This window comes from Drosophila willistoni, assembly GCF_018902025.1.
Source record: "Drosophila willistoni isolate 14030-0811.24 chromosome 2L unlocalized genomic scaffold, UCI_dwil_1.1 Seg72.1, whole genome shotgun sequence".
In the NCBI taxonomy this organism is placed as follows: Eukaryota; Metazoa; Arthropoda; class Insecta; order Diptera; family Drosophilidae; genus Drosophila; species Drosophila willistoni.
This window is the reverse complement of record NW_025814049.1, coordinates 3,883,423-4,003,339: the sequence shown is the minus strand read 5'-3', so window position 1 is coordinate 4,003,339 and position 119,917 is coordinate 3,883,423. Positions and strand designations below refer to the sequence as shown.

The 119,917-nt window shown below is 34.9% G+C and overlaps 4 protein-coding genes across 5 annotated transcripts; 1 reads left to right on the top strand and 3 right to left on the bottom strand.

The window, feature by feature from the left end:
• Positions 1-18,163: 18,163 nt before the first annotated feature.
• Positions 18,164-60,739, bottom strand: LOC6646254 (bromodomain-containing protein DDB_G0270170). Of its 2 annotated transcripts, none has more exons than XM_023177839.2 (5): positions 60,331-60,739; positions 45,264-45,384; positions 24,583-24,701; positions 19,521-20,934; positions 18,164-19,039 (listed from the first exon to the last, which is right to left on the bottom strand). In XM_023177839.2, the coding sequence occupies exons 1-5, from the start codon at positions 60,577-60,579 to the stop codon at positions 18,321-18,323; spliced, it is 2,622 nt and encodes an 873-aa protein (XP_023033607.1). In that variant the 5' UTR covers positions 60,580-60,739; the 3' UTR covers positions 18,164-18,320. The 2 variants fall into 2 exon arrangements, with proteins under 2 accessions (XP_023033607.1, XP_046866371.1); XM_047010415.1 differs by lacking the exon at positions 60,331-60,739 and adding an exon at positions 46,981-47,498.
• On the top strand, positions 49,788-51,482 carry LOC6646255. The gene has a single exon (XM_002068671.2). It carries the CDS (start codon positions 49,788-49,790, stop codon positions 51,480-51,482), a length of 1,695 nt encoding a protein of 564 aa, XP_002068707.2.
• A 15,102-nt stretch (positions 60,740-75,841) lies between the features above and the next one.
• LOC6646256 lies at positions 75,842-76,507 on the bottom strand. The gene is made up of 3 exons (XM_002068672.2): positions 76,438-76,507; positions 76,061-76,374; positions 75,842-76,006 (listed from the first exon to the last, which is right to left on the bottom strand). Exons 1-3 carry the CDS (start codon positions 76,505-76,507, stop codon positions 75,842-75,844), a joined length of 549 nt encoding a protein of 182 aa, XP_002068708.2.
• A 2,541-nt stretch (positions 76,508-79,048) lies between these two features.
• On the bottom strand, positions 79,049-79,828 carry LOC6646269. Its single transcript, XM_002068673.3, has one exon. The coding sequence runs from the start codon at positions 79,730-79,732 to the stop codon at positions 79,103-79,105; it is 630 nt and encodes a 209-aa protein (XP_002068709.1). The 5' UTR covers positions 79,733-79,828; the 3' UTR covers positions 79,049-79,102.
• Between the last annotated feature and the right edge of the window lie 40,089 nt (positions 79,829-119,917).

The following is a 119,917-nucleotide window of genomic DNA, read 5'->3' as shown; positions in this document are numbered from 1 at the left end:
ACTAACCAGAAAACGCACAAATAAAAACTAAACATGCTATAAGCTCGTTAATCAATGCTAAGTTGACAGTTTTAAGTGGTTTTCCTCTTTTTTGCTTCTTTTTTTTTTGGTTTGGTTTGGTTTGGTGTGTGTCAGGTAAAACCGAATCAAATAAAAACAAACTTTTTGGGTTACCTTCCTGATCATCTGGTCTGCAATTCAACTCCTGTTGCGCATTAAATGATTTACCAAGAATAGAATTATTATAAAACTGATGATCGAAACTGATATAGCAGATGCTTATCAGATGCCCAATAAAAATACCAACACCTAGTGAAGAAGCCTTCCATCTGATTCATGGATCTAGGGAGAAGAATGGCATATAAAAAGACTCAACACAATAAGAAGTAGCAGAAGCAAAAAAAAAAATGAAGAGCTCCATTAAGGTAGGACATAAATAATTCCGCCATGAAGTTGCCTCTGTCCTCAGTTGGGTTCGTTTCGTTCTGGTTACTCGGTACTGATCATTTAATTTCAGACTAATAATGACAACCATATAAGGTTATTGGGCCTGAGGACTGAAAGGACTGAGGGACACAAAACGACATTGTTTGTCGCGTGATAACTTCATCTGTGACTGTGGCTTACTTGGAATTGTCTTGGGTGGAATCATAACGCAGCGGGTTATCCTGTCCTGAAAGTGTCGGCGGCCTACACCAGAGGGCAACTCTGTCAGCATATATCACCCTAAATCCTGATTAACTATCCCGAATGCGAATAATATGTGTGCCAAAAATGAAATACATAAGTATATTTCATATATATACTCGCCACAATATAACTATGCCATTTCTTTAGAAACCTGTAGCTCTGACTGGAGTAGGAGTAAAAGTTAGGAGTTTGAGGAGTCTCTCTCAGGCTTTGGAAGATGTTTCTTATGCGATAGCTGCAAAATTTATGACTTCATTAAGGTAACAAGCTAATATGTTTTCTCAACTCAACTTCGAACTGGGTTGGGTTTGCATTTGGTTATTGAGAAACGTTTAAGGAGTTTTTATGTGCCAGTCGGTCTTGTTGTTATTATTGTTGTTGTAGTTGTTGTAGTCGTTGACCCATTTCAAATGGATTACCCAAACAACATGCATAAATAGTTTAAACGCCTCACTTGGACTTCATCTCCATCTTCAGTTGCCGTCGTCGTCGTCGTCGTCGTCTTAGTCGTCGCGGTTCTGTGGCAAAAAGATTTATGGACTTGTCGCTCTTCCTTCTTCTCAGCCTTCACCTCCACTTGTCCAAGCTTACATTCCCCTTTCCCAATCCCATTCCCATTCCAGCCTCCTATTTAGTTCAATAAAAAATAAAAACAACCCGAAACCAAATGAACTGGCATTTTAGTCTCTTTTTTTATGATTTTTTTCTTTTTGCCGTTAAATGAACTTTTTTTGTTGTTAAAACATATGAGAGACATGGAACAAGGGATTGATCTGTTGGCCAAGTTAACTTGTTTTCATGTTGAATAAACCAAACTGCACAGCAGTCAAATTAAAACATTAACACCCAACCCTCTGAACAATTTAAGGTATCATTTTCTTCCAGCCTAGATGAAATGTAAATTAAACACTAAAAAAAATATTAAATTTAAGTAAATTAAAGCTTATTTTAAATAGGAAAAACACGTTAAACTTAGAAATTTCGAGTCGAGGAAGAATATTGCAAACTTGAAAACTTTTATTGAAAATAATTTAATTTCTATAAAGTCAAAAGTTTCTGATACTTCTCTTGAGATTTTTCTCAGTGTTTTGGGTACCTGAAGAAGATATTAACTTTAATAATTGATAATTGAAAGTATGTGTTTTGCCTTTCTCTATCTCCCTCCTTACCTCTCTCGCTCTCTCCCTTGGCAGCACTGGAGGCCCAGAGCCAATAGGCTGCCCACAAGCAACACTATCCTTGCCACTTGTCCACTCCTGTTTTTTGTTTTTGAAGACAAAATGATTGCATAGCCTGCGGCTAGGAGAAACTTTATGTTTATGCCCTGGACCCTGGCAGTTTGCTGCTGGATGCACATGAAAATGAGCTGCATTTTGAGACATTAAAGGGCATTTAGCATAATGATTTACAACTTTAATTCACGCAATTAAATTGAAGAATTTTTAGCATTCTGCTTAAACGAAAACAGTGGATCGAAGCACTTACAAAGGCATTCAACTACATTAACTACTGAATACAAATATCTATAAGTTAATTTTTAACCACTGTGCCTTTAAAGTGGCATATCAATGGCCCAGAGGCATTCGTCTGGACAATGTTATTGACACCCCAAAAGCAGCAAAAGAGTGGCGAGTGGCGCACAAGAGGACAGAACGACAGAAGGCGTTTGCTGGTTTCGATTTTCAACTGACCCAAGGATCACACACACACAGACAGAGTAGACGCATCCTTTTTGCGTAAGTCCCTGTCGATTGATTGGCACTTTTGTTGAGTGCCTTTGATTGAAGCAGGCAAAGAGTGTGAGAGGTGGGTAAAGTCCGAGATAGATGCACATTGGATGCAATCAAGTGGAATGTGTTGACGTGTGGGTGAAGTCATGTGAAGGGCTTGTCATAACTCTTGCCCCTCGAACCCCCTCACCTCTTCTGATAAATTCATTTCAACTCTGTTGTGGGCTAAAGCGCCATTTCATTACGAAAACTCCATAAAATGCATAAATCAGTTTAAGATCAAGTGGCCATCACATTAACCAATGAATAACAAAAACCAAAATAAAAAATGCTGCGGGTATGACAGAGACAGAGGTCTGTCTGTCTTACCAACTCGAAAATCGATTCGAATCAGATCAGTTTGGTTTTGGTTCAGTTCGGACTGCCTGTTCAGCGGAAATTGATCAATTACATTGAGCAGCGCGACCAGTTTTTCCCGTCTGCAAATGAAATTTGCATAAAACTAAAAACAAAGTTTTTTTTTTCATTTCGTTTTTGGTTGAGGCCTCCAAGTTTCTGTATAATTTTTGTTTTGTCTTTTTAGTATTTTTGGTTTGGTTTCGTTTGGTTTGGTTACAATCTTGGATTCCTTTTAATCTTGTCGCCCGGCATGAAAAATGGGCGAAACGCCTTTAGTGTCAATTTTATGTTATCGTTTGATTTATAATAATGCTGATAGACGTCGATGTTTTAATTGATTGGGTCTGGGTTTATCTTGAGGGGAATAAAATGCTAGAAAGGCATCAAGTGAGAGGGAGAGAGGAAGTGAGGGAGTGAGAGAGATGGCTAGTTGCAACGATTTAGAGTCATTTTGTTTTGCATAACTTTCTATCCAATAAATTTGTCTTTTTTTTCCATTTTGGGCAGCGAAAATTGAATCAAATCAATTGACGCCCCGAAAATGATAGGTAATCAGCATATAGAGGCGAGACCCCACACGCACACACACACATGAGTGTGTCTGTGTAATTACCAAGAGGATGTGAAAGAGTTTGTCCGGCTTCTGGGCATCTGATAAACACCTTAAAAACATCAGCCTGTTAATTACTGTAATTTGTTCCATTAAATGCCGGCGACAATTGGCCCTCTCAGTTACAGACACACACACACACACACAGACTAACACACACACACACACACACACCCATACCCAAGAGGATTAGTTGACCCACTTTATTTTGGGTTGTGGTTGATGTTCTTGTTGTTGTTGTTGTTGTTAGGTTGTTTGGAACCGGGCAAGGAGCATTAATTATTCAGCGACAAGTTGAGGATTTCGTTTCGTTTATTTTTTTTTGGTTTACCTTTACCAAAGTGCGCAATGGAAACTTAGCTATTAAATATTAAAATGTAGTGAAAGTTTTTCTCAACTTTATTTTAGTTTTTTTTTGTCGCAACTACTTGTTCTTAATTTGGATCGAAAACTTAGTTATTTCTAACTTTCTATATTTATTTAAAGCCTAAGGAAATTTAAAAATAGTTATGGACTTATTTATTTTGTTGTTTCTATGAAATAAATTATTGCGGAAGATTTCATTTAACCCATTTTCTATTGCGCAAACAAAAATTTAAGATAATATAAAGTTACTTTTCTAAATTAATTCAGACTAAAGGTAATAAAACTTAACAATGTATATTTATATTGTATATTTAAAGAAACTAAACTAATTTTTGCATATTCACTTTTCTGTAAAAAACAAGGGTTAAAAGCTAATTATATTCCTAAACTTGTTCAAAAATGTCTAAATTTGCTGTTCGAAAAATCGAGCTGAGGCGAAAAATGGGCTAAGAAGGACATATTTATAGGGGAGAGTTGTAGGCGCAGTTGTGTCATTCTCAATTAATTTTTAATGACAGTTTGAGCCCTGTAAATCATGTTCGTTAGACGTTCTGCAGTTTTTGGAGAGACACCAACGTTAATAATCGCATTGTATATACGCGTACAAAACATCGTGTTGAAAAACTGCGAAAGTGACATGGACGACGAGGAATAAAAATCGTTGTCATTTTTGGCCATTGGAGGCCAGTTTCTTTTGTGTTTTTCATTGTTTTTGCCATTGAAGGCCTTCATAATAAATAAACCATTAAATCACAACAATTAGGGTGACATTCCTTTCATATTTTGCGGCCTAAAAAAAGATATCCAGATTAAATCTGTTCTAAAATTTTTTGAGTAATTCAAATAAACATACTTTCTTTGGAAAAAAGTTGCGTTAGGTTAATATTTAAATGTTAAACTTCTTAATTTTTCATTTCCCGGAACTGAGGAAAAAATTTTGAGGTTTTTCAAAACCTGGCTCATAACTGGGCCCTCTTCCCTATACATGAAATCCAAAAAATTAATTCATTTTAATTAATTCTTGTTAAAACCTCGATATAAACTTGTAAAGTCGATTGAAGACTAGAAGTTTGTTTTTTTATTCTCATCAGATTCGTTATATTAAAGTTTTACTGTTGAAAGAAAAATAAATTCTTTGACTGAAAACTAGAAACTGGAGTTCTTTATACAACATATTATGTAACAAATAAAATAAACTAAACAAGTTTTTTGGTATAACATAGGAATTTAATAGATTTTAAGTTGCTTTTATTTAACTTATAAAAAGGAAATTCACATTTTTTGTCATAGTATTATAATATTAAAGATTTCAAACAAGTAGTAGAAAGATTTCAAACAATTAAATTTCATATAAAAAACTGGAAATGAAAATATGAATGAAACATTTATTTCTTTCATTCATATTCTTTTTGAATTTTTGTCTAGATTTCGACCTTATTGAGGTTAATCAAAACTGGGTTTTAGCCGGGTCAATAAATCTTCATAATTTATAAGATTTAAAATCACAAAAGGTGAGCAGGTTGTCTGTATTGTTATTTCAATAGCCACCAAGTTCTATCATCAGCAGTCTTCGCTTAAGAATCGACATTTGTAATGGGCATATCATATCATCTTTTAGAATATATTTATTATAGAACTTAATATAAATAGTACAACTTCTCAAACTTCTTCACTAATAGTTCCCCGAAAAATCTAATTAACATCTAACTGTGAAGTTGTTGATTTAACTCAATTAATCGCTCTTAGAAGCAAAACTCTAACATTTTTTACTTGTATATTAATATTTTTTACTCTTACCAAAAATTTTATGTTGTCAAGATTCTAAGATTATTCTTCAATAGAAAATAAGTTCGATATCCCTTAAGAAATTAATATAATTTACAACAATTGGAAGCAATAAAACTTAAGCCCCTAAGATTAGTTAACTTTTACTTGTTAAACAAATTAATTTTGTTTTAATCTTTTCATGTTGAAATTCATTTAATTGAGCCTAGCCAACAGATGTCTTAATATATTGATATTTCACCTAGATTTCAGTACAAAAATTCGATTTGTCTAGCTGTCTGTCTAAACAAAACGACGACCCTGACATTATCAACGGGCTGTCATTGAGCTGCCTGATGAGATGATTCTTGTTTGCTTAGCCAAAGGGCATAAAAGTTGTGCTGATAAATTGTGGTTGTGGTGTGTGTGTGTGGAGATGAGTGTGTGGGCGTCTCTAGATGATTGTTTGTGGCTTATGTGTGGAAACATTAAAGTGCGTATAATTCATTTTGGCCGACTCCAAGCATCGACTTTGACTTGGACTTGGACTCTTTTGGAGACTGACACAAACCCAAAGTGGCTTGCCCTGGCTCAGTGGTCGCCCGCTGACGCTGATTGACAATACTCGGAGTTGAAGTTGGAGTTGGTGCCTGGTGCCTGCTGGTTGTCAGTCTCGGCTCCAGTTAAAGCAGGGCCGCCAAGTAGCTGAGTGCAATTCTCTATGGCATTTTGATAAATGGCGTTAAAATATTTCACATGACAGTGCCCTGCCAGTCTTTGTCAGTCAATTTACAGAAGGCGAGTGAAAACTTGGACACATTTAACCCAAACGTTGACCAGTTGGCATTTTGCATTTTGTCTTATCGATGGAGTATAATACAAAACTAAACATGCATTACGCATACGCCATGTAAACTCAAGTTTTTTGCTGGAAAATTTATTATAAAATATATTAATATTGCTCGATTGCTCATTAAATGCCAAAAAAGAAAAAGAAGGAAAACGAAGAAAAAATCAAAGAAAATTATTACCACCAAACCGGTAGAGAAACAGGAGCAAAGGCATTTGGAGTATGTAGAGGAAAAATAAAAAAGGAAAACTAAACCCAAACCGGCAACTATTTTTCAGATAAAAGCACTTACGATTTCATTAGCCAACTTGTGTGTGCGTGTGAGTGTGTGTGTGTGTGCAGGCAAAACAAAATCACTAGCAAAGAGAGATAAATCGGTAAATTAATATTTACTTGCCATAAATTGACAGAGAGACTGGCCAGGCCAGTCAGTCCATTAAGAACTCGTAAATAGCTAAAGATTTTCAAGTTCCTCTAAACACAATTGAAAGTAAAGTAAAGCATGGATAAGTAGGACATTGGCTTAGGAACTTCATTCAATTTCAGCAACTTCAAAGCGGGAAAGTGAAGAAGTTTTAAGGTAAATAATAAACACATAATTACACTTCTAACCTCTGGCATATAAATTTATTAAATAAATAAATTATAAATACATAATTAATTCATTATTTTGGATTAGTCATAGTTAATTAGTTTTTTCCCTTTTTATGTATTTGTTTTTTGCTTCTTCATTTTCAATTAACTCGGCCCGACATCAAATGAACGCCCCCCTTTTGGCCATATTTGCTGCAGCTGCCAACCGACTGCATTGATTTGTTAAATTGACAGCAATAAATCTATCATAACCAGTTACAACTGACAGTTAATCATGAACGAAACGCTGACAGGTGGACGGATCACCAGTCCAGCCAGCAAATCCAAACCCATGGCAATTGCATAGAGTAGTTTTTTTTCGTAATGTATTCACAGAAACTGCCAATCAGTCAATTGTCTTGATAAATGCGCACATTGACCAAGTTGTCTTTATGTGATTTTAGAGCCTGCGGTGTTGGGTTTTGGGTTTGGCATCAGCTTCGGTTTCAGTTTCAGTTTCATTTTCATAGCAGTGCAAAAAGTTGCACCAAATTAATTAAAAGCCACCCACCCGACGGCGACAACAAGGTGGAACATGGTAACGAGACAAGGGGCGGGGGGACTTGGCTTAAGCCTAACCTTGTTCACAACTGACACTTTGCTAAATGCCCCAAAGATATCGCTCCATATACATAGAGAGTGAGAGAGTGAGAGCTAAGTAGACATATCTCGGCACTTGCCCAAAATTTATTTAAATGCATTTATTTTTATTTATGTCAAAATGTTTAAAGTTGATTTTGCAATTTGCTTGGCGCCCAATACAAAAACAGAAAACGCTTAAATTCAAACCATAAGAAAAAATGTTCAACCATCTAATGATAGTTATTTTTCACTGGTTATACTTATCATAATTTATGGCCAGGTAAAGGGAAAGGACAAGTGCAGCAAATGATTATAATCTCAATTTGTGATTTTGTTTTTTGATTTTCAATATTGATTATAAGGTTGAAGAAAACTAGTCGTTGGCTTCTAGCCAAAAACAATTTCAATATGTAACTAGTTTAAAATTTAATCAAAGGTTCTTTATGGGGCTATTGCCCATGTTACAATTGGCTTTGGCCAATAAGCAATTAGAAGCAACCATAAAGAATTGAACATTATGGTCTTTGTTTAATTGGTTTAATAGATTTTAATATACGATAGCTTTGACGAAATTGATAGCAAAATGGAATAGAGGAAAAATTAATACTATTGAAGTATGACTTATGTTATGAAAGCTCGAAAAGTTTAGGTTTCCGAAGATCATTTGTCGAGTACTCTGTAGTTTTTGGTTGCATTGATCCTTTAAACTATCTTTTTTAAAACTATGACTATGTGGGGATGGTATGGTAACGCTGTAAGGCCAGACCTACTCCCGAAGTAGCTGATCGACGAAGTGGCAAGGAAAGCAGACAAGACGAAGTGGCAAGGTAGAGTTGAAAGCGAGGAGTCTTGGGAAAACGATGAATGACATGTGTGTAAACGACGAAACGAAGCTAGAACATTCCATTTAAATAACTACATACATAATTTTGTCACAAAACCCATTGTGCAAATATTCTTCTTTAATAATTAACTAATTGAATAAATAATATACTTAATATAACAACAATTCTAATTCTTGTGGGCACAAATCCCACATATATGTATGTAATATACTTAACTGCATACCAAAAATTAAGCAAAGTAATACATTTGAACATTCACAGGTTATAGAAGCGGATATATGTACATAAGTATGTACAATGTACATATATAGGCGTCCCATCTAAAAACAAAATCAGGCCTGTTCTCGTTCTCGATTCCGAGCCAAATTGTTTAGTTTCAAATCGTTTGCCTTTGAGTTAGTAAAAGTAATTTCAAATTTTCCTATAAATTCAAGAGAATCACGTCTTTTTATTATTCTTCAATGTGTTGCAAATAATCTTAGCAATAAGTGAATATTCTATTGTTTCTTTAATTTACAAGAATTTTTCTTAAAATGAAGTGGGAAACCATCGGACAGTACTCAAACTGGGATTGTCTATCTTATATTGAAATTTTTATAGAATTCGTTTATTTCGAACACTAAAAAAATATATCATTCGATGATTTTCATTCCAAAACCATTTAATAAAAAGGCAAATAATTTGATCTATTTATTTAATAATTGTTTTTGTTTTTATCAATTTAATAATACAATTTTTATTTTTTTTTTTGTTGTTTTTATTTTAAGTTTTTGGCTTTTACAATCTGCTCGTAGTCTGACAATCATCATCATAAAGTTAACAATTGGAAAGATATGATTTATAGAAATAATATGAGCTATTCATCTTGATCAGACAAAAAGAGCAAGATGTCAAAGTGTGGTTAGATTAGGAGAAAGTTGATAGATAGTACAGGGTCCATGTATTAGTTCGTCCATGTATTGGTTTTCTAGCACGTCTGACTAGTATTGTTAACAACTTTTTTAATTGACATGTTTATTGAACTTTCAGTATGGAACTATCAAAAGTTTGCTAGAAATTATTTTAAACGTTTACCTAAAGATATAAACTATTAAACAGAAACAATGGACTAAAAAAAAACACTATAATTATCAAATTGCATAATCGAACCATAAAATATATATACTTGAGTTTTTTGTTTTGAATAGATTAAAGAGCAAACTCTTAAAATTGCTGCTTCATTTGAAAAAGTTTTGCCACATAATTTACCATAAGTTTGTATAAAGTACGAGCAAATGTGTGATTTGAATTAAAATTAATAATCTTAAGCACTTGAGACCTTGTAGAGACTTGATGGCTTATAACACTTGCAAATGTATTCATGTTTTCTGTTGACTTCTTTTGAGTATTTCTTATTAAGTCATATTCAGTTAATTAGACACAAATATTCTCATGTTGCCATTGACAGGTACAGGTAAAGGTGATTTCAATATGTATACAAATGGGTAAACCGGCTTAAATACTTTAAGACAAATGCAGTTGCTGATTCGCTTAAACTTAAACTCGAACTGTGCGTAATTAGCCGAGGCAATTCAGCGATTTATCATCGCTGAAAAGACATAAACAAATACAGTAATCAAACTCTTGACTCTTCCATGGCTGGCGCCATTCGTTTGCATATAAGTATTCCGATTTTCAAATTATTTGGTTTTTTCTTTATATATTTTTTTTTATATATATTTGATGTAAATATATATATATAACTCTATGTTGCAGGTTTGTTGTCTCTCGTAAAGTCAACTGGCAAATTTTACGAGTAGCGGCGGCACCTTCAGCGCAGCAGGTGAAGATGTTTACCCAGATTCAAATTGGAATTGGCATTGCTGTTGGCTTTAGCTGTCTGCCTATTTGGCAAATGTTGCGCAAACGCCCCGCCAGAAATCAATAAAATATTTCTCTTGTGCAAGCCACTGAATAAGCCATTTGCCATGGATGTAACAAAAGGGGGGACGTTTAAGAAATAACTACAGAAAGTTGACAACAAATTTCGTATAATGGAAAAACAGAGTTCAAATTTTATCAATAAAATTCAAATGTATTTTGTCCACTTAGTATTATTTCATCTGAATATATCTCTTCGAACTAAAGTTAGTTTGGATTTTGATTTTCTTAACAGGAATATAGACATTTGCAAAGTGATGCACAGCTATTTGCATTTCAGGACCAGAGCATTAACAATAATAGTTTCTTCTAAAAGTTCTTTTTAACCTATAAAACATAGTTATTTTTAAAATATGGTGTAATATTTTTCAATTACAGAAAATTGAATGCTTTGTCGTTCTTCTCTAATTGTTTTTCTTTTAATTTTGTTGTAATTCTCATTAAGTTTTAGCATTACACTTTTCCAAGGCATCCTATGATGGATTTTGGTGCTATTGACATTAAAAACTATTTGGCTCTCAGGTTTTTTATTTTTAATTTCTCAAAATTGAACAATTTTTTCGCTTGATAATCTTTCTTTTCAGTCTGATCAACCTCATATAAACATATCCGTTAATCTTTATAAATATATTTTGAAGCATTATTGTCCATGATTAATTGCCCAAAGAAGTTACGACTCCTTTCTAATATAAACTTCAATTCATATGTATAACGGGTCAAAGATTGGCTTAGCGATGGTAGGGAAATAGTGTGATTTATCGATACAGTGCACCGACGGAAAATGCACTGTTCCCATTGACTCGAGTCGTAAATTTCCGCCATTTTCCAAAATGCAGCTCGAGCTGGCAAACAAAATCCTTGATACAATCAAAAAGGTAGCCAAATAATAAACAATTTTTGAAATATACAGAATTCCAAAGAGCCATTTGAATCTTTTTTTTCATTAATTTCCAAAAAAGATTTTATAAAAAATATAATAATAATTCTTTTATTATCCAAAAGGAGAGACACAGTTCTAAATTGTATTCAAATCTTAAGAATTTTTGAGTTAAAGTTTTTCTAATAAATTACATTTTAATAGATCAATTTAAGATTTACGACTGTAAATTGTGTCAAACTCCTTTATATGAAAAGAACTAAAAGTATCATCTAGTCTAACAATAAGTAGATAATAAATATGTAATAATCGAACAACAGTTATGAATGTTAAGAATGAATAATTTTAAATTTGTGTCGAATAAGAATCGAATGTGTGTGTGTGTGTGTGTGTGTGTGTGTGTGGGTGGAGTTATGATGGTTAATTTAACTACGTCTCTGGTGCTACCCTTTGACGATGTTGCTCCGTGCTCGTTGCCCACCACTTCGTCTCCCCACCGCCTGCGATTGTCATGCGATATGACAACTGCAACTGCATAATGATTTTTATTAAATTGCGCATTAAAATCGAACTGGGAAATGTGTCACTGAAGAACATTTTGTTCAATTTTATTTATTTCCTCTACAATTTGGTGAATCATAAAAATTGCAGTTATATTTCGGTAATAAATAAATGAGAAAATTTGTTGTAGACATTAATGGCAAATCAAATATCGGATGAAATAAAGTTATCAATATAAACTTTATTTGTTGTTTGGTTTTTGTCTTAATCACATTTGTTTGTGTGTATGTATGTTACGTCTTGGCCAATTTTATTTTAGCTGGTTCATTTCCATTTCGTCCAAACAAATGCCACGCCTCTCGCCCACTTGCGACGTGCGCATAAATCTTGCACGCATATTTAAGTTGATGATGTTAAATGGCTGTACTAAAAATACGAAATATGCATGCCATATGCAAGCAGGCAGGCAGGTAAAGATGCAGGGCTCTCTGACCAAAGGGAGGAGTGTGGAGGGACGGGGGCAGAGGAGCTGCAGAGGCAACAGTTTCATCCTATCCTGTGGCATGTGGAATGCAACACCCAGCCAACAAGAGCAACAAGAACATGGCGACATTCATAAACTAAAAACTGAACAAACGAACCTATATACTGACCATCAAGGCGCAAAGAGGAAGGAGACGAGGTCTGTGTGTGTGTGTGCCATCGATGGGTTTGGGTCGCTCGAATGGTCAACAAAACGTTCTGCCGAAAAGGAAACCAAGCATACAATTCACTTAGAAATAAGTGGAAGTCTTAATACTCTTCCTGACATTACTTTTGATTAACTAAAATTCATGTCTGTTCTATTAATAATCTTTACAATTAAAAGGACCCCAAAAGTAGGCTTTGAAATTTTTCCAAAATTTTTCTTTCATAGTTCACAAGATTTAAAATATCTATATTAATTAGTTTATCGTTAGTTTTAAGCATGAGAAATTATCTCGATGGCAGGCTAAATTATAAGCCAAGTTTTTTATGTAAAATAAAAGTATTAAGTCTATTTATAATTATTAATGTTTGATGTTGAAATTTTGGTTAAAGGATTTTCAAGATCTATTTAAATGAATTCCTAAAGAATTTGGAAAAACTTAATATTTGTCCTTTAAGAAGAGGAAAGAGCTAAGATAAATATATATGGCTTCTTATCTAAAACCTTTATTGGTTTAACATTGTTCTATAAAATGACATATGGATTTCTAGACTACGTTCATGGAGATTGCCTGATTGACATTGAAAGTATATATTTATATAGCTCAAACTAGCATGGCCTAAATCCAGTTAAATGATACCAAAATTAGGTAAAAAGTATACCACACTCTGGTTAACCAGGTCAAAAGACTCTCAGTTTAGGTGAGAGTATAAACAATGATTGGTTTTTCTTTCATTTTTTTTGTTGCTAAATCTTCTCGTTTTTTTTTTTAGTTTTATTATTATTTCTTGGTATGTTTTCTTTTTTGCTTAACGGCGGCAGAATTGAAAAGAATTTTGCTTGCAAATGAAATTGTTTCCTGTTAAAAGCTGCAGCAAAAAAAAAAACACAAGAAGTAGAAAAAGAAGAGCGGAGGAGAAGGAAAAAAAGGGAAAAATTAATAAGAATAAGTGATGGTAGGGCACATGGGGACAGGTGATAGGGAGTACGGGGGAATGAGGATAGGGGAAATGGCACCTGCTGTCTGCTGTCGCACCGATTGATGAAATTAAAAGGTATAAATAAAAATCTTTTTAATGGCCTGGGATTTGGAACTTAATTTTTTAATTAAACAAGCCAAACAAGGTGGCAGAGCGAAAAAGGCAAGAGTTGTTGCTGTTGTTGTTGTTGTTGTGTGGTAAGGAGGATGAGTATATACGAGGACGACGAGACATTTATGCAAAGCAGAAGCCACTTGGCCACTTGTGTGGTCTGTCCCTGTCCACGGTCTGTTGGCATTGGAAGTGGAAGTTGTTGCTGCTGCCTTGGGGTCTTGGCTCTTGGATCTCAGTCGGGTCTCAGTCTCCATAACTGTGTTTGCCTTTTGCCGGGCACACACACACACACACACAGCAACCACATAACACCACAAAACACTTTTACTGCCACAGAATATGATGATGATGATGCTGGTGATGGTCTTTAGGACCTAGACCAAGTCATAGCCCACAATAACATGTTAATCCTCTGGCTACAAGCAAGCGACTCTTTTCCTCTGGCAACGATGTCAAATGTCAGCACATGTGATTTGTCAACGCGGTGGTAGAAGGGGCTAAGGAATAGGTAAAAGGAGACGAAGGAGTTAATGGCAAAGCAAAACAGCATCGGTGGTCGGCCTCCTTCACAATGTCGCCTGGCCAAACATTTGTCACTTGCCCTGCACGAAGGACCACCTAACTGGTTTATGGCTTTGGCCACAAAGTTGGAGGCATGTAAGTTGAAGTTGAACAGAATATGCCATGAAAATTGTTAGAGATAATTATGGTGTAAGTATTGCCAAGTTGTCAGAATTATAGTTAATGTTTTTATTAACTTTTATCTTAGAAATAGATGCCTAAGGGTAGACAGGTTTTCTTTAATTTTTTTTACTTGCAGTTGATTAGCCAAAGAACTGCATTTTACTAAGAGTTAGAAGGGTTTGAAGACATAAACCAGATATAAAGAATCTTTATTGATGAGCTGGACATGTCAAACTCTTTGGAAACCAAAGTTGCAGTTTCGTTTCATCATTTTATATCCAATTTGTCTAGAAATTTATGTAATCTGGAGCTGATTTTTCAGTATGAGGGAAGGGATAAGAGAGAGGAAATCCTGAAAAAGTCATCAACGAAATACGTTGTAAAAACCGAATAAGTTGCCATATCGAGAAAACTAATCATTATATAAATATTCATCTAAGAAACTGTGAAGAGACTCCATAGAGACTCTAATAGCTGAAATTTCAAAATAGACATGTCAATAAACCTGTCAAAATTTGAAAAATTTGGAAAAAATATTAAACACTTGTTTGTTATTTGGTTTTTAAATTTATATATAATTTTTATTTATACGTTTTTCTCTGCACAACGAATTTTAGAGCTTGGGAAAACAAATGAAAACACAAAAAAGTAAACATAAAAAATAAATAATAACTAAAAATTTAAAGTGAAATGAAAGTAATTTTCAGTAATTTGTTTTGTTTTGTTTTATTCAAGTTGTTATTTTAATTAGTTTTTGTTACTCATTTTACATACAAAGAAATGCAATTAAATAGTCGTATATAGATATAGCATAAGATAAGGTGATAAAGAGAGAGGGAGAAAGTTATAAAGAGCGAGAGAGAAAGTGAGAAGGACAAGATTTCGCTTAGAGAGTGTGTGTGTGTGTTAAACATTAGCTTTTTGTTGTTGTTGTTTGTTTGTTTGTTTATACATAAATAATTACAATTAAACATATTACAATTTACAATGCAAAAATGATTAAATTAAATGTTACAACTTAAAATTAAACATAATTATTAATTAAAAGAAAGAGAAAGTAAATTAAATGCAAAATGAATTTACAAATGACAAAAAATGGACAAGCTCAAAAAGCTCGATTTTCCTTTACGGCAAGTTTTCCTTTGCTTTAAAGGGAATTCTTCACTTAGTTCTTTCTTTTGTTTTTGTTTTTTGTTTTAAATAAATAGTTTTTGTTTTTTTCTTTCTTGTTTTGCTGTTTAATGTTGCTCTGCATTTAGTCGTAGATTGCGTTTTTTCCTCTTTTAGTTAATGCATTCCATTTTTGTTTTTGTTTTTGTTTTCGTTTTGTTAACATAAAAATTTCGTTTATAATTTACAGCAACGCGCATAAATATAAGTACAATAGGTTCAATTTAAGTTTTGTATTTATTTATTAATTTTATTTCTCAACTTTTTTTCTTCTTATCTGTGTGTGTGTGTGTGTGTGTGTGTGTGTGTGTGTGTGTGTGTGTGTGTGTGTAGGTGTGTGTGTGTGTGTGGCTCAGTATGTAGTTGTTGCTTTTGTTTTTTTTTTGAATGCCTAGTTAGTTAATCATAATTGTTCAATTGCTTAATTGGTTTTTATTATTTTTCTTAAATACACACTAATTAAATTTTCACCTAAGCATTTTGCTTTAACTTTTTAATTTTATTTTGTTTCATTTAAGTTTTTAATTTACATTCATACATATTGCTACCATACATACATATGTATAAACTTGATGCATCAGTTTTTTTGTAATTTTTCTCAAAGTGTTTAGTTTTTTTGTTTTCATTTTAATTTTGCATATTTGGTTTGCTAATTTGTTTGATCTATTTTTATTTTTCTTTAATTTTAAGTGTACATATTTATATATATATAATACATATATGTGAAACAATTATTTTGATATTTCATATACATATATGTTATGTAAATATATATAAATATATACTTCTATGTAGAAAAGCAGCAGTTTTTTTGTTTTGTTTTGATTTACTTGACTTGCATTTTGTAATTTTTGTTGTTAGTTTTCTCATATTTTATTAATAAATATAACGTTTATTTATTCAGTGTGAATTTTGTTTGGTGTTTCCTTGCAGTACATGTACAATAAATATATTTGTATATATATATATATATATATTTATAAATATATACGAGGATCATTCCAGAGAAGTTAGATGATCTATCTTTTAGTTTGAGAGGAATGGGATTAATAACGAAGGAAACTACCGCTTTAATAGACCAATTAACATCCTCGAATCTGTCTAAAAGTAAAACTAATTTTCCTTCTCCTAGATGACTCCTTTTATTCCCATCTATCTGCAATTCACAGTGAAATTTATAGCTACAAATCGGGGAATACCTCTGTAATCCAATTAAAAACTCATTAGTTCATTTGATTAACAAATCAAAAAAAAAAAAAAATTATATAACACCCTGCTGGCAAAGATTAATGCTACAGTCCTTCTTCCTATTGATTAATTCTATATGATTCCTTTATTCTCGTCTTTAATCCCCTGGAGATTTCCCCCCTCTATATTTGCTCTGAAAAATAAAAGTAAAATCGTCAATTGTAAAATGCCTGAAAATAACTAAACTTTGTTTTTTGTACGTAGATCGAAAATAATTCAAATAAAATCTTTGTTAAAAAGTCCTTTCTTCAATCGTCGAATAACTTGCCTATCCAAGAAACAATTTAAAGTCAAAAGTTTGTAAAGATTCTGGCCGAATGTGATCATTGAGAAACTTATGGAATGATCCTCGTATATATGTATATACATACATATATAATTATAGATATGTACACATACATTTTTTTCCTATATTCTATTACAAATTTCAAAAGTTTCGAATTCCAAATTTCGACACAAATTTCTGGTTGCCCCTTCTAAGTTTTCTGCCCTCATACAAAAATTCGGTTTAATTTGTTTAATTTTTCAATCCACTTCACTCCACACTTGTGCCTATTAAAATTGCTTAATTCTTTTCTTGTTGTTTATTATAATTAAAGTTGGTATTTGGTTTTTTTTTTATTGGAAGTGTCTTTGCTGTGCGAATTTGTTGTTCATTCATTTTGTTTTTTTTTTCATTGTTTTGGTTTTTGTTGCATATGAATTTAAAAAACATTTTTCATTATCATTTTTTTTTTTTTCGTTTCAATTTGTTTACTAATTTGCCCCTTTCTTGGTTTTTGTTCGTTATAAAATTTTGAAAATATATATGCATATATATATATATATATATATATTGTTTTTTTGTTTTATTTATATATTCTCATTGCTAATAAATTGTAATTGGTTTTCGTTAAATTTCGTAAATCAAAAATTGTTTGGTTTTCTTTTTGTTGCTACTTTATTAATGCCATTTCGTTTTCGTTTTTTGATTTTTTACTTTCAGTGCCTGGAAACTTGAAAATTTCGTTAACAATTTGTTAGGTTGGGTTTTTGTTTTGTTTTTGTTTTTGGTTTTTCTTTTAGCACATACTCGTAGTTATTTAAAAAATGTTATTGTCGTTTTTTTATTCATTTATTAACTATGTAGCAGTTCTGCGAGTTCATCTTCATTATCGTCTTTGTCTTGCATGATTAAGATAATGATGATCATGATAATAATGTTGATGATAATGATTTGATGGTTTTTTTTGTTGTGTCAATTTTCGTTGCGTGCTTTTAGGCGTCGTGCCTGTTTTTCCAAAAATTGTTAGATTTATTTTTTTTATATATTTCTGTTCTTTTTCTTTTTAGTATTAAATTCTGACTCTGAGTTGAGGTACCATATATAGTAAGCAAACTCAAACTCTTTCTCAATATAGAGTGTATATGTATGTATGTAGATGTATGTATGTATGCATGTGTGTGTGTGTGTGTTTGTGTGTGTGTGTATATGTATCAGTTCATTATAAATTTTAATTTATTTTTGCATTTATAAATTCTTTCTGCTTGTTTTTTTGTTGTTGTTGTTGTTGTTGAAAAAACTTTATTGAGTATAGGTTTGTATATTAAGTATTGCTTTGGGTTGGTTAAGAGAGGGGAGGGATGATTCTGTTGAGAGGGTGTCCTGCCGGGGATTGTCTTCCATCTACTACGCAAATCGTCGACGTTTCTTCATTTTGGTTAGGAGACGTTGCTCATTCTTAAGCTTAATATGGCCAAGACGTATGGATTCAGGCAATACCATTGTAGGCGAAGTGGCCAAGTAACCGCTAACAAATGTCCATCGACTGTTGTTGCTGTGAATTGGACTGTTGCTGCTGCTACTGCTGATGGTGGCATTTTTTGCATCTAAATCGCCATCGTATATATCGGGATATACACTTATATTGTCCAGATTATCGATATCAATATCACCTGCTTTATTACGCACATAAGTCAATTGATGATACGGAGTGGCCAGCAATTTCTGTGTGGATTTCCGTAAAGATTTCTTTGTCGTTGTTGTTGCTGCTGCCGCTGTTTGGGTAGATGTTGCTGTTGCTATTTGGCCAACTGTTGGTGTTGCTGCTGCTGTTGCTGGTGCTTCGTTTAATATATTATTTAGATTTGTATTTATATTCTTATATACACTGAATAATGTATCTATTAAACTGGGATCAATATTTTGGTGTTGTGTTGTTGTAGTTGCTGGTGTTGTTGGTTTTGTTTGTGTTTCAGCCAAATGTCTGCTTGTTTTTAAATCAGTCATTGTTGTTATTGTTGTTGCTGTTGTAGCCAATTTATTTGCTGTTGTTTCAGCTAAATTATATTGCAGTGGTGTCTGCTCCATCACCAACTGAGAGGTTGCTGTTGTTGTTGTTGTAGCAGCTAAAGATAATAATGAGAGAAATATTTTAGAAAAATTAGTAAAAGTTTGTTTAAGTTTCACATTGAAATAAATATTCAGGCCTGCAATTCATTTCATTAAGAGTCCATCAAATTAAACTAATATAAATAAATTTTGTATTTATCGATAACCCATTTTGAAATATTCCAATGCAAAGTCGAAAAATAAGAAAGGTTTGAGTTTTGAGAATGAACTTATCGAAATACTTTATGTTTCTACCCAACTGCAGCAATTTTTTTAAGGACAGTAATTTGATTTATACTTATGTCTTCTAATTTAATATCTTTAGTGAAAGTTTTTGCAACTGAATTAGATAAAAATGTTAGACAAACTTAGTTTCGAGTAGTTAAAAAATTGATCAACTTTTCATTGTGTTTCCAAAAGGACTCAAAAAACTGTTTTAAAAAAAGAACTCAAAAACATAAAGAGGCCAAATCAATGTTGAAATATTTTGAAACTTACGCAAATGTATCGCATTTTCATAGTCCGGCAATACTGTGTTCTCTTTGTTAGAATTTCGGAACATGGGCGTGGATAAATAGTTTGTCGAACTTGCCAATTGAGAGGTAGTTGTTGCCGCTGTTGCCATTGGTGATGTTGCTGTTGATGGCTGTTGCGTTGCTGCTGTTTCTCTTTCTGTATCTGTTTCAGCCTGTGATGTTGCTTTGGTTTCATAATCTATAGTAGATTCGCCATCTTCAACTAGTTCTGCCTCATATTGTAGCGGCTCGGTTTCATTGTTGCTGTTGTAGTTTATATCAGTTGTTGCTGTTGTTGTTAAAGCTGCAGATGATGATGAGGCTTCGGCTTCGGCTTCTAGTTCACTTATAAATGTGGACCAGGCATCATAGTTGGCGCTGCTGCTGCTGCTGCTGCTACTGGAGGTGCTGGTCATCTCAGAAACATCTGGTGTAAAGCTATCAACTGTTGACCAGGTGGACCAAGGATCAAGGCTTGTGCTGCTGCTGCTGCTATTGACATCCTCATAGCCCGTGCTGCTGCTGCTGCTGCTGCTGATGGTGCTAAATATAGCATCATTGGGTAATGTTGTTGCCGTATTGACTAGCTGTTGTTGTTGTTGCTTCTGTTTGCGGCCCTTTCTTCGCCTACCTTTGCGTTTCGTTGGCAAAGTTGTTGTTGACAATTTTGTTGCTGTCGTTGATGTGTCTGTTGTGGTAGTGGTTTTTGTTGTTGTTGCTGTTGTTGTTGTTGTTGTTGATGGTATGTTTTTTCTTGTTGTTGCAGTCAGTTGTTTCGTTGGACTAGCTGATACTCGTTGTTGTTGTTGCTGCTGTTGTTGCTTATGCTGTTGTTGCTGCTTGCGTCGCTTTTGTTTCTTTTCATGTTGCTGCCGTCGTGCCAGCAGCGAAGGATCATTATGATGATGACGCACCTGATGTTGCTGCTGTCGATTTAATGCTAATTGCTTTTTGTTAGTGCTACTTAAACTATTACTACTATCATTTATATTATTATTAGAATTATTATTATTATTATGGCCATGATGCTCCTGTTGCAGTTGCAACTTTTGATTTTGGTTATTCGATTTGTGGCGATTGTTTTTGTTGCGCGAATTGGCTGACTTTCGACTGCCATTATTATTATTTTTATTGTTGTTGTTGTTGTTGCTGCTCGTGTGATTATTGGCCATCATAGCGGCCATTTCGCGCCATTTTGGTAACGTATGCTGATGGAAAAACTGCTCGGCATCGATTTTATTAAACATATAGCAGGCATCATTGACACTCTTCTTGGGCCCAACGGGTTTACCTCGATGCGTGAAGCCGACACGTCGCTGCAGATCGACAACGGAACGGAACACGAAATAACCGTGCACGATGGTCTCGTTGAAATAGCAGGTAGCTCGAAGTTCCCTCTGCAATGAGATCAAATAGAAATTCATTTCATGAGTTTAAAGTGAAAACTCTCTTCTTATTTTGGAAATGCAATTTATGAGTCGCATTTCCGCTACGGTACAACATCTTGACTTTGTTTTTCCCCCACTCCACCACTCCCTCCATCAAGTGATTGGGTTAAGAAATCACCAAACGACGACATCGTTGGGCACGTGTGTGTGTGTGTTTGGTAGTATGTGTTTATTTATAAAACACTTGAAATTCCCAAGCAAGAGTCAAATGAAACGCCGCTTTCTGCTTTAGAAGAAGTTAACAGATGAGGCATATTAGTTATCAAAGAGTTTAAGCCGATTTTGAAAATGGAATCTTTTATAATCAAATGTCAGCAAATTTTGTCTTTTTTACAATATTTTTAACTTTAATTATGAAAGCTTTTTATTCTAGAGTCATGCTCTATTTCAGTTGAAACTTCTGTGGGCAGTTAATAGTTCATTTTGCTTCTGTTTTCAATAGATTGTTTATTTGGTCAATAGAATGATGAGTTTTTGCTCTCAACAGTTTAAAAAGTTGTAATTGCTATCAGCTACACCATCTCAAGTAATATCAAAAATAGATCGAACACGTTTTCTATACACTTACTCATCGGGTATATGCACTTTGGTCAGTAGGAAACAAAAAAATCTTTAGGTATTTTAATGACTAAGCAAATGCAAAAAGTACACGACTAACACACTTTATTGACTTAATCGTGTAGTTTTTGTTTTTGCTTAGTTTAGTTAACTAGACTTTTAGTTGTTTAAGGATATACTTAAGAATATTAAGTTATGAAAATCTTTAAAAACTTTTTCATACATTGTATATAAACTATAATTTAAGCCAAAAATGATTAAGGGGAAAAAGTTGGCTAAGTAAACAAAACCCTTTTAATTCTTCTCTAAAATCTTTTTCTTAAGCAAGTTTTTCTGCTTCTTCTCTTTTCTGTTTTGAATTTAAAATAAATTAGTCATAATTAAAATTTATATGTTCTTTTGCTAGAAACAAAAGCTTGTTTCTAAATAAATTTGTCCCCCTTATTTTAGGTTTTAAGCGGTTAGACTTTAATTGAGATTTAATTTCTAATATCAAGTGAAGACGATTTACTATATCATTTTCTATATCATTTTTTTATGAATACTATATCTATATTTCTTCTAATATAAGCCATTAAATTACTATTTAGGCTATTTTTGATATGAAACTTGTAGTCTTACATATAGTCTGACTGAAGTTTATAGAAAGACATGATCCATCTAAAAAAAGTTTGTCTAATTAATTTCATTCACATATGTATTTAGAAACTTAATGATTAACATTATCAAAATAACAAAGAGTGTATAGAAACTATCTTATAGTCAGAATTCAAATATCAAAGTGTTGCAAATGACGCAGATGAAGTATTATTGAAATTTTGCCATATTTAGTTGAGTACTTCGACTCACTTTTTGACACGAGTTGTGGATTCGTTTGTTTGTTATATATATATATATTTTTAGCATTTTAATTGCTATTTTTAAGCAGTTTCTCTCAAACGACATTCAAGTGGACAAGTGATGGAAGTAGAAATGATGAAATGTCAGTTGATGGAGTGTGGATCTAATTATATCACCTCCTGGTGATTTTTAATTCAGAGTAAAAGTAATAACCAAACATAAGTAGGTACATAGTAAGTAAGTTTAGCCTTCGTTTAAAAATTCTAACTAAATACATACTCGATAGATTATGACCAAATGCAACCTTGGGGGAAGGAGGGTGGAAAAAAAAATCACCGCAACTATTTGCACTTTAATTCAACATGGATTTATTACAAGTGCAAGTTTGTGACCTTAGAGATTGTTTTTGTTGATTCAATTGAATTGAGGAGCGAGTTGGGGAAAAGGAAGGGGTTAGAGGGTGATTAAGCAAACTAATAACAATAACTGTATTCTTAATGCATAAAAGGACATTGAAATATTTGTGTCTCTGTCTGTGTGTGTGTGGGAAATGCCACGTCATTTCGTCATTTGATTGGTTGTTTTGATTAGACATATCGAACTGTGCAAATAACTAATGATTCTTTATGATGTCAATACCAATTGCCCATTGACTGAATGAGTGATACAAACACACACACATTGAATTCGACATTGAAATTATCTAGAAACTGTTACAATGTCTCTCAAATTGTGAGATTTTCATTTCATTTTGATGCAAACCAGGCAACCAGTTGCAATTGCCAGCTAGGAGGGGAAACACACCCAGATCAAAAAGCACACAAAAAAAAGCGGTAAGCAAATATCACGCATACGACGCGTTAATCAGGCCAACAATATTCCAATTCTTCCATAATTGCACACACACACACACACAGACACCAAAATTGTAATAAATAAATTAATGTTTTCCTTTTTTTTTTGCTGACAGAATTGGTGCAACTGTGAAACAAATATTTAACAGGTTTAAAAAAAAAACAAAAAAAAAAGTTTTACAAAAATGAGTTTTGGTTTTCTTGTTCGTAATTTATGCAATTTGGGCTAAACTTTTTGCAATTGTTATTGTCGTTTTTAAATGATCGTTTGCATAGAAAACCATTATGTGGAACATGTCATAAATTATAGTGTTTGTACAGTTAGTTTGCATAAAAAAATTGAGGAAAAACACCAACCACCAAACCACAATAACAACAACAACGCAGCGGCTTTTTCAAGTACAAATGCTAAGGCAAATGCAATCAGAAAAGACAACAAAAAAAAAAAAAACAAAAACGAAACAAAAAAATAAATAATAATAATAATAATTGTTACATACTCATACAGCGGGCCTTGGTTAAGTATAAAGCATATAATTATTGTTATTGCCATAAAGAAGTGCCATAAAAGTAACCATAAAAGTTTATCTTTTTGTTGTATCTCTGATTAATTTATGGAGAATTTTTCGCTTTCATCTTATTGTTTGAGCGCTTTTTTCTAAGAGCTAAATGTATGGAAATCCCCTTCCACTCGTTCTGTGAAGAGAACTTTTCAAAGTATTCAAAAACTTTTATGGCATCCTTTTTCTCATCTTTTCTTGGTATTTCTTGTTTGGTAAAATGCAGCCACACTTTTTTTTTAATAACCAGTTTATAAGGAAGGATTAATGGTTACCCATGCAAATGGACTTTGAATCCAAGCGATAGATCAATAGTTAAGTTCAATGTTGTTTTTATGTTATCTTTTGGTATTCTGCTATGGTAAAATTGCAGCCAGACTTTTTGCATTTTCTTCAAAAGCGAAATGTCATTATTTAGAGAAATGTCATTATTAATAGTGAAAAGTAAATGGTATGAAATTAACATAAAGAAATGAATTTATAAAGACATTTGCTTTTTTTTGCGCTTAAAACTCAATTAACACAAATTGCAAAAGCAAGAGCTTTTGGTATATTTTCTTTTGGAAAGTGCAGCCACACTAATTTTCATAATGCATTCACTGCTAAATAACCAAAGATAAACCATATGAAAGTACTTTCTAGCTATTTATTTACATTAAAATAACTTTCAACAAAGTTTGAGGACTTTGACTTTGTCATGAATCACTTTCTAAATTATGATTACCCTTTTTGTTGACCCACAAAACTAAAAATGTTAGTTTCTTCTTACATCTAACTGAACTCACCATGCCAACTAATCTCCAATTGTCGTTGAAACACAAATATCTTTGCGTTTCTTTTGCGTACAAAGCTATTTTGAATTCGTTGTTCACATAATCCGGGAGGCCGACTATCGTTATATTTTCTGTAACGAAAAGAAATTTTGCAATTACGTTGATTAGTCATTGAGACAAGTTTTTGTTCTGTTTTTATTAGGCAAATATTTGTTAGATGAAAACATATTTTCTCTGTTAATTAAATGCAAATATATAAACTATAGCCGATAGGTAATATCAATTAGAATTTATGTATATTGATCTTTAACCTAGCACACGTGGCACAACGATTGATTGATTGAATGATCGAAACCGAAAATTAAGGAAATGCATTAAAACCCCAAGTCAAGTGGGTGGGTTTAGTTTCTTTACAATCTCTTCGTATTTGGCTTTTCTTTTGGCTGCTCCGCCAACACCCTTCACCTCCAACCTCAACGCTAATTATAAACTAACAATGTAGATGCAAATGTATTTCTATCTATCTCTGGTCCCGTCAGGCTATTGAACTTCAGCATTTCACAGAGAAAGAGAGAGAGATGGATGATGGTAGAGGGAGTTGGAAGAGATGGCCACAAAAGTCACTAATAAGTAAAGCACTTGAAAAGCCAAAGAAAAGCAACATAAAGAGAAAAGCCACTCGAGTTAGATTGATAGGTGACTCGGCCTGGGTCTGGGCTGGGTTCAGCTTTGTCGCCGTCTGCTCCTCCCCTACACCCATCTGCACCCTCGCCGCCACAGTCTCTCATCTTCGTCTCAGTAATTAAATTTATGCACAGAAATTCTTGGCAAAACTTGCCTTTTGCCCCTCATCGCTCGATGTGTGGAGCTACTCATATTTCATAAGCTAGAGCTAGGGGCCAAGTCGTTCGAGTGACTTTTGTGCGCTTCACACCTTTGGCCACGAGAGGCAGCAACCAACCAGCTAGCCAATCCACTCCACTCCACTCCAGTTCCACTCTGGGCCTGGGCTAAGGGTCTAGCTCCTTTCTATGGCAGTTGTTGCTTTTATTGTTATTGTTGTTGTGATTCATGTGGTCCGTTGGCATAACTTATTGATTTCATTAGTTTAGTGACACATTGGAGAGATGGATGGTGGTGAGGAGGGGGAAGAGGAGGAGGAGAGAAGTGGGGAAGGGTGTGGTGGGGCAGCATACTGAAGTTTGCACTTGTGAGTGCACTTGGCTATCGACTCTACACTGACTCTCACTCCTTTACTCGTCTCTCGTCTGTTTGTTTTCCTTAGCATGAGGCAAAAAGTTGCCGTTGCCGTTGGCTATTATGATTGTTGTTGCTGCATGAGCAATGTATTTTGCCATGTTTGCCTTTTTCCACCACCACCCTCCTCTCTCTCTCTCTCGCCTCTCCCCCATAATGGTAGAAGGAAGTTTTGTCACTGACTCCATCCATGATGAGCAATTGTGCCACATGTATGCAACGGTAGTGGTTATTGCGGTCGAAAACGAGTAATAGAAATGCAGTCTGCGATAAGATATAGTAGATATCATTGAACTTTGATCGGAATAAGAGTATAAACTTTGTATATACTTATTTGAAGGAATATACGCATCAATCTCAGACCTTTAATTATTTGAATCTTTCTTATTGAAAAGTCATATAACGTCCCCTTCAAGTCCTGCTTAATGTTTTATAGCATAAATTATAGAACACTTTCCCATCAACACTTCTAGTCACATGCATTTCTTTGGTTGCCATTTCCAAAAGATTGTTTTTTTGGAGTAAAACCGATTAACCTACTGAATGCCCTCTAAGGTTACCCTACCCCAACTTCAACGTTTTCTCAGCAGACGGCAAAACCAAATGTTTATTTTTAATGCTCAACCAAATCTAGGCATATTTACCACAAAAAAGTCTCACATAAAACGCATTTTGGGCTGTGGAATTTTTATTAGCATCGCTCGATCGTAAGATATTTTAGAGACTTTTCTCCTCCACTTCCAATGGAGTTTGTTTTTCACTCAATAAAAACCAACAAAAAAAACTTCGATCGGGTCGCATTTTTAGATGCACAAGTTATTAAGTTTTTAAAAGTATCTTTTTGTATCTCCCTCCCTCTGTCTTTCTGTGTGTGTTTCTAATTAAGTTATTAGTCATGGTATGCGTGTGTGTGTGTATGAGTGGAATTCTTGTTTTGGGTCTAAACTTAAAAATGCATCACCATAAATATGGCAAAATAAAACATTAGTCGAGGGCAATTCAAAAGGCGTTCTAAGATCTTATCTATCTAAAAGGTAAAATCTCTCTTATGCGATTTGAAGGCTGTTCTTCAATACCCTTTCCCGAAAATGTCAATAGAAATTATTAAAGACTTGCGGTTCGTATATAAGAAGAACCTAATATTTGAAGTTTGATTATTATAAATGGACATTGGCTTAGGTAATGAACACTTCTTGAGGTGTATATCAGCATATTTATGTGTTTTTTTGTTAAGCGGTTCAAGATTTTGATATGTATAACATATGTCATATAATAATTTTTTTCTCTGTTTCGTCAAGAGCAAACAAAAAAATGAATATCTAATTTTATAAAATATTTTAAACAATATTTTGTATAATATTTTATACAAGATACCAATATATGTATATGTACATATATGTATGTTAAAGTTAGAGAGTCCAATTTCAATTTAAGTTCCTAAAAATGTGCAAATGTTTGCTCAGATATATATTTTATACTACTCTAAACACTCTAAATTTGTGGATCCGAAAAGCCATCTACTATATGTAGAGTATCTTTAGCAAATATGATATTTAAGAAATATATACCATTTATATTTGACTTACACATTCCTCAAAAAAAAAAAAGTGGAAGACCATGAAGGTCTTAAATAAAGAAATAAAATTATATATAAATTGCTAACGAAAAAGCTGATCAATCGTTTTTTAATATCTTTAGTTCATATATTTAGTATATAAACTTCTAGTTGTTAGAAGATAGTCAAGATAAAGAAAATTGGTATGTTTTTTAAGAACTATGTAAACGAAGGATTAGAAAGCCTTGTAATGTTTTAGATTTTCGTTTGTAAAATTTACTTAATCTAAGGTTAGCATTCACAAGATTTATTTCTTTAGTTTTATATAATTTAAGTTAGTATAATTTGAGATAATGTACATTCGATTTTACATTAATTATGTTGCACTTAAGTAAAACATATCTCCCTATAGAATTATAGATAAAAATCTTAAATATGTATCTAATATTTACTTTGAAGTATATACCCAAACTGTTTTATTAAGGCCATAAAAATCGTATCCGAAATATTTTTTCGATGACAGTAATTAAACAAAATCACATGTCATTATCTAAGTATTTTTCAAAAGAATTCGAATAATGATATCTATTACCTATATAGTTGTAAGTGCAAGGTTATAAAAATTTCTTTGCTATCAACTTTGATTAATTGATTAGCAAAAGAATGCACATAATTATAGATAAATTAAATTTTTCCATTGTAAAATTGCCATTCCATTGATATATTTATGAGGGGTAAATAAAAGACAATTTGCTGTTTGTCGTCATCGAATTTGCGTCATACCTAAGACCCCAATAAATTGGCAAAAGTTTTTCTTCATCGATTCCCCTGAATCGAAGACAAGTTGATTTTTTTTTTTTGCTCATTAGCTAAAACGAACAGCTGGCCGGCTTTGGCCGCAAAGATTCCAAAAAGTTGATAACTAATGTCATAACTTTTAAACAGAAATGGTAACAAATGATACAAAAACAATATATAAACGAGCCTCATCATCAACATCCAAGAAAGAACAAAACAATAACAATAACAACAAAAAACAACCAAACAAACTATAAAAATTGATGAGAAACCACAAAAAAACAGAAGAAGAAAAAAACTTAACAACGAACAATGTTAATCAAATATGCAAGCAATGAGCTTCATCAACATAAAATTAAAAAATCATAAAATGCTAAACTGCACAGCATGAACAAAATTCAAAATAAAATAACAAAACCGAAACCGAATCCAAAAAAAACAAAAACAAAAAATACAAATTCAAGATCCCAAATTCAAAGCTGGGGCGTCAAAATGCTTTTTGGTAATTGCGGCACATGTAGGAAATACCAAAAAAAAAACTACAAATATTTTACGATCAGTTCGAGCTGATAGCGGTGTTAGAGTGTGTGTGTGTGTGTGTGTGTGTGTTAGAGTGTGTGTGCTTTACAATCATGGCCAACAACGTCATCAGTTTGGTCAGTTGAGTTTAGTCCATCAGCTTTGATAAGCATCTTCATTCGCCCCCATTTGAATTATGGAATGTTACCAAATAAAGCAAAAGCCAGAGGGCTAGACTGACTTAAAACCAAGCACCGTTTCTTGAATACTCTTTAAATTAAGGTCTTGTGTTGTCAGTCAATGGGCAAGTTTCTCTTACAGCTTGAAAAAGATTCGGCTTCAATTTCTACACTTTGGGCATGCTTTATGCACGATTTGCCATTTATAGCAAATTTTAGGAACTTTAAAATTATATTTTGGTCAGTTTAGTATCTTTATGCACGATTTGTTATTTATAACATATTTTAGGGTACTTTAAAATTACATTTTGGCCAATTAAGTATCTTTATATTGATATAACGTTCCTCAATTTCAAAGGAGAAAGATTTTTCAAATTGTCTTCTAAAATTGACCTCAATTTAGCCTTGGCTTTGATTAAGTTGGCTTGTGAAGGGTCTTAATGGAAATTGATGAAAAGTTTAATTTACTGAACCTGGAAATTTAACGTAGAATCAAATTTATGCAAAGCCTTCGATTTGAAGTCACAAACAAATCGATAAAATCCATAAAAGTTCAAGACGATAATGATTTGATTTTCGTTTAGATCAAACTTCAAATTTAACTATTAAATTTTCAAATTTTTTTAGATCACTTAAAATACAATTTTTATCTGTAATAAAAATTTAATAAGTATTTTTAGAACTGACTGATTTAAATGCCATTTTGAACTTGATTCGATTAGATATTTTGTCGCATAGTTTAGTTCCAAATGACTTTACCCTTTTTTGGCAAAATACTCTACCTTTAAAAAAAAAAAACACAACGATAACTAAAACTGAAATCTAAACTTTGGTGGGCGTGCTAATATGCATGCATAAATCGCAGCTTATCGATCTCCATATTATGATAATCAAATGGGGCATCATATCTTAACTACTTTTCCAGCTTTACTTTCACTCAGCTTTGGATTGGGGGACGGGGGCAAATCCTTAGCGAGAATCACAAGTGAGGGCATTGGCTTAGTTGGAGGATTCCCGGAATGTTGTCTCGACTGCCAAAGACTTCGATGACTGCATTCCCGGAAACGGACTTGGAACTTCAACCGTCGCCCGTCACCACTGTCACCCGTTCTTCTTGTGCTCATTGGCAATTTTAGCTACATAAGTGAGACGTTTTAGATTACAAGGGCTAGGTGGTCCAAGGGATGGATGGATGGATGGGATGGATTGTTGGAGAGGGGGTGAAGTAATTGCCTTTGCATACGATTTGTCACATGGTATGTGTGTCCCCCCATGGTAACTAGTCGATGGTATCGCCATCACCATCGGCATCTGCCATCTCCATCCCCATCCCAATTCCGTCGTCTGCTATCGTCATAGTTGTTGCAACTACTCACTCACTCTCGGGCTGCACTTATTGACGTTTTGTCACGTTTCCTGGAAAAAAACCGTTTTATTTGTTCGTCTCTTTGGCCCACGGCCAGCGCGGAACCTGGGATGGGGGGGATGGCATGGTTTGTTTTGTAAGCCGAGCCAGGCCAGGCCATTGCCGTTGCCGATGCCCATCTCAATGTTGATGTTGATGTTGGCGTCGTTTGACGATGCTGCATTGGGCAAAAGGAAAACAAACTCAAAAGCCATTGCACTTGCCGTTGCTATTCGACTTTGACTTCAACTTCGGCCATTTATCAGTTTTGCCTGAGGTTTCCAACTAATGCTAATTGCATTGGCACGCCCGATGATGATGTCGATGCCGATGCCGACTCAGACAGTGACTCCTATTCCAGCAACAACAACAACTCTGACTTCAACTTCGACTCCATTGAATGCCACAAAATTAGCGCCATTTAATGTGGAGCATACTCAACTTTTACGCACGATTCTTCCAGCAGTGACGCCACACAAATTGGAGACCCAGGGCCCAGAGCCCATAGTCCATGCCCATGCCCATGCCCAGGGACAGGGCCACAGTGTCAATGAGTTAATTAGCGCACGATTTGTCGCCCCCACCAAATAAGAGAGAGAGACAGAGAGAGGGAGTCAGGGGGGATGGGCTCTCTTCTAAATGTTGTGGGTGTGTTTGACACTTTGGAGCAAAAAAGAAAAATCTGTTTTTTTATTAGACTCGTCGCCCTCTTCTACTTTGCCACATTTCTGGGTCAAATGACGTTGACTTTATAATTTATGTTGCGCTGATTGAATTTCTTTCTTCTTTTTCTTCAATATGGTTTTCGTTTATTTTCTTCATTTTTTTTTTTCACCATAAAAACGCAAAACAAATAAAACGCAATTAAAATTATAAAAAAAAGTAATAATTTATGTACTATATAAAAAAAAAATGTTTCTTAGATAAAAATTATATTTATATGTTAGTTTGTTTGAAAACCATTTAAAGAATTTGTTCATATCAATTCGTTACGTGTGTGTGTGTGTGTGTGTCTGTGAGTCTATAAAATGTGAATTGACTTAAAATGCATTTGTTGTTCTTTCAAATTTAGGTTAAGCAAATGAATTTCTCACAGAGATAAAATCAAGAACTCCAAGTATGTATGTATCTATATGAAATTTAAGGTTACCATTTCAATCAAGTGCAAATGAAATATTTATTCAATCAATATGGAGCTCAAAATGTTGCAAATATTTTGCAAACTAATCGTAGCCAAAGGGAAATTAATTAAAAACTCATTAGCCTTCTAGGCCAAATTAAGGAAAATTGGTAAAGCAATTACTTTAGTTGGCTAGATAAATAAATTATAGTAATGTCCTTCATGTATTTAGGTGATTAGTTTAATATTGAAATCTATGACTGTATCTTGATTTTCTATGCTTATTTGGTCAAACTCTTAACATTTTTGAGTCTCTAACAATATTAGTTTGGAAATATTCAACATCAAAAATTTGATTTATTTATTTACATTATTTATTATATTACATTTTCTTTTTTATCAAGTCAGACTTTAATGTAAATCATAAAAATTGATTTCATTGATTGAAAATATCTCCATATTTATGTATGACTAGTAATTTTGAAATTATCAAAAAATTATTAACTTCGATTTACACTATTTATTGGAATATTTTAATATAATTTTTAAATAATATGTTTATTAACATTTCATGAACTGTTCCTATGAAGCAAAGGCTTTAAAATAAGGATATAAATTTTTGACCTGAAGACTGTAAAGAATTTCGATGTCAAAGTAACTGAAATGTACGTAGTTAGCTACAAGAAAATACTGAAAGAGTTTTAGTATAGATATCAAATTTTTATGAATTAAAGTAAATACTATTCTAATTAGTTAAAGGAAGTTTGTTATTTTTTGAGGAATTTTCAAAAGCCCATTATTCGTAAAGAATTATTCATAAAGATTAAAGCCCTTAAAATTACTTTTGGAAATACAGTTTTGTATAGTCATTTTTTTTAATACTTTTACATCGCAGAATAAACTAGGCTATTATCTATAATATATTTAACCCTATGGACAATATAAAAAATGAAACATGATAGATTAAGTATTGGATCATATGCAATCAGTTGAATCATAGACAAAACTTAAGTGAGAATCTGTAGCATTTAGCCCAGAGACAATGAGAAATCATTCAAGTCAATATAGGAAAATATAGTTTTATGATCTATTTACTATCTGCTTGAATCATAGAGGAAGCCTAGTTATGCAATCTGTGAAAATTATTAAGTATGTGACACATTTTAAAAATGTGTCAGAAAGGCTTGGGGAGAAGTTTGTTATGCAGATCATTTTATGTACTGTGACACCTTTTTTTTACGATCATGCTAACACTTGGGTGTTGCAGTGTTGATCAACGTTATGTTGAGTCAATTTCAATTTATGTAATACCAAAAATTTGTTGATCCAATGTTGAGTTTGAACTTTGTGGGGCTTTAATAATCGCATTTGGAATAGCTTACTTTGTTGTTGAATAAAATCAACAATTGCCATAAACCACATCTCCTTTGTCTGTGTATTCATCATGTGTCTGTGTGTGTGTGTGTTGTGCATTGTAAACAAAATGAATATGTAAAACTTTGCTCTCTTCGCTTCTCAGTCATTTATCAATGCGAATGGCCATATCGATGACAGCAAAAACAACAAAAATAATGATAATAATAATAATAATAAAAACTGCCGCCCTTTATGTCCAAGTTACTCTTGGACCCAGGCCGGGGGGACCACACACATGCCGCTTATTTACAGTTAATTGCTGCTGACTGCAGCAGTCCGAATATAAAGAGAGCAACAACAAAAACTCACTCCCAGACGAATCACTTGAATGTAACGAAGTTCATTATACACTTCCAACTGTGCGATATAGAAATCTGATCTTTAGTTTCTTCTTATCAAATTCGATTAGGATTTATCAGTAAATAGAGTTTCTTAAATTTATATTTCATTTGATTAATTTAAACTATCTATGGGAGTCCTTAGATTCGCGCAAATTTTCTATTCAGAATGGTTCTATCTATCCCGGTAGATGGATAATGGAAAAGTTTATCAAATCTTCTATAGAAATCATTTACAGAATTTTCAATTTGTATATTTTTTTACCGGTTGCAGCGAAAATCTTGATAGTCAATCGTCAAGAAGACCATTGGGAAGTACTTACATCAAATATTAGGGATGGTAATCTTTGGTTACAAAAAGTAGCTCTGAATCTTCAAAGAACTCTCTAAATCGATAAAACTGAAGAAGCCTCCTAATTCAGCTTACCGAAAGGACATTCCTCGGCAATGAAACTTCTCCTTTTAGAGCAGAGAATACAGATTTGAGTCTAAACAAAAGAACTTTAACAAGTTAAGTTAAAGAACTCTTAATTACACTAATAAAATAAAGTTTGAAGTAGATGGATAATGTTTAAGGTGAATCACCTGCTATCTATATAAATAAGCCATATGGAAGTTCGATTTAAACAATTAAGAATTCAAATTGAATCGAAAAATATCGTAGTGATTATTCGTAGTAAACATAAAATGGTTAAATATTTAAAGAGAGAAAGGCGATATGACTAATTGTAAGTTAAAGTAACAATTGACTTGCCCTAACAATGCTAAACGCAAAAATATATGTCGGAGATTGAATTTGGCTTTTCTAGGAACTTTTAAGGCGAATTGATCAGTGTTGAGTAATGAATAACATGACTGATGTATAACTGTATAACACTAGAAATGTGCGATGGCAGTATATGCTCCCCTCGAGTGTAGCTCAGTGTGCGGTTGAGAGAGTTTAGCGTCTTTTATTATTGAAATTCAACCTGAACGCATGTCGAGACTGGCTACACAATTTTAGTGATAAAAATGGAAGCCAATAATGGAAACAACGATTCAGGAATCCTTGAAACCTCCAACTCCCCGATATATATATATTTGCAATAAACTTTCTCTTGTCCGTTACAAACTTTACTGTAAATTGACATTGTCCCTCGGTATAGGGTATAATTACAACAGACAAACAACTGCAGCAAAAAATTGTTGTTGAATTGTGGAAGTTGTTTTTGTTTATTTGCGGTTTCGCTTTCATTGTTGTGGTGTGGCTTTAATGAAAAATAAATTGAAACTGGCATTTAATTAAGTTAACTACCCCGCCAGGCCAAAAGGCTGCGGATGGATATATATGTGTATATATGGATGAGGGCGATTGGATCAGTCGATGGCAATTTATTTAAATAATTACATGGAAGCAATTACCCATATTTACCATAAATATTTTTCAAGTGAGTTTCAGTCTAATTGCAGGACCAAACACATTGAAATTTGAGCCGCCTTGTAAAGTTGCAACATGCAGAAGAAAAAAATAACTAAACTAGCTGCAACAAAGTCAACTTGGATTTTTATTAATTAAGTGCAAACGCAGTCACTTACAAGCCATTTAAACCGAATGTTAGCCAACTTGAAATGGGCCCGCTAATGCGCCAACTCCAAAAAAAAAAACCAGAGAGTAAAAAAGGAAAAAAAAAGTGTCACATAAAATATGCCACAATGTCTCCGAGTTGTAGTCCGAGTTGAAGTTGGAGTCCAACCTGGGGGCTTCGAGTTGAAGTCACTTGTTTACACTTTGCGCTTAAACATTTAATGGTTAAATTGCAACAGGCTCCAAAATCCAAGTAAACAAATACATTATGCATATTTGTACCTATCTATAACTATATCTATTTCTTTATCTATATCTTTCTATTTAGGTATATAGTTTATGTTTCTTTGGCTTCCTTTTCCATGTCTTTCAAATTACAGTTATAGAATGGGAATCAAGGGGTAAATATTCCCCAATTATTACAATCGAAAGCTTAAAGCATTTAATATATATATTTGCTCAGTAATTATATTCGTTTATCTTGTAAATTCACATATAAAAGATGCCAAGAAAATGTGAGCAAAAAATAAAAGAAAAAATTTGTAAAAAAAAGGGAGCATAAACTTTTTTAGATTTCCCAAAGTGTTTTCTATCTTTTCAGTTTTTTTTTCAAAATTTCTTTTTACATTTAAAGACTAAATCGACTAAGACTTAAAATCACCTGATTAAAATCGACAAGGGTATACAAAAATTCGAATTAAGCCCAAAAACTTTATTCAACAATTTTCTGCATTAATTTGTACTTTTATTTGGACAATTCAAATTGTTCGAGTATGTGATTTTTATTATTTTTTTCGATTACAACATTGTAAATTGAGATATAGTTATATCCAGTTGATTAATGCGGACAGGTGTTAACTATTCATAAACATTCACGAATGTTGCCAATAATTTTTATCAGTAGGTTTTATTTTCGATGCTTTTCGGTAAGTGTGGGCGGGAAACTCTAATTGAAAGCACTCAAAGGCAGCCACCAGATAATGAAAATATTTATGGATATATCTATGTACAAACATACATATATATCTTCATTTATCTATGTAGGTAGGGGTATATTTGTTAGGTGATTTGTTTTTTATATGCAAAACATACATAAATATTGGTCATAATGGACTTTAATGGATAAATGGAAGGCACTGCAAATGAAATAACTTAATTTATGATTTAACTAACATAAATTGACTACACACTAGATACACACACACACACACACACATTCACATTTTGCATTGCATCGACAAAATGATTGACATGCGGCTTATCTCTAATATTTTTGTACTTTTTTTTGGCATGACATTATTACGAGAGACACTTTAAGAAAGGAAAATTAATTTTTAATATAAATCTTTTTCTAATGCAATGGGAATATAGATTTTGTTCGTTTTGTGAGTCATATGATGCAATGTCTTAAATATTTTGGGTGTGGAAGGTAGTTAGGTTAAAAAATAATTTATCCATTCTTTTGCGTTTGGGAAAACTGGGCTACTTATAAAATAAAATTTTAACCTTGCGTCTAAAACAATGGGGGATTTTCGAGAATTATTTTCTTAGTAAGCTGTTTAAGGATAAATGGAATACCACACCCGCAGAGGTTGAGACTTCGCAATCATCAGAAAAAGACGATTGTGGAAACATCAGTTCAATTTGGTTGTAATAGTTAACCTAGGTAAAATTCAGATAAATTATAGAAATATCTGTCTCAAAACTGACATGAACATCTTTAACATATTTCTTATTTTTATATGAAGGCACGTTAAATACGCAAATCACTGAGAATCGTTATCTCAGGATGAAAGGACAAAGGCAAGGAAAAGGTGTTCAAAATAATAACTAAATATGAAAACCTTTCATTTTTAGTGTAATTTTTTAAAGTTTGTATATTAGAATTAACAAACGGAACCTTTATTAGTTTTAATTTATGGATAACGATCCTTAGTGTATGTAATTTTGCAAAATTATTGTGTTTTTAAGAGTCCGAGAGAAATTTTTGGTATCAGCTCAAACAGAATGTATAAACGTAGAGTTATAGTACAAAAAACCTTCAAGAGGGCAAAGAGCTCTCTTTCGGACTGATTGGGCTAATCTTAAACAAAAAGTTAAGTGTACTGCAATAAGAATGAACACCTCAAAACAACTTTGCGGATAAATAGACAGGCTGAAAAATGTAAATGTGTTGATCCCAGCATTTACCCAAAATTATAGACCGCTTAGTCGGTGAACAAGAAGTTTCCCCTTCCAAGGATTGTTAGGTCCTTGAAACTAAAACCTTTTGTAACTTCTTAGATGCTCTTGAACTAGTCAAGTCCTTGAAAATGTAATTTTAAATAGAAGTAATGAAGACCACCCAACAAATTTTGAATATTTGCTTAAACATTTATCCTCTCAAGGACATAAACTCCAAGGAGGCGTTTTCTCGACCACTTACAACATAATTATCCAACAAAAAGAAAGAAACTATTAACTGAGTGGGGGAGAAGGATAGTAGAGAATACTTTTTAATGATGCCATTAATTAAGTAAAACATTTTGCACAATTTTTGAAGACCAGTTGGATGGGTGACTCAGTTTCTTCTCAGGTTGGCCTGGCCGATCAGTAAGCGAACACCTTGTGATTTACGTTCAGAGAAGTCTAAAATCGGCTGCTTCACTGTGTGATCTATGTGGCCCCGAGCCTTCGGGGTTTCTCTCTCTTATGTATACACAACAGGGCGCCGTCTGTCTTCTTAAGGTTCTTCTTTCGGTTGGTTTTTTGTTCCTCTTTCTTTGGCCTAGAGCGCCCCCATCTCCTTGTAAAATGTGCAAAAGTCAGACACAGACCCCTAGCATAATAAAAACGTCATGTCCTTGTCTGGCTGGCTGGCTGGCTGACTAGAGTGTTGTGTGGTGTGGTGTGTGTGGCCAGCAACAGGATCAGGCTGAGGGCCCAAGGTGCTAAGTGCGGCGGCTGGCCGGCTGGTTGGTTGGTCGGTCGGCTGGTTTTTCTCTCTACCGTTTATTGTCTTGTAATTTCTGCCAGCCAACATAATTTCAGTTGTGTGTCTGTGTGTGTGTTTTTCCTTTTGTTTTATTGTTTTTTCGCGCGTCATTATTTTTATTTTACGTTTGTTTGCTTATTGCTTAGTCTGATCCTGCCTCTACTTCTGTTCCCTATACCCTAGTCCTGCCCTTCGTTGGCTATCCACTCTGACATTGAGTGACATTGCTGGGCAACTGTCAATGTTGTTGTTACCATTACTTTACCTTAGGTTTCCCTTCTTTTACTTTTGGTTTATGTTAGTTCGTGGCCTTAATTAAGGCTTCAGGTGTAAAATGTTTACACAATACAAAATTATGCTAGACTAGAAGACCTTCTAATGGGGGCTATTGATTGGTTTGAAAGTTTTTGAAGCTATATTTTTGGTTTACTTAACCCTCTGGATGGTGATTCGTTAGGCCTCCTTTATGGGCTAACTGAAATCTTAACCCTAATTTTGCTGCTGGCGCTTTAAAACCACTTTGCACAATTTGATCTCGTCACTCTTGGCCTGAGTCAATGGCCTAAACCTTTTTTAGTTCGATCCTTTTTTGTTTTTTGTTGAATTTCGTTTTATTCGTTTTTTGTGTATTCTTTTCGATTTTGTCGGCTTGGCGAAACCCTTTAATAAGCGAGATAAGAAAACAGATTTTGTTTTATGTTTCAGCGAAACGGAGGATAACTCTATTACGGATTATTTAATGAAAGGGAATGAAGGCGGATATTCTTGATGTTTTCTCTTAATTGGCACTGGTAAGAGAATGAGCGAGCGAGAGAGAGAGAAGCAAGAGAGAGATAGAGGAAGGAACCCCCAAGTTCATGGAGCAACAACAAAAACAAATGATGTGCCAATTGTATGACCATTTTACCCCTCTCCATTAGGCTTCGTCTCTCTGTCTGTCTGTCTGCTAATGTCTAAGTAGTCAATTACAAGCACTAACAAATGTTAAGTTTGCTTAGCTTTACCTGGGCGTAAGGTGTCGGCATGTATATCTAACAGATACTTGCAACTAAGACTAACTGAATGACTTGCTGCCTGCTTGCCAGTTGCGTGCCACATGGTACAAAATTGTGGCCAGAACAAGCCAAAGACACGCAATCCTTGCCGCCTCCTGCCATTAACAACTGCCCAAAAATACACACAGTTACGTTTCGCCTCTCTCTCCTTTCGTTACTTTTTTTTTTTTGTATGATTAAAAGCTTCATTTGCATACCCCGAAAAACTGCTTGAAGTTCGAGTTCAAGTCATGCAACTGACTATCATCATCATCATCGCCATCATCATCATCATCATGATCATCATAAGCTCATTAAACGGTAGTAGGGTCTTGGACTCCCTCCCTGGAAATTTGCATAACTGCACGCGACGCCAAGGAGTTGGATTTGGGAGACCCAAGTCCCAATCGAAATTTACGTAATTGGAAAGTGGCAGTGGAAACTGAATTATATTTTGAGAATGAGAACGCCCTTCATACATACAAAACGAACACACAACAAGCTGGCACTTTTTTTCTTCTTTTCTTCTTCTGAGCTAAATGAATTGATTTATTTGCCTTGGCCGAATGACAAATTAATGCATTTCCGTTACAGATACCAGAAACAGAAACTTGCCCAATTTCCTGCTCAATGGGTGACAGATTATCTCTATCCCCGCCATCCCGCCATCTCCCTCCCCGTCTAAGAGACGGATGAAAATAGAAAGTTCTTCTTCCAGCAACCGCAACTATTTCATTTGCTATCTATCTAATATATCTCATCATTCAGCTGTCCTCCTCCTGCTGATACAACTAACCCTCATCCTTTAGCCTGATAATAATGATGATGATAAATACCCGTGTCGGGAATTAAGTTCAATTTAAAGGGTATTTAGGCAAGCAGCCAAAAACCAAAAAACCAAAAAAAAAAAAAGGTAAATTCCTGGGAGTGACGAAAGATCTTGTCCATTAGGTCGTCGTCTGCCGTCGTTAGGTTTGGTTAATGGCTCAAACAAAAAAAAAAAACACAGAAATGAGAAAAAACCGAAAAGGGCCACATCCAGTGGCTATACAAGATTGATCCGATCATAACGCACTGATTATAGTTTTGTGGTTTATTTTTTTTTCTTCTTTTTGTTCATGTCGATTATAATGTGGAAAGACTCACAGTGCGGAGTTTGTTTGATGAATTTATTGCTCTGTTGATCGCTTAGATCGAAGAGCCATCAAAAAGATCAATCTATGCACAGTTTTTTTTTTGTGTTTTGTTTTTCCACTGTTGTCGGCTCTTTTGTAGTCTCATTTCTGTTGGTGAACATAAAATGCACAATTTAATGGCTTGAAGTGTGCTATAGTTATGAATATTTCAAGCCCAACTTGATGATTATCGATGATGCAAGGACAAAAAGGGATCCTTTCATTCATGATTCACAAGTTTCACATACAACTTGTACTAGAGAGAATTCCCAGAAAGTCCAAAGTCAGTTAGCTGAAGTGAATAATTGCTAGCAGCTCCCAGTTACAGGTAAAATGCTCATTACCAATCAAATGCAATGTGAGTGAGATTGAAATTGAAAGAAAGCCAGGGCCCAGTGCCCTCTTTGATGCCAAGCCGATGGCAGTTGAACTCAAAAGTCGTTCATTGTTATTGAAAGAAATTCAAATTTCTTTAGGTCTAGCTATTGGACACTTGACTTGGAGCTCACTGCATGTGTGTGTGTGTGTGTGTTGTGGTAGGAAAAACTACATCAAATTGGCGCTTAAATATTTTTCTATCTCACTCTTTTTCTTTTTTTTGACTGTGGGAAACAACAATATTGAAACAGTCGACACAAAAAGAAAAAAAATATATATAAGAAAAAGGAGGAATCCGAATCCGTAACCCAAAAGCGCATTTGCTTTTCTCTTCTGTCTCTTTCTCTCTCACTCTCTCTCTGTTGCTGTCTATCTCTGTTTTACTTACTTAAACTGTAAAACTTGAAATGGCCACTTGAGATTTTGAAGCGTTAAGTGGAAATCAATGGCGGTGCGATGCAATGCGGTCTCCCTTGCTCTCATATAGCTCTACAAACTCCTCCAACTCCTCCAATCTCTCAGTCCCGACCACGAAAGATCGAGTGAAGCAATTGACCAAAAACTGTCGAATGGACATCGACATCGACATCGAGACTTTGAGCTCGAACTGACGATCGGCAAGCGGTACACTTGTTCAGCTTTGTTGTTGACCATGTTTTTTAACCGTTTTAGTCTTCCCTTTTTTTTTGTTGTATTTTTCGCCTAGGCAGGTGGGAAACACAGACACAGAAGAGTTAGGTAGACAGAGAGAGAGAGAGAGAGAGAGAAACGGCGGCGGTAGGTAAGAATTTTGAAGTTTGGGAATTTTTGTGTTTTCTGCTGACGTTTTTCTTTCTTTTTTTTTTCTCTTTTCTTTCTGGTTGTTGTCGTCGGCGTCTCTTGGAAATTTGTTTGTGCTGGTCAACGGAAATGCATTTATTTGCTGATGTCTTGGACTGAAACTGGACGGCGTTTAATGAAGGGCCCAAAATGTCCCAATGTTGTTGTTGTTGTTGTCTCCTCCTCATCTCTCACATTCGTTCGGGGCGTTAATTGATGAATCTGCGCAGCAACAGCAGCAGGTTCAATGACTATCGAAAGACATCGTCTCAAAGTCATTTTGGTCTATGTGCTATTTCTTGGAATTTTCACGGCATGATTTCCTTTTTCGAAAGTTTTTTTTTTTTTTTTGGTATGCCATTCTCATATAACTCATTTTTCATATACCCTAACAACCAAAAGAAGAACTAAAACTCTTAACCCTATATAGAGTGTGTATTTGTAGGTCTCTTGTCTCTTGATATTTCTATGTTAACTATATCTATTTAGTTTTTAATGATGTTTGTAATGATGGTGCTAAATATTTCCCACATTATTAGCACCTTCTTCTTGGTTTAGTTGAGAACTAAAGAGTTAAGACTAGAGAGAGAGCGGGAGAAAGAGAAAACTCTTAAGATCAAAAGAACATTAATTCTATATAGATATAACTTAGAGTTAAGTAATTCTACTGATTGATAGCTGGCGCTGTGGTTCCTCAATGATGCCCAACAATGCTAAACATTTTTAATGAACTACAAGGCAAACACAGATCGGGGAGAGTCGGAAAAGCTATAAGCCAATAATCGCCAGGGACTTTTGGTATTATTTGATTAAGAAATTAACGGTTACATTTTTGTGATGAGGGGGAAGGGCGAAACTTGTTACATCAAGAGGCTGGCCCTCTACATATATGTACATATATCCCTAGGGTAGGAGTTCTTCTTCTTGTACGTTCTCTTTTGAGGTGTTGATTGGGCAACGCCCTGGACATAATGATGAGTGTGCCAGGGCTAGAAACCGGGGTATGAGAGAGAAGTGATTGCCTTTTGTAAAATTTATGACCGCACATGATGAGCTATAAAATGTTTTATGCCCTAGCTCCTAGACCTAGAAAAACAACACGGGGCCCTGAATGAATGTTTTTGCTACCCTTTTTTTGTTGGATTTGGTCGAAGCATTCCACAACCTCAACAATTTTTGCCTTTGAGCAGGGCATTTTTCATGTTAGACTCAAATTAAATCATGTGATTTATTGGCATGTTGTAGGCTTCTGGTTTTCCCCTTTCCCCGTCCCTTCTCTCTTATGCTTTTTCTGGTTTTATTTTTTGGGAAAATGCCATTTGGTTGGTGGAAGATATGGAGGAGGGGAGGGTGGTGAAAGGCACATTCTATGCTGGCTGATGGAAATGAATTGAAATGTCAAGATTCATTAGCCGCCAGAAGATTGGCTGATTGAAGGATATATAGTATATAAAGGGGTTTTATATACTTCATTAAAAAAAAAAAAGAATTCTTGATTCGGTGTAAAAACAGTTTGAAACAGGCTTAAACCGGGCCTCGCCTTTTTGGTCTTACAACATGTAAATTTAAGTCATAAAATAAACACCTGAATTTCACCTTCTCCTGCGGGGGGAAATACCCAACTATAGAATTCGTTTTTGTTTTTTTTTTGTATTCTGTCTAATTTCAGCTAAAACCTCGAAATGTGTCGAAAACAAGTGACCTTTGGGTAAAACCCATATTTTTATTCACAAAAACCTGAGGGGAATAATAAAACCTAATCTTCTAATAACTACCTGAACGATCGGCAGGACAATGCAAATGAATGAAGTTGCATTTGGGATTGGATTACGGCCGGACTTAGGCCAAAGAGGCGTACAAATTGGACAAAAGGAACTTTTCGCACATTAGCATTCGTTGCGACCCTTGACCCTTGGCCAGCATCCAGCTGGAAATTTTCACGCAAAATATACATATGTATGTATGTATATGTATACGTGTGTGTGTCTTTACACCTGTTGTTGTTGTTGCTGCTGCTGATGTTATTTATTGTTGTTTGTTCTTCATGATTTTCCTTGCTGCTTGAACAAGAATAGAAAATTGTTGGACAGGGATAGCAAGAGACAATGGCCACACAGTTGGCATTTGTCTTTGTGTTCAATTCTCGTCCTGCTGGTTCGAGTGTAGCTCGTGCTGCCGCTCCTGAGGATCGCTCGTGAGAGTCCAGAGGCAGCTGCAATTCCTCTAATTGGCCAGGGCCGACATCACAGGCCGTTATACCGTTATTGCCAACTCGAGTGAAAGTTAGCCCGAAGCGTAACAAATTTTTTATGATTTTTAAACCATTTCTTTTTTTTAGTCTTAATTTTTTTGGCAGTTTTTTTCTTTGGCAATAAATTAAAATGTTTTATGTGTAACACAAAAAAAATGTACCTTTGCTTTGTTTTTTTTTATACAGCAGGAAATGCAGACATGACTAGAGTAAAATGTTATGAGAAAAGGTTGTCGAGGAAAATTGGAAAAAGACATTCTTGAACGTTTCTGTCACATTTAACTCCAAAATAATTTCACCTCTCTGACAGTCGAGACAGACAATTGCACTTGTTGTTGTTATTGTTATGCTAAAAACTTGAAAGGAAATCAACAAGATGTACTTTTTTGTTATAACAACGAAGTTTTAATACTCTTATAATGACTTGACTTGGATGAAACCTTTAATCGATAAATGAGTCTTTAAAGATCTAATTTAGACTTTCCCACTGATAACAACATTTAATTATTCATTGTAATATAATGGCAATATTGTTAACTTAACTTAAGAGTTTTTTTTCCAAAGATTCCTTAATTTTAAATCAATCATTTATTCATAAATTTTAAAAATATTTGTTTAAAAGTATTTTAAAGAGCCTATTAATTATTTCGCTTATTAATTTTGAAAATAAAAATCGTTGATTTATTAATTTTTAAAAATATATTTTAATGACTTTTGACTAACAATTGTTCTGAAGTTTAAGAACAAATCGTGAATGTTTTTTATAAAATATATAAAATTAAAATAAAATAAAAATTTTTAGTAAAATTGAGATGTTTTTCCAACTTTTTTGCTTTTAAAATTTGTATCTGTGATTGCAGTGGAAAAAACTTTGGAAATATAGAAATTTTCAACAACATAAATATTGAAAATAAAATACAATTTTTATAAGGTCTTTGTTCCTATTTTTTATATAAACATCTTTTTCTAAAAAAAATTTTTAATTGATTCGACAAATCGTATGTTGTATTATACGGATAAGAACATTTGCAAAATCAAATCTGATAACACTTGGAATCAGTTTTCCAAAATATGTTTTTATAGAAGTAGTATTATAAAAATAGTTCTTAAAGTTAGTTTTTGAAAAATAATGCTTTAAAAAACTTGCAGGATTTTGGTTTTGCAGATATAGATAATGAACGTGAATTACTTTTTTGATTGTGCCAAATTTTACCAAACCTTTTTAGTGTAGTCCTTGAATCAGATCTCAATAGAAGGATATAAAAATAAATTGACAAGCCAAAAACTTAAAATCATTGTTAAAGAATCCCGAATATTCAGCTTGTTCCTACTAAGCATATTTAGTCTTTTAAGTTTATTTATTTAGAAAAGTCTCTATTAAGCAAATGGAATAATGAATTTTCCATAAACGACTCAACCATTTAAGTTCAAGGATCAAGTAGACAATTTCAACCAAAGTCCTTCGATTTATTGCACATTTCCAACTTCATTGCATATATGTATAAACCTCTTTGCGAGAGTATCAAACTGAAGTTGACCAAGTCAAGTGGTCTGCCCTAGACAGACATCATATTCAACATTTATTTTTCGTTATTTTTGACTGCATTGTTATGGAAATGAAAGCAGCAACAAACAACTATTGTAGATTTGTTGATACTTTTTTCGGATTTTCGGGGATATTTTCGTATGTGAAAGGCTGAATTTTACCCCATTTCCTGTAGACGTGTTGATAAACAACAAGGAAAGAAAAAAAAAAACGTAACAAGTGCACTTGAACGAGGCAAAGAGAAGGGAGAGAGATGAGATGGGGGTTGCGGATGAGTCTGGATCTGGAACTCCACTCGAGGTAGGGTTTCGATTGTGAGATTTCTTTTTCCATTGGTTAAGTAGTAAATTTATTGGGCTACTTACGTATCTGTGAAATGTCTGTCACTGAGACTGTTCCTTCTGCAGCTAGGTGTATGGCTTTGTTGTGTGCACACTGTGACATTATTACGTAATCTTCTGTACATAATGCACCTGAAATCACCACCTGGAAATGAATAGAAAGAGAGAGAGAAAAAGGGAGAGAGAGAGTTAGTGTGGGTGAGAGAAGAAGAAGAAAAAAATTGTATCTCTTATCGTCATGTTATCGGCATGTATCTTGTCTTGTATCTATAAACAAGCCATCAATATTGTATCTAACAGATACACAAAAAACCTAAATTGCATACCAATGTTTACAACTTGTCATGACAAAAGAAAAGAATTTCACATTTGGTTGTTGTTGTTGTTGTTATTGGTGGACGTGTTGCTGTTGTTGTTATTATTGTTGCACGTTAGTTTTTTAGACATTTTTATGAGGTGTTGTCATCCCCCTTACTTTGTGTATGTCGGTAGCCAATTTCCCTCTTTCCTATCCCCGCCAAACTTTAGTTTTACTCCCTCCCTCATCATCCCTTTGTACCCCCTTACCTTCCCTTTTGAGGTAATTTATCATGTTTGATTAGTTGTTTTCTTTTATGTTTGTTTTTTTTTCTTCTTTTTTTTTTAATATTTTATTACATTCATTAATAATCGCACCTCTCTGATTTAATGAATTTATTGTTTGCGACTTGGCGGCGCTTTACGTAGTCTTCGTAACTCTTTTTTTCCCCTCATTTTTCCATTCTTTACATTTGATTTAATTTTTTTTATTTTTTATTATTGGGCATTTTATTATTGTGCCAGGTCAGGTTGTAAATCAGTTGAAGTGAAGAGCCTAGATAAAGTATAGTATCGACTAGTATTAACTTGTCTGTCTGTTTTTTTTTATTTTTTTGTGTAATAAGATCACAGAAATTGGACAAGTGGACAAGTGGAGAAGTGGGTCTGGCTCATCTAAAACACATATTTTTTTTTAGACTATGAAACTTGTTCAAGGAATTTATGCAAATTTCCATTAAAGATATAGATAAGATTCATAAACAAAACTAAAGTAAACGCCTACCCTACCGACACACCTTATCTTCATTCATAATTTCATCAACCCAGAAAAAAAACTACACACTCTCACACACACACACTCACTTGTGTGTGTATATAGATACATATTTTGAACCCACACCGACAAAAAAAAGACGAAGAAAAATAAAACTCATTGTGTGCGGGGCCTTGCTACGTTTTATTTATTAGAACTCTGTCGATAATTACAAAATAATGCGTTTTGCCCCACACACACAATATAACGAGCCTCCCCCTCACTATCTCCGCATCACTCCACACACCGTGTGACAACCCTTCAACTAGGTAAGTTAACTTATGGGAAAACTATGGAAAAGCACATGGGGCCAAAACTTGCCTTAACTCAACATCCGAAACGAGGTTACTTAGAGCAAGAGTTTCAATTTTTGTTGATAAGATTTCGTTTTTGTTAAATATCGGTGGGGGGGCGGGGTTGGAAGGGGGTTAATTGTTGTCGATAGGTAGTAGCTTGTAACTTGGCTAATTTGTGACCGATACTTGGCGGTTCTTGTGAATGAAGAAGTCTAAAATTGTATGAGGCTGAAAAGCCTTGAAGTGGCAACAGCAAATTTGGAGTGGCATGGCGCTTGTATGGTACGTCAATGGTGGGTGAGGAGGTGAGGTAGGTGGTGGGGGAAATACTTACAATAAAAAGCAGCAGTCTCTTTAACTGATTCGACATTCATTCGGCGATTAATGTACATAATTTTAACCCATTTACTGCCAATGAAGTGCAGTAAACTAAATAAACTTTAATATTTATTATTCTTTATATATAATTAGTTTCAATTGATCTCGCAAGATTATGAGCCGGCAATTGCTGGATTTGTTGCCTGACATTGACATTTGTTAAAGCACTTTCGTTGAATTTCGTATTTCTCTCTATGATTGATCATTTATTGTAATCAAATTTCATTTCTTTTGCACATTTATAAGCACATTTATCGGCACATAAACACAACACATTGACACTTGCAATTTGTCATCAGTCATTTTATGCACTTCCGTTTCCGTTGGCGAATATTTTCAAAAAATTATAATTTTTTATTTCGATTGGAAATTTGCACGTAAATTGATAAACACGATAGCTAACGGTAAAACTAATCCATGTTAGGCATTAAGCGATTCCGATTCACGTTTATTTTTGATATAGTTGTGTGTGTGTGTGTGTGTTTGGATTTCCTATCCCTCACGGTTTAATATTTTCTTAAATATTTTTTTTTGTTTTAAAGGCAGCGACGTTGAATTTAAACGTCTTTGCAGGGCGATTGAATTATCGAGACTAAAACCCAAACGAAACGTGCGACATTTTTTTGGTGTTGTGTTTTTCTTCCTTTCCACACAGAGTCAGCAGCAGCAACAGCAACAGCAGCAACAGCAAGAGCAGCAGCAACATCAGAGGCAGCAACAACAGTTTGAAAAACTTGCGCATATATATTTTGAAGGCCCGTTGTGTGTGAGAGAGCGATTTCATTTTTGGTTTTTATTGCATGCGAGAAAATCCATTTACAGTTCGAACCTGTTGTATGAACTGTTAGGAGTTAGAGCAACAGAAGCGACAACAGCAAAAAGCAGTGGCTAACAGCCCTGTTAACAACTTCTATTGCAAATCGTTTCTTTTGTTTTTATGCGGTTTCCGTTTCCCCTCTTTATGAGACTGAATTGACCTTAGAAATAGCATAAGACAAGTCAAAGACCTAGTCCTAATAAATGTTTGGGTTTAGTAGTTTGCACTAGTTTCTCACAGGAATTATAATTGGTATAAAAAAGAAGGCAAATCAAAGAAATTTTGTTAAATAGATTTCAACAATTATTTATAGACAAACTATTGAACATGAATAATAAACCAAAAAAATATTGTTTAATATTAAAGAAAAATAGTCTTAAAATATGTAAACAATTAACTTATAATAATAAATATATCATTATAAGCGTTTTCTTAGTCTATTGAACGGGGAGGTTTTTTTTTGGAGGATCTTACAGTCAATTTAACCATTTTTGTTTTGGGTTCTGGCTATTGAAATACTTGTTTATGGCTGAGCTAATTTTAAGTAGCTAAAACAAAAGATAAATTCCTATTTATTTCATCTCTAAAATACTATACACATTGTTTATGAGATAAAATCTAATACATAGGCAGATACGGATCTAAGGGTATCCCCCGAAATTTTAAAGTTCAGACTCCTATAGAGATATCTATACGGTATATATATATCCTACCTTAGGCTATACAAGGCTTGGGTATTTATAAAGTATTTTATAAAGTGGGTATTTTATTAAAGTAGCTAATAAAAAAAGGAACATTTGCCGATAAGTTGAATACAAAGATTTGGATTAGAAATCATTAAATTGCCTTTAAGTCCTGTCTAAAACAATTTCAATGTTTGTCTTGCCATGCATATTATTCTTAGTGTTAAATAGCAAAAATGTGATGTGATAAAAAATTTAAAACAATTGTTTCGTGCTATGTAGCAATTAGTCGACTGATGTTTCTAAACAAACAATTAACCTAGTTTAAGTTGCCACTTGGTAACAAAAACCTTGTTTAAATAAAACTATACAAAATTTTTCAGAATGCAATAGTCAATTTAACGGTTGGAATTAGCTAACTTTTTAAAAACTGTTTGGTATAGAATGCAGAAAAACTATTATCCAAATAGCCTAGCAAACAATCAGTTTTGCATATTTGTACTTAGCTCACAATTTTGGCGATCAGAAGGGAGGAAAATTATTAATTTTAGATGAAAAATTGGTTATTGAAGTTTGACCAATTTCCAAATTTCAGTTTTGGAAAGGGAAAGTTCACTCATTTGCAGGTGAAAGAAAAGTTCGAAAACTTGATTTAAAAACGGCATAACTAAAAGGTATAATTTAAGGAATATTTATTTTTCGTTTTTATATATTAAAATATATACCCAATGATTATAAGATTACAGATCTTAATAGACATAAAAAATGAGAACACAAAAAAAAACAGTTTTAGTTTAAGGATCAACATTAATTGTGTTAAGAAAATCGCTGGGATTTAATCATAACTTTTTTGAAAATATTTTAACCTTTAATGTCCTCAATCTTTAAAAAGAGGCACCGCTATATAAATATTTAAAAAAAATTTTAAGTTAAAGATATATTTTTGAATATATATTTTTCAATGAAAATTTTTTAAAGATGTAAATTCGTTAGTATCCAAAATTTCATAATTCCCGCAATAGTCGCTAAAAATTTGTATAAACTCTACTTTCCTCATTTTCCTCATTTATTTACTTAATTCAATTATTCCTGCTTTAATTAATCCTGAAAGCTTTCAAACCCCCGTTATTTGTCCCTCCCCCATAATTATGTGAGACAACTAATTAATGGCAAATTAATTAAATATAATTGGGTCATTATTCTTAGTTAACTTTGTCAATGAAAATCAATTTGATTTGATCAATCATCATTGAGACTTTCAACATGTTGGTCGTACGTTTTGTGGCAAGTTTATTCGTACTTAAATTGTTTTCAAGTCATCTGATAAGTGTGGTAAACCAACTAAATCAAGATTTGGATATTAAAACCATTATCTATTATGGTTACACAAAGGAAATGCTCAACAAATTAAGCACCAACATTAATCAAGGTCAGTTTCAATTGCTACTGCAACAGAATTTGAGCGAAGAGTTTGGAAATCGACAAGATGAACCCGTTCTAATCATCACGGAGCTGTCTGAGGACCTTCAAATTAATCAATTAATTGCTGCTAATCTGCAGAAATATTTCAAGGACAGACAGTTTAATGATATCCTACTGATTGATTGGTTAAATGGGACGGATTATGCTGAAGTCTTGCAATTATATTGGCTGGCGGGTTTTCCTCATGTAATCGCATACAACTCAACGGAATCACAACTTTGGAGCATGGAAGGATACGGTTCTCGACGGATTGAACCCACATCTGTGGAGAAGTATTTGAAACAACGTTATCGAGGGAATCTCATGGGCCATCCAGTGCGTGTCTTGGTTACCAATGATCCACCACATTCGTTTGTGGTGGAATCAACTGAGATCTCTAAAGATCCCTATCAGGGCAGTGTCATTAATGTATTCAAATTGTTTGCCTTTCATTATAATGCCACTTTTCAGGCGGTGCATTTTGCAGGCTTAGTGCGTTACTCTACCTGGGAATGCCTTGCCTTGGTGGAGAGCAACCAAATCGATGCTTGTGGCAGTATTTTTGTCAAGAACTTTCGTTTTGCCAGCAGTCATCCAGTTCGCATGAATCGAGTAGCCATTATGGCACCTTATGGCAATGCCATTGATAAGTTTTATTATTTCCTGCGACCCTTTGATGATTATGTGTGGATCGGCATAGGAGGGAGTGTGATTTATATAGCCATGATGGCTTCACTTATGCATAGACTTTTTTATGGTTACTGGAATGTGGGTCAATACATTCTCTTGGCCATACAGAGCCTATTGAGTATAACAATGCGCCTGCCCAGGCCACTTTCGAGAAGTTCCAAGCTGTACTTGCTACTTTTGCTCTTCACCACGGGATTTGTGCTGTCCAGTTTGTATGTGGCTTTACTCTCCATGATGTTGACCACAAAACTCTATCACAAACAGATGAATACTTTGGCTGATCTAAAGGCAGCCAATGTCAATATACTTTTCCAGCAACACAATATCGAGGCAAACTCTGTGTATGGCGGCTCAGCAGAGTTACGTGAACGGTTTCAATTTGTGGATGAGCTAGTTCATAAGCAACACCGTGATGCCCTGGATCCCCATTATGCCTATGTCGACTCAGAGGATCGAATGGACTACTATTTGTACCAGGAAAAGTTCTTGAGACGGCCACGTATGAAAAAGTTACCCAATCCCATTGGTTACACCTGGGCCGTGCAGGTATTCAAACAGAATTGGCCACTGGAACGTCTCTATAATCAGCATATACAAAGACTTTTTGAGACTGGTCTGCAGTATAAGTTAGTGCATAATGTCCATGAATTGGCAGTGCGTTCGGGTTTCCTACACTTCTTACCCACCCAATATAAGAGTGTGGAACCCTTGGAACTGGAGGATATTGCCATGGCTGGGATGGTCTTAAGTGGTGGCTATATTGTTTCTGGCATTTGCTTTCTAGGGGAATTAATGCTTGGCCATTAATGGGCTCAATCTCAATCTCAATTATGGGAATTGCCATCAAACGGTTAACACCCACACCCATGCCAGCAACAACAACTACAACAACCCCTAAATGTTGAAACGATGTTGAGTTGAAATGGGGGATTAGGGTCAGATCCAGACCCGCATAGAAGCAGCAGACACTTCCTACTATTTTCCTGAAAGTGTGTCACGGAAGTTGCCAAAAAAAGAATAAAGAGAAAAGAAATGAAGCAACCCATTTGATTGAACATTGATTGACAATGGGGGCGGCGGCCATTCGGTCAGGAAGTAGCAAAGTGGGCGCGGCCCGAAAAACTGTCAATCGATTGGGATGGGACACGACAGGACTTTTGCTTCCATTGTTTCCCTTTAGCACAATGAGCTGTGTGTCCTTGTAATACCCATTAATGTGGCTATTGTTAAACGCGACTCGATGACAGATACTTGGCCTGGCTTATTCTGAATTGGATTAACTATTTCTGGTTTGCAATTAGTCCAGGATTTTGTCTGGTGAAATTATGATCAGAAAGGAATTGGCGTAAACAATTACTTGCATTTCTTTTACTTACTAGACTTATCAGAAAACCAAAAATTGTTGCCAACTGAGAAGAGAAAAATACTGTCACAATTGCTGCTGCCTCACCGCCTCTTATCTCTGTGACGTCACAGAAAAATGTGCACCTTTAGATTGGGGACAAAAATAAAAAAAAAAAAACAACAAAATTGAAAGAAATTTGATTAGATTTCATTACAAAACTCGAAATATGTTAAGTTGCCAAGTGATAGGTAAGTATTTTCTATTGGCGAAATACTTGTAGACAAATTACTAATGACAAAGTTATGTGGGTTTAGTTTCTAGTTGGATCTATGGGATGTTCCACCTAACTTAAAGCCTAAATCGAATGGTTTTTTTTTTTTGGGGGGGCTGATAAGGTAGTCAAAGTGAAGAGGTTATCATAAATTATATTATGGACCACTTGAGACGGACTTCAGCGATAGTTCTTACTTTCTGTCGATCTGTTTTATGGAAATTGCGCATTAAGTGCTTTAGGATTTATGATTAATACCCAGTTAAAGCCATGGTCTTTAATGACTAGGCAAACAGTTTTCAAGTTTCAAGTAGGTATATAGAATCAGGCGTTGATTTCCAAGAAATCGAATACTACAAAGTGCTCCCTGACTAGTGGCGAAGCACCTGATCGAGCTGGGCTGTTGATCAAAGTCTAAGACTTACGTGTTATCAATTCAATTGGCTAACGTGAAGGGGATGGGATCGGAGTATTGTTTGTAACTAAACAATTCAATTTTTATCTCCTCTATCTTTTGTTTTCACCGACTAAAAATTACTAATTTAGCTGCTTGGGTGGGCTGTATTGTCTTTGGGCTTTAATGATTTTGGCCTGTCTTGACTGGTTTGGCCCCCCATCCACTTGAACTTTGTAACCAACTGCTGACCAACAACTAATTGTCCACTAATCTTTCATGAACGTAACGAAATTCATTTGCCATTTGCCATTTGCCTTTAGCGCCGTTATAGCTGTCAATCAACTGTGACATGATGGCGGCGGGGGACCTAAGAAACAAATTGTCTGAAAGGGGGGAGAGTAGAGAGTGGCGTGGAGTGTCCGGGGGTATAGAGAAATTCTTTGGCAATCAATATCAATGACTGATTACGATTAAATTGTTGGCGCTCATAAAAAGTAAGCTAGCTAGCACGCGCTTTTCAAACGCTTCTATTACCTTTTTTGTGTTTTTTTGGCGAGCCTCCACAAACGACACTAATTGAGGGAGAAAAAATTATAGTAAATGTCTACGCGCAAAATTAGTTTAGTCTACTTCCTGACCATGTGCCTAATTTATGCTCCATCATCAGGCAAATGACGTGCAAAAAAGGCAGAAAATTTCAGGCCCTACCCAAATGTTATTTCTCCTGCTTCTTCAACGTTGTCGCATTGCAGAGGAGGAACTCTATTTGTGGGGATTTATAGCATTCTAATTGAAGGACCATAAAGATTGCGTTTCCAGACAACAAATCAAAATCAAAACAAATCATAAATAAATCTGTACAAAAATAACAAATTATTGTGTGAGAATTCCTTTTGAGAAAGATTCCATTGACATGTGTCTTTTGGCGGCATGAACTTTGCTATCGAATCGTATATTAAACCGAAACGGCAGCTGTCTCCCTTAACACTTATCAACAAAAATAGAAGTACAACTGGCAGAAAATACATATATGTTTTGGCCACTTGAGTTTTAAGTTTTGTTTTTTTGCCGGAAAGCAAATGTACTTAATGAGCATTAATTGATTTTAAAGACAATTTATGATCAATAGTTTAACTGCTGATATGTTACCCCTTTTTGAATAACATTTTTTATTTTAGTTGAGTTTGGGGGTTGTGGAACTTGAGCTGAGAACAGGATTTTGTGGTTTTCCTTGCCAAGTTTTGAAGGCACGTGCTGGCCACACGCTTGAAATAACTTTTTGGTCTTGATATCAAAACCACAAAAAAAACAACAAATTTTTTAAGCAAAGTACAAGTATGAGTATTTACCTTGTGCAAGCGTCTGGCCAATAACAAAAAACCGCAAAGTCAACAAAATACCCTCGTACTACCCTAATACACACTCACACACACACATACACCCCTCTTATTTCCCCTCAACCCAACTCAGTTTATCTCACTCTTTCTATATGCATATGCGGCGTGTGGCCAGCCAGCGGGCTTTTCATGTTTGACAAGTAATAAAAGTGATTAAAGCAAATCTAAACATTGGTTTCATGTATATTAACTACGCTGTTTGGTTTTGCATTAAATTTTATTTTTACTCTTCCTATTACACAAAGGCGTTGTCTCCCCAAGGGAGGGGGGTTTTGGTAATCAAAAATTGCAAAATTCCATCAATAGAACGGAAATTGAATCTCTGTTACCGAGAAAGAGAAAAAAAATGGTTGCTTGTTTGCTAATTGTAATTACATAATGGATTCACTTTGAATTCGCTGGGGGAAAAAGGTCAACAAAAGGCTTACAGTGGGCACAAAAGGGTGACTCATGCCATTTCGAAAAAGTCATCAGATAAGATTAACAAATTCCTAAGACAAGAAAAATTATCATTCTAAAGTAATTTAATTTATTTTTATCACCAATAATCAAATAAGCAGAAGTACTTGTAGTTTGATAGAGGTTTCAGCTCCTAAAAGTATGCTACAAAAACTTTGTTTACACAGGATTATAGATTTCTTATATGATTTTCTTTGAGGATTAAGGTTCTGATTTGAAAATTGGAAAATCCGAATGGAAAATTATTAATTGTTCATACTTAAAGGGTGCTTAAAAGTTAAATAGAAGTTAGTTGGAGTTTCACCCCCTTTGTGATCCGTCACTGAATTTTTATTTAATGACAGGACTGGTCTAAAGAGTGCGTCCGTTGCGTGAGAGATGTCAGTCAATATCGGGAAGCCCAAGGGAATAGTGTATAGTGTAAAAAAAATATCTTGTTAGTTGTTGTGAGTATCATCCTTTAATTTTAAATGCATTTTTATTGCCATTAAACAATAAAATACATATATGAGTAGTCCCAAATAATGTTAGCAGTAATCGCGTTTATCATAAGTTTGTATAAATTTTAGTTATATTCCAAAAATATATTTATTGTGGGGTATACTCCCTACCTATACCTATATATCACTACACTTACAAACAAAATATCAAATGATATAACCAGATAAAACTAGAATTAAACAGTATAAAGTTATTTTGTTCTTTACTCAGTCAATCATAATAGCTTTCATTTTATAGTATTTTTTCACAGAAAATTTTGCCATAACTTAACCAAGGCTTGGTTAGATCTAGGACTGTGAAATGGGGGAAATAAGCTCCTTTAAGTATGCAATAGGCTGAAAGTGTTCAATATTTGCAAAAATTTTAAAAATTTTCGTATCCCGTGTAACTTAAAAATTGTGTACAAGCAATGCTTGATTTAAGAATTCATTCATACGCATAAATTTTCAAATCTTCTTCATGTTTCAAAGTTCGAATTCTTGGTCAGCTTATTGCATACTTTTGGGAGCAAAGTTCCCTCATTTCTACCGCCTAGATCCGCTATGAACTAAGCTGTTATACCAAATTAAATGTTTACACTTTCAAGAAATTAGTTAATGGCTCACATCTTTAAACACTTTATAAAGGGTTTGTTACTTTCAAATTAGTTTCGTCACACAGTTCATATGAATATCTGACCATGCAATAAGTCTAGTCATAAATGGCAGTCAAAAAAACTCCCTCACCTATGTATATATGTACACATACACAGACCTATAGCCCGAAAAAAAAGTTGCATGTCAAACGACATGAAAACATTGCTAGAAGGTCTCTTCATATAGCCATTTCACTTTGTTCATTGCTTTTGCTTTGTGGCCTTTTGGCATTTCGCTTGGCCATTTTCCTGCGGAAATGTGCGCCAAAATGTTTGCGTGCCTCTGCAGCCAGCAGGCAGAAGGGGGTGTGGGCCAAAATGGTGGGTGAGGCAGAGAGAGAGAGAGAGAGAGAGAGAGAGTATGAGAATGTAATATGTTGGAAATATTTGAAATTTAAGAAACATGTCGAAGAAGGAGGCATCCCCCGTTAGAGTCTCGACTCGACTGGCCGCCCTTCTTTGGCAAATGGCGCCGTCAAATGCGTTCATTGAACTGCCAAGTGGCAGTGCAATAAAATCAAAAAAGAGTAGAAAAAATACATTTAAAAAGGAGAAATAAATATGTAGAGGATAACTGGCGACGGAGAAGCTAAAGCTTCTCTGCTGAAAGTAGAACTGGAGATGGGAGCAGCAGGATCTAAGACAAACACAGTGAGCCAACGGATTTATGGGGTCGGTTGTCGTCGAACGGAAGCGGAAAGACGCACAACTTGCAACTGACATACAAAATGGGTGATGGAAAGGAGGCGAGGTAAGAGAACCGCAAAAATACAACAAAAAAAAAACCAAAGAAAAAAAAGCCTGTGTTCAGAAAGGAAGCTGTCAAAAGGCTGGAAACCCTTCATTCTAGCAGGTTGTTCTTCTTGTTGTAGTTGTTGTTTTTTCTTTCTGTTTTGCTTTTGGTTCAACGGAAACGAATTATGTTGCCTTATGCAAAAGGGTTCAAGACGCTCTTCATCTACTATCTCTCTCTCTTTCCTTCTCTTTCTCACTCGGTTGAGACACTGACTGTCCTGTTTTTGTCCTGTATATTTTTTGGGGTGTCCTGGGGTGAAATTGATATGCCAAAAGCTGATACACTAAACAAGAATATTGTTGTGTGTGTGTGTGTGTCTTCAGTTCTTTGACAGATTCAGATTTTTCATATATTTTTGGGGGGTTTATGCCTCAAGAAATCAATTTGCCAAATTTCATGAATGACTACCATTTGTGATTATTGATTATAGTTGGGGGCAAATGCATTTATAACAGATTATAGTAACCCTTAAAATAAATGTTTAACCCATTTAGTATTGGGTTTGAGCATCTTTTGCAGTTATGTTCACTTAAGTATTTGTGGCTTTAATATAATATTTAGTACTTAATATTTAATTGATGTTCATTTACTTTTTATTCCTGAGTGTTTCTTGTTATTTCTGACTAACTATTCTTACTGAGTATTTCTACTTTACTTTGGTGGTCTTTAATGTTGTTGAATAAAATTAAAACATTTATTCTTTTTTAGCACTCAGTGATCTCATGTGATTAGAATGCTCTTTCTATCGATGTCGTAAGCTTCAATTTTAGTTTGTCGCTTATTAAATTAGATTATTGAGTAAGTAAACTAAATGGTTTCCTATACCGGTTTAACCTTAGTTAGAAGACATATTTTTATTTATGGATCTCTTTCTAGATTAAAAAAAGTATCTTTGAATGATTTTAACTAATTAAACCAACAAATAATCTCAAGTAATCAGCAAATTCTCTTTGTTTCCCTTTTTTATACTTTTAACCCTTTGATTTCTGTTATAAAAAGTTCGTTTCGTCTATTGTAAAAAAGGAGATGCTCCTTTAATGGAAGTATTCAATAAGTTAAACTTTATTTACCTCTTTTGTCAAATCATTTTAAAGGTCATGAAGTTTCCCATATAGATCCTTTTGTACTACTTTTAATATCTTTCTCATTTAAACAAGTTACTTGATTATTTTGACATTCTTTGCAATCGACTACACCGAAATTCAAATAAAAGTGGCCTAGTTTAAGTGTCCAAATAGTAATCACCTCTAATATTTCTATATATATAAGTATGGTATATAGATACGTATATTAAAATATAATTATTATTTTTAGAAATCGAATTTATTTCATTGTCAATTCATGTGGTGAGATAATGATTAGATAGATTTCTCTATTGACAAAAACTTCTAATTTTAGTTATTGGAAATCATAATTTTATATAGCGATTTCTCATTTGTTTGCAATTTCGTATACTTTCTTTCTTTTATTCTTCTGATTCGCTAGAATAAAGAAGATAAAAATTGAATTTATGGTAGATCATAAATTTTTGGGAATTCCTTCGTTTCATTATCATGCAATTGGGGAATGACAACTCAAATTTTTTATTTGGTTTTGTGGGCTGTCATGACGTAGTTTTTTGTTCTGATTTTGGAAATGTCAGTCAGAGTTAATCAGTTAATCACTGTAGATGAAGTGAAAAGTGAGAGTAAAAGATTTTACTGTCAAACCGTCAATGTTGGGGTAGATAAAGTTACTAACAAAAGCCTTCAATTGTCTGAGCCCCAATGACTTGGTCAAGGTCATTGATATATAGTTGGATAGTTTTCTTTTCTTTGGTCTGCTGATCGAAATTCTTTGTGGTCAAGTGTAAGTGTGGGTCTTTGGGTACTCATTGCCTCTCACATTGCCCCACCACTCCGAACTCCACTTCAAACCACTATGGTGGCACTCCTATTGCCTGGTTGCTTGCCACTTTTGAAAACAGTTGCCACGCCCCATGGTCAAAGGCAATTTGTTGCGCTTCGTTGCGCGTGAAAATTATGATTTTTACTTTTGCTTAAATCTCATTAAGTTAAAACTGAAAAAGGATGCCAATTGCCTAGACCATGAATACCAGGTTAGAGGGGAGGAGAGCAAAACGGCGGCGTGTAGCCAAGCCAAGCGACTGCGATTTGCATTTTAACTTCCTATGAAATATTGAAAACTAAATCCAACAAAAAAAAAAATGTCCTACCCCATAGTTTCTGGTCTCAAAGGTATTCGGTAACACCAACAGAACAAAAAAATATTTGCTGAGCATATTTTTGTTTTTTTAATTAAGCGCAGCAATTTTTTTATAGACACATTTTTTTGTTTGCATTTTATTTTTTTAATGATGCATCATAAATTTTGCAGAAGTCAGAATCAAGAGGAAAGCCCACCAAAAAAAAAAAAACAACCTTCTGGAGAACTCTCTCATAAAACTCACGGCAGGCGGGCGCGGCGGCTGTTCCATAAATGGAAAGTGAATTTTATGCGAGGCATTAAACAAAGTTGTGAAACTGAAACGTTTTGTATTAAAGTCGCTTGATAACTTCATCCCAAGTGGTAAGGTGAGGCAAGCTGGCTAAAGGCATGCCATGCCAGTAAAGTTACTTGGCGGCAACTTTGTATGCCCTGCTCTCTGGTCTGAGACTTTAACTGGGTACTGGGTACTGGGTACTGGGGGTACCGCCTTATCGATCGGTTACCTGATAAATGTTTGACACAGTGTGCAGCTTGTGTATGTGTGTGTGTGTGTGTGCAGTACTCAGGGTGTCATTCAACCCGAGGCAAGGCAATTGTGTGTGAGTACCGAGTAAGTAGTAGTAAGTAAGTAGTATCTACTCTAGTCGTATATAGTCTGGTAAATAACAATTTTCTTCTTTTTTTTATAGCTCTCTCTCTCTGTTCGGCCATAAAGCCTGCAAAATGGGTGGCCTCATATAGAGTAGTTAATGATCTCAGAGCTCGAGCAACATATTGATCACGATTTTTAATTTAACTGTTTCGTTTTGGCAACCAAAAACCAAATAAAACAAAACAAAAACTTCATTCCGTTGATTTATTTGCATATGCAACATCGAAATGCACTCTCACAGTGAGCTTTTAAGTGGCCCGCTCTTGACTCCAGATGGAGATGGAGTTGGAGACGCATTGCCTTTATTTGTTTCCCTTCGCCCAACTGTCACCAAGTGCTCTCATTCGACTTGGGCAAAGGTAAAGCTTATTAACACACAAAAATTGTATTTCATTTTTACTGCCCAGTCCCAGAGACTCTCCAGTTGCTGCTGCTGCTGCCTTTTCGTGCTGCCTTTTATCGCATTTAATGGATTTTTAATGAGTCTTAAGCGCAGCTTTTGACAGCCTTCGTTTTTGTGTTTTTTTTTTTTTTTTTTTTTCGTTTTTGTCGTTTTAAATCTGTTTAATCCTGTTTACTTATAAGAGATGCAGCATGAGAGATTTATACATGGACAAAGTTCAAAGTGTTGACCATAAATTTTTAATTTTTTTAATTTACTTTACTTAGTCCTTATCCTCCTGTAGCATTTCGGTGAGTTCATCATAAAATGAGCTAACCACCAGCATGCTATAGCATAGAATGACTATAAAACTCAAGTTAATTGTGTATTTAAATTATTGAAAGCTCGAAATGAAATAAACTTACTTAAACGAATGATGGCCAAGGCACTTAACAAGGCAGTAACCAGAGTGCAAATAAGCACACAGAAGTTAACCAACAGCCAGGGACCCATGTACCAACGTTTTCGCTTTACACAAAACAAAAAACGAAATTAAAAACTCCCTCCCCCTCCATAAAAATGGGTGTGAAATGTTGAGTCTTTTGCAACTTACGGCTATGGCGCCATATATCAACATTGCATCATTCGAGGACATCAGATAGAAGCAAACCGAAAAGCAAGTGACACAAGTTCGTGTATCCATTTCGGCAAAAAATACATGTACAAATGGCGGAAAGTCGTCTTTAATAATCCAAAAGACGCCAATGCTGGCAAATATGATGTCCATGAGTCCAAAGAAGCATCCAGTCAAGATGACTCCCACCCGCAGAGGAATGCAACATAAACATTTCATCAAACGCATCTTTCGTATAAAACAAGAAATACTGTGGTAAAAAAAAGAAGGAACTACCCAAACATGCACTGGAATTTTGAAAATTATTAGTAATGCACCATACAACAATTAATTTTTATTTCTATTAGTAAATTTTTTGAATTGTAAAGCAAATGTATTGTCTCAAAGGAAGTTTTTAATTAATTTTTCGCCAAAAATTTGTTAAACTTAGTAATAGGATCTATTTAAATGCTACTTGTTATACAAAATTTAGATAAAGAATTTATAGTTCAGTTATTTCTTAACTTTTTTTTTTAATTTTTAAAGTAAATATAGGATCAATATACACATTTTTATTTATTTTTTTCCTTTATACATATGTACGATCATTATAAACACTTTCATTTAATCATATTTTTAGTTATTTTCCTTCATTCTACTTTAGTTTTAATATCAATTATATCATAGAACTATAAAAATTTCATAAATATACACATAAATTAATGTATATGATCCGTTTCCAATATATCCATCCAATATATTCAAATAAATTATAAAATTCACTATATTTATTTTGGGTCATATTCTCAAGGACTTGTTTTAAGGTCAAGCGCAATTGATTTGAGTATTAAGAATTCTTTATTTCAATATTCATCTAAGCCAAATGTTGAAAAATGATCAGAATTTCAAATCAAGTTTTAGCTTACAATGAAAAATTATCGCCTAATGGGAAATAATATGGGAAATATGAGAAATAATATTTCCCTTTTGGGCGATAATTTTTCATTGTAAGCTAAAACTGCCAAGAAAAAGAAATTTCGAAGATTATAGAAGATTTTTAGTTCAATTTCAGTTCAATTCAGTTATTTAGCATGGTTAAAGGTCTATCGGGTAGATTAAAACTAATAATTCTGATTCTAATAATGATAATACTTTTCTTATTATGATTTTTGGAATCCCTGTCTTTAGTTCCTATGAATTTGGTAATTTCTCATAAAAGTTTCAGATTTCTTTTCAATGAGTCACAAATGTTTGTGGCCTAGAAAATATTTCCCTTCTACCACCGCAATGAAATGCCGCACTTGTCTGTAGTGTCTTATTAATGTAATTTTTTAAATAAGTTAAAGAATTGGCCATCTTGGGAATAGCTGCCTCAATAAGTACCTTGTTCCCAAATCTTAAGATATGGATTACCTAAAAGAGATTTCACAAATAACAATATACAAATCTTACAATTAAACAAGAAAGAAGGAAAAATGATAATACAAACATGACTAAATGTATAGAGATATAAAAAAAAATTAATTGATTAATTTTCGCCAAAGCCTTTGTTACGATTTTATTGACTTGTGTTTGCCTTGAAGATTACAACATTTTCGGCAGAGTCAATCAATTGGAATGCAATGATAATACAAATTGCACAATTTAAGTGCAATCGGTAAGAATATTTAATCCCTACTCGAATATGACAAAATATACTAATATTTTAATAGTCATAACTTGCTGCTTTCTGTTTGTTGTCGTAATCTTGTTAACTTTCGAAACTTTTTGCAAATGACTATTACGCGAAAATTTTCCGTTCAACAATAACAACAATTATCAAGAGTCTTTAAGGTTCTAGGAATACTATTTTTTGACGTAAGTGTAAGACAAGATTTCAAGACAAGCAAATCAAATACCGAAACAATAATAAAGCGAAAGGCATTTTATCAATGTACAATCAATATTCGTAACACTAACTCAGCTCTATATACTAGAGTACATACTGTCTCAAGTGGCGGGCCCTCTGATCGCCTCAGTTTACAACGCAAAAGCAAAAAAAAAGAGGCTACTAAGGGTTACATTTTTCATTTCTGATCAATTACACGGAAGCGCAAAAAGATAACTAGTTAACTAGGGCGCAACAACTAGAATAAAGGTGCTGTAAATGAGAGTCATGGTAAAAATATGTCAAGTTCCCTTGTGACATTGGCACTTCTTGGAAAACCCTTTACCACACATACCGCACCCTTAACCAACCCAAATGAATGGAAGAGAGCAGAGCAAGGTCGTTGCGTGAGGATTGATAAGCAACATTTTTGGCACTGCAAAAAAAAAAAAAAAACAAGAAAAGGTGTCTCCACACATATCTTTCGAGTGTTTGGCGGCACTGACAATGCCATTGTGTTGGGTTGAACTTCAGAGTTGGTGGGGGGGAAATTTTTCTTTGGGTATGCCTGTACCTAGCAGCAGCACCAACAGCCACTTCATTTATCGCCAATGGAATTTTAATTGAGTTAACTTGTCGTGTAAGCAACGCGTCTGGGTACGTAATTGGTTGCGAGAACTTTGGAATCACTTCCCCCTCACCCACACACACCCTCGAGAGTTTCCCCCCTTTCCTATTAATGCGGACGTGTGATAATAGTTAAACATTGCTTGGGGCATTAGTTGGTGTTACTTTGCCCCTAGACTCCCCTCCAGCCGAGTGTGTTTCTCGAGTCGGTGGTTGCGGCGGCTTCTTCTCATGCATCTTCGTCAGGGGCTTTAAGTGGGGTAAACACCCCAACACAACACGAGCTCTCTGACAGCAAAAGCTTCAAGTAACTTAGCATATTTTTGGGGCCTACTTAAAATGTCTCTTAAAGAGATTTCCCAATAATATTATCAAAAGGCTAACTGTTCGTTTTTCGGCATGACTGTACTGGACACTTTCGCTTTCGAATCGTGACTTAACCCAAAACGTGAGGGCTTTCATTATTGACCAGTCGAACTGACCTGTGACACGTAATTGAAAGATAAAAGCCTTGAGGCATATGACTAGAATTTACATACCCAAAATAGACCTCTGACTTCTCTGGTCATAGTACAATTTCGGGGGGTCTTAGACTGATAAATGGGTTTTTAATGCCCGCTGACTCTCTCTCTCTCGTTCTCTCTCTCTCTCTGTCTTACACCTGGCCAAAAATAGACAATAATTTTTCAATATGCAAAAAATAGAAATGGTCAAACCTAAACGGCATTTTGGTTAGATTGCCCGTTAGGTGTTTTGTTTTAGGCCTGTAGTCAGAATGAGGGGCTTTAATTCTTGTGAGGCATTAATCAGTCTTTGACAATTTCCAAGAAAACATATCTTTCTCTCTTAGTGAAGTTTCCGCCAGAGATTGGCTTTTGACAGGAAATTAAGAGGGAGTAATTACGAAAATAAAACAAAAACCAAAACTAAAAAAAGAGCACACGTTTGGCGTGTGGCATAGCTGGAGGGGTTTTTTTTCCTTAAATTGATTTTTTTTGTATTATTATTTTTGCGCACAACTCGTTGTTGTTTCTTTTTTGTTTGTTGTTTATCGATAAATTTGTTAATCCAAAGTATAACAAATTATTTGACAAGCAGGCTAATTGATTTGATTCTCGTGGCATGCGACATTACGACATTGGAAAAACATATGATAGACTTTTGGTATACTGTGTGACATAGCTTTCCACTCTAGTTTTCTTTAAACATGCCTGTGGGTTCCTTGCTAATTAAAAAAGTAGTTTAACCAACTAATTATTTAGTCACCTCTAATTAGGTTTTGTCACCTATGACTATCACATGTCTAAGATCTAGATAGAGGGGCCATAGGAATGTTGCGTATACGCAACGGAACAAAATTAATTTGTTTACTATGCAAATTCTTGAAATATTTTCCATATGAGTGGCACCTAAGAATTTAAGTCAAAAGTTAATGTTTGATTTAGTTGATATAATAATATAATTGTATGGTAAATACCATATTGCTGGTCATGATGTCGTTTTGGGTTTTTTCAAGCCTCTGACAATCCTCGGGCATTTATCTATCATTCCATCTATTTAACTATCTATCTAGCTCTATATAGAGAGCTATCGACATTTGCCTTTTTGTTTTATTCGAAATGTGTCTGTCTCTGTCTTTTAGCCCCGTCTAAGAAGGGGAACAAGCAAAGTGAGTTGCCACATTGCTGGCCAGATAAGACAAAATGCGTTTTGCAATAACGAAACATTTTTTATAAGCCATATACAATATATATATGAAGAATATGTACTAGGTAGACCTATTTTCTATTTACTTTAGACAAGTCAACGTTGTCTTTGGTTGTGGATTGTTGTTGCTGTTGCTGTTGTTGTCGGAGTTCGCCTTGCATGTTACAGGAAATAAACAATAAGTAATTATGCAGTCTTGCGCATTGTTTTCAGCTCAAATAAACGATGTTTATAACAGTATTTCCCCCCACTCTACACACTGAAAATATGTATATGGGGATATAACATGGCAGAAATCATCATCATCATCATTATCATCATCATCATTGTCATCATAAAAAACAGTCTGTTTCTGTCCCACAAGTTCTGTCTTTGTCAACAAGAGCTAAATGTGACAAAAAGGCATGCCGCATACTCTGTGCCTTATGCCTTATGCCGGCTGGCGCTTGCAACGACTCCAAAAGAAGACTTGGAGTAGGCAACCGTTGAAGAGACTCCCAGGAGGTGTGTCATATTTTGTGTACACTGAGCGGAAGTTTGGTTTCTGATAAGCAAGCATCAGAGACAGAGAAGAGCCAAAAATTGGAGCTTATTCCTGCAGTGCTTTTGAAATCGAAGTAGAAGAATAGAATTTGTGTACTCATACATAAGTATATGTAACTGGGTCAGTGCAGTTGACATAAGCACAAAATGTGGGCGGTTTCTCGGTTATGACAGGTGAATGGATGTGCGTGTCTGTGTGTGTGTTGATGCAATCATCGGAAAAGCAAAAGTGATCGCAGGCGAGGCCCTAAATACAAATACCCAAACGTAGTCGAGATTCAAAGAAAAGTTCTTGTGAACTTTTGAAGACTGTCTCAAAGTGGTTTGAATGAAGTTTTTGTTAGCCATTTACCATAAAGTTTTCTATATAAAATACTTGTGTGTTAAAAGATATGTAAGACTTTTGAGTTTTTAAAATGCAGATTGCACTGCAAAAATAAAACTTTACTCTTAATCTGAATCAAATTAAGAAGTGAATTATAGGATGATAAAATTAATTATTTTGGATGGGCTGTATCAATAGAATATTCAATATAGAATCATCATTAGGGAAAGATTTTTTATAGACTTAATAAAACTGAACTCCTTTTCAAGATCTTGCTCTAAAATTGGCACATTTTTTTTGATCATGGATCATCAAAGATCCCTATAAAACAATAATGACATATCATTGAAATTTCAAGTCTTTAGATTGATATTAAAAGCCAGTAATAGATTATATTAATAATAGGTATATGTGGATTGTTAAGGTCTAAATAATAATATGAAATAAATTTAAATTATGTATTTATTTAATATTGATAAGAAATGCAATTGCCTTGCAGACTGACTTCTTTTCATTTAATCTTCAGGTCATCAAGAAAAATGTTTATTAAGATGATTTCCCAAACTTTTTCCCACTTTTAGATGCTTTAACGAGTTGTTCATTTAAAATAATAGAAGGAGACTCTCTGCCCTTTACAGATATAGATATTCAAGGATCTCTCAAAGACTATTATTTAATGATTGCTCGACAAAAATTGCGACACAAACTGCATGCACTTATTGTACTCAAGAAAACGATTAAAAAAACTACCATAAAATAACTGAGAATACCTTAGGTCTGGTCATAAAACGATTTAGATCGATTAGAAAACGTCACATTGTCATAAAAACAATATCAATTATATCTCTTAATCATTAGTTCTGTATAATATCAATCGATAGCTGGACAGGGCAGGGGGGCAGCTATAAACATTAGAACCCCCTGCAGGCCAATTGATTATAATGCCAAAATGTACCGGGCACGCGCTTATCTAAGTGCGCAATATAAATAAAAAGTCAAAGGCAATTTCGCACAGTGCAGTCAATGCGATGGATACCAAGAGCAAGGCACAATATAAAGTGAATTGAAATCGGGGGGAATGGGGACTGTCAGTCAGTCAATGGAGTTGACTTTATCGATGATGATAGTGATGATGATGATGATGATGATGGCGGGCGAGACGCCAGCGCCAAAGAAAAATGCGTGTCAGATAGTGGCTAGGAAATTGGAATAGTAGTAGAAAAATAAGTAATAATCGTATCTATTATTGTTATAATAATAATAATATAAAATAATGGTGTCTTTTTGTTTGCTTTATGTCAGAGTCTAGCGCCAGCGCCGCCACTCAAGCACCTAATTTTCTTTTACCTCTATATATATATACATATATATATATCTATATATGTATATATGTTTTCTTTAACAGGCGCAATCAGGTGCTGGCCAGGTTAAGCAGCCTTCCCAACGTCTTTGCTTGTGTTTTGTTTTGTTTCTTTAGATACACATGACTAGCAGAAGACCAACTATACAACAATAGCAACAATGGAGTGTCAGTATCTTTTTTATTAATCAATAAGAGCAGCCAACTCTTGGCTTTTGATAAGATTACAATACTGGGGTCTCTTGGGTCTTGGGTCTTGGGTCTGTGGTCTGGGGGACTCTTGGCGTTCGTTTTTGGCTTTGCTATCTGAAGGGAAATTGGTGCCACAGCCAAGTCAAGTCCCCAAAGAATCAGGCAAACAGCAGGAGGAGAAGGCAGGTGATTGAGGGTGAACTAACTTTTTGCAGTTAAAACGTGTGGGAGCGTTTGATTTTTTTTTTATATTTTGGCAATCGAGAGGTGATAAACAAAATACCTTAACTGACATTGCCAATTATTATTATAATTGATAAGTAATGTTTGCCTAATATAATTCCTGCATAGAATTATTTGCACTTATTGTGGCATGTGTCACAATGGGCGTAGTTAGATGGGGGTAGGATTGGAGGTAACTAATTTGTCCTTTTACAAAAACAAAATCTACTTAATCTATCAAAGCCATTAAGATCATCAATATAATATTGTCGCTTTCAAAAACAGCTATACCTCATTTTTCAACGGTTTAAAACTTTAAAACAAAATATAGTCCAGAATAAAATTCTTAAAATGATAAAAGCTATCTTGAGAACTCTCTTTTTTTAATATCTTTCTTAAGAGCAAAATGCACCTAAGAACTCGATCAAAGTTCTTTCATCGTTTCCAGTGGCTATGGCAAATTATATTTTAAAATAATTCTAAAATCACTTTAGATCAAGTCATATTCGGATAATTCCATATGGAAAGTCAATCCTTAATACGAAACTCTCATAACACTCAACTAATTTTAAGTGATCTCCTTTCTAACTAGACTAATTTAAACTACTCCCATGACTGTCTAATTCGGTCTATAGGCAAGGGTTTGGAAAGTATTATGGACTATGGTCATCAATTTTCATAATAATCATTATTTACATAAACCCTACACACACACACACACAGACACACATTCACACATACAGACAGTGTCTGTCAGACACATTTGTTTAGGTCAACTTGTTATACAAAAACTAATGCATAATAATAATTGTAAACAATAAATGGAGAGTTACAGTTTTCAAGTCGAACTCTATTTCCAGCTTCACATGTTATTTTTGCTCTGGTTTCTTCTTATTTGCCAATTTGTTTTAATTAGTTTAAAGTGGCTAATTTGTTAAAAAACAAAACAAAACATGAAAAAATAACGTTGTATTACAATATAAATGAATGGATTATGCAACAAATGGGGGCGCCTGGCGACATTGAAATTCCAGACATGCCACAAAATGCCCCCCACCCCCGTCGCCAACGTAGCATTCATTTCAATATTTGTATTGACCTTCACTTTGATAAAATTCCTTTAGGGCCAAGTTAGTCTATAGACATTCATATGTATACATTTATTGTTATTCATATCTGTATGATTTTTGAGATTTTTTGTTTTGTTTTTGTTTTTTATATATTTAGACATCTGCTTTGATAAGGAATACAAGTTGTGGGCGATATTAAACCTTCAAACAAGGTGTGCAATTTTTGATTGGTAAATTGTGAGTATTTATAAACAATATTTTTATAACCGACAACAAATGAATTGATATGAGCAGACAGGATGGGCTCGTTAGATGGAATTTCTAGAGAATTGAAGGGGATTGCCATAGAATTGCATATATCCCAAATGGATGCATTGATAGCATTCAAATATTATTACCCATCATTGTGATATTGTTGTCAGATCTTCTAGTATACTCGTGGTGTGCAATCAATTAATAACGATGATAATGCTAAAAGGCTAAAAGACAAATACAAATTGATATCGCCAAACTTAAGACCCTAACATAATGTCAGCAATTAAATTGGCTTCCTTCTCCTCCTTCTAGTTTAGCAAGTGGCCACGTGACAGACAACCCATCAAAACTTTTTTGCCGCCCAAAAACAAGAACTGCAATATTTGCTCAGACATTAGCAATGTCAATAGCGGCACACAGGGAATAGGACTTGAGCAGACGACCAAACATCCAATGAAACGGAAATCGACATGTGAAAGCCGGAAAAGTGTCTTACAACAAAAGCCTTTTAAAGCCGGACAAATGATTCCACAATCGAAAAGTGCCGTCAATGTATAAATCAATTCTTTATTTGATATGACTTTGACTTAAAGTCTTAAAATTGCTGAAATTTTCTAAAGAATTTTTCAAATTTATGACAGCGTGATAGGAATATCATATCATATCTATGTCTATGTTCTAAGTAAAAATTGTTTTTCTAGTTTTTGTTATTTTTTCACCAAAAATAGTTTAACTAAAGCAAAGATTCCCCAAATTGTTGTTATTTTGCTTTATATATATACATATACAATTATATGGCTGATATCGATATCGTTTTGTTTTTATTTTTTTCGATAATCATACTCACGTTTAGAAAACGCGACAAAAACTTTCCGTTTGCAATCAAAACAATGCGAAAAAACAAATACATAATGAAAAGAACCTGTTGTCAACTCTCGTTCAGATATACATATATATATATATCCATATCTATACAATAGAGAGCTGATCTGGTCGGCATGCATGGCTCTATATGAAAAGAAACTTACCTTATCATCGGCAAATGCCATAAGAGTCACACTTACATACAGACATTAAAACACTTGGAATTTATATAGAGGCTATACCAAGAAATATACGATATATACACCTCTGTATATATGTATATATGGAACCCCCAATTGATGTTGTTGCTATCATTTTAGTGTTGTTGCTAGACACCCAAAACGATGAAGAGAAAAAAAAAAATTGTGCTGCTTCTCTCCCCCATCTATTGACAATTCAATTAACGTTTTGAAATAATTTCCTGATAAGCGGGGTAATTTTTTGTTTCTTTCATTTCTACACCTTATTCTTCTTCTTCTGGCACATTGCCTTTGGTACTAGTACTTACCAGACCTAATAACAAATTGTAAAAGTTAATAAAAAACAAAAAAACGAAGAAAAAAACCCAACCAAATTCGACGTGAACTCAAAGGAATAGCCTTGTTAATTGGGTTATGGTAATGGGACAGACTGAGAGTACTTCAAGTACACCTACAAATTTATGATAAGAATCACCTTTCCTATTTGGACTATTATAATGCAAAATTTATAGCACAATAACTTCCACAGACTACTTATAATTAGCACTTGAGTGCTTCCAGAATCTTTCCATTAATCAAAGAACAAAGAAATTTATGAATTAAGCTAGGAAAATGTAGACTAATTGCAGTACTTGTAAAATTAGAGGGCTTTTTGGCCTTCTGTAAAGATGATACGATAAGACCAGTAGATGGTTAAAATGTTCCATAGTAACTATGGAATGAGAGAGCAGTTACATAAGCTGGATGTTTAAGTCTTAATAATGCAGTTCTTTAGGTAATTACTTTGAGAGTATTTCAACATCTAAGAAGACTTTAAGTCCACATTTCTAGAGTTCGAGTCAACCATTCAGCTAACTGGACTACCTCAACTTAAATTGATTAACTATAACAATTCATAAGCAAAAACACCTCACTACAAAAACTCTCATTCAACTGCATTCGCATCTTTAATGAATTTATTACCAAGTTTAAGTAGGGGAGAGGGCCCAGTTATGACCCGGGTTTTGAAAAACCTCGAAATTTTTTCTTCAGTTCGGGAAAATGAAAAATTAAGAAGTTTAACATTTAAATATTAACCAAAGGCAACTTTTTTCCAAAGAATGTATGTTTATTTGAGTTACTCAAAAAATTTTGGAACAGATTTAATTTGTATAACTTTTTTTAACTTTAAAAAAAAGTGGCCCAGTTATGACTCAACTTAAGAAATTCACTGAAAATAAGAAAATATGAAAGGAATGTCACACGAATTGTTGTGATTTAATGGTTTACTTATTTTGAAGGGCTTCAAAGCCAAAAACAATGAAAAACCCAAAAGAAAATGGCCATAAATGAGAACGATTTTAAGCCCTCGTCGTCCATGTGACTTTCGCAGTTTTTGCAAGTGAAATAACTTGCTTGCATATTAGCGCACTTCGAATGAACATTCCCGATGGAGATCTTCCAGAATATTCTTGGACAAACTGGTCTCAATATGTAAATTTTCTTTCCTTGTTGTTAAACAACAACAAAAATGTTGGAATTTGACAATTTTACATAATCCGAGTGCAAAAAAAAATGGGACATAACTGGGCACCCCAGCTAAGTCATAACCGGGCCTTTTTATAGTTTAAAGTTTATATCTATATTTTTTATATACACTACATAATCACATAAATTTTTATAGAATCACAAAATATACGGCAAATACAATACTTTGATGCATTGCACTCACCTTTTCACTGTTGATTTCACAAAATTTTGGTACTTTGAAAAAAATGGAAAAAAACTTTTTCGCACGATTTTCAAAACGATGTTTGGTACGCGTATATACAATACGATTATTAACGTTGGGGTCTGTCCAAAAACTGCAGAACGTCTAACAAACATGATTTACAGGGCTCAAACTGTTATTCAATACCGCATTTCAAAAATATTTGAGAATGTCACAACTGGGCCTGAGTCACAACTGGGCCCTCTCCCTATCTATTTAGCCATCACAGTCCCAAGTTTTAGCTATAGATGGATTTATTGGCAGCTATCGATTGATAAAAGTATCAATAAATCTAGTGAAAAAAAAACAATTTCTCAGCAAAAAGGAAAACAAAATTTATTCAACAATATTTCACAATGTAGAAGCTGATTGACAACCTGTTAGCTCTCGAAAAAAAATTAAATAAACCTATTTAACTTTCCACTAATTAGTACTTAAATCAGTTTATATTTTTCAACCTATTGCTAATTGGGGAAAAAAATTTATTTAACATTTAGAAACATTGTGTGGATGAAACCAATTAGACAAACTTGTAAAATGTCTGGAACTTCCCGCGAAAAGCAAAGAATTCTCAGATTTCCCCCACTTGCTATCAAAAAGTATCTGCGAATAGCAAATAGAACACAGAAATAACTTCAATGATAAGAGAATAACTGGATTTAATTGGTGTAACATGAATTGGCAATAACCGAGAGTCGTTGACAAATATATAAGACTCTGTCCTGATGCTTGGAAAGTTTTTTACTATATCTTTTGCAAGTCAGCTAAACATAAATCCGTTCGTCACCCTGCTAAGCTATCATATAAAGTGGCGCCGCCTAATTTCCACTAATTTCGATGCCTTCATTTGATTGCCGCCCCTTTTGTTTGCCTCAGACACTTATTGTCATCATTCGATGGGTTCTATGTACACACACACAATATTAACCCCTTTGGTATTCATTAGATGCATTAGGTTTATTAAAATTGAAGTGTCCTGCAAAGCCCTGAAACATGTATAAAGCTGGAGGCCATACAATACGACCATCGCAGTTCTATCTAATCAATCACAGGAAGAGCAACAAAATCTATACTAAATTTAAGACGTTCCTTGTAAGCAATCAACTTGAATTCATTAGCCCAAATCGATGATTAATTTATTGAAAATTTCTCTCAGTTTCACCTTGCCCAGAAAGAAAAGTAAGTAAAGAATTTTTGCAAAACATTTTGCTTTCATCTTTACATCACAAAAATCGGGTTTTAAACAAGTTTATTTGTTCTCAAAATTTTCCACAATATCAAATTAAAATTTCAAGTCACACTCAATTGGCAAAATAAAACAAAAAAAAAAAGAGGAAGAACAATTTGAAAATCATTTGCATATTTGAAACTCAAAAGTTTCAAGATTTCTCACATAAACACATTCCACAAAAAATGACCATAATGCCCTAGGGCCAAAAAAAGAGTAAAAAAATCGCAAACAAAAGAAGAAACCTCTCGAGGCATTGAATAATTGACTTTCAGCCAACCTCGGCGACAGGCAGCTTTAACCTCAGACAATTATTATTGTTTTTTTCTTTCGTTTTCATATACAACGCATGCCAAAATTATTTGTAATATAATAAAAAGTTCATTTAGAACAAATAAATAAAAGAAAAACCACCACAAAAACGTATAAAGCAAAGGCAAAGTCAGAACAGTAAATATTGTAAAATAATAAAGAAATAAAAACTCGTTGCACTTAGTCAAGTTTTAGATTATCAAGTACCCTACAATGTAATCCATATAAAGGAAATCTTGTGTTGAAATCGTTAGGACTTTAATTTGTAATAGGAAGAGTTCGAGCATGTAAACTAGTATTTTAATAATTGAAAATGTAAATTGACTATATAAAACAAATCTTTTGTGCTTTATAAGTGTAAAGTGCTTTAAATTGTCCTTTATTTGGAAAATATTTGAAGAGATATAGTGCTCACAGTGTTTAAGAATAACAGTTTAAAAAACCAACACTCGAGTAGGTAGAAGTGGTTTTGGTAAAACAGTACAATTAGTTCATAATTATAGTTTGATTTTCTTTATCTCTTTAAAACATTTTGTCTTCTTGATGTCACTAATCTGATGGATATACAAGATTTATAATCATAGGCAGCATAAAAGATTGGCAGGTTGTCTCTTTGGCTATTTTAAGAAACACAAAGTTCTATCACCAGCAGACTTTGTTAAAACTAGTTGCGAATTCCAACTAAATGCGCTACATTTTCGCTAAAAAAGAACGGAAAAGCAACTGCAGATTCCACATTATTTATGTGCATTTGCTCGGAGTTATTGGCTTGCCAATTATTTTGGTTATAGTAATATATTCAATATTTTACATTCATAAGATTTATTGATCTTAAGCCGGTTAAACACTAGCTTCGATTAGTTTCAAAAATATCAATATGCAACATTTTTTTTAAAGAAGAAATATTATCTAGAAACTTATGTGGTATCCAATTATCAAATAATATATGGACACTGGAAATATATTTGTAGAACAGGTAAAAGCTAAGAAAACTTTTTTGGCTTATTAAAAAAACTTACGAACAATGTTGTAAAATTGTTGAACCATACAAATTTTAGAAACCTATCTTTTAAACGTATTGTAGTTATTTCAAATTTGGATTTTTATGTCTATTCTACATAAACAATGTTCTAAGGTTGGCCTCACAGTTTTCTTTTTTCTTGCTGAGCAATAAAGGTTGTCTTTTCAAAAAGTGATTGAATTCCTTTGGCCAAGTCCTGATATACTCATTTAACTGAAATTTCTAAAGGGTATAATAAGTGAAAAATTACGTCAAACGGAACTTGTAAAGACAACGGCAAAGACAGTCGTTGCCGCTGTTTCATGCCCAAGGAATTTCAGGCATTTTAGTTATTTATTTCGGCACATTAACAACAGACAAACACAGAAAGAGTGAGACAGAAAAAGCAAGAGATGGAGCCAAAGAGAGAGAGAGAGAGAGATGCATTATACCCGGACTTTAAATTGATTGTAAAATAAATTAAAGTGAAAATCGCACACACACAGACAAACACACACACAAATAAACATGGCCAGAACTGTATAATTTAATTAGCGTTTAGTTGTTTTTTTGGCATTATGTTGCCTTTTTGTTTTGCTGTTAACAATTATTTACCTGACATTTCCCAAGTATTGTTTATTGAAATGATGATGCCTCGTCTTTGTTTTTGTTTTTCAATATTTGTTTATTGTCAATCGATATCGATTTAGATAAAAAAAAAAATATTTGGCATAGTTTTTTTTCCCCCCGTGTTTCTTGTTGTGGTTTTTTATTTAAACAAGAGTCACATTAGGGATGGGTCCCGACTTTTTGATCAAAGTGTATATTGACATGATGATATAACCGATTGATAAGCATATCGACGATTATGGAATATTTGCCCACGAGCCAATCTCAATACTCATCAAATAAAATGATACTTGTAATTTTGAAGGGCATTTTGAGAACCTTTTCGAGACATTGAGAATTTTTTGCAAATATTTAAATTACGCGATAAATCACCAAGACCATTGAACTTTTAGTAATAAACAACAACACAACACAAAAAAAAAAACACGTTATCAAGGTAGACAAATAAATAAATAAATTTATGAATTAATGTTGTGATGTGAGTTAACTTACCATCAGGAGGTAAATAATCTTGGCATAGACCGTAAGCTGTGGTAACCTGAAACATTAAATGACAATATATCAACGTTTATTTTATGTGGTTTTTTAAAGTTCAAGTTCATATTTAGTCTAATAATAATTTTGTTATTGAAACGGGGGAAAAACCTCTCAGTGAGGCGAGGAAAATTTAGATGGAAAACACACACACACACACATTCAACTGCATTCAGGCAGTTGGCATTCAGAAACGGTTTTTTACCCGACTTCAAGCTCAACACCCACAACATGGCAAAACAAAAAAAAAACAATTATGACCAGAATAAACGATCTAGAGCACATGTAAATCATTTATGTTGACTGACTTTTTGACATTTATTAAAAATCCCCACAAGTACATACATAAACCGCATAATAATTATTTTCTTTCTCTCTCACTCTGTGTGTTTGTGTTTCTGTTATAATAAATTCACAGCTAAGGAATTTATTATGCAATTAGTGCAAAAAGGCTGCAATGTCAGTTGAAAAAAATGTACATAAATTCCACACACAAGACTAAGAAGCCAAATTAATTGCCATAAGAGCAGCAGCTGCTGCTGCTGTCAACGGAAACAAAGCCAACATGAAAAATGGCCAACAACAAGCCGGCCAACCGACCAACTAACCAAAAACCTACCAAAAATTGTTGGCCCAACCTTGATAGTGAAAGTTAAGAAAGTTCTAGCAAAGGGTAAATGCAATCAATATGCAGGCAGGCACACATACGAGAAACCATTTCTTAACCATTTCCACTGCCAACCTTGACCAGACCCCATTGAAAGGAAGAAAAGTTTTCTTCTCCAAATTGAAAACGCCTTTTGCATACATTTTCCAATCGAATATTTAATAGAACTTGGCATCCAAGGTGAGCGAGGCCACCAGTCGCTGACGATTCTTGACCTTGGGTTTGCCATAGTAATTGATATCATTGACACGATATTCGCCAGGTCGCAAATAGGCTGGTATACTGTTATTCTCCAATTGAAAATTCCTCACATCATAGAAGCCCTGTTGAGGAATTTAATTCTATAGTTAGATGCTTCTTAATCACAATCTACCCACAGCTTTAATGGGACATTTATCCGTCAGGTGGCCATATTTGAGTATATTGCGAAACCAGACACGCATCAGACTGGTCTTGAGTAGCTCTTCCAGCGTCTTACACGTGTCCAGGTCATAGTTGAAGAGAGTCTGATATTGATTAGGCCCTCCTATTTTATATTGCACAGTCATGGAGGTTCTTAATCCTGCAGTTAATGTGCGATTCACATGCATATCCACATTGAGGCTGCCTTGGGGAGTTAGCCAAGCTCTCATGCCGGATAGAAAATCTGAGCCAAATTCTACACTGATGTTGGTGAATTTACTGCGAAGAGCTTAAGACAAAAAAACCTTTGTGGAAAGGCATTTTATTATATAAAATTTTGTATAAGACTTACTAAAAGGATTATGGGCTGCCTGTAGAAATTGCAAATAGTTGAGTAATAATATCAATGAAGCAAACAACATTTTGTTTATTTATTATGCTTTCTATTCTGTTACTAAATTAACTAAGTTTGTTTACAAAATTTTTAAATAAAACTCTAGACAGATATATATGTAATTAGTTGAGCTTCATTGCACGCCTAATGAGTGAAAATTTTTAACGGAAATACCTTATCGATCAATTGCTAATCAAAAAGTTTAAAAAAAATCTATCGAATCGCAGTTGATCAATCGGTATAAAGCTAGAAAATAATGTTGATTTAATTCCTATTTAATACCAACTAAATCTTATCATATAACGACTTAACGTTAATACGTTTGAAGATAATCAAACCATTAGTTGTCTGGGATAGTAATTAAAAATAATTGCAGTTTAGTTTACTTAAGACTTGTGAGTTTTTCATTAACAAAAGTGGTCTATGAATAGCTTAATAAATGGCTAAAAAGAATGGTTTTCACGTTTAATCATAATCTCATTTAATTAGCTGTCTAGCCCATTGAAACTCATCGACTTAACACGCTTTTCAACACTTGGCCTCAGTGTTTAGTAACCCGGTTTCAATTTCAACAACTTTCAATCGCCAACTCGATCAATCAATCATTCACAAAGCTTATCAATCAACTGCTGATCAATTAGCACACCTGTCAATTGATTCCGTGTTTTGGTCTATTGATGAATAAACCAGATCACAAACATGAGATTTGAGTCGTTCTGCAACACTGACTAAATCTATACAGAGTGCTAGAGATTCAAGTTCAAACTGAAAGTTGCCAACTGAAAGTTGTTGCCTTCACACTAAACTGACGTTGACATCGCACTTTAGTTGGTTGTTTTTGTTATTGTTGACGGCGTTTAATTGGAAACACAGTTGGGTCCTGATGCAGGCAGTTGTCTGCCATTTGGCTGCTGTCTTCATCAACATCAACATCAACAGCTACAAAAACAACAACTGCAGCAGCAGCAGCTGTAGTTGTAGCTGTAGCTAGATCTGGACATGAAGCTGTGGACAGCTGATGGACATGAACATTTTTTGTGTGACGTTCTCGACTGGAGCTGGACAAACCCGTTCAAAGAAGTCGACCAAGCAAATATTACGCATACGTCTTGTGTGCCCAAAAGAAATGTTTCCACCACCAAACCAGCTCCAGCACCCCTTGGATGCCTTGAATTGACTGAGCAAGCCGCTTGGAGCGTTTAATTGCAAATTATTCAAATAGCGACGACGTCGACATTTGCCGCTGCAGCTGTCATTGCTGTCATAACCAGTCGCCTGGTGGTGCTCCATCTCCTCCTCCACCGACTCTAAGCCCCTCCAGCGCCACGACGACGACGACGACGACGACGACGATGGCACCACCTTAACCAACCCCTTCTCTTGACTTTGCAATTATGTCTCAAATTAACACAGCTCCCGCCTTGTGTATCGGCAAAAATTTCCCACTTTGTTTTTGTATATATACCTATATATAAATATACAATTTTTTTGGTCGTCTGTTGTTGTCAAATGAAATTAGGCGTGAAATGTAGCTTGAACTTTGATGGAAATATTTTTACAACTATTGTTGTTGTAGCATTATGTAAACATTGCAAGTGTTTTTGTAATTATACTATAATTTTCTATTTAATAACTGGCAATGCCACGTGAATTTTAGGTTTTTGGGGCTAAGGAATTAATTTCCAATACATGATAAGATGTTTCCATGCACTTTATCTTTATGAGTATCTTTTGCTATACATTATCTTTTGGCCTATTTATTAAGCATATTGACCATGGGCTAAGAGACTGCAAAAAAAACCACGCCATTTTATATGGTTAGATAAAGCCTCCTTACACACACGTTTTGCCGTATTCCACAGTGGGCCAGCAACATGTTGCTTGTCAACATTTACTAAATGCAGCTGCATGTTGCTAACAGCAGCAGCAGCAGCAGCAGGAGTGTTGCCTTCGCCTGCGTCTTAAGTTGCATTTATATGCAAATAACTTAAATTGTTTTCAATTTGCCACTGCAGCAGCAACAGCAACAACAACAACAGCAGCAGCGCCTTGGCCGTCTATCGCCGCATTCCTTGTGGCCAAGTTGCAGCTAATTTTATGGCTAATTGTCCACCTAGCCAGCCTTGGTTGCTGCTCGTTGTTGTTGATTGCTGATGAAGTTGTGATATTTGCGATAAACACAAAATGTATGTGATAAAAATTGCTAATCGATCGAATGGGCTGGAATTTCTTGATTGTTTTTTCCTCTTCTCTGCCATCCAACAGCAAAATGAATTTACATTTGGCATATTAATCCAAGAAAAGGCAAGAAAGAAATGTTCTAAAATTTTCATTTTATAACAATCAAAGCAACCGCATTGCGGCAAAAAAAAAAAAGAATCTCTCGCCAAGAAAATATCGATTTCAACTAATAAATTTTGCATAAAATTATAAAGATGCCTCCTGCTGCTCGGAAAAGTCTAAATAAAGATGGTCCTTTAGCTATAAAGATGAATGAAACTTTTATAGAAATCATTAAACAAACAAAATGTGTATCACTCTTAGTTTCTCCCTCTCTCTCTCTCCTGGTTTTATTACAAGTTTAATAAAATTAAACAATAATTAAAATATACATTGGTCTGATCTAAATGGACATGCGATTAGTATGACAGAAATTGCGAAACCATTCATAACGTTCCAAATAGTCATGAACACCCTCACCAAAAACATATAGACGAACTGGCACATAATCGGAATCTTCGTCATATTCATCAGATGTATCATATAAATGGTATTCACCATCCGTGTCCTCTTCATTCGACAGCAATACATCGATGGTAATGATGCAGTGCAGCAGATAGACAACTCCATTTGCTAGAGCACAGATCGCCTGAGTTTTTAGATACGCAAAGAATGGATGGATTGGCTTCTCGGGTAAATTTGGATCACCCATACCCACATACATCAAATGGAAATCCTCTTCAGCATCATTTAGAGTCATCATCGATATAATTACATACATTAGAGAACCAATTGCTGTACGTAGTATTTCCTCTACCAGATTAGATTGATGTCCTGTACATATATTGATACTGCAAAACATTGTCATTACGGTGAATATATAAAAAATGACGGCATAAAACAAGTGAGTCAATTGAGCATATAATGGGAGAAAGCCAAGATCCACGGACATAAACCCACGTATATGAAAGGCCATTAGAAACATATTGATTACCGTTTCCACGGTGTAGAATAGAAATAAAATTGGACGCATGTTTCCCAGACCATAAAGAGTAAATATAAAATATATAATATGTATATTTTGTGTACGAAACTGACAGTCAAACCTAAGAACTAGTCATTCCAAGTTCTCTATTTTCTCCATTTGATTTAATAATTAAAATTTTCTATTTGAAGAGTTACATCAATAAATAGTTTTCCCGGCATGTCTCATTGAGTTTAGAAGCTCAGTTTTATTTATAGATGAAATGTCTAAGAAGTTTCATAACTCTGAGATCATGAGGCTACCACGTTTCCTATATATTTGGTTATAGGCTTTATATTGGATGGCTTTGACATTGGATTTCCATATCCACACCCAGTGCCTTAGTTCAAGTCTCAAGTCTCTCCTTCTCCTCCTCCCCCTCCTCGTCCTCCATTGCTTGTGTGTGGGGTGGTATTGGGTATCGCTCATCTTTAATGAAATGCGCAATACGATGATCAATTTACATTGACATACTGATTGACTTAGTATCAACTGACATGGGACTATATCAATAATGATGTTAATGATGAGCATGTAATGCAAATGTAAATGCAAATGCAAATTGCATTTGCAATTGCAACAACATTGTTGTAACTGTGAATTGTAATTGCAATTGTTATTGTTATTAGCGATTGTCAATGGTCTTATTGTTTAATGGCTTACAATTAGACAAGCCAACTTAACTAAGTAATACATCAACGAGTCGAAGAAGAAGTTAAACTGGTTTCAATTACATTACATTGATATTTCAGAAATGATCTTACTGATCAGAAATAAGGCACTTAATAATTTTCTTCAAGTTAATCTAGAGATATGGTAAGACTCCGCTTAAACATACTGATTAACATAACATTTAATGAAATCTCCATGAAATCTGAATGAATGTAGTTCCTCCTATAAGACTTAAAACAAATGCAACACTTACTTAACCAAAAATCAAGAAGACGGGGGAAAAAATCAGCAAACAATAAACAGTTGTCTGTCATTCATTACCCCAACTCAATCTCTTAGAATTACAATCGCATCATAATCGTAGTCATCATCATCCTCATCCTCATCGTCATCGTCGTAGTCTCATCTCCATCTCATGCAAACATTTCAATTTCCCTCAAACTGTCATTTAATAAAGTGCTAAAAGCCAGACACAAGCAATGCAAGACTCAAATGCAATGTCGATGACAATGCCAGATAATGATTGAAGGTGGGTGGAGGGGGGTAAGCTGGAGGGGGTAAGCTGGAGGGGGGTAAGCTGGAGGTGGAGTCGATGCCAAAGTAGGTGGTGGCATGAGGAGGTAACTCATTTTGAATGTCTCTTGCCACTTTACAGTTAGATGCATATTCAATGTCAATGCAATTGGCGGGGGTGTCCTCCCCATCCTCAACCCACTCCACCCACCCACTCAACTCAACCCACTCCACTTCAACTCTGTGGCATTTCCTCTGCCATCCATCCACCCGCTTGCCTTTGCCCGCCTGAAGCGAGTTCATGACTTGTGTGTGGCTGTGTGTCTGGTGAAACTTGTTGGCATCGTCGACGACGGCGCACAATTTGATTGCATATAAATATCTAATAATTATTGGCGTCTAAATGTTTGTGCCATGTAATTACATTCAACATGTGCAAAGTGCTAGATGGATGACAGAGAGACAAAAGCAATGAGAGGAGAGGGACAGCCCTCAATGGTTTAATTATTGCTGCTTTTGTTGTTGCTATTAAATGAAGCAATTAAATGGCAATTTATTAGACAGACTTTTGACTTATAGTAGGTAGATAAAAGGGAAGTTAGTTGAAACCACAAAAAGGAAGTCAATTCTGAAGGTTTTAATTGGGAGAGCTTGCAATCTGTTGATTAGCTTTCATTGGAGTTTACTTAGCGGGTTACTTAGGTCGTCTCCTTACTCTTTCAAATTCTTAGTAGCTTAGGTCAGTAATACGCAAATAAATAAACACTTTAGAATTAACAGAGGCAGATACCATAAAATTTAGTTTATATCGAAGTTTCTATACTCTTAATTTATAAATGATTTCGAAACTGGATCACAACTTACAAATTTATTAAGAAATACTCGACAAATAGCACTTAAGTAATTCTCTTTTGTTAAGCAAACAGATAAAGATTATAAGAGAAGATTCGAACAATCTGAAAAGTTTTTTAGCTTCAAATGCTATATCCACAATTGATTACCGAGATTCTTAGAAGAAGATAAGACTCTTGTCTCATAGATAAGGACTTTCTGTTGCAGTGTAGCTCATCTTGATGAGGATTTCAATCCACAAAACAGGCAATATCGTTACTCTAACAAAATTTAGAGATCTCTTACTAATCTTGAATCTATATACCTTCTATAGACAATAGACAAAGCTTTGACCTGAATTACTTTATTGTTATGGCAAGAGTATTTAAAATGTTTCTGATAAAATTTCTTACATATTGAAGCACGATTTATTTTTAGAGTCTATCTAGAGTCTAGACTCTTGAGTATACACTTATATTTGTGATATTCAATCAACACAACAAAATGCGATATCAAAATATTTAGTTATATAGATATTGTTGATTTAACAATTCAAAGTGCAGTGGAGCCTAGACACAAATAGTTTTCCCATGAGGCAAACCAACATACAAAAAAAAAGGAAAAAAACAAAAAAAAAAACAGAAAAATAAAGAAACAAAAAAAAAAAAAAAACTGCACACATCCTTTCACCCAGGGCAAATACACATTCTTTACACTTTGAATCTGCCACTGCAGATGAAGATGATGTTGATGATGACGATGATGCTGATGCTGATGATGAAGAAGAAGGCACTTTCCCACAGATGCAGAAGCAAAAGTCACATCTTAAGAGCTGCCCACGTTTTGGTTGTTGGTAGTCGCAAGTGTAAATTGGCAAACACGCAATTCGCCCCATTCCCCCGTCGGCCAATCCCCCTCCACCACATGCATACATATGCCTCATTCCCGTTGCCCCATTCCTAAAAGTCGCGCATACAATTCATGATCAAGTGCAATCTTTTTGACATTAATATGACAACGCCGCCAGGCACAGGCAGTGGCACTTGCTCAGGCAGAGGCAAGCAACCAGGCAGCATTCCCCAAATGTTCCAACAGCAACAGCAACAACAACAACTACAACATACAATTTAACAGTTTCAAGCTAGGGGCAAAATCAATTATATATACATATATATATGTATATATGTATTGTATATACAGTACATTGTAAGCACGAGACAAACGCAAAGACAACACAAAAGCCGCACTGCAATGACATCTGTAAGCCATAGAGATGACATCGTGATAGACAATTTACATAGCCAAGTAACTTAAGAAATGATCAGTCGACACTAGTAAGACATTGTAGGGGTATCAACTGAATATTAGGTGTTTTTCACATTGAAAGCCATATAACTATGCTAAAGATACAAATTGGCTGCTTCTAGTCATACGTCAATTATCGATATTCCCTCTCATTTATTGCGTTCATCAACAACATCAACTGCAATAGCAATGAGTCATTATAATCCATTCGTAGAGGCTCTTTGTAAAGTTCGGTAAGGAGTAGTGCCTTAAAGTTGCTGTTCTTTCAATTCATAACTTAAATTTCATTTAATAGAACAATGCAACTTAGTAGTCATTGACTAAGAAGAAGTTGAAATACCTTCTTGGCCTAAAAATTTTATTAAACCAAATGAAAACTTATTGCAACAAAAAAGTGAAAAAATGTTATAATCTTTCATACGAAACCGTTGGTCATTAAATATCTAAACCATGAGTATTTATCACTTTGGCAATGCTTTGTTTAAATAAGTTTAAAAAAACAGTGTTATCAATTTATTTTTGTCGTTCTAAGAAATAACCATTTGTTTATCTTAGAAAATACCAACTACATATAGCCAGAAGAATATTATACATATAGATGGTCATTAAGAGTTATTTGTTATTTTATCAGCAATTTCTCCTAACGATGTTAAGACAAACGTTTTTTAAAACATTTGTGTCCAAGAATAAAGACTTTTTTCAAGTGTACTTAATGACTGAATTAATATAAAATTTAATTACTTTAATTAGACAAATAAATCTGATATCTGTATCTATTAATTGCCCCTCTGTTCTTTCATTAAACCACCTAGTAAAGTCTATAAACAGTAGAAAAGTAGAAAAAGCAGAACTTAATAATTATTTAAGTCATTAAGAGTAAGAACATTTGTCACTTAAAGTGCCAGGAACAGAATATTGACCACTAACTGGCGCCAATTTGTCGTTGTCAAGTGCATAAACAAAAGGAGGAAGCAAAGTCTCTTCGAGAAGAGAAAGAGCAATAAACTTTGCCTTTTTTTGCTTTACTTTTTGACACTTTGTCTAGAGAACTCTCGACGTTTTTTGGACTCGTGTTGTTTAGATTGGTCAGTCACGCCTGCATCTCTAACGGCAAGTTTTGGACTGCAACTTGAGTCAATGATTGAGTATGCGACAGGCACAGACCCAAGCCAAAAACACATATCCAAAGCCAAAGCCAAACCCAAGCCCAAGCCAAGGCGCTCCACTGGAAAGTGGCGACCAAACTGATGAATGTCTGTCAAATTGCTGACACGCACGCAGAACGAAGAACACAGATGATCAGACACCAGACAACGACCAGAAGACAACATCGTCGACGACGTCGTCGTCGTCGTCACTGACATTGACACAATGCACACGAAGTGGAAATGGGAATAAAAATGCTTTAGTATGGATCATGGCGGGCAGCCACAGGAGGTGGAGATGGGAGCAACAGGAGGAGAAACAGGCAGCAGGCAGTCTTAGTTGCCCCATCAACATGAGTATATTTCATGCCATTTAATTTTGCTGTCATCTAATTGAGTTGTTGGCCAGAGAAATATTTATCGGCATATTAATGCAGCATATTTCAAATGCCAGGAGACGTGGACTGTGCTGACTAACTGACTTACTTCCTCAGTGGCTACTACTACTACTAACGTGGCCAACATACTCAACATGGTCAACATGTTTATGCAATTTGCCAGCCTGCCAGCCAGCCAGCCAGCCAACCAATCTCCCAGGGACTCTAAGCCAACTCGATTTGCCATGTCTATGGCCCCTGCGTCTTGTCTTATCAAATGATTTTATTTATGCTATGGGCGAGCGCATGTGTGTGCGATAATTGGATTATTTACTTTCGCGGCTTAGCGGCCAACCTCAACAATGTTGTGAAAATTGTCGAGTTTTCGCTTTCTATCGATCAGCAGCAGCCGCAGCCGCAGCCAAAATGTCGTTAGAGTTGAGCTGGATAAGTCAATTAACAGAAAACCAAAAATTAATTGAACTCAGAAACCAATTTCAATTTAATAGTTAATCCCAGGTTAACCAAAATTTTGAACACAGCTCATTGCCCAACTTTATTTACACTGGACAACAGACAACACGAAAATGAAAATAGTTACTAAATGCAACTCAGAACTTTAAGCCTTGAGAAAGATGATTAGAAAAACCTACTTTAAGGGGAAAACAGAAAGCAACGTTCTGGAATGGTACAATTAATAATTATTAATTATATTAATTAGTATTTTTTTGAATTTGGTTCTCTTAATTTCCTTTGTATCTTTGTTGCTTTTGGGCTTTAAATTTATGGGGTACAAAGATTCTGTCCTTTTACTCATAATAGGAAAAATCAAATATGAATTTGAGTTGAAAACTAAATTCAAGTAGTTTATTATTCAGCTTAAAGACGATTATATTGCTTCTTCGTAAAATCTTAAATATGTTAATAGGATAATAAACGTTTATATAATACCTAGTAAAGATCAAAAGTTTCAAGACTTTATGCATCTCAGTTTAGTTGATGTAAGCCTTGTCGTCTTTCCTTTATTGGCAATTATTATATTGAAATGAAGAAATAAACAACTTTTTTAAGAAATAAGAAATAAACACTTTTTTAAGTACTAAAGAAATATTTAATATTTTATTGTAAAGTTCCATTTATGTTTTGTGTATTTCTTTTTAATGTTTGTTTAATTTAGATTGAAGTTTATACTAACCCAAGAAATTTATCACTGGATTTCATAAAACAAGTTATCAAAATGTTTTAATTATAACACTTATAAATGTTAAAACCAGTTTAGCAAATTTAATTCTAATTAGCTATATAGTAATACTTAATAAAAATCTGCTGAAAATAGCTATCCAGACAACTGTCTCACCTTTTTGTGATAACTATAAGAGGATAATCCAACGATTTAAATTTTTATAACTGTACTTTTCTATAATAATAATATTGAACAATTTAAAAAAAACCTTTTACAGCTAAGCAAGTGAACAAATAAGCTCTAAAAAAAGTGAATTATGATCTTTACTGCTCAATATTATATTGAGTAAAATTTAAGTACTTATTATTACATTTTTTCAATATCATGTTAACATTGCTTTAAAAATGTTTTGCAAAATGATCTCATAAATAAATACTTTATATTTGTATATTGCTTACTTGTTACCAGTTCGATTAAAAAACTTAAGGCAACTTCAATACTTGCAGGACAGTGTTATTGAAAGTGTAGTTAAATTACTCACGAAATTGTAACATGATCCTATAATACTTAATGTTCGTTGTTGTTGGCAAACTAAAATCTGTGATAATCAATTAATTTCTAGTCCAGTTCGTTATCGACTTTTGAGCAATTTGTTCCATTTTTTTGTCATTTCTTCCGGTGACATTTTTTACTTTATATGCTGTTATATTTTTAGCCATTAGCCAGAAGCTGCCTCCACACCCACAAATCAAATGTCGCTTCCTGTTTCGGTCACTTCCCCCCACTCCCCACTCCCACGCAAGTTAATTGCAAATTGCAGCTTTCCAGTGGTTCAACTCCCTGCCACTGTCAATGTCCGGCAAACCTACTTAGACAGTCAACAACACCCAAATAAATGTGGTGGCACAAACACACACACACTCTCTCACTCTCCGCCCCCTGCATCCCACTCACCCACTCCCCACACACACCTGGGGCCAGCCATATTAATATGTATGAGTTGTGTCAGGAGGCAATGCCACAAAGCGTTTATCAAACATTTCACAAAAACATGCGTCGTCGCCCGTCGCCTTCGTTGACCCAATTAACAGGGCATTATAAAGTCGTAAAGCATAGAGACATATGGTGCCAGAGCAAATACTATTTGTATGTAGTGTGTCAGGCCCCTAGGCGAAAGACAACGTAGACATATGTTGATACCCCACCCACTGCCACGTCTCCTCCCGCCCAATAAGATATGCAGGCAAATTCGAGTGAATTCATAAATCTTAAATCACTTAGACAAACAGTCGGTATTTTTTTTTTTTGTGTTTTTGTCTTATTTCGGCTGGATTTTGGTTCGCAGATAGATGCGTATGCCTGGTGGCTATGTCTGGCAAAATGCTCATGTTTTGCACGATAATATTGACAAATTGTGCCAACATTCGCACACAATTAATAAGGCAAAAGTAAAAGAATTGGTAGACAATGGCCCTATTGAGCCAAGACAACTTTATTCCAGAAGGACCATGGCGCTACCCACAACAAAGACAACAAAGACTCAGACAAACAGTCAGAATAACTCAGAATATTGGCAAGTGTCAAAGCCAACAGTGGAACGAATAGTATTTATAAATGAAAACAGTTTAAATTGGGGATACTTTTGATAGGGTGTTCTTTATTTTAGTACTAGATGATACCCTTTTTAAAAGTACTTCCTTCAAGGAAGTTCTTTTGGCTAAACTTACCACTTCAAAATGTATAAAATTAGCCAAAAATGTATACATTAGCCATACTTTTAATTAAAAGTAAGTACATTAGATAGTATGATATATTTACTACAATTCCTTTTTGAACTTTTAAATGGTTTGCTACTTTTGTGGCAAATTCCTCCGATTCATGTTATTGATTTAAATTTATTTAAACAAATTCTTCCAAGCGAATAGAGAATTGTTTCCATAAACGACCACAGATATATACGAAATATGTAGGAAACTGTCTAAATTTACTGTCAAAATTGAGTAAAAGTTTTTCTCAATACTACAAAATAAAAGTTGAGAGCGATTTCGAAATTTAATAGTGTAAGAATATTCTTAATTCATTGCTTAACTTTTCAACATTTATTTCTGATAAGAGCAACAAATTCTTCAAATAAGCAATACGAATAATTATTACATCAATTTTGCCATTAGCAGCATTTAGTTAGACAATTAAGAACCCATTTCTTAGAAATCAATAGTTGGAAACAAATTAAGTCAAGTATAAATAAATTAGCAACATCTGTAAACTATTGCTTTTAAAACTATCTTCTAGATACAAAAAGATACAAAAAGATGGTCGAGAAGAAAATTTCTAGAAAAGCAACACATCACGCATTAAGACTTAGTGGACAGAAACACGTTTCAAAGTCTCTGACTGAGTAAAAGCACACATTCTGCAATTGTGTAGACACTTGCCCCCATCAATACCACTGTGGCACATTCGGCGAGGCAAAAAGCCATCAACAATCGAAACACGTAGGGAGCGCCCACACATCACGCATTAAGAACTTTGATTCAGGAGCTCAAAAAGTGAATGAGTTGGCAACTTTCCGACGATTAACCAACAAAAGAAAGGGAAACAAATGCGAAATTGTTGTGTGCTTCTGCCACTTGAGTGTTGCACCGCATGTTGCATGGAGCGTGGACAACATTATGATTGATGATTGTGAACCTCGGCAAAGTTTGAGGTCCTTTGATGTGTGTGCCCCGCATACCACTCCCCTTAACATTCTGATGGGGCTGTGCTGCACTCGACTTTCGTTTTCCAACTAAAGTCGGCAATTTATGCAGCATAACTCATCCATTTAGTCAAACTTGGAGTTCCACTTAAGCCTCGATGCCAGGGCTAAGCCGCTTAGGAGAACACACAACATCAGACCAGGCCAGCTCAAAGCCAGGAAACAAGAAGTGGACAGACATTTGTGTTGACAAATCAATTAAATGTAAAATTTAAAAGGCGCACACACACAGTAGCCGACTGATATTGGGTGGGGGGGCCAACCACAACAACATATCGACGAGTTGTTGTTGTCGTTGTAAGCCAAACATGCAATTGCGAAAAGCAAAAAAAAAAAAAACAAACCACACAAACTAGGGCCTAGGCCTGGCAAGACAATCCAGAGTTGGAGTTGGAGCTGGAGCTGGAGCCAGTTGTCGACGCTTATCGAAAAACATTGATGCCCGCCGGTGGCAGGCAGTCAGCCAAAGCAGGCAAATCGTAAAGTGTGAAAACAAATTGCCAAAGCCCCGTGAGGCTAGAATCAGGAAACTCATTGCAAACAGCCAGATAATTGCACTCGATTTGTAATTCAAGATTAAGGGCAGTCAGGCAATGGTCAAGACAGAGAGTAAGACTGAGTATTCATGTCCATGCCCCCATACATACATATGTATGTCCATGTTGTTTTCCATCTTTGTTTTTAATTTATGTGCATTTTGTTTCTTCGTTTTCGAGCAAGCTCTGTGGAGCTCCAAAAGATAATCACTTAAAATGTGGGCCATGAGTTAAATGATTATGTAAATTCTTTTCAACTCTTGATGTAACCTTCGTTGGTCAAGTTGAAAGACAAATTGATTGGCAATTTCCATTGGCCAAGAATCAAAGTATCAACGTAATTATACAAGAAATATTCCAGAAAAAAAACAACTAAATGCCCCCATGGGCATAAATTTTAGCAGTGAAAGTTGATAACAAGAGGACTCAAGTACATTAAATTAACATAATACTTGAGTATTTGACATTGTGAAGAAATATTTTAATAGTTAAACTTTTAAAGTTGTTAACTAGTTTTAAAATTATTTCACTACAATCACATTTTAGAAGATTTTAAGCAATTGAAGAGAGTTTTGCGTCTCGCCTTATAAACTTTTCCCACTCTTTATATTTAAAACTATTTCTTAAATTTTGTTATATTAATATTTAAAAATTATATACTTACATCGTATTTACTTGACCTCATTTTACCCATTTATTTTGCATCTAATTTGCATTCGTATTTCGTCTACGCTTCTTTATCATAAAGTCTCAGCACTTTGGCTTAATTTTACCAATTACATTAATGATTATAAAAATTTTGCTTTAATTATGTGATATATATATATATATGGCTTTAATTTATTTTGATTTTTAGAATTTTGAACACACTTTTTCTTATTCTTTTCTTTTTTTAAATTTTATATTTTGTTTATTGAGGCAAGCACTTTATAAACTTTTTATGAATTAATTTTAAAAATTTTAGTTTAATTTTATTTATTTTTTATTAAATTTTTGTTACACAGTCTTTGAATAAATGTTTCATTTGTTGTAGATGCAACTGAAATTAGGTAAGCACATCCATTTACTATAAATATGTTACTCATACGACACGTGGCACGTGAAAATCAGCAGCTGACTGAAATTGAAACCGAAACCGAAACATTGAAGAAGACCAAAACCAAGAGACCCCATCTAATGGCCATAGAAGGCAAATAATAAGGGGGAAAAACCCAGTCAGGAAAATAAAAACAGGCCAAAGGCAGGAAATCAAAAACGATTTCGATAAACTATGCTTACTTTTAGGCCTTGCTGGCAAAAAAAAAAAGAAAAACAGAAAAGAAAAACACCAAACATTTTACGATTTTACGAGTATTTGTGTGGCATGCCACCCCTCTATCTCCCCTCCCTCACCCCACCGCAAACAGCACGCCATCAGCCCATCTGACTAGCAACCTCTCTTAATGTTCTCTGGCCTGGCCTGACACGTTTCGCTCTATTTTGTGTGTTGTGTTTTCTGTGGGAAAAATCGTTAGCAACAAAAATATAAAAAAAAGAAGAAAACAAAAATGCCAAAAGTGCACGAAAAAGGCTGGCTAAACATACGGACAGACAGACGGACGGATAGACAGTTGGATGGACAGAGCTACAAACGGACTGGCAAGCCAGAAAGGGGGCCGCAAAAACCACGTGAAAAATGCCGGAAACAGAAATCGATTTGCACCCAAGCCACCAAGTGGTAGTAGTAGTAGTAAAGTAGCATGTAGTGTTAGTAGTTGAGGCACACGTTCATAACGACACCGAAAAACCCTATGAACATTTTATGGAATTTCCTTTAAACTTATATACTCATATAGATAAATACACATATATATATATATCTATTGAATCTATTAATTAATAAGCGCAAATCAAAGTTTGTCTTGGCCAAAATTATGTCACACACTAAGCGCACGAATGTAGGCAACATTTTCGATTTTGAATTTTTTCTAAAACTCTTTTTCAAGCTTTAAAAATTTATGAATAATATTTTATAAAATTTGCGGTTTTTTTTGTAACAATTTGTTGTTGTAGTATTTTAGTTGAATTTATTTTTTGTGTTTGGTTGTAACCGTTTTACCCGTCATCGATGTCGGAGTCGTTGTGGCTGCTGCACGACGCGTTGAAAATTCACGTAACAATTGATTTGTGTGTCAAAAATGTCACAAGTGTCAAACATTTATATGGGAAGCACTGCAACACACTAAACTGAGAGAAAAAAGCCCCACAGAGACAAAGAGAGAGAGCGAGAGAATGATTTAGAGAGTTGTCGACCGCAAGAGAGAACTGAGAACTTGTACGTGCAATTTAACAGAGAGAAGGAGAGCGGCAGAGATACAGAGAGAGAGAGAGAGAGAGAGACTTTGCTGCTGCGCATAAGTCATCCTCAGGTGTAAGCTATAAGAGAGTTTTTGTTAAGCACGTGTATCCTTTGTAAGAGAAACAACTGTAAAGATTGGAAACTAAGAGATTATAGAGCTTAAAGCTCGCCTTAAGACCTTAAGCGAGGATTGTTAATCCATTGTGTTTAGCGGTCTAGTCTTCATGATCATGTAAGGACTTGAGCTGAAAGCTCATATAAAAGTTAGTCCTTTGCTGCTTCGGCTGCTCTCTTTTATGACTCATCGTAGCTAATCGGGCTAGCCAACAGTTATTTCTAAGCCAAGGGATTCCCCCTTTTTCACCCAAGTAAACATTGTCTATCCTTTCCCCCTGTCTTAACGGCTTAAATGGCTCAAATGTTGCTTAATGCAAATGTTTTTACCACAAAATAGTTTAAGGAGAGGGTGGAACGATTTCTTTAGTCACCGTCCTTCGGTTGTCACTCAGGTGTTCAGCTTAGTTAGATTGATTGCATTTTAGTGAGGGGGCTTCGTAAATTTTTGTAATGCAATTGAATTTGCATAATTAACATATTAATCAAGCGTTTTTTTCTTCCACGTTGTTAGAATTAATTAATTAATTAACTGGTTAATTAAACTCATTGAAAACGCGCCACATTCCGACCAATTTCGTTTCGTTTTGACTTGGTTTAGTTTGGTTATTCGTTTCGTTTCGTTCCCCGTTACGACTTTTCGACTCGCGACTTTGCGGTTTCATGATATTTTTGTTGTGAACCCAACTAAATGCGATGAGAAACTGGCCGACCAGGCCGACTAGGCCGGGGGCCAGCCTTGTCTCTCGATTTCTCGTTCTCCCTCTCCCCGTCTCTCTCTCTCTTTCTCTTTCTCTTGGTCTTTCTCTTTGTCTCTGCAGCAACAGCAGCAGCAGAAACAGAGCAGCAGGCAATGGGTTTACTTCTTCTTATTGGACGGAGACCGAAGACCGGCCAGCTGCGTCGCGTGATATGAATGATATGGGCGGTGGGGAGGGGGGTTAGGCTGGTTAGGAGGGGAAGGCAGCTGAACGGGAGGCGGTGACTGTCTGTATGCTTACCACTTGAGGCTAATAACAACAAACAACAACAATAACAACAACAACCGCAAGCGAGCGAGTTGATTGCAACTGAACTTGTGCCAGGAGCTCTTCAAGTTGAGAAAGCTTCGTCTACAACATCGGATGTCTTCGTTGCAACTTAGCGAATTGCGACTCTTTCATTTTGACAAAGAGAATTTCGCTGAAAATTGCATGCGATAAAATATTGCTCTGGCATAAATAACAATCAAGAGAGTCGCAAAGAGTAAGCGGCAAATGAAAAGTATCTTAAGGGTTGAAATTTGATGACCAAGCAAACATTAGCTTGAAAGCCATCATAACTTTGGGGTGACCAGTTGGTCTATTAAAGCTTAAACAGCCTCCTAGTTGCTTTTTAAGACAGTTTAAAGCAAGTAAATATAGTTCATCTTATTTGAGAGAGCATCTTAAACCAAAGACTTAAGCTTTGACGTGAATTTTCAATACATAACCTTTAATATTATATTCCAAACTCCTCATTTAAGTTGGGTAAGCTGGTCACCCTATTTGCAGTTGCCTTTGGGGGTAGTTTCTAGCTCACCCCCTTGCCAAATGATTGATATCTTTGGCACTTCTCGCATGCGATTTTCGTTTGGTCTGGGCCAAACCAAATGGTTTGAGTTGCAACAAACATGACTCAAGCACATACACACACACACACACACACAGAGCTCAAGTGTTTTACTGTGGCTCTGGGGCAGGATCGTCAGACATCGCCGACATGTGAGCAGCATACTTATCATTATCATTATTATTACTCACGCAATGCGCACACGCAACATCGACATCGGTTAGCGTGTGTCTATGTGTGTGTGTGTGTGATATATTGACAGCATTAATTCAGCGATAGTTGCGATTCATTAATCATAGATCCTTAAATGTGGTAAACTATTAATTTCAGCAACACCAAACAAAACAGAAAGGACATGGCCCATAGCCAAATCGAGTCTCAACTGATCTTAATGGTGTGAACACCAAGGAGTAACAAATTGCACGTATTCAGATCCACCCGCTGAACAAAAGAGCCAAGGACAACAACAACATGAATGCCACAAAAACAACAAAACAAAAACCAAAAAAAAACAAAAATAAAAAAAACCTTTAGAGTCGTAAAAAATAAGTTACACGCATGCTCAGCGGGTGGCGATGCAATGTAATAAAACCTCCAAAGGGGAGAGAAAAGAAGAAACAAAATTTAAGAAGAGATAACCAGAGATAGAGAGAGATGGAGACATAGATATAGTCACATATCGGAGCTTTCGATCAGGTCCGCCTGTGGTTGTCCCTCACTCTCAGTGTATGTATGTGTGAGTGTGTGTGTGTGTTGAAAAATTCATTTTAATAAGCGCCCGTAAAATCAAGCTCGCAATATCTGAGCAATAAATAAATGACAATTATGAATTGTTTGCTGGGCAACGCTTGAAAAAAAGAACCCTTCGAACCCTTTGAATGTTGATTTCTTCTCTTTGATACCCTAGCAAACTTAAGAGATAGACTTGTATTTAATTTTAACAGCAGAAAAGTCATATTTAAAAGCGAGGAATGTTTAACCCAAATGGGACTTCCATTTCAGACGAAACTATCTTAGATAAATGGAAAATAATATATATATAGGGATAAATATGTCAATTAGTTTATTAGTTTAAAGAAAATTTAAGATTAAAAATAGATTTCAAAATAACTTAAAAGGATCAAAACAAACAAAAACGAGTAAAGGCGATATACAGTAGCCATTTTTGAAATATCAATAGAAAAATCCAAATAAAATTTACATCCTAGATCTAAAAATGATAAATGAAAATGGAAAGTTTTATTCCTAGTTTTCTATTAATTTTCATATTTATTATTTAAAGTTTTTTTTTTAAATTTACGAGACAGAAATAATGACTACTATTCGAAACTAATTGCTCCCTTTACAGTTTCCTTTACTATAAATAAACTTTAAGGAAGCTAATATAATCGATATATTGGTATGATTTGGAAGATATAGGAAGATAATTACTTACGTCAATTAGTTCGAGTCAAAAAGACAACACTTAAAAACAATTTATTAACCATATTAAGGTCAAACTTGAAAGAAAACTTGAAATCTTCCACTATATTTTAGCGAAAGAAAAATTTATATGATAAATAAATGTATTTTCTACAGGGTAACCCCCTTGTGGATATCTTGTGAATTTGATTTTGAAGCGGCGCCTTGCCTGGTGCACTATGAGATGGACTCCAACGCCGATTCCAATGAGGATGGCGATGCCGACTGTGTTGGGCTGTCGTCGTGCCAGATCATTAATTTGTTGTTTATCGCACCTTGTTAAAAACGCATTGGCCACGGTTATAACTATAGCTTAGCTGATGATGTCTCTGACAAGATTACATGGCTTGGAATTTGGCAAACTGAAAACAAAGTCCGAAAAAAAAAACTTTAGCAGTTAATAAAGTCAATTCTATGATAGATTGGAATCATATATCCAAACCAAACTCAATTTTAAAGAAATGTTTTCAGAAATTTATGCTTTTATTGTGTTGATCAAGCAAAAAATCAGTTTATTAGACATACCCCTTTGGCAAGGGTATAAACTTTGGTTAACACCTCAAATAAATAAGAAAATATTTGACTATTTTTGGGTTAGGCCAAGAATTGGTAGCTAAAAATAGATAAAAATTATAATCAATTTATTACTGTCAATGTTGACAATCCGCATAAAACATAAATAGAAGGTAAATATTTAAAAATCAGTTGGTTTTTTTTTTGGGTTTGGTCTTTATGAATACAAAACAAATGCCATAAACACTTTGTTGGCTAAAAAATAAATCGGATGGCAAAAGAGGCGAGTTTTATTCGAATATAATTGGTTATAATTAGACAATATCCGGTTGAAAGTTTCCTCTGTTAAATTCTCATGAGGCCCATCTGTACTTTAAATTTCTGTGGAATCCGGTTTAAAAGTCAAATTTGTTAACTTAATGCAAATATTATGAGAGAGATTATCCAATTCATCAGATATTTACAAGCAAATTCTTAAGAATTTTATTGTGTAGATTTTTTGCATTCCAGTTTTTTTTTTGTTACTCCTTATTAATTTTAATCGCATCTCAGATCGCTGGAAATGAAAAGTTTTCTTTTTTGATTACTTGTGGGAATCTACGCCATCTCAAAGATATTTAACAACCGCCACCCCCCACCTGAAAATAGAAACCTAATCTTATCTTATCTTAAAACTCGAGTGTAAGAGAGCTAAAAAAAAATCACCATGTGAAGGCTTGTTTATTTGGTTTTCATTCATTCATTCATGAGTTTTTATTTTTCTATTCAACAAACTTTGTACCCGGCTTTAATTTAAAACAAAAAAAAAACGTTGAAAAAAAAACTACAGCTACAGATACCAAACAATTTCAAAGATACTTATCGTGAAATGAATTTAGATTTTCAGTTTTTATTTTTGGTCATATTTATTTACCCAAGACATACCGCAATGGCAAAAGCACTCATACTCAGTTCATTTTTGCAATTGCGCGTACCAAAAATGTCAACAAGTTTTTGAATACCCTCGATATGGAAAATAATCAAAAAGAGTATGCTAAAGATTGAGGTTTAGACGGAAAAGTAAAATGGGTAAAAGTAGGAGACAGATTTGTCCCATTAAAAATCAAACTCTGTCTCAAATATTTGTCACCTATTTATATTAATTGCAATATTTTTTAGTTCGTTGTTAAAAAGGTTAAATTGGTTAAAATGTTAACCAATTGATCTTCGATAAGTAAGACTATTTATCATAAATTTCTTAAATGATATCAAAATTAAATTAATTTGACTTATGCTTCCAAGTTTTCCTGAAATTAGCGGCTCTCAAAATGGAAGAAAATTGTAGCATATTAAAAGGAGAGATTTGAATTAAGAACTTGGTTTAACTTACGTTAATTTTTGACTGCAAATTAACTAACAGTAATTGGAAACGCTAGCATAATCGATTTTCGACTTCATTATTTCAAACAATTGTTCAATTTTATTCTTTTTAAATTTGAGAATTTAAGAATTTATTTGAACCGAAAATGGTTTTTAAGTGATATTTTATCGGTTATTAGGTAAGTAGTAAAAAAATATTGTAATTCTATGAAGTATTCCTTTTGTATAGATTACAAATATAATTTCTACAATTTAAGGATTTTTGTTGGTTTTTCAATTCCAAATTAATTCTATTTTGTAGTTGTTCTAACAGGGCACATTTCAGTCGGCTCTTTAATTTAATCTATGGAATTATTTCTTCGGCTTTTTGTCAAATTCCACTATTTTCTTATATACAAATATGTATTTTTTTTTATTGGTGGCTTTTTTTTTTGTTTTTGTATTTTGTTGTTTTCTATACAACTTTATAGGCATTGCCTCTGGTTGGTTTGCCTGGCTGTTTGTTGATTTATGCAAATTATTAAACGTTTTCTAATAACTCATTATGCCGCGTAAACAACCGCATCGCATGACTGGACAGAGAGGCGCAAAAGAGATAACTGGGAGTCAGGGGGGCAGGCAGGGACAGAGTTCCATTTTCATTACATGCCCAATTGAAGGGGTTCGGTTTGGGGTGCGGTGGGTACAATGTCCAACTACTGTTGCGTCTTTCTAGTTAAAGGAAAAAATTCATTGCCTTTTTTTTGTTTTCTAACACATTGCCAATATTTTGTTGTTATTGCTGTTTTTCCGTTGTTAGCTGTCAGTTTTCGCATCTGTCTACCGATCGGTAAAGTTTCATAGATGTCAAAAATTTTTTCCACTAGTTTCTTTTTTTTTTTGTGCTTTGGTAATTAGGCAAATATTTTGCTTGGGGATCTTCATTTGCATTGATTTCTGTTTGAGTTTTTATTTTGTTTTTTTTTTCTTTGTGATTTTTTGTGGCTCGTTAGTTTTTTAGCCAAGTTTTCGCAGTTTTCTTCTTGTGTAATGTGTGTGTGTGTGTGTGAGTGGTCAATTGTTGTGCAAAGCTTTTACTTTCGTTTACCCCAAAGTAACCTTTGCAGCAAGAAGAAAGATAAGAGCTGACAATAATTACTATATAAATTTCAAAGTGAGAGAAGTTTACTGCACAGTGAAACAAAAGTATCCGAAAATGTTTAGCAATGTCTAGTCTAGACTTTAACTGGAAGTCGTTCAATACTGAAAATAAATAAAATATTGTCGACATTTATTAAAATAGTTATTGATTGTAATTATAAGAATTTTAACAAGAGAATTTCTTTCATTCAAAAGAAGTCCTTTATTTACTTGAGTTATATTTTAAACCCAAATAGTTCCTTTTTAAATTTCTCAGTTAAAATATAATAGTATCTGAAAATTTTCATTAATATCATATACTACTAAGTCATATTTTGTTGGGGTAGAAATCGTTTCTAATATATGTAAAAGAGTATATCTTAAAAAAACCTTCAAAAACCTCCACAAAAACCACTAAAGAAGTTAGCTTCCCATCGAAATTATTTTAATAGCCAATATAGATTAAAGCTAATTCTTAAGCTCACACATTTTTAATATAAACTAAAATTCATATCTTAGATCAAAAGTAGTTATAATGCCAATATCTGAGGAGAAGAGTAAATATTTTAATAAACAGCTGACTTATTAAGTACCCAACCATAAAAATCAATAAAATGTTTCATTGCCTTTTTAAAATTTAAATCAAACTAATATGAAAGATCCTTTTAAAAAGGTAATTATTCGGGTTCTTATTTTTTTGATTATTGTTTTTCTTAATTTAAAGCTTTAATAATAAAAAGATATAAAAAAGAGTAACTTGTGGCTTTATAATGAAAAAACTTGTTGATATATCTGAATAACTAAATAGTTTACTTATGCAAATAGGCAACAATCTTTAATTATTTATTGATATTGCTATAATCAATAGAAGATCTCTATTAGCATTAAAACTTCTGATAACAAAACTTGTTTTATTGATATATATTAACAACTATCATACTAAAAAATTTCCTATAATTCCATGCTCATGTTTATCTAGAAAAGCTGTGATATTCTTATATGTTTCGATACGAATTGAAGTCTTTTAACTTGAAAAACCTCTCGTGAACTAAAAAGTATTGGAACAAATTCCTTATTGACCATAATATTGACGCCTAATTATTTATGGACTCAAAGATTTATCGAAGTGATCAAAAATAAGTGATTGTAAGTAAAGTGAAAATCGTAATAATTCCCCATTCGTTGTTGTAGGTTTTTTTTTTCGAATTGTGTTTACCTTTTACTACTTTTGGAGGTACATAATCATAGAATAGAACGTACCTAAATCATGCGAGCTAGACAAAATGCATTGGTCAAACTATAACATAAATCAAATGTCGCCTTTTTTTCATGGGCAAAGCGCCGCTGTCAGTCATTGAGATACGTTTGTTCGTTCCTTCGTTGTTTGAGGGCGGCATAAAAAATTCGCTTCCTCATAAAAATTCCGCTAAGGCAGAGAAATATTTCTGTTGCTGTTGCTGTTTCTGGTTCTGGTTCTAGACCTAAAAACGACACCTTTGCCTAGAGATGCCTTCACACTCACACACATAAATGTTGTTAAACAATTAAAATGCTTTAAAAAGAAAAATGAAAAAAAAAACTCTGGGTATATACGTACATACATATGGATGAGATATGCATATATGCATTCACTATGAGATGACTATGAGATGTCGACGACGACGACGACGAGTTCTAGGTTTAGTTCGTGTTTGGAGCTCTGAGCTTTGGTGGTTTTGGAGGCGATGCCGAGTCGCTGGCAATGCCAATAAACTGTTGTTTATTTTCACTGGCGTCGGCGTCGCAGCAGCGCATAAATACATCCATCACTGGCCAAGAACTGGACATGGAAATGGACATGGACATGGACCAGAACCTGGACTTGGTCCAGGCTCCATCGTTGTTGTCGTCGTCGGCAATTTATCTTTGAAATCAGCGCCTGGTTTGGTTCCTTGTAATTAGATACGCGCATCCCACACACTCACACCCTTCGCTCCACCTTGGCGCATTCTACAAACTATACAATGGCACAGGTGGAAAAACTCAATCTCGTTTGTTGTTTTTCTTACACTCCCTCGCACCCCTTACCATGCGCCTTTTCCTCTACTGTGGGCGTGGCTGTCAGAATGGAAAAAAGGCAACAGAATTAAGTTATATATTGTATAAGCAAAAGCCAAAGCCAAAGCCAATTGTCGGTCCAACTTTCATTTGGTGGTGGCCCATGTGTCTGTGACTTTGCATGCGCAATCAGCACAAATACTCTCCATTCCCCCCCTGTTTAGCTCCACTCCTCCCATCCTATACACCCGTTTCCCTTGGCCTCTTCTGTCATCGTAGCTCAGACTTTGTTGAAGTGCTAAAATGTAAATGCAAATAGTTTTGGCCTGACCATGTGTCTGCATTTGCATCTACATACCAACTACCATCTCCATCTCCATCTCCTTTCCAGTCATCACCATCTCCATCTCTACATGTTGTTAGTAGTTGTTGGTCAAATCATTAGACTTGGGTGTTGGTCAGGTGTTTTTGTAGCTGTTGTTGTTGTACTTGTTGTTACCAAATGCAAAGTGAACTTCCATACAAGTTTTTAGTCTCATTGTTCACTAGGTCAGACATTGCAATCAAAGTAAATGGAATGATCTTTGGGCGGTTTCTTGAAAAGATTTTGAAGAAAAGACTTTGCTTAGAAAATCTGGGTTCTCTTCTGATAAGAAATACTTTGTTATAACTGTAACTTTACAATCTCAAATTAAAATCTATCAGGCATAGTGAAAAAGAAGGTGGAATAACGAAGTTTTTTTCTTATGCTTGAAATTATTTACTATTAATTCAGTAAAAGAAAGGGTGTAATACTTTTGTTCAATTCCTATCTTAGTAATCGTCTTCAGAAATAAAAACAACTCTTTTAGAAATGGTAATTTAAATTCATTTATTTACACAATTTGAAAATATATATTAGTTTTGGTAAGCTTAAATATTACAAGTAAAAAGTTCATATTATACAAGTATTTACTACTTACCAGATAGTTAATAGATTTAAATTTATTCATATTCCTTCCAACTAAAATTGATTAGTTTTTTGCTAATACTACATCTTGGGATTTTCGCGCTTTAACTCTTGTTAGTCTACTAAAAATGCCTCATCTGCATTTTATATCTTTGACTTAATCGCGCAATGTTCTTCATTATTTTCTCTAGAATATGCTCTCCTTTATCATTTCATACTTGCCCTATTCCCATAATGACAACAACTTCCTCACATAACTCAAAATGCAGACACATCACTGGACAGAGGACAAGAAAAGAAAAATAAAATAAATAATCTACCATATAGTCGATTGCCGATATTGAAACAAAAAATTATAAACTACACTTGACCTCAGCAGTCACTACTAGCAATCGGCAGTCCATCACTACGCATGGACGGGGGGGAGAAGGGGTGAGCGGTTGCAGGCTGCCTCAAGTGGCTTTTGGGTTGGGATTCGTTAAGTAAACATGCCACGCTACAACGCTGTTCTAAAAACCTGGGGCACGGGCAACCCATTCTACATATACTCATAACCATTCCTTCATCTGGCGTCAGCTAGCCCAGCAAGTACCCTACGAGAACAACATCATCATCATCATCGAGATCATCATTATCATATGCAGTCGTCGGAGTCGTATTGGTCGTCATCATCATTGGAGAACTGTGTCGGCTTCGCTTTGCATCTTTTGTTCATTTTAGTTTAAATATTGCCTACCACGTATGCGTATAGGAAGATGTCTGTCGATCTGTCTGTCTGTGGTTCCAGCTGCCAATAGTGCATAGCTTCTCGGGGACTTTTCATCGTTTCTTTCCCTGTTTTTGTTCCTCTTTTTCAATCAATGTGCTCCCAGCAGCCACCGAGGGAGCTCGAACGCCTTCAGAAATGTTGTAGGCCAGAAAAGGGCGCTAGGTATGTCGGCCTTAGGCTTGGGCCACTTCGAGACGTTCATTTGTGTTTCTTAATATTTTTGTTAAATGTTTCAAGCGCGCGTAAATTAATCTCGAACTTAATTGCTTTTCGCGTTTTCGTTTCGAGATTTTTGCATTTTGTGGCTACCTGTGCCTCACATTGGGCGCCATTTTCTGGCTATTTTTAGTGTGTCATTGTTTGGACGTCTAGAGAAGCCTGCGGAGTTAAGCTGTTGGTAAGAGTTAGTTGATAAATGCCTTCTGTAAGATATTTCAATTCGATTTGGGTCTTTAGATGCATTTTGAATTTTTGGCGCCCAATGTGGGGCTCATTATATAATCTATTGCCCCTCCCCTAAAATAACTGTGTAACTTAACCATAAGAAACACCTTCCAGCCTGCTGTCCACTTATGCCAATTTATGCACAAGTTTTCTTTCCTTGCGGAACGGGGCGGAAATGCTGCACAAAATTTACTAGCCGATCGAAAACCGAACAAAAAAGGCGAACAAGGTATGGCTACAACCCAGACCTAGTCTCTCCATGATCCAAAGGCCGCCACGAGCCTGGGCTGTAGTAATTTTAAAGTCGAACGCGGCGGCGGCTGCAACGGCGGCGGCGCGCGCACGATAACAAGATTAGAAAATAAGATTTATCTCATAGATTGATAGATTCGATTACACGCAGCGCACACGGAGTGGAGTGGAGTGGAGTAATGTAGAGTGGAGTAGAGCGGCACGGACTGCGACTGGGGCGGGCTTATGGCGGCGTGTAATTACAACAAAAGCAACAGCAACAGCGAACAAGAACAAAACGAGCCCAGCATCAACAATTGGAGGAGGAATATATCGAACTGTGCAGCGAAAGAGAAGAGACTAGGCGCTCAATGCTGTCGATGTCCAATTATTATGGCATCACAAACCACTGTGCCACACGGTGCAGGCTAACTCTTTCTCTCCTCCTCTCTCTCTCTCGCTCTCACTCTGGCTGGCTGGCGTTTTAATGGACTTTTAACTGGTTTTTTTTGGAGTCTGAGCAGCACCTGCACCTGCAACAGCATGGCTCGATCTGGGATCTGGGATCTGAGCTTGAGCCTTAGCCGGGCGTTGCATATTTACTAATTTAATAATTCAAAAGCATTTAAATTCCTAATCATATCTGCGGTAAAAAGCGACCGCCGCCTGCGTCTGGATTAGCCAGGGATCCAGCCAGATCTGAGGCCAGACCAGGACTTGAACTATGTGAAATGAATGCGCCGCTTTAGTCGCTGCAATTTGTGAAAATTTCTCACCATTTCCATTGCTTTGAGGGGGGAGCTAAGGGGTATGCAGGAGTGGGTCTCAGTCTCTATGGGTCTGTTAGATTTCCACTTTACTGTCTATGCAATTTGTTGGCTAACTAGATGGCTATCTGTTGGCCAGTTGTTGTTGCTCGTTGTTTCTGCATGGGGTTTCTACAAGTTCTTTGTGCCTGCTGTGCATTCATGTTCTTTTCATCTTGCTGCCTACTTTTCCTAGATACATTCCTCCATCTCCATCTCTCTCACTCTCTCTCTCTCTCTGACTCTCTTTTCGATTTTGTGCCTATTTTTCGGGTCTATTACTACTGCATTGCGTCTCATTAGACTCTAATTGCTTGTTCTTGGCCAATTGGAATTATGTTTTCAGATCAAAAGGTTCCGCTTAGCCATAAATTATCAATTAGACTTGAGTTTATGTTACATTATGTTTGGCCTAGTTGAAGGAGTATTTCAAATCACTCAAAATTGGCGGCCAACGTGAAAGTTTTCGTTAGTAATTTAGAGCCCTTTGGTCTGCCTTTGTCAGCAAGGAATTGGGTAGGTGTAGGTAGGATTTTCCATTGCTTCCACCGTCTGGCGTCATCATGGTAATGTAACCATTGACGCCACTAAGCCACGTCATAGTGCTGCTCAAGGCCGCTTCATGTTGGAGGTCAACTTGAAGCGTTGCCGCCTCTTAGTCTGCAACATTTAATTTTGCCCAAATTTTTATTGCTTTCAGTTTGAGGTGGCCCAAAAGCAATGTTATTGGGTCTATTCTTAGACGAAGGCTCGTGGCACTCAGTCATATTTATAGCTGTCACAATGGTGAGGGAGAGAGAAAGAGCGATAGAGAGGAATAGTTTTATGGGCGCCATTTTGATTATTATTATTAGATTGTCCCAATAACTTGGCCTATAAATAGTCAGATAAACCAATTGCCATATTATAATCCATCATTCGCCCATCCCACAAGAACATGCACAATTAAATCATATCGAATTCATTTCACTCGATCTAAGCCAATCAACATTATAGACATTTCCATTCATCACTGGGCTACTAAGCCTTATTAATACAACATCCACTCCCTGTCAATTTCCTTGGACCTCTTTTTGTCCTCTGCTTGGACCGCTCTATCCTCTTGAATCATTCAATTAGAACTCAAATCACGACAAAAGTTTTGCCTGATGCTTACCCAAAGTTAGCCCAAAGGCACAAATTGCTGCGGGTACCAGTCGCTTTCTTTGCCGCATTACAATGGAAATCTGCAGTAATTGAAAGCAAATCCAAGGCGGCTTGACAAAGGACCTCATATACAAACACACACACACACGTACAGAACAAGAAAAAGGACTCATAAATAATACAATGGCAAAAAGGATAAGCGAGAAATTCAAGCAGAAGCATTTGCTGATGTTGATGCCAGAAGCCAGATAATTGTCGGCAATCAAAGTTTTTTGAAACGTGGACCCAAGACAGGAGGACATGGCCCCGAAAGCGAGGGAAATTCATGCAAAAGGTTTTTCTTCTTCTTCCATGTAACAGCTGTTTTTCTTTTTCTCCTTATTTTCCTCTAGGGGAAACCGACCTCATTCTGATGTCTGGCAGACACCGCGTCGCCTACGTCTTTTTTTTGCAAAACTTTTCCTCAATGAATTTGTAACAAAAGAGAAAGAAAAAAAAAGTTTCTTACAGACAGAAATAAATCTGTCGAAAAAAGCCAACAAAATTTTCCCTCTTAATGTCGCTGGTCATTTCAACTTGGTCCTTGGGTCAAAAAGTTCTTCTTCAAGTCTGTGAAATTTTCTAGTTTCAAGAAAGATAAACTTATCTGAAGTCTATGTCAATTTCCAACTGACTTTCACTTCCAACTAGAGAGAGTGAGAGATGCAAAACTAAAGTTCAAACTACGAGTATGTATACTATATTTAAATAGCAATCTAAAATCCTCTTACCAGTGAACAAAACTTTAAGGTAAGAATACTCAAATGGGGAGAACAGCGGAAAAGGGAAATGGTAGCTGAGTGAAATTTATGCAGCCTTGTTAAATTTTCACACACAATGATTTTCCTTACGTTGTGGCCATTATTATTTTTCCTCGCCAAGCGTTAAGGAAGGAAGCAAAACGCAAAGGAAACGTAAATCGCAATTTTCACTTTAAGCCAAAGAGGATTCCCTCTGGTGTAAATGGAAAATGGCTTCGTTTGGTTTTCTTTGCTTTTGCAATGCCATTTTGTGTGTTGTTTTTATTTTTTTTTTTGGCTGGTGTGAAAATGAATTGCAATTTCCCTTTCTTTTTCTCCTTTTTTTTTGGCCAAGGCCAGAAGTCAGAAGGAGCTTGGCTAATGGCGTGAAAATCTCCTGAGCTGAGATGTGCTAAAGGAAAATGTAATGAAGTTTCAACAACTTTTTATGACTCCTTTTTGCTGGGACCCTACAGACAAACATGCATATGCAACTTGCTATGAGATTGTGTGTGTATATGTGTGTGTGTGTGTGTGTGAAAATGTTTCTGCTGCATATTTACGGGCACTTTTCTTGTGCGTCGCCATGAAATTTTAATCAAGTTTTCGCTTCCGGTAATGCGAATTTTTCTTGTTGTTGTTTTTTTGCTGGTGGCCCAAATGGCAGACATGTCTGCCGTTTGGCATTTCCGCTGTCACCAAGGGGGCGTGGTTTTTTGGTCGTTTTTTGATTCTTTTTGGTTCAACGAACTTGACAAAATCATTCTCTCTCTCTTTCTCTTTAAAGTTGGGTACAGTCTCTGGACACTTCTGGCATATGTCCTTTTTGGAATATTATTTAGTCAATAAGCCAAAGGAGACAGGCGACACCTTTGACACAAATTTCATATGAATTATGACACTTATGAATACAATGTGGCAAAAACTATAATCCATTTGTCCCAAACACTCACACACACACACACAAAGAGGGGACACACAAGAAGCCAAGGATAATATTTACACAAAATAACCTTTTTTTATGCGTCACACACATGGCTTATGACAAATGAAATTGAAATTGAAACCAGCCAAAGCAACTGCAGCACGTGATCCTAGTAAAATAGATGATGGGCAACATTTTTGGCATATGACAGCTCAATGAATATTTATCCAGACAACTTGGGTGGGTTGTCCCATTTTTGTTTGTTTTTTGGGGCAAAAGTCACGTGCATTTGACAGCTCATGAAATTTGCCAAGTGCCAAAAGTGTCAACTTGAATTGCTAGTCATCTATTTTTTGTTAATAAGAGAAACAGGAACAGGAACAGAAAACTGAAATATGTCAAATACTTGTCATTGGCTCGAAACGTGTTGACATTAAAGCGAGCAATTAGTTAAAGGACCTGAAACGAAATCAACTTGACACAGCTCTTTGCCGCCCTTTCTCCTTTGCCATGTCAAGTGTTTTCTTTTTTCGTTTTTTGTTTTCTCTGATAAGGTTTGGACCTTAAATTTGTAGTCTTGTAAATGTTTTTGGCGTCCGTTAGTAGATTTTCTCTCAGTCGATTGCCAGGTAATGCGTTCAAAATGAACTTCAAACGGCGCCTTTAGATAATATTTTCTCCCTCTCTCTGTGTCTCAGTGAATCGTGTGTCCATAAATTGATATGTAAATTTAGTTTGTTAGTTCATTGATGATTTTGTTTTTTTGTTGTTGCTTTACTAGGAAATATGTTCTTTGGCTAAATGCGGGTCTCTTGAGGGGAGATGAGTCATAAGAGTTGAATCATATTGGATAATGACTGAGGCAGCTGCTGCTGCTGCCAGACAATTAAAAGCCCCAGCACACGCCTACAACAAAATCAATTGAGAATATTGCAAAATGCATATATAATACACACACACATACACGAGTTGGATCTGGACCCGTGCCAAGGCCACATGGAAGCATCAGCTGCTGCAACAATGCAAACCAAATTGCTGCAACGGACAAAAGGAGAAACTGGCAAATGCATTAAGCCGGTAAATTGCGGTAGAACAGGGACAGAGTGACGAAGAGTGGGATAGAACGAGAGAAAGAAAGAGAGCACCCCATAGAGGGTGAAAGGGAAAGGTGAAAGTGTGCCAGAGGCAGGCGGCAACTTGGTTAGCCAAGCGCAACGAAACCTTTTACAACGCCTACAACAGGCGAAAAAAAAGAGAAATTGTCCCAGGTAGCTGCCACAGGACACATAGGACAGGCTACACCTTTTTTGGTCCTCTTTTCGACAATAAATTATGGACAAAATTTTATGCATTTTATGTGCGGATTACATGGGGCATATGGGCAAAAAAAAAAGGAACTAGGCCGTTGCATTTGTTACGCCCCATTTTGCAGCTATTAAAAATTGATTTAAAACTGCTATAAAATTGGTCAAAAGATATGTGTATAATAATCTATTTTGCGGTTAGCTATAAATCTTTAGAAATTGCAATTTCTTTTGAAAATAATTTCACTTGGTTATATAATTCATTTTTGCCCATTTGAAAGCGAAACTTTTGCCTATCTTTGGGGGCTTTCTTTAGAAGGTCATCTCATTAGACCAGAACGTACATTCTATATGTGTTCTACCAAAAGCCATAAATCTTTTTCCTTTTGAAAATAATTTCACTTGGTCATGTAGTAAAAGTTTTGCATATGTTTGGGGGAACAAATACATATATATATATATCCCTCTCTCTTTTAGATGGCCAACTCATTAGGCTAACAGACAAAATTCGTAGAATTTCGGACATTGTCTCAATAACAAAAAAGAAAATTATGATTTATATTCAATGTTTTGATATTGTCTAATAAAACAAGCGAGTAATAAATAAATAAATAATAATACAATCAACCTGACCAGAGACCTATTGATTAATGTTTCGACTGGAAATGTCCTTACCAATACAAAAGGACACGGAATTCATTGATTGGACCCAGTAATGTGGACCTCACGCAATGTTTTTTTTTGATTTGATTTATATACGAAAGAAAGAGCAAAGAGTGAGAAGAAAGAAGAGAAAGCAACAACTGATAGATACCTTGCCAGCGACCTCACACATTTACCTATATTACAGGTGCCTTTGGCTACTAATTGACCAGGCTTATCATCGCACCACACACAAACACACACACACAGACACACACTCACCCATCTGGCAAATTAAGTTTTCAAAGAAAAAAGGATCCCTATAGCCCTAATGTATGCACAGGAATTCGGTTTTTAATTAAGTACAACAACGCAGCAAAATTGATTTCACATGCATCCATGCCCCATAAGTCGGCTCCTGCCCATGCCCCTGCCCTTGCCCCTGCCCTTGCTCCGGGCTCTTGGTTCTTATCTTCATTGGTGGATCTCTAAGAGATGCGATCGTGTGATAGCAATCGGCTTCTCTTCATCATGATGTTCATATTTAATATAGTTTGTAAAATATATTTAGACAGCATTTTCAAGGATCAGGTGCGGCATTTGAAGTTGCCAAGTCATTAGCCAGGCCGAACAGAACCAAAAAATGTTTCCTTCAATTTTTGTTATAAAGAAATACTTACTCCCTCTTCGATTTCATCAACTTTGTCTGGTTCTCTGGTCTCTCTGAATTCAAGCTAAAAGCTCATTTGGTCCAAGAATATGCATAAATTATAGTTGTGAGTTGATTTTTATTTCGTTTGGTTGCCGTGGGGAGGGGGAGTGGGGAAAATTTATGCGTTTCAAGTTTTAGGCCCAGATTCATATCATAGAATGTGAACTGAAAGACAATTGATCAAAGCAATGATAATATAAATTCCAATTAAGTTTTGAAGAAAAGTATAAATAAAGTGAGACATTCCAACGGTAAAACGGCACTGACAATTACAAAAGAATAAATTTTAATTTCAGTTATCAATGGGAACCTATCTAGGCCCCACCCTCTTCACCTCCCCCTCCAACGCACTACCTTAAGATGAGGTCTCTATAAAGTGACCATTAAAATTATGGCATATCGGTTGCCAAGACATTTAGGGCCAGCAGATACTAATGAAATTATTAAAAATGCATTTACAAAAACAACAAGAACAACATGAACAAAAAGCCACCATAAAATGCGTCTTCTTCTTCTTCTGCTTCTTGACCACATAAATAACTAAAAACAAAAAAAAAAAAAAACACTGAACTTGCATTCAAGTCTTCTTCGAAAGTCTTTAGTCTTTTGCTGCCCTTAAAACTAATTATGCATTCATTTTGTTTGCCAACAATTAAGTGGCCCAGGGGCGTGGCACATTTTTCATTTTACTTATTAGTAGTCGGGAATGTCCCCTCAAGGGACACACATACACAATGGGGTAGAGAGGATCGGTTTGGTTAGATCCTTGGCTTGATTTATTATGCCAACGTACTTCACTTTAAGGTCCATGAAAATTATTTAGTTGCTCAAATGAGAGAATCAAGTTGGGTATCTATCAATATCTGCAGCTTACTTAATGACCCAGTTAGTTAAGGAAAAAAAAAGAGTTGGCAATTTGTTATAAAAAGACATCTGAGAACTGAGGCTAATAGGAAAAAGTGAAGGTAAGTGAACTAGAATCACTTGGAATCATAGACTATTGTTATATATAGCTCGGCCTATTTGAGGCAGAGAAAAATGACTCTAATATATGTAAGAAGTCATTAATTGCAGGTTTAAAATAGGCTTTGATGGGTAAAAGTTGTCATTTCAGAGGGGCAAATCAGTCTTAACTGTTCTTAATACATAAAATTGAAATATTATGTAACTTAAATAGTTGGAATTGTAATGACGAGCATTAAACCAACCCAATGATCACTGATGGGCAGTAATATCTATATTTTCCATAAAGGTAATTCCTACCCTGGCACACTTCTTCTTTTGACTCTCTTTTCTATTTTTCTTCCATAACCTTTCTACACACAGACGTAAATATATATACATATATGTATGTATTTATATGTGCACTTTTCCAGGAAAATCTGTATTTGTGGCGTAAAATTCACTTGGTTGATCTTTTCTTGCCCATATACAGAATGGATTTCATTTAGATTTTTTAGATGTTAGGAATTCATTTAAAAGGTTCAGGTTAACAGGTTCATATCGATTTTTTGGCAATTAGTTTTAAAATGCTCAGCTAATCTATATCTCATCCTATTATTAAGAATAACACATAGATATTATTAGATAAACATGTTATAAGGCCTTTGTAGCCAATAAGCTAAGTTTACTTTTAATTTTACATTATAAGTAAACCGTATATAATAATAATAATATAATATATTTTTCGAATTATATCTAACTTTGAAGTAATGTAATTATGATCATTACTATTCTTGTTTTCTGCAGTTTTTGTAAATCAAAGTTAATCTAATTGAATTTCTAGAATTTCTGAATCGTCTGTTTTAACTTATAACCTAAGTTACGATTTACTTAAGTGTCTTTTTTTTGTTTTGTAAAGAATCTTCTATGACAATTTTCTGACAAGTTTCTACTCAATCTTCTCTTTCAATCCAAGTTACAAGATGGTCTCTGACATATTTTTGACATTATGGTAATTGGAGTTTATAAACAAAGATCTCGCCTCTTAATTTGGGTTAAACTTGACCATTTACCGCTAGACGAAAAAAGTAAATAAATAAAACTCATTGCAATGTCAAAACCGAAACTGGTTCGACAATCAAATGACCATTTATATACCAGAGTAGAAAAACCGAAAAGCAGATAGCCACAGTTGAATCTAAGCCAAGCTAAAATGACCAACAGACCAGCCCGAACGATCAACAAAAACACCCACGTCAAATACCGCAAATGCCGCAATTACTTTCTAAAAAACCAAAACCAAAACAAAAAAAAAAAATGCAAAAAAGAGATGAAAAAACTAAATCAAATTTCTTCTGCTGGGGACTCAAAATGGTATCCTGGTGTCCAGTACAAGTGAATTTTGCACCAAATTAGGCGCCAATCGATTGAAAGGAAGCCACATGCTGTGGGCCCAAAAGAATTTCATGGGCGTTTTTCCAATTTCTAAGCAGGGCAGAGGCAGAAAATAATAAAAAAAGTAAAGTAAAGTAAAGCAAAAGCAAAAATTCCAATGAACAAAGTAATGTAGAAAAACGCCTTATCCGGTCTACTGAAGAACGCTCCCTGAGACATTGTAGTGGTGGTGGGGTGGATGGGTCCAGAGATTGCTTGATGATTGGCTTGAATGTGAGGGAGGAGGATGGCGGGGGGCACAAAACTGTCAACGGTCGAGCGCCAAGCCGCCGTTTTGCCCGATTGCCCACCCAGGTTGAAATGTTGCCGGCAATCGGCTTCCATTTCTCCTCCTTCGACTTGGACTCGATGGGGCATTCATTTGACAAACGTTGACAGCAACTGCGGCGACAATGTTCCAACCGATGCGGATGTGCAAGTGGTGACCACAACAACAACAACAACAGCAGCAGCAGCAACATCATCGACACCAACAGGCGACCACGACAGCGAACTTGATTTCTTATTTGAATATTTATTTCAGCGGCTCGACGACGCCATCCCCATCCCCATCCCCATTCCATCCTATTCCATCCCATCCCATCCATCGACCGATCGATCGTGACAATCGCCAACGCAAGTGCAAAACTCTTCACTCTTGAATGTGTCGAACGAACTAGCAAACCATTCAAACAGGCCAACCAGACCAACATTTCTTTTACCCCCCTCCAACCACCGCCCCCCCAAAACATAACTAATACACTTGTAGAAATCAAATGAATCTAGAAATGTATTAAAAATAAGATTACTGTCAGCAAATGTTGAGTTATTTGAACCTAATCAAACTGGAAGGAAAAGGAAGTGAATAACAGACTATATTTGTGAGTATATCTCATGATGACGTCAATATGAATACAAGATCTGTATTGATTATAAGCGGATATTGATTTATGATTATTATATATCGTATTTGCAACATATCGAATATGAAACATTATCAGAGTAGATTTATTTGTCAATCTTATCAGACAATTTGATGAATTATTCATATCCTGATACTTATCAGTTATATAAAGTCGGTCTCTCAATGCAATTTAAGTCAAAGACCAAATAAATTCTAAAGTTTTGACTCATTCAAAGCTATGACTAAAAGTTGTGTTTGTGTCTAAACATTAACTTAGACGTTATCATTGAGTATATGAGAACATTCATAATGTTCTTTTTATATAACCTTTAACCTCTCATCTGAAAAGGAAAGACTAAGCTTAATTTTTATGACTCAACATTTAAATTGATTCATAGAAAATTATTCAATTGTTAATTCATTTTGATAAGCTTGAAGTTTTAGAATTATGCAAGTCTTCAAAATGATGTTGATGTTTCATATCCGGCTAATATCTTATGTGTAAGTGCAGTCTGTTTCGATTTGGGTTTTTCTGAGTGTATTTTACAATGCGGGGGGGCCTCTATCAGGGCCGATTAAAATTGACGTTTCAAGTTGCATGCAGCTAATGCCCCGCATGTCTCCCCTTATGTACCAGACTGGCCTCAACACTTTCTTTGACTAAACGTTTTCATTATTTATGAATTGATCAATTTGTTGCCGTTGTTGCACTCATATCACTTTGGCCCTGCAACTGCTGTTACTATCATCATCATCATCGGCAGCAGCATCAGCAGCAGCATCAGCAGCAGCATCCAAGCTGGGTACCGATCATCAACTTGCATCGTTTGGTTTGTTTGTTATGGCCATTAGCGTCACTTGATCGAGTCGAGCAGCAGCAGCAGCAGCAGCAGCAACTGACATAATTTATTTCAAAATTGTTTCCAGGCAAACTGACCAAAGTATTTACTTAACTAATTTATGCACATTTCTTTGGTATTTTACAACACTTTTTGGCCGGGTCCTATCCAACTGGCTTCCTTTCTGTTCTGCTAGTCAATAACTGACATTTCTATTGGGAACAAGGACAAGTGTTATTTCATTGACATACATTGTGGATAGTGTTTCCTTTGCCGGCAATGCTTGACCCTACCTTATTTGGCCTGCGTCGCCGCCGCTTCTGCTCATTGCTAATGAATTGAGCCAACTATTTGTTTGTCCAAGCAATTAACATTAAACTGTTAATTTAGGACAGTTCAGACGGTTTGAAGTATTCGTTGGTATCTCTCCCTTGTTGTAGTTATTGCTTTGGAATGCGTGGAATAAATAATCAGCAGACAGCAAATCCTCAAAAGGAAGGGACCGAATTTTCAGGGGGTTGGGGGTTAGGGGCATGGGGCAGCAGAGAAGTGTTATTAGGGTCACTGAGACTTCCTTCTGCAGCAGCAGCAGCAGCAGCCATAAACTTGACGTTGTCGTTGCGGTCAACAGGATCCTGGGTTTCAAATTGAAAAACCGCAACATGCCTGCAAGGCATTCCCTTTGTCCTGTCCGCCATTAACCGGAAATGTGTCTCACTCTCTTGCTCTCTCTCTCTCTCTCTTGTTGTTTCGTTTTGGCTTTTATTTAACATGACGCAACAGAAATTGCCACATGGACAAAAAAAAAACCAAACCAAAGACCACCATGTCCTGCCAATGTCTGGTTAATGGTCTGCCCCCTATTGAATGCATTTCATTGCCCTCAGGACATACCAAGGACTGAGAATTCATTCATGACTTGTGGGTTTCTCTTTTCTTTTTTTTGTCTTGTTTTGCATGTCAAATTCTGTCTCATTAATTTTGTTTGCATTCTAACTTTAAGGTATGGCATAATCGGCAAAGATTTACGCTTCGCTCCCCATAAATAAATTTCAGCAATTCCAATTTACGATCCATGACTAGAACGGATGTGAAATGCAGAAATGTAGTTTTTCTTTTGAACACGGAAACACATTTCTACTTGCCTGTCACCGAAAAAAAAAATTAATAAATTCCAATCGATTTCCAAACTTTTCGTAGAATTTTAATAATGAAATCATATTACGAAAATAATTAACAACCATTTCAAACCATATCAGTCAAATATAACATTCCGCTGGCATTTCCTTAATACACATGTCGAAGCCAATTATAATGGCTAAAAGCTAAAGTTTAATCTAGGAAATCGAATGCTCTATACTCTACACAATTGGGAAACTAGATCAAAAATGCTAAAGTACCGAGCTAATATTTTGTTTAATAATCTTTTTAGGGGTTTTTTGAGTTTTAGCGGAGAATCTTAGAGAGGGTTTTCTTAGGAAAGTATTTAGTTAATAGAACTATGCCCCTTAAACTATGTAATAAGTTGGAAAAAATGGGCTGTTTTTAAAAAAAATTATAATTTTTTAAAAAATGTTTGCTTTAAAATTTTGTTTTCCTCTTATTATATTTCAAAAGTTTCTTTAGTAATGAAATAACGAGATTTCTTGCATACTTTAGGGGACAAAGTTCCCTCATTTGACAAATCTAGGTCCGCCACTGGAATAGAAATAGAAATAGAAGTAGAGGATTTCGACTATATGCATCCAACCTTTACTTCCTTTTTAAAATGATCTAAATATGATGAAAAGACGAAGTTTTATTTTATCTTCACTTAGCTTTTAGTAATTAAGTAATATTATTGCCTTTTGAATGAGTTTAACAAAATTTTCGTATAATTTTCGGTAAAACAAGATCATAATAAGCACATATAGAACTTTAAAATACTTTAGAAATCAATGGCTATAACTCAAGGACTCCTTTCCAAGGGCATTTGCAAAGTTCAAGGGAAAAGAAAGAACAGATTGTGTTATATGTTTGATGGCTTCTTGGAAAACGGTAGCCCATGGCAAAGTAACTCCCAAAAAAAAAAAAGAAAAAAATAAAATAAAACAAATAAAGAAAAAAAAAGTCTTATCACTTTGTTTTATTTTTAGTCTTGGAATGTGTAGGAATTTACAGGAAATTGTCGTTGTGTCGTATCAATCGATGATCTATTCAAGTGTTTGGCCATTTCGCGGATATGCGTACTTCTTACCACAATTGCGACTTAAGATCCATATGTTAGCAGAGTGCGAAAAAGGGGACATAGGGCGCCAGTTAGTTAGTTTAATCGACTATGTGACTATGTACATATTTTAGGCCGATAAGCTCAATGAAGTGCAAAACATCAGACCGTGACCTACTACAAAGCCATGGCAAATGAAACGTAATCGCAAAAGTTCTGGTTGGGCTTGTTTTTTTTTTTTCATTTTTGGCCAAGTATGGCGCAATTGGTCAAATTGCGGCAAAATATTCTTTCACTTTGATGGACTATAAAGTAAATCTAAGGGTATTAGATGTAAACATATTTTTATTCCATGTGTGGGCGACCCTCAAAACGATAGGATTTAAGCCAGAAGCAAACAAGTTGTAAATTGGGTATTAATATTATAATTGGCCAAGACGTAGAATGGAAAATTACGGAATGGAAAATAAACCTATAAGATCGTAACTATTATAATAAATACCATTGATTGTGTATGCTTGTCTCTCTTTCTTTCTCTTTCTCTCTCTCTCTCTCTCTATCTGTCTTGCTCTTTCTATTTCAAGGCTATCTATATAATTTTATCAACCCTTATTACCATTATCGATTGTTGCTAACTTATCATTTTAGATTTGTTGACACGTTTTGATCACCTGACTTGTATTGGGGAACACGTTTTACTTGCTTAACAATGTTTTCAAGTCACGCGATTTGCCTTCTACCTTTTTTTTTTACAGTGCAAAAGATTTTGCGGATTTTCCATTGATTTTAATTTTGATCGCATGGCGTCATCTTAGGCTGATATAGCCCAATCTATGTATATATACTGGCAAAAATTTTTCCATCTTAGTGCATATTTCGGGCAATTACTCACACAGACTGACCAATTCTTTAGCATATTTCGGTTATCAGCCATAAACTTGGCATGACATCACTTTCACCACACGCCGATAAGAACCAATTCAATTAGCCTCTAATAAAAATACCTTAGACTGACTATCATTTTCATAGCAATTATTATAAAATTGAAAAACGACGAAAAAAACAAAAACAAAGAAAAAAGAGTAACTAAGTACCTGCTAATAATTTGTTTTTTTCGTATTAGGGGGGCTTGGTTTTGGCCTGATATCTTGGCCATTGTGATTAGGGTCTAGCCATTGGTTACCCACAGTCACACTTCGCCTTCTGCCGTTTTATCATAATTATCCGATATGAAAAGTTGTAAATATTTTTCGGTATATGAATTAATTTTCTTCGATTGGGTGAAAAAAAAAACAACCATATTATTTTCACATCGGATGATAGATTTCAATTTGTGGTACTAGGTCAAGGTTATTGGGCGAATATCGAACTTATATATATGTATCCTCATCCACCAATCAAGGGCTTGTCAGCATTACTTGGCAATTTCCAATTGACCAGTTCAATGGAACATTATGAGTATAAAATAACCTATAATTGCCGTTCAATTTGATTAACTAGAATTTATATGTGGTCTGAGATATTTGTCGTCTCTGATTCATTGCTCCTTTTTGAAATTAACAAAATTTTGTTACCAACTAGTAACTAAAACTTGGTCAATTAATTGAGAATTTCTTCTACGTTTATTGTTTCTAGGCAAACGAATTCTACGATTTTTGATGATGTAATATCGAGTCAGGAGAATTGAATTTATGGCACTTTGGGCCCTGTTTTTTGAGCAAAACTCATAATTCTTTTAAGCATTAATTTCAATTGTTTAAATTAGTTTTTATCAAACATTTGCCTTAAGCATTTTGAGAATTCCACTTTTTCTAATAGAGCTTTTTCTAATAGAGCTATATAATTTATTATATTCCTATATTCAACTTAGTTTTTTGTGGCATAAAAAATCAACACCAGATTAACTTTTTTTTAATTGGTTTAAACAAAAAAAAAAACTTAATCTTAATTTGCCTCAATTATAAATATATAATTATTTTATATGCCCTACCAACTACGCCTTAAGTACAACATTTTTTTGCTGTAGTTGGTGGATTCCCTTGATAAGACTTAAGCACACACACGGTTTAGGTAGTTACTTGGTTTAGGTAGTCCACATTCTTATTCTAATCAGCACACACACAACGCATTCCACATGGCCCTGACCAATAGCAATATCAATTTGATTTCCAAGAAATATTATACTATATGTATATAGAAAGAGAGCATTCCTGAGTGATTCAGGAAGCAACTAAAAATAAAATTGATCAGAGTTCTACTTCAATTACTATATTATCATCAAAAACAAAAAAAAATTTGAAGAACTTCCTGGGAATGTGGTATTGTAAATTGGCAAACCTTTTGCCGATAATAACCGGTTTTAGCCAGTTAGTTAGTTAATAGTTGGCCTTATCATTGGCATTTTATGGTCTTACATGTTTGTAAGTACCCCATCCGCAATAAAGTTGTAACATTTCCCCAATATTATGCTTAAGAGGCATGTTCCGGCCAGAAATCAATCAAACACTATAAATTATTTAATGACCTTCCCAAATGTTTCAATGTCCAACTTTCTGACCTTGGCAATTATAGGTAATTTGAGTTAAACTCGGACATAGATCATGCTGTCAGCAATCATTCCGAATTGATTGACAACTCGGCTCCCCCAGTTTTAGCTCAATCGGAAGTAAGGCAGCAGCAGCAGCTGTTAATTGACCAAGTCTATAAAATCTATCAGTTACCCATATAAATCACTCTTGAATCGTTTCTTCATGTCTTTTTTTGATATAGGCCGACTGTTTGGTTTAATCTTTTGAGAGATTGGCACACGACGTTCTGCCAAAAGGGCGCAAGGACATCAATGAAAATGAAGTTTTTAGCCAGAAAAATTACATACCTATTAGGGTTTGCCCCTCTCTCTCTCTCTATTTTTCCTTACTCATTGTACCTGAAATACTTATTATGCTTGGGCCTCAATTATGCATGGTCTTCTGTCACATAAATTGTCAATTCGTTTTCAGGTGAGATTCCCTCACGTGCATTTTACCTGGAACTCATCAGTCCAATTTTGTGCAAAAAAAAGACAACCCTGGAGTTTTTTTTTTTCTTTTTAGACTAACTACTGTGAGTTGTCCTAGATAAGCGCATGATCCTTTTTTTCCTTTGAGTTTCTTAAAGTGAAGTGTTTTATCTGGCACTTGGTTCTTTACTTTCAATTTGTTATGCTGATAACAAGCAAACATTTTGGGTGGCATAAAAAACGGTTTACCTAAATGTCTAATAGGTACGTTTTCATAAAATATATATAGGTTCATGTTCATTAAGATCAAAAAGCTTAAATGGCTACTAACTAGGCAACTAGACAAAACCGAAACATACAAATTCACAAGAGAAATGCATTTGGAAAATTTACATTTTTCGTCAGAGAGAGAGAGAGAGAGAGAGGGGAAAGGTTAAAATTCTATGATCAAATTTTATGATCGAACTGTGACTACTTTCCAAAGAAGATGATGAAAAAGAACAGCAACAACAGCAATAACAACTCTTCTACTCACTCATTCGCAGCAGTAGGTAAATGCAATTATGTTAATTTCTATGTACTAATATAATTTATGGCAACATATTTCAGGCAGTTTATGGCAGAAAACCCCACTGACTGACTGCAAGACTGACAGGCGACAGAAAACATTTTGACATTTTCCCAGAGATGAAGATGACGCCCCCAACCCATTACATTCCCGCTGCCCCTCCCCCCCTCCGCCCCACCAAAATGTTCCGCCCTCTCTCATCAGTATGCTAGCATCATATTTTATTTATAAATCAATAAAAAAACGTCCAAGTTGTTGTTTCTCTTGTTGTAGTTGTTAAATATTCTTTACTTATTCAAATAAGCGCCTGCCATGAAGTCATCATCAACAGCATGATCATTGACGGCGTCATCCTCCACCCCACCACCACATGGCATCAAATTGAGACTCAATCAAAAAAAAAAAAAAAACTGGGGAAACTGGCATTTCGAACTCACTGAGGCGGCATACAATAAACGTATAGATACTTTGCCATTGATATTTTATAGGTACATAGAAACAAGAGCTAGTGACAAGTTTTTTTTAAAGTTCTTTCCGACACATTCCAATCATAATCGGTGTAAACCAACTTCATATCTACATTCTATATATTAATGATGTGTTGGTGTCAATCGAGATATTTTAATGATATAAGGGTAACACATAAACGGTTTCTACTAAGACAAACTGTAACTTATTAAACCGCAATTACTGGCAATTTTTGAACTAAACTGAAAGCTAAGTATGCCAACCTGATGAATGGAATACTAAATGTTTAATTGGTTGGATTACTCCAACTCTTGGCTTTTCCAAGGTAATTGTAAACTACCAAACACTCATTTAAAAAATTTTTAAAAATGAAACTCAACGAAAGAACCTATCATTGATATAACAAAAACTTGTTTAATATATTCTATGCCAGATTACTTGCAATTCACAACTAGTTTAAGCGTTCTGCAATGGTTCATGCTATACTGAAGTTCTGAACAACGTTCTTATTTTTGGAGTGGAGTAACCTTAAGCCTAATCTTTACACTTTTTTGTACTTTTCTTCCTCTAAAAACTGTTTTAGGTAAAGTATTTGAAATCATGTATAACAAAAGTAGTAAATAATTAAAAAAAAAATATACCTATGTATGTATATAAAGATCAAGATCAGGAGTTTTGAAATGGTCTTTGTGAATGGACGAATTTATTTATACATAAAATTGTTGTTTTTTTGAAGTGCTGACTAATTTTTGCTATCTCTTAAATTTATGTACATTAATTTTACAATATTCTGTTTTCAAGATTTTGTAAAATTTCGTGGTATAGATTAAAGCCAGGAATTTATTGTAGATATGGTGTTAACATTATGCAAAAGCTTTTAAATTGCGAAGTAGATTCACCTAAGTTATTGATATTATGTAGACGATCTTGACAACCCCTTAGCTTCATTATCTTTTTTTCCTCCACTAAGAACATCTATCGTTTTTGGGAGGATAGCGCTCAAAAAAACCTGATTACTTTAAGGTTTAATCCACCATAAAATGATTTTATTTTTAATGTTATTTACATACATATAGGTTTCACATATATAGGAATTCAATCTATTATTAAGTATAAAAAAAGTATCAAAGGTCTTAGGGTAAATCCCTCATGGATGGATTATGATTAAGAATTTTCTACGAAAGAAATTTGTAGATCACAGAAAACAGACTTGGATATCGCGTCATCAGGTTAGCACATTTTTGTTAAGCGAATTCTTATCATCGATCTATGATCGG

What these genes read in the sequence shown, in the direction of transcription:
- LOC6646269 (XM_002068673.3), bottom strand. Translation starts at nt 79,732, where the DNA reads ATGCGTCCAATTTTATTTCTATTCTACACCGTGGAAACGGTAATCAAT.
- LOC6646254 (XM_023177839.2), bottom strand. Translation starts at nt 60,579, where the DNA reads ATGCGTTTGATGAAATGTTTATGTTGCATTCCTCTGCGGGTGGGAGTC. An exon ending in GACAGACATTTCACAGATAC is followed by an intron (nt 24,702 to 45,263) that starts GTAAGTAGCCCA and finishes TTTTCGTTACAG; the next exon opens with AAAATATAACGATAGTCGGC. An exon ending in TGAAAATGCGATACATTTGC is followed by an intron (nt 19,040 to 19,520) that starts GTAAGTTTCAAA and finishes TATTATCTTTAG; the next exon opens with CTGCTACAACAACAACAACA.
- LOC6646256 (XM_002068672.2), bottom strand. Translation starts at nt 76,507, where the DNA reads ATGTTGTTTGCTTCATTGATATTATTACTCAACTATTTGCAATTTCTA. An exon ending in GGCAGCCCATAATCCTTTTA is followed by an intron (nt 76,375 to 76,437) that starts GTAAGTCTTATA and finishes TTTTGTCTTAAG; the next exon opens with CTCTTCGCAGTAAATTCACC. An exon ending in ATAAATGTCCCATTAAAGCT is followed by an intron (nt 76,007 to 76,060) that starts GTGGGTAGATTG and finishes ATTCCTCAACAG; the next exon opens with GGCTTCTATGATGTGAGGAA.
- LOC6646255 (XM_002068671.2), top strand. Translation starts at nt 49,788, where the DNA reads ATGTTGGTCGTACGTTTTGTGGCAAGTTTATTCGTACTTAAATTGTTT.